Source organism: Sinohyriopsis cumingii, chromosome 14 (genome assembly GCF_028554795.1).
Source record: "Sinohyriopsis cumingii isolate HCF-2022 chromosome 14, ASM2855479v2, whole genome shotgun sequence".
In the NCBI taxonomy this organism is placed as follows: Eukaryota; Metazoa; Mollusca; class Bivalvia; order Unionida; family Unionidae; genus Sinohyriopsis; species Sinohyriopsis cumingii.
Window position 1 is genome coordinate 31,139,019 of NC_142974.1, and position 121,896 is coordinate 31,260,914.

General features: G+C 36.4%; 3 protein-coding genes across 7 annotated transcripts; 2 read left to right on the forward strand and 1 right to left on the reverse strand.

Moving 5' to 3' along the window:
- Positions 1–48,683: 48,683 nt before the first annotated feature.
- On the forward strand, positions 48,684–120,535 carry LOC149783512 (uncharacterized). Its single transcript, XM_089932858.1, has 2 exons — positions 48,684–50,786; positions 115,374–120,535. Exons 1-2 carry the CDS (start codon positions 48,804–48,806, stop codon positions 117,417–117,419), a joined length of 4,029 nt encoding a protein of 1,342 aa, XP_089788984.1. The 5' UTR covers positions 48,684–48,803; the 3' UTR covers positions 117,420–120,535.
- On the forward strand, positions 66,249–73,350 carry LOC149783513 (uncharacterized). The gene has a single exon (XM_089931753.1). It carries the CDS (start codon positions 66,889–66,891, stop codon positions 68,839–68,841), a length of 1,953 nt encoding a protein of 650 aa, XP_089787879.1. The 5' UTR covers positions 66,249–66,888; the 3' UTR covers positions 68,842–73,350.
- LOC149783514 (uncharacterized) lies at positions 76,320–93,329 on the reverse strand. 5 transcript variants are annotated; one of them, XM_089931757.1, is made up of 6 exons: positions 93,025–93,329; positions 90,201–90,414; positions 84,289–84,398; positions 82,622–82,805; positions 81,679–81,799; positions 76,320–76,461 (listed from the first exon to the last, which is right to left on the reverse strand). In XM_089931757.1, exons 4-6 carry the CDS (start codon positions 82,734–82,736, stop codon positions 76,335–76,337), a joined length of 363 nt encoding a protein of 120 aa, XP_089787883.1. In that variant the 5' UTR covers positions 82,737–82,805; positions 84,289–84,398; positions 90,201–90,414; positions 93,025–93,329; the 3' UTR covers positions 76,320–76,334. The 5 variants fall into 5 exon arrangements, 4 of the variants coding, with proteins under 4 accessions (XP_089787883.1, XP_089787880.1, XP_089787882.1 ...); XR_016413615.1 differs by lacking the exon at positions 84,289–84,398 and adding an exon at positions 79,605–79,686 and having other exon boundaries at positions 76,364–76,461; positions 81,674–81,799; XM_089931755.1 differs by lacking the exon at positions 84,289–84,398 and adding an exon at positions 79,605–79,686 and having other exon boundaries at positions 76,364–76,461.
- Positions 120,536–121,896: the final 1,361 nt, after the last annotated feature.

A 121,896-nucleotide genomic window follows, 5' to 3' on the forward strand; every position in this document is an offset into this window, starting at 1 on the left:
ACATTTAACGCCCTGTTTGGTAGATATTGCACCATGAGAATGTCTTTTGGTATTAAATCTGCTCATGAAGTGTTCCAGAAACGTATGGCACAGAAGTTTGAGGACCTGCCTGGGGTGGAGACTGAAATAGATTACATAATTGTTCGGGGAACTTCAAAGGAAGATCATAATGGAATACTGAAAAATGTTTTAAAGAGATGCCAGGAAATAAATCTGACACTGAATTTGGAAAAATGCCAATTTGGACTAACAAAAGTGTGTTACGTGGAATACATGTTGACATCATCAGGTATTAAACCTGACCCAGAAAAAGTAACAGCAATCACATAAATGCCCGCTTCGACGGACAAGATAGGAATTGAAAGACTACTGGGTGCAGTCAACTATCTAGCGAAATTTATCCCAAATATGTCACAGCGATAGAGCCAGTCAGAGCACTTTTGAAAAGTGAAACTGAGTTTGTTTGGGAAACTGTACAGAAACATGCATTTGAAGAGATCAAACTGTTTTTAAGCAAAGAACCTGTGTTTAAATAATTCGATGTTATGTAGCCTGCCGTTGTTAGTTGTGATGCATCAAAATCAGGACTTGGAGCAGTGTTGATGCAGTCAGGCAAACCCATAGCATTTGCATCATGGTCTTTGACAGATGCAGAACCAAGGTATGCACAGATCAAGAAAGAATTGCTTGCTGTGTTATATGGTCTTGAAAGATTTAATCAATATACTTATGGTCGTCAAGTACAAGTTGAATCGGATTGTAAACCTCTGGAATCAATCCTCAAGAAACCTATATCTGCATCATCGCCAAGACTTCAGAGAGTATTCTTAAGACTGCAGAAGTACAGTTTTGACTAAACATATTGTCCAGGAAAAGAGTTAATTGTAGCAGATACATTGTCGAGAGCATACAGACAGACAAACACATCTGAGATGAACATGGATAGTGAAATTGAGTGCTATGTGCACATGATCATGTCAAATATACAGATTGCAAATACACAGTTAGAAGTAATAAAGAATGGAACTAAACGTGATAATAAAATGAACAAATTACGAGAAATGATTCAAAAGGGATGGTCAAATCATAAACATCTCGTACCTTTTGAAATCAGAATTTTTTGGAACTGCAGAGATGAACTTTCAGAAATGGACGGATTAGTTCTAAAAATAGGGAAGATTGTAATACCATATGATCTTCAGAAAGAAAGGCTAAAAGAGTTGCACAAAAGTCATATGGGCATTGAGAAGACAAAACAAAGAGCAAGAGACATTATGTATTGGCCTGACAGGAATGCACAAATTGCAGACACAGTATCGAATTGTTCTACTTTCCTGGAATACAGAAAGTCAAATAAAAAAGAACCATTGTTGTCTGCACAACTTACTGCACCATGAGAAATGACTGGAACATATTTACTTATGCGGAATAATTTCAACTATGTCTTGATAGTAGACTATTGCTTCAGATATTTTGAAGTTGCCAAGTTAGAAAATACACGAGCAAGCACAGTAATCACAGACACAAAGACAGTTTTTGCAAGACATGGAATACAAATAGAAGTAAGGAGTGATAATGGACAACAGTTCTCCTCAAACGAATATAGTCCGTTTGCAAAAACCTGGTGATTCAAACACACTACGTCAAGTCCCACGTGTCCACAGTCTAATTGTTTAGCAGAAAGAACCATTCAAACTTAGAAATTATCAATAAGGCAAAGAGAGATGGAAAAGATCCATATTTATCGATACTGGAGTATCGAAATACACCAATTGATGATATAGGATCTCCGGCACAAATACTGATGAGCAGAAGACTTCGATCGACTTTACCTAGTACCAATATACAGCTACATGCGCAAGTTATAAAATAGAGAAACCTCCGCAAGATATAAAAGAGAGAAACCTAAAGTGGAAACTGGGTGAAAAGGAATATCAGCAAGAAAAACAGTATGACAGAACAGTTAAGGAGCTTCCAAATCTGACTTCTGGAGACAAAGTTAGAATCAGAATACAAGATCTTTGGGAACCAGCTGTAGTCGTCAGAAAAGGTAGCACTCGTAGGTGGTATAATGTGCAAACCCATGATGGTGTTATATACTGTCGAAACTGAAAGACATCTGTTACAAATAAAAGAGACATTACTAGAGATACATGATACATACAAAACTACTAACAAGGAGGTCACTAAACTCAATAACAAGACGCCATTAGTTATCAATAAGATAAACCAAACAGGGAAGACTTGAACAAGGAGTGGACGTTATTATGTTCTGCTAACTAACAAAAAACATGGTTTCGTCTAACTACTTTAATGGCTAGGTTCAACTGACTCCAAACGGAGAATACCCACGCACACTAGTTTCTCGCGCCAAGGTTATCATAAGGCATATAGGGTTACAACTGAATGAGAGCTTGGAGCTGACCTTAGGTGACCTGTAACTGTTAGACCATTTGGAGCAACAGAATGTTAATTCCGTATATTACCACAACTTCCCCATAAAATGAGTTTTCTGCTTATCTTTTAAATTCACATATTCATTTCTCCTATTCTTTTTAATAAATTTGTATACATATTACTTGACAAAGTTCTTTTTTGCACACGAATATATATATATATATATATATATATATATATATATATATATATATATATATATATTTATATTTCAAGTGTTTCTGGTGAGTTGTAAAAGTTCTACTAATTGTAGTTAAAATTAAGTTCTAGCTTAATGACACTCACAATCATTCTTACAATCATGAAAACAAATGCATGGTGATATATTGGCATCGTCACTTAAATCTATAGTCCTAATATTTTGTTCTTCAATCCAATTGTTATCACTGCATATAAACTGATGTGATATAACAGATGTATTATTATGTTCTTAAACACATCCTGTTTTTAATATTCACATGACACAATTTTTGTAATTGAGAAACATTATCGAGTCCATGTAACAAAATCTCTGTATCTTGCAGGCTTTTGTTTTAGACGTCCACTCCTTGTTCGAATCTCTCCTGTCTGGTTTGGCTCATTGATGAACAATAGCGTCTTCTCATTCAGTTCAGTGACCTCCTTGTTAGTATCGTCGTATGCATCATACATCTCTGGTAATGTCTCTTTTGTGGTAGGATTTTCGTAATCCTTGATAACTGACTCGACTACATAAAACAAATTGGAGAATCTTCTCTAAGTGTTATTTGGTGATTCTCAACTTCCATATCAATAGCAATATTACTTCCTTTGATATCCTTGAAGCGTCCTTCAACTTTAAAATCTATATTATTTGCGAAGAGTATAGTGACGCGACGAGATCTCTTTGTACCAGAACTGAAGTAACATTGATATCCCCACTCTATTTCAACATATGGTTCGATTGCTTTTGTGAAATGAGTATCTTGTAAACAATATATGTGACAGCTTATTGCGATGTATAGCATCAAGTAAGAGAGAAAATCTTTAAATATTGAAACATAAGAAGAAAGAGAAAATTAAAGAAGTAGGCACATATATTACAAAACCCAAACAAAACAAAATTCACAATCAAGGTCAAAAGTACGCTTCATTTTAGAAAGTGAAGGACGGTGAATTTATATATACATGGACGCAGATACAGCATATATATATATATATATAGAGAGAGAGAGAGAGAGAGAGAGAGAGAGACGCTCGCACATGCATACATACATATTGACTACTGACGTAATTACTCCAGCCCTTGTCATACTGAGTAGAGTAGTGACTTAATTGCTTACTACTGAATACTGAATATTGATTATTCCAGGTATTACCATTGTGAATACTGATTTAATCACTCCAGTCTTGTTATAGTGAATAGTGACTTGATTGCTCTACATCTTATCATAGTGAATCCTTAATATTAATATTGATTAATCCAGATCTTGTCGTCATGGTGAATACTAACTTGATTACTCCAGGCCTTGTCATAGTGAATAGTGACTTGATTGCTTACCACTGAATACTGAATATTGATTACTCCAGATCTTGTCATGGTGAATACTGACTTTATCACTCCAGGTCATGTCATGGTATCTACTAACTTGATTACGCCAGGTCTTATTATTGAATGAAAATTGTAATTTATTTTCCTTAACTTACACGAGTTGAAATTGCTACTGGAATTTGCTGAAAGTTGATCATCTTTGGCACAGTCCACCGGAATGGACCTCATCTTCTTTAGCAGAGTCCACCGGAATGGACCTAATCCCCTTTGGAACAGTCCACCGGAATGGACCTCATTTTCTTTGGCACAGTCCACTGGTATGGACCTCAGCTTCCCCTTCAATCCATACCCTTTCTGCTAAACCTGTAGGTGCGAATGCAAGTAGCGATTGTGTCTTGTGGCTTTGCTTAGAATTTGTTGCTTTGCTTAGAAATTATTTTATTGTTAGCAACCTTATTTATCTTCCTTTTGTAAGTTCAACAGGATCTTAATTTTGTTCATCCTTTATATATATTAATACCTTATCAATTATAAAAGTTGTTAGAACTTTCTTTGATTTGTATCTATATGGTATATCAATATAATGGATACACTAGTAAACATATATGTTGAATCTACAATTTTATATCCATCTATAAACCAAAAACATGGACACACACACACACACACACACACACACACACACACACACATATATATATATATATATATATATATATATATATATATATATATATATATTGCTGTATAAACGTATAAGCTGAAATTTATTCATTTTTGCATTTTTGTTTGTTTACATGGCTACTGAAATCACTGATTCTTCCTCTAAAGATAGACAGGATTGCCCGAACTGTCTGGACGTGTTTACATCACCTCGTCAGCTACCGTGCATGTATAGATTTTGTGAGCGCTGTCTTCAGGACTCTATAACAAAAAGGGCTAGATGTACCGTGCAAGCATTTGAGGATTTTTTGTGTCCTATTTGTAGAGCATTAATCAAACCTGCAAATAAAGAAAAGGCTGTACTAGAATGGGCTTCATTATTCCCTCACAGTCCATTTCCATTAGTTGGGAAATCGAAAGTAGATCGTCATTGCCAGGTATGTTTAAATAAATCAGAAATCTCTACTAATTTGCTAAGACATTTTGTGTTGTATGTGAAGAATTCATGTGCGATAACCGTGCTGTATATCATCAAAGCATGAAAATGAGTAAAGGCCACCAATTTATAACCATTGAGGATTGGGACAGTAATCCAGAAAACCGTATAAAGTTTACAGAGGGATTTGGGTACCCATAACATGATAGCGAAGATATCAAGTTTTACTGCAGAAACCACGATGCTGCCTTTTGCGGCACGTGCTTGTATCATCACCAAAAGGTATGCAAGGATGTGCTTGACTTGAAACAGAGTCTCCCAGGTCTAATAAAGGAGATACATCCTCTGAAAATAATGGAACAAATGCGGAAATTAGAGGATCATCTCAAGAATTTTATGGAGACGAATGAAGAAAACATAAACATTCTGGAGTCACATGTTCACAATATTTCTGCAGAGATCAGAGCCATTAGGAAGAAACTTAATGATGTGCTGGATGATGTTGAGAAGATGGTGAAGCTTGAATGATACCAAATTTACAAGGAGTGGTTGATCAGAAAACAAGAACAAAATCATCAGTGTCAGTCCTTGGTAAGTGCCGTGAGAAACTCTCAAGCACTTTTAAAGATGGTTAGTCAGCATGGATCGGATACACAACACTTTCTGGTGAGTATCAAGACGACGATGCAGCTAAATTGCTACAAAGATCAAATTCGAGAGAAGTTTGAAAGAATGGATAACATCAAGATTACACTTGAACTGGATAGAAATATGAAAGCGACACCGACTCAATATGCAAAAGCCTTAGTGAAAATAGTATGTCAAGAGGAAATTAAGGAATTGCACTCCTCGAGTTTTATCTTCCCTTTTCAAAGACGAACCGTGGAGATCTCGAACGTTATTGACATTCACTGTCCAAGTGGCTTGAACCCTGACTACGTAGGTCTAGTCCAATTATCCGAGAGATACATAGTCCTGGTAGAGAGTACAAATAAGACCTGTTGCCTATATGATTCATCATGCAACCTCGTCACAAGTTATACGTTACTTGAACGTCCATGCAACATGTGTTTGATAAATCACAATGAAGTTGCTGTTACATTAAATGGTCTGAAAACCATACATATTTTGTCCATAATAGATCGAGCCATCAAAGTCACGGGGTAATAGAAAGCAGGAATGAATGTTACGGCGTTGATGCTGTCAACAAGGAAATCGTTGTGCCTGGCCCTTGTGATAGAAATAAATGTTACTGGAGCGTTATCACTAGGAATGGAAATGTGAAGCTTCACCGTCAATTTGATTCTCAAAAGACATTTAGAGCTAATGTTGCTTTAGATAAGTCCAAGGCCCGTGTGTACATATATGTTAGTGGTGGGAATGTATTGTATCGTTTGGTGTTAAAGATGGAAAACTGTACTTTGTCTATATATCCAATGACCTGCAGTTTCTAATGGGTGTAGCATTAGACAGGGAAGATAACGTCTATGTTGTGGGATACATGTCGAACAACATTCACAAAATATCACCTGATGGTGTTGCACTACAGGTCATTACTACCGGAGTTCCCCAAAAACCACACGGAATTTCCTTCGATCAGGGCAAGGATCAATTCATGATCACTAATGGAAGCGAAATGAGAAAGAAACTTCACCACTTTGTACAAAAATCATATATCCCCTGAAAGATATGGACAATGGTGACAAGTCTGTTTATGCACAAGAATCAATAAAAACAACATCAAACTCATTTTCATATTTAAGTTGATGTCTTATTTGAATGTGTATTGTACGACTCAATGTATTGTGATTCTTAAATAATAAATAGTTAATATATAACTCGATTAATTTAGGATAATCTTTACTATCCCGGAATGGCCACCATCGCATAAGTTAAAATCAATCAAGGAATTAAGTCAAAACAATATCGTAATAAAGTTTTGTTAAACACCGTAAACACATGAAAACTGAAGAACTAATTGTTTTAAAGACATGTTTTATGGATTGTGAATGCAAATCATCTACCTCAAAAGGCTATATATGAAATGCACGCTGTATCAAGAAACACTAAACACACCTATCAAAACCACACACACACACACACACACACACACACACACACATATATATATATATATATATATATATATGCGAGACCCTAGATAACAGGCACTAGAAAAAAACCTATTCCTATAACTTTATCTTTATGAGAGAAGCAGAGAATATTTGATCAACATTTAATTGAAAGAAAGTCCTATAATTATTTACTTTATCTTTGTGTCCTTTTCAGTTATTTGCATCTAACAACCTGCAAATTCTTTTTTTATAAATGTCCGTAAATACTCACAGCCCACCTATTATTTCACAATAATATATATGCGCCTATTCCGGGTTTCACTAATTTCAGTAAAAGACAATGTATGACAAACGGAACGAGGCAGAGTCGGTCTACTAACAAGTATTTTTTGGTAACTCATAATGGCTTAGTAGTGTGCAGTGTTATAAATAAACAACTTCTTGGTATCTGCATTGATCAACATGTTTGCTGCAATGCACATATCGATCAGATATGTACAATGGTAGTGACAAGAATAACTTTCTTAAAATTGTTGTCGAAATTTCTACCTCCCCAATCAATTGAAATTTTTTTTCTCGAGATACATACTACGGCTGTACCATAATGGAACAATCCAATTATAATATATCCACAATTCACATACTCCGGACAAGGTTGACCGATTAATGCTGAAACTTCTTATTACAATTCTCAAATATTTTATTTTCACATCTACAATGGTTATCTCTACAAACAAAAAATATTCTTTATTTTAAAGAAATCATGGCACATGAGTCTGTAGACGGCCTTTCATTAGAATACATAGCAAACCTAACTGAGCTATGATCTCCAAATACCGTACGTAAACTGCAATCAACAACTAACATCGAACTCACGATTCCGTGGTCGTAAACCAACTATAGCAGCAGAGGGGGCGAATCGGACATTTTGTCCAATCGTTATTTTGCTTAATTATTACTTTCTGCACTCAACGATCCGGTGTCGTCAGCGCCTGGTAAAAAAAAAACGACGTCGTCGTTGGGGGATCGTCCAAACGTCATTTGGTTTAATTAACACCTTCTGCGCGTCGATCCCCAGCGTCGTCAGCGTCCGGTAAGCACATCGACGACCGCGTCGATGTCATTGCCCCCTCTGCTGCTAAGTGGTTATTTACAATGAGGGTCTTTATGATCTTACAAACAGAGTGATCACTAACTCCTCCTCTTGTAGATCAATTAGGTTATTTGACTGATCGGTAAGTCTAAAATTAATTCTCGTTAAAAACCGATTATGGCATCTCATATAGACCGGATTAATCGGACTCTCAACGATTAAAAATCCCGGAGGGGCTGTTGGTGAAAATGAATAAAGGATGTACCCCTGTTGAGCTTGATTTGATTGCTTGGTATCTACCTGGTAACTCCCTTCGATAACATCACACACTAGATTGATTGCTATCACCGATGCGATATTTACGTTGTATGGAGCAATATGCATACCACCATCTCCGTTATCGTGTCTGAGGATAGTTGATGGGGCGAAAAAATCATTAAGAAACTTTCTTAGTTCTGGTGCGTTGTATCCTGGAAACTTGAAATCGGGTAAATCGGCTTCTGTGATATTATACTCGGTTAGGAATTTTTGTTTATCATCAGCTCTACTAGCGGATATTATCCCGACGATTCGTTCATTGATATATTCCATGTCTGATATAAGTTGATTTAACACCTCAATGTGTTTTTGTGCTTTTGTCTCCCGTAGTTGTTCTAGTTGTGATTGGTAAATACGATTAATCTCGGCAAACATATCAGTGATATCATTTAAATTAACTGTGACTTCGACTTGTGATTCAGGAGTTTTCTCATACAACAAATTCCATTGTATGGTATTCCTGTCTTGAAATGCAAACCAACTGAGTAATGGCGTGCCTTTCATATCAGACAATCTATCTCGATAACTGGGATTAATCTCATGATACGATTGCGCATTCGTGTAAGATTCCGGCGGACTTTCATGAGGTGGATTCTCAGGCCATCCTAGTATGGTTCTTATTGAACTGTTATAAATATCAACCATATACCCCGGTGTGCTTATTTCAATCGTCGACGATAACGTCGGTTCATGAACCGTAATAGCGATTTTTGATTCTTTTCCTGTGATCGATTTTATCCTGCGTTGAAATTCTTTATTGATTTGTTCTATTTGGTATGACCCAGTTGGTATTGTAACCTCCTTCCAGTCTGGGGTTCCATCGGGTTTATTTGTCCGTGCAAAAACCAGCGAGTTATTAGGTTGTTGTCCGTTAAATGCGTCCGCTCGGATATTAGGCCAACTGTGATATACTCGCAATTTTGCCAGCGCTATTTCCTTCACTGGAACCGGCGATGGGAAGTTCACACTAAATTCGGGTTTCGTTGACGTTATTGATATCATACTTGTTTGTACCGGAGTGGTGTTCTCCGCGATCCGCTGAAGTAATTGAAACCCTTCGGGGTTCAGCGACATTATTATTATTCGTTGTCTTTAGTGTCTAATTTCAACAACCAGGTGGTTCCGGCTTCCAGTTGAACATCCTCGATTTTTGACATCGCGGAGCTATACAACTGGACCATCGTGGAGAATTCAACATCGGATACGAACAAATTATCAATCGATAACGAGATCAACCCGGATAATTTCGAGTACGCGTCGGATACTATTTGATGTTTTACTGTATACTCGTTGAGTTTTTTCTGAAAACACGATGATATCTTCCTAGTGATTGCGTTGGCGACTCCAGCAATTGTTGTCATTGCGGAGACAACGATTGGAACAGCAATCGGGGCTATCGTGGTTACCGTGGATAAAATAACACCGGCGCCAGCTACTATGCCCGACACTGAGTACACGACCGCGTCGATGGCGGTTATTTTACGACGGTATTTTTTTATTTTTGCACGGTATTGTTCGGAAAGCGTTTTCAAGTTCGCGGAAAATTCTTTTGCGGTATCGAATCGATATTGATGTGACGTCGGTGATACCTCTGATTCAATTTCCTTGGTGGTCATTTTTATTTTAAAAGAGCTAGTGTTTTTAATTACTTAGATTCGCTACAAATTCCACATACCATGTAATGTTTGCCCTGGTTAAATTTCCATCAACGGCATAAATTGTAAACGGTTCAGTTGCGTCCTTGTCTATAATTGTTGATATTGTATTGTTAAACCCGGATGAACTCGACGATAATATATTAAACTGCATCATTGAAACCAGTGTCAGTCGATAAATGCCCTTAACAGTTGCGGTGATATTTACTGTATTCTGTGTAGGAGTCCAATCGAATGATCCATGCCGAATTGTGTATACTGTGTTGATGATGTTCTCATGAGGGGTTTTTATTTTTTCGAGTTGCTCTGCCATTCTCGGTAGTCTGTCTTTAATCGCTTCAACATCAGTTATAACTATTCCTACTCCCCGCCAACTCGCGTCTATATTATTCTTGTTCGCTGCAACATTAGTTTTGATTATTTCTATTTCCCGTGTATTCTCGGTCATACTTTTTTTGTTCGCTGCAACATCAAGTTTGATTGTTTCTATTTCATATGTATGCACGTCTATACCTTTTTTGTTCGCTGCAACATCAGTTTTGATTAATCCTATTTCCCGCCAATACGCGTCTACATTTTTTTTGTTCGCTTCAACATCAGTTTTGATTGTTCCTATTTCCTGTGTATGCGCGTCCACACCCTTTTTGTTCGCTTCAACATCAGTTTTGATTGTTCCTATTTCCTGTGTATGCGCGTCCACACCCTTTTTGTTCGCTTCAATATCAGTTTTGATTGTTCCTATTTCCTGTGTATGCGCGCTCATATTATTTATGATCGTTGTAACATCAGTTTTGATTGTTTCTATTTTCCGTCCATGCGAGTCTACATTATTTATGATCGTTGCAACATTAGCGCCGATTATTCCTATTTCCCGTTCATGCACGTCTACACTCCTTTTGTTCGTTGCAACATCAGTTTTGATTGTTTCTATTCTCTGTCCATACGCAGTGATATCATTTATAGTTATTGTAATCTCATCCGGTTTGGTATTTTTTTTGCCAAGGAATTTATCAAAGTTGTCATCGATCCTGTTAACATTTTTTCGTAACGTGTAAAATTGGCCCGACAGCGTTGTAAACTCCGAAATAGTATTTTTTATTGTTGCAAGATTTGGTTCGGTTACCGTCGGGGTCCCAAAAAAACTAGCAGTAGTGAGTTGTATATCGGTGACAGATTTTTTCACCTCGGTGGCAGATTTTTTCACCCGCGCGTCGAATTCGATCATAGATATATTCAACGATGTAAGTCTGTCTCGAACGGATGTTATCTCATTCATCACCTCCGATATATGTTTACCCGGTTTGAGTCGTCCGTCGCCGGTATACAACGCGATAGTGCCATTGGCGACATTAGGATGTCGTATTAAAACGTCATCCAGCGACACATTACTGGATTTCAATTTACCCTGGCGGTCTTGAAATACAACTATTTCACCTGGGTCAACACTTGTTAAATTCAACGTATCAGCGATTTCATCCTCGATTAGTTTTTTTATGTCATCGGTGGTAGGCGTTTCCGTGGGTTTTTTCAGCGCCGAAACCGGTCGCCCCCAGATATCAATCATTATTATTGTAAATGTTATTCTCTAAAATCCGTTGAGCTTCTACGACCCCACTAGTGTATTCGTTTACAACCATATGAGGTGGTTTTCGCGATGATGAAATCGCCGCAAGTACGTTCAATACCTCACGGCCACATATCGGTGGGTCACTTAACTGCTGTGTTGGCAGCGTGGAATAAAAAACCCGGGCTGAACACGCCCGGGCTGAACACGCCCGGACATACCGCATGAACTCTTTCGGCGGGGCTAACCCGTATGAATCAAAATAGACGATCGCACGCGGATCAATCGCGTATGCAACCCAATGAGTTCCCGCTCCGGAGGACCCATCGAGGTTAATTATGCCTGTTTCAGTATTCCTTGGGGCCGCCGGTAATTGATCCCTCATAAAAACACCTCTGAAGTTTTTTATCGCTAGCGCGTTTGCGGCGTCTATTAAATCAAAATTAGACATGGGAGTCATAGACTCAGGAGTCATTGACTCCCGAGTCAATAAACGGTTCCCGGTAGTCTTAGACCCTTTCCCGAGTACCATGAATACGGGGTTCCCGGTAGTCTTAGACCCTTTCCGGCCACGGGTCGTTTTTTTTTGTAGCCTTTCCCGGTTGCCTTCTTCAATGCCATCCCCGCCGCGGTACCAACGGCTCCTAACGCCGCCGCCTTAGCCACTGCTGGGGCCGCCGCGGCAATCAACGCTGGAATCGCAGCTAACAGCGGAAATATCCCACCGGTCTTTTCCATGTTTTTAATTGCTGCGGCTGAAAAATCTATTTGAACACCCTTTTTATTCTTCATCGCATCATTGAAATGTTTTATTTGACGCGCCGTCAACGATATCTTATGATTACCACCTGCCATCTGCGACGGCTTCAGCGTTATTGTGGTCCCGCATTGTTTAGCCGACTTTGATCGTAATTTCTTGACTTGACCATCAGTCAACTCTACACTGACGACACTATACGACATTTTATTGTAAACGCGTTTGTGTTTTCAATTACATGTTTTCCACTGGCGCATCAACGATTCTCATTCGTCCACCAACGCCTTCTAGCAGCATTGATTTATCGCTGAGAATGACAGCAACCGCTCTATAATCGGCGCCACCCGGGGCTATACGAGCTCGGAAGTGTATATCAACGACGGATTGTCTCGTTAAATCAAGATGTTCCAACGAAAAATAATAAATCGGATACAGGTTTTTAAAATCAAGTTGTGATATTTGCAAACCAGTGTCGACGTTTTGATCACGACCCATATACGACAGCAATCGATGGTACACACGTGCGATATGGTTGTCGCCGTAATTAAGCTGTATATCCTCGGATGGTTCCTGTTGTCCGTTTATTCTCAGCGAAACATCCCTGACTCCTAATTGATCAAATATCATATGGCTGCGTTCTTGATTACCCAATCGTTCCCTATTCTGTAACGCAACAAATATATGACGCGGGGCTGAAACACCTTGTTTTGATGCCAGGTGCCATGTAAACGTATCGGCGACGTTATCCTCTTTAGCATCAGTTGTTACCGCTAGCCAACTCAACAACGATTTCCCTCCCTGTTCCATAAATGCTAACAATCGTGCTTCCGTGGTAACTGATGGAGTCAACACCGGCATCCACAATGCCATTTTAGTTAAAACAACCTTACCGGCAGCGACGCCAGCAGCACGCCATATTGCATTGTTATCATCGCCCCTTCGCGTCAGCGCGATTGTATGCTTAGCCCCATAGACAACTTTTCTGACATTTCTGCAGAATCCAAATATGTGATGGAGTGGAATCGCGCATGAAAACTGTCGGCGTGGTCCTTGCAACATTCCTACTCGTGCTGCGAATCCTAGATTGTAATCATTGTTGGTGCTTTTTATAACAGTGAAATTAGCGCCTGGTCTTGCTCTGCGGTCTGGATTGGCTGCTTCAGCCTGTAGGTTAGTTGCGGTATCTCCTTCCACCAGCACGTTGATGTACTGAAGATGGTCAGCGTTATTAGTGGTGTCCTTTGCGAACATTATAGATGGGCCCGCCGATCTTGTATAATCATCCGAGTATCTCGCCAACCCAATTATCGTCGTTGCAACATCAACCTCGCGTTCTATTGATTCAATTTCTCGCCCGTCAATAAGATATCTGGCGCTCTCAAATAACGCCATGATACCGTTGTTGACGAAGCCAACTCGAACACGATGGTCATCTGCGTATGGTGCATTATCGGCGGCATTTGTCACGAGTTCTCCCTCGATTTCGATAAACGCTTCACACGGCAGAAAGTATTTACTGGTATCTTGGACCTGAAGTTCAATTTGCGATCGTAGGTCGGGTTGCGCTGCATAATAAGAATAATATTGATAATCACGGACAGAATCATCCCTGCGCACTGGGGCGTCCATATCAAACGCGGGGTCAGCGGTACGCGCAAACATTTTATTATTTATCATGTTGATGTTTTCAATTGCGATTTTTTCGTCGTAAATTCTTTGAATTTAAACCACTCCCCGCTATCGCGTTCATGAGCGCGTTGGTTGCCGCATCGGCGGATGGCGAAGTCGCCAACGACGGAGTCGTCGCCAACGACTGAGTCGCCGCCAACGACTCTAGTTTTTCTTCCACGGCGTTATTTATTACTTTACTGACATTTGCAGGCATCACTGTCGTTGATGGCATTACCGGTGGTTTCTGTTTTTTTCTCCTGGATTTCACCAACGACATTAGTTTGTCTCGCGCGGCTGAAAGCGCCTTTCCGGCAACATCTCCAATAGCACTAATTCCCTTATCACGAATAACATCAATAGCCTTCATTCCTAATTGTTTGGCTAACGGCGCTACTTTTGGAGCCATTCTTGTAAATAACCCCGCAATGGTGCTACCGAGACCGTCTCCATAGTACGCGTGGTAAACAGGCAATCGCGAGTTTACCACGTAGACGAGTACTGGTTTATCATGGTTGTAGTGTATGATCATCCTTATTAAAAACACCAGTTTTCCAATTAATCATCCACGAGTTCGTCTATGAGCGTTCGATATGCATTAATGTCCATAATACCGCCTGTAAATAACCGCTTGTAAATATCAGCGGCCTCATTGATTATTTCCGGAGAGTTATTTCCGGCTCGTTTTCCTCCAATTAGTACCTCTAGCCGTGATATATCACTGAGAACACTACCAGGACAGGTAACGCCGTAGGATTCTTTACCAACAGAGTATCCTTTTCCTTTTTTTGGTGTTATACTCTTAACTTCCTTGTGGAATGCGTCGTAATCGGATTTACTACGATGTGGTAATGCATCTTTATGTTTACTTGCTAAATACACTATTCTTGCCCAGTCCTTTAACGACTTTATATTTTTCTCGTAACCGCTATTGATATGCTTCTTATCTCGTATGCTCTTAGCAAAATTGTTGGCAGCAAAATTAATTAATTCTTCCCTGTTGCTGAAGCCTCTAATTTGATCTATTGTGCTCTTCTTGAGTACAATACGGGGTATATTCCCTTCTTTTTCTTCCGGTATTTCTTCTTCTGGTGTTTCTTCGGGTATTTCTTCTTCTGGTTCTTTCGCAGTAGCACCTAGTTCTTCTTCGTCGGCCATTGTAACATAAGGTTCTTGTGGTTCGGTTATAGCGAGTGGTGGTGGCCTCCGTGTTGTAGCAGCCGCTATTTTTGCAGGGAGTGTTTCTAAAGACCTTTTTGTTTGTTCGGTCTGAGTTGCTATCTTTTCAAGCGCACCAAGAACGGGTACAGTTACCGCCGTAACATCCTTAGTCGCTTTAGTTACCGGGGCAAATAACTGTTCACTTCCAACAGCAAAATCAGTTTGCATTTGTTGTCGCGTTTGAAGTTTCTCTCTCACTCTGTCTCGTAACGGTATAAACTTTCTAAGCGCTGCTAGTCGCTCTCTGGCTAGCCGAGTAGTAAGTGATTCACCTACCATTATTGTAAATTGATCCGCAATTTTCTAATTTTCCGCCGAGTGTACCATCGGGGGTTCCACGGAGTTTTCGTCTATGATCCTTCTAATGTTTTTGATCTTACTAGAAATCTCCCGGCGTCGTTCATAAACACGTCCAAGTTTTTTTCGTATTATTTCAACGGCAGTGAATAGTCCAATGAATGCATTTGCGTCATTGTGGTACAAGTTTTCATTAATCGTGTGTTGTAATCGTTTTATAAAAAAGTACTCGCGGGCCAGGGTAAAACGCCCCCGTTTCGACTGCTCGTTAATAATCTCATAATCGGATAATATTTTTTCGCTGTCGAGACCATCAGATAATTCAATTCCTTGATTTTTTAATTTTGAAATCTCGGCTAATATATTATTGATGTCTTCGATATTCATTATTCTTATAAAACATCTTGTTTTTAAATAAAAAAAAAATGAACCCCGTGTATCAATCCCGAGGTGTTCATACTTTGTTTTCTTCCGGAACAGACGCGTTCGCACTGTCATGGCGACTTCGTCAGCGCCATAGGCGCCGGTAGCCTTGTCACGGTGACTTCATCACTCGCTGATATTTATATACGAAAATCGAATCCTGTGACCCGTCTTTTTTGAGATCGCTGTTTTAGTTATATTTTCTGCAACAAATCGTACTGCGGGCATACAAATATCAAAATATCTACTGGCTTCATTCATCGACTGAAAAGTTTTTTCTTCGTGCGTTGTTGTATCAAGTGATTTTACACTCTTTGCTTTCTTTGGGTATTTACCGGTTTGGCCTTTTTTATTGTTTTCACTCTGAGAGATAGCTTGCAAGTTTATAAGAGAATTATCAGTCTTATTATTATTAATATGATCAATAACGAGACCGTCGTTGATCAGTCCGTTAAATGCTTCAAATACCACCCTGTGAACAAGATAAATTTTCCCCCCGGCACCAAATATCAAATACCCGTGATTATTTACGGTACCAACCGGCTTCTTCAGTCTACGATTTCTAACAATGCCGTCGCGAGATGCCTCGTAATTGACGAGCAAGGGATGAGGTTTGAACTCTTGGTCCATTTATATAATAATACTACTTGTCTAATTCATTATTTGGTTTAATTATGAATCTTTCAACGTAGTCTTGGGGGGTTTTGATGACGAAGTCAGCGGTGGGGTCAATGACGGCGTTTTTAATTCGCTTGTCATAATAGCGTTTTAGTTCCCTGTATCGCTTTCCGCCACAATTAATACATAACTGCGATTTTCCTCTTACACCAAGTTGGCAAACCAAGCACGGGAGGGGACCAAGAGAACCATTACGAACGCTTTGTAAATGGTACCCGCAGAATTCACCTCTACATGATTTATTGCACGGGGTTATCGACCCAATCATCAACCATTTGCAGTGATTCATTATACTATATTCTTTTATTTAAATACTTGTTTTAATTATATGGATGAGTTTGAGAGATTAGCAGTAATTAAGCCCTGGAAAAATATTAAGTTCAATCTCGATAGAGTCCTCAAGGACACACCAAAAGCGTTAATAAACGATAAAACCCTGTTGAGTAAAATACGCGATTGTATCAATGAATTCAAGCGTGATGGTGCATCTCATAGTTGGTCAACATTTCGAATTGATGGTGTTGTTGATGCTACCATGAACGACAACCGCGCAGCAACGATAATATCACAACTTGACGGTAAAAAGTATTTCTTCAGAGTAAAATTTATTGTCCGGGTGGAATCAGGTAATTGGATCATACGTGATAAATTTGAACCAGTTCTCAGCGACAAGAAAACAGTCACTGTCAGCCGCGACTCCAAGCCGGGGTTGTTAACCGGAATTGATAGACCATACTATGAACGAGCGTATCCTGAAACAGCAGTTGTTTATGGAATATACCCGTTAAATAAGAAACCTGATATCGGAAAACTGAAACCGATGAAACAGTCAAATGGGATAAATTGTGTAGCAGAACGAATAATAGAGCATTTTACAAATGCATGTCGAGGAAACAAATTGACTGATTTACGACGTAGCAAAATCAACCAGTGGGAACTAACCGTAAAAGAGCGTGGAGCAACCATCAGCGACATAGCGAGATTAGAAACATCGCTGAGATTTCCAATAACCGTTACAACGATAACCGGTGAAGTATTATACGAATCGAAGTATAAATCGAAGGGAACCCCAATCAAAATTATTGATCATAACGAACACGCATGGACGCCCGCGATCACAATATTTCCACGGGATAGAACAGTAAAGTATATACCCGAAGAATTCCTGGGAGAACAATTCTCCAAGGACGGTTTTCTCGCGGAGAGGAAACTATTTGATGCTATCGCTTGTTTGTGTAAAAACGACCCTGTATCAGTGTGGTTACTTCGCAGCGCTGAAAACGATGCGGATACCTTTGATCAGTTTGTAAGACCAAACGGCGAATTATATCGCACTGAAGCATTTCACAACAGGATGAAAAAAACCGCCATAGAATTTGAGGAGCATGATGAACAACTGCTAACAAATTGTTTCACGATTCCATCGGTTGCGGCTCATGTTGCAGCAAGGAAAAATGCGTGGAGACCAACGCGCAAGGAATTTCTGCCGGATGTACAATCCAGTTGTTTGGAATACTATCACGGTGGACTATGGAACACTGAATACAACCGCGACGCTATGATCTCGGTTGATATGGTTGCCTGTTATCCAGCGAGTTTTCTCGGGTATGGATCCGCCGCTGAGTATTTCAAACGATTTGGACACCCCAGTCATGAAATGACTCGTGTTGCTATTAATGGACCACTGCCTGATTTTGATTTAACCGGATTCGCTCGCATAGTATCATTTGAATTCGCGGCAGGACTCCATCGCTGTTGCTATATTTGGATCGGTAGACACATGGCTGAAAAGAAGTGGCTGCCAATAGCGCTGCTACGGTATATGATTGATTGTAGCATGCTAGTTTCGTTGATTGTCAGTGACGCGATTATATCATACCGGGCACAGACTGAAGTCTGGTTACCAGAACCGGAGCGTCTAGATAGCATAATTGACGAGTCCAGAAAAAACATTGATGCCGACGAGGAATATATCATCGAATGGTCCAGGAGGATATTTAACCAACGAAACCGCGAGGCAAAAGATCTCGGTAGAAGAATAATCGGTAAGTTCACACAAGGTGGAAAAAACCACGACTACAAACGATATTGCTCACGGCTGATTATAGATGACGCAGAATATGATTTCGTAATCAAGGACGCAGTGGCAAAAAATAAATACGTAAACTGTAAAACAGCTTTCTTGTCCAATGGAACGAGGTTGGGTACAGTTGTTACCTACAGCGATGGAGACAGCCCGGCGTATCCACATTTGAGGGCGTCTATGCTGGGTTACGCCGCTATCAATTTATTCTCGATGATAAATAGATTTCCCGATACCGCGGTTAGAGTAGCCGTTGATTCATTTTATACTGACGTAGCGTATAAGGAAAACGTAGCCGAGTTTACTAGTCCGGACGAGAGTTGGGGTACATGGAGAATTAAAAACGAAATACGACGCGATTATTCCCCGTCAGCAGATGTCACCGTTGAGAACAACTACTTACGCGGTGATAAATTGTCAGAATGGTCTGATGCACCACCGTGTTCTGATCCAATTTGTAGACACAAGACGGTTTATTTAAGCGGCTGTGGCGGGTCAGGAAAGACGACTCGGGCAATTGAATTATTTCGAACGCGGGCAAGTATAATCGTGCTTACACCGACCCATAGACTAGCGCGAGAGATAAAACAACGAAATGTTGACGCCGTTACTTATCACAGCTTTTTTCGATACAGCGGCGGTGAGTGGACTCCTGATCGAATGGGTGAAAAATTTATTCCCGACATTATCATCTGGGATGAGATATGTACTGTTTCGTTAGATACTTTACAAATGTTTCTTGAGTGGTTGCTGCGCGCGAATACAGCGGTAATCATGTGTGGGGACCATGGCCAACCACCACCATTTGTCGGCGAGGGTCCACATGATTGGTTGAGCGGGTTCGTGGACTATTATGAAGAAACCGATACTGATTACCGAGCACTTGATGAACAACTGCGCGAGGTTAAAAAACTAATCAGATTACAGCCGGATAGAGTTCAGTGTGAAATAATCCGCGAGGTGATTCCGGAAACGCCGTTGAATGAATTCTGGGAAACATGGAGACCAAACGATTTGATTGTAGCGAGTAGAAAGATAGTCAGAGACACACTTCAGCGGAGGTTGTTTACGTTGCATAAGGAAAAGTTTCCAACGCGCCCAGTGCCGTTATGTTATAGACCCGCGGACACACGGCGGCAGAACATTGAAGTTGAAATTCCAGCCCCGACAGCGTCGGGGACAAAAAAACAAATTCTCGTGCTGAATGATATTGTGCTCGTTGATATCAGCGTCGTCGAGGACGCGCTACGTGCTGATAAATCCCCGTGGACGCTAGGATACGCAACAACAATACATTCCTCGCAGGGACTAACCATCACGGACACAATTGTTTGGATAGTTGATAATCGCATCGAATGGTCGAATCTAGTCTATCTTGCAGTGTCCAGAGTACGAAGGATAAATCAGCTTCGAAGAATTGTTGTTGACGGAGCCGGTGACGGAGTCACTGACGAAGCCGGCGACAAAGTCACCATCGATGCAAGCGTCATTGATAGAAAACTCTCGGGTTACCGCCAACAGGATAAAAAAAAACAGCGGCGTTTTGATATTGATGCCGAATTAATAATCTCGCTACGACAACAACAGAATAATCACTGCGCGAGTTGCAATTGTATAATGAGTTGGCGTTATTCGGATAAAGACACTCGCCAATTTACCGTGGATAGGATCGATAACAGTCTCGGTCATGTCAAAAACAATGTGAGGTTGACCTGTCTTGAGTGCAATAGACGCAACGGCGCTAGTTAAGACCACGTGGGGGTAATTGAGTATCGTTAGGTATCACTTGTAGTTGCTCGCGTGTAAATCCGCGCTGAGGAGCAGTTGAATCCAGTCTATAGATCGGTGGTCTACCAGTTGATCGTGTTATCGTTGATATGTTATGTGTGGTAACACTCCAAATAGGATCGGTAGCCCTTTTTTTACCGCCTTCAAGCTCTCCTGGTTCATATAGATATCTAACAGTGACATCGCCAAGAATCGGCTTGAAAACGCTATTTATTTTTGATTTTCCGGGTATATACTCGTATTTAATCGCGTCGCTGGGCTTCATGTTGATTGCTCGGGTAATCTCGTTATTTAACGCTGCAATTACACCTGGCAACCTTTTAACCCATTCACGAGATCGTTTTTCTTGGATGAATTCCTTCGCGTATTGATATCCAAATAACCGTTCAGCGAGAGTCCGATTGAATCGTTCAACAATTGCCTGATCACGATGTAGCGCAGTATGACCTCGTCGTACCGCGACGCTATGATGTTTTAGCGTTGATAAAACAGCGCCGCGAAATTCACTACCAGGATCAACTTGTAATAGATTTGGCCAGCGCAGAGGACCTCTTCGATAAATCCGCTCAAACGCAGCGGCTACTTCAGTTGCCGACTTTGTTTTTAACGGCTCCGCTTGTTTGTATCGACTCGCAACATCAACTACGGTTAGCGCGTATTTGTAACCGTTGTCATGCGGCAGAAATAGTATATCAGCCTGATGAACTTCATTAGGCACGCCGACATCAAAGCGAGAGAAGTTGATTTGTTTAGGCGGTGGTAGATAAATTTGCCATATAGCCTGTTTGGATAACCAATTAGCCGCAGTGGTCTTTGTTACCTTTGCAGCGCTTGCAAGCTTACCAATTGCGGCCTTCCCCTTCCAGTATCCTCTCGGAGAATAATAGATGGAATCCATCGTTTTTCTTGGATGATTGTTATTAATTACCAGCGCCAATCATTAATTTACCTTTCATATCCGATTTTACCAACCATGAGGCCAATTTTTCTTTGACGGATTTATCAGGAATAGCATTTAGCGCGTGAATTAATTTTACATCCGCGATATGACGCTGTTGCAGATCGCTACTTTTGTAAGCAACATCATGAGCATGACACGCCTTATCGATAGCGTTTATTGGATACTCACCGGGTTTGGGCTGATTTTGATCATCGAGTCTAATATCTAATCGTGTTCCGGGGCCACAGTAGTTATATCCTGGGAGGTGTTTTTCTCCTGGATACTTTGCCCACGGTGTTCCGGGGAGTTTTGCCAATTTGGCTGCGATGTCACCTCCTCGCTTTTTTTTAAAACATCTCCGGGTCTAATAGAAATAAATCTAAATTTCTTTGTACCGCATTGTACACACTTGCCAGTAAGCGCCGATCTGTTATTTCTTGTCGTAACGGTTGTCATATCATTTGTGCCAGTACGTACTCTACACTTCACACAATATAGATCCATAATTTATGTATAGAGATATGAATATAATTGATTTTTCGGCGACTAAAACAAGAGAACCAGTTAAGCATGTTGCAGCGTTACCAAACTCGATCCGGATGATTATCATCGGACCATCTGGATCCGGCAAGACGCAATTGTTACTCAGTTTAATAATGAGATGGATGAAGTGGGATAAGTTGTATTTGGTTGCTCCTAGCGTAGATGATCAACGATGCTACGAGGTGTTGAAAGATTTCAACGAGAATGCATCAGCGATCGCTAAAAAAAATGTTATTGAGTTTATTACGGATATCAATGATGCACCGGGTATTGATGATATTGATGGCGACGTTAACAATCTAGTCGTGTACGATGATGTTATGTTAGACAATCAAAAAAACCCAGCTAGGATATTTTCCAGAGGCAGGCATAAAAACACTGACGTGATATATGTCACTCAACGATACACTCAGATTCCAAAAGTAATTAGAGACAACTGTAATATTCTTGCTGTATTCAACGGCGTTGATACACACACGCTACGAAATATTTGGCAGACATGGTGCGGCGGTGACATGGACTTCAATGTTTTTCGAAACTTTTTTAGTCATGCTCAGTCGACCCCACATGGATTTGTAACGATAAATTTACATGATCCTCGGACACGATATCGTATCGGACTTGACCAAATATTCGGTTAGTTGTAAATAATTTTCATTGTAACTCCTAGCAGCAGAGGGGGCAATGACATCGACGCGGTCGTCGATGTGCTTACCGGACGCTGACGACGCTGGGGATCGACGCGCAGAAGGTGTTAATTAAACCAAATGACGTTTGGACGATCCCCCAACGACGACGTCGTTTTTTTTTTACCAGGCGCTGACGACACCGGATCGTTGAGTGCAGAAAGTAATAATTAAGCAAAATAACGATTGGACAAAATGTCCGATTCGCCCCCTCTGCTGCTACTATTTCAAAGACTTTCTTATTATATCAGCACACACCTATCGGAATTCTTAACCCTGATGATACATAATTCAAATTCTCTTGCTTCATTTAAAAACTAGTTAATTACATTCTTGACCAATTGGAATGATATATTAAAGCCTACCAATAGAGAATTTTATCATTGTGTCTAGACATAATATTTGGAGTTTTATTCGATGTAAGTATACATGAAATCTCAGACGCTGAAATGTGTATATCTGTCTATATTATATTCTTCATATACATATCTGTTAATCACTATAGTTACACATATTAATTCATTTTAAATCTTTATGAGTTCGTGGGCGGTCATGCTTGTGTGTGTGCAAGTGACTTTTTAAAACTCGTTTTATAACATACACTGCTGATAAAATTGAGGACTACATGACATATCGATCGTTGATGACAAGACCAAATGTGTCATCCTGGTTAAAAAGATGTATGTATATATGTATGTACTTACGTACGTACCTACGCACGCACACACGCACGCACGCATGTAAGTATGTATGTATGTATATATGTATGTGTGTATGAATGTATGTATGTATGTATGTATGTGTGTGTATGTTTGTGTGTGTATGTATGTATGTATGTATGTATGCATGTATGTATGTGAACCAGAATCAAATGCAACCTTTACATTTATTTACATTTAGAAACGTATCATACATGCCATGTAGTACTTAGTATAAACTTGATTGAAATAAGATGTCTTCCTTATTTTTCTTATCCTTCATCTGCCTTTAAACTACCAACCTTCTTTCTATCTTTTTTGTTTTCTTATCCCTCCACAAATTCATCCGGCGTCCGTCCGTTTATTCACCAATTTGTTCTCTCTCTCTCTCTCTCTCTCTCTCTCTCTCTCTCTCTCTCTTGTTACAGTGGTCATGCTTATCATGTATAGCATATTACACGCATCTAATCACTGATTTTTATACTGAATAACAACTGTGAGAACAAATGTTAAAGTTTGGTCTATTAGTTTTAAACATAGTTGGTTTTTAAAGTATTCAAAAGGGTTCGCGCTGCAAGTTCTCAAACATTAAATAAGCTCTTTCCCATACATACATAGTGGTACACATTAATCGAACATAACTGGCAGAAACAAATGCCTCGCTGAAAACCCGCAACATGGAAGGGATGGTGTGGCAGGTATCTCACTGGACAAAATAGACGTATTTACGTAAAGAGGCTCCGGATTTTGTTTTGTGAGATGCGCCTCGCGGCTGCTTCATGTTTCTACGCAGAGGCAGCTATGATCCAACGCCCATGTACGTTCAGTTCGAATGGTGATAAACTTAATAAACGATGACGACAGGTACTTTGAATGGACCATATTGTTGGTCATACAAGTAGTATATGGGGCCACCCTAGCGACAATGGGAATTAGCATTACAAAACCCCTTGGGCCACTCTAGCGACAAGGGAAATTTAACATGGAGAAAAACCCTGGGTCACTCTAGTGACAAGGGGAATTGAACATGGAAATTGAACATGGGAATGTCACCTGGGGATCAGTGGGAATGAAACATTGGTAACGTCATAGGTTTATAGGGTCAAAACCTTTTATAGGGTGAAATGTATTTGTAGGGACAAAGGGTTGATAGGGACAAACATAGACATACAGAAACAAACAAATACACATTGAAACACACAGAAAAGAGGACAGAAATATTCTAAAGAAAGACTCACAGATAGAATAGAGACTCGATAAAGAAAAGTCTGTTGTATGGGTTCAAAACATTTATTCAAGTACATATATACATGGGTTCTCTGGCCTGTGCTTTGGTCTAAGCACTATCCATTAAATACATAAACATTTGAACATAAAAGAAACATATTTACGAGTTGTTTAGTTATTGACTCTAGTAAACTAATGTTTAAAATTAACGTTCACTCCTTTCTAAAATCACTTCATATGCAACGAATTTACATTAAATGTTCGTTTATAAGAAAAAGTCAAAACAAAACAAGTAACAAACAATCAAATAAGAGAAAGTTCGTGTTTGTCTCTCTATCCGTTACACACGTTGTTTAATATCTGGTCAGCTACCACTTGTGTCCCAGCATAGATGTTTCCGATCTCGTATTCCCTGTCAGTCGTAAATCTGCTGTTACGTCCATCGTGCTAGGTACACTTATCGGTAAGCAGATCAAGAGCAGTGATCGTCTTCTTCCCATGGAGGTGCAACATATGCCATATGAATAGTCACTTTTCCATCGGTGATGTCAAATTTTTCTCTCACCGACCGCACGTCTTCAATAGCCCTCAAAAGTTTGGAAGAAGTTATTTCTGCAGGTGTGCTAAATCCGAGACATACAGGCGAGTTCAAACTGTCGTGATACATAGATAGGCTCAAACGACCTTCATCTTTGACTTGGCAATGACATTTGAATTCCTCTAACAGTGAGTCAAGTAGATCCGTAATGAAACCTGATACTTCCTCGGCTGGAACGTCAGACGCGAAGTCTTTAAATTTCATCGTGTAGGTGTAAGTTGTCGTTCTAAATTTTCTCGAGGTCGCTGTCTGGGTCATTTGGATGCTAAAATACTCCTTTAGGTCTATTGAATCCTTTACCTTCTTGAACGCACTTTGCTGTGACGGTATGGTGGTGAAAGAGGTCAATGATGTTTGTTCCTTCTCTTTTTTCTTCTGCGTACAGTTATTCATCTTTCTCGTCGCTTGTCCTCGCAATGAAGTGTCGTTCTTGGAAGTCGTCCCTTTTTATACTGGGTGATATCAGCATGTCCATAAGGTAAAGTTTTGTGGTCTGGAAGTTTCACTGGTTGCACGTAGTTTGTCATGGCATTAGTACATAACAACTAAGATGTGGTATTGCATTGGTGATGTGATCGTGAGGCATAGAATCACACCCGAGTTTCTCGTTGGACTTGAGTCTTACGCTCTATACTTTCTGTTTGAAAGGATTCATTTTTGTCGATTGGTCTTGGTAGTGACAATGAACTATTGGTCTTGGACGTTGTCCCTTTTTATATGCTGACCAATATCGATGTGACCGTACGGCAACGTAAAGTGATTGGGAAGTCTCACTCGCTTCTGGTACACGATTTGATAGATTTTTTCCAGGGGTCGACTGACGATGTGGTGAGTGGGTAAACGTACAATCTTGTTCGGTTGGTGAGTGGTCACTTTAAAGTTTCCATCCTCTCCCGATTGCAAGGCTTCTTTCAATACCCCAAAGTTGACCACTCGACTGGTACGATAATTCAGAGTCAGTCCTTTCACTTTGCACTCCGTGTGCACTTCTCCTTGTTTGTCCCGGTATTGGTAGCCGTAATTTTTAGGACCTCCACTCGCGAAACTTAGAATCTTGTCGTCGGGATGTTCGTCTGTCCAGGCTCCTAAACGGTTTTCTTCGATGTTAGGGTGTTGCTGACCCGGTCGATCGATGTAGATGCAACTGTCCGTGTCAAAGTACAGGACGCGTTCCCCTAACAGTTCTAAAGCTTCGTACAATTTTAAGCGAGCATGAGCTGTCACGTAAGCCGCAATGATGACATTTCCAAAAGGGTCGTCTTGTACAAAGTCCAGATCTTCTTCGTAATTGACCAAGATCAAATTCTCTCGAACGACGTCCACGTGTTTCATGTATTTGGTTTTGTCGTGAATCATCTGGAAGTAGCGGGAAGGTTCTGTCAAATATTCTGTCTTGGGTAAACACGGTCGTTGTGCCATTTTACCCCACAAGCAATTTAACATCACTTTGGCAAACGATCGCCTGCCTTCGTTTTTCTCGATGTGGTCTAAAGAGATGCCTTCTTGTTCATAGTATTTCTCTTTGAATTGTATTTGGTCTTCGGGAGTGTGACACCAGGAAGGATAGCCGCTGGCTTCTTGTTTCAGTTTCAAAAAGGCATCCACGTAGTCAGCGAAAATGCCTTTCTGACTGGGATCACCCTTGTGGTATTGTTGTGTCTTGGGAAAGTGACAAATTTCGTACACTTCTAACAGTTGGTATCCCATGTCCAGAGCTTTGAACAATTCTACGCTGACCCAGGTTCCCGTCAAGGCACGTTCTTCCTGGGTGTGCTGACAAGGTTGGTCTTGGTTGCACGTTTCGGCACAAGTACGGCACAATGGAAACATCAGTTTGCTTTGACAATGGTGAGGTAAGACGGGATGGTATAGGTTCGTGGGAGGCAAAACTTTACACTTGATCAAGCCTTCGTATTGTCGAATGTTTTTCAGGTCGATGTGTTCCGTTAACAATTGCGGGTGCCCTACAGGAAAGCGACAATATTTGCACACGTAGGGATACAGCGAACACACGTCCAAGTATTTGATTTCTTCTCCTTTCTCTTCGTCGGCTTGGTACAGCAAACAGGTGGCATTGGTCCTTCCTCCGTACAAACTATCCCTCGGGTTCAGCGGGTCCATGTACTGGTAACTTTCCACGAGGCGTTTAAACTCGGGATCGGTTTTCATACGGTGATCGTACTCGTGTTCCCACATTTCCACCACTTGGTATCCTTCCTGTTCCAACTTTAGGCGTCGCTGACAAGTGTCCTGGTACAAGTCTTCCATGGTTCGTTGTAAAAACTGATTTTTAGTGCTACGATCAGGGTAACAGACGGGACATCCGTGAAATAAGCAACCGTTAAACTCGTACACGATCTTGGGGTTTTCTAAGTCCCAGCCATCTACCGATTATGTTCCGATGGTCTTTTCACCCCCTCCGTTGCGGGCATGCTGAATCCATTTGTTTTCCTTGTCGCACAAGTAATGTAACCATCGTAGGGCTTTGACCGAGTATTGACGTTTGACAAAGTTGGTCGTTTGAGGGCTGATGACAGCCACGGTGTTTTCAGGCATGAATCGTTGTCGATACACTAAGGAACACGCTTTGGCAATGGTGCAAGCATCTTTCAAAGGATCGACCCCTCCGTGTTCCATGAACAGTTCTCGAAATTTTCCACAGCAACGCCGTAAAGTGTCCACGTCGGAACGACAATACTTTAGCATTTCTTCCTGAAAGTCGAAAGGGTCCGAGGCGTGAGCCTGGTACCAAGCGTAGAAAGCTTCTCGTTGTTCGGTACGCATGTTGTCGGGGTCGTAATAGTGAGCCTCAGGTAAATGGGGTAGAACGGCGTGTTGATTGGCTTCCGTATTGAAAAAGTGTGGAAAGTACCCTTTAGCCATTTCTGTCATTCCAAACGTTTTAGGCATTCGACTCAAAGGCATGGCCAAATAGCTCATCGAATCTTTAAACTGTACTTGTCCCACTTGCATGAAAATGATTTTGGCTCCGTTCAAAGTCACTTTAGGACGTTCGGTGCCATGTTCCGTATAGTATCTGAGAAGAAACTGTCCATCGTATCCGGAGAAATTGTGAGCCATCACCGTGGCATGACGATGACAATCTCCGTAACGTTCGATGTCCTCTTGGCTCCACGTCTTGTCGATGGGGTCTAAGACCCATCGAGCGAAATCGGCTAGCGTGTTCGGTCCCCGAAAGATTTTGTCACGTCCTCCAGGAATCTTGCTGCAGTGAGGGCAATGACTGAAGATAGGTTCTTGAATGCACTTCTCGCACGCTCGATGAGCCACGCAGAAATTAGGAATGTGAATGCCAGTCTCTTGCATGCATTCGAAATCGAAAAAGATGAAATTGCTTTTCTTCTTGTGACCATCCTCTTTCACTGGTGGGGGTTGGTATTTTTGCACGTAGCATTGGTGTTTCAAGTCCACGATGTGATGACAAATGTGACATTTCTTTTTTCCTGAACATACGTGTGCCTTGGTACTATTGGTACGTATGCCTTGTCCACACGTAGGGCACAATCTCAGGAGTTGACAAGCACATTTCTGCTGTGAACCTTGCGTCTTCAAATGTTGTTGGTAACAGGCAGGGCTGAAAAACGTGCGCAGACAAGCAGGACAATGCAATGGTTTTTGCCCTTCGCTCAGACAGGGTGGAGAGGCCAAACATCCTCGGCATTTCGATCCACAATGTTTGTGTTGCTCTCGATTATTATAACCACGGTCACATTTCTCACAGTAATATCTGTATCCCAGGAATCCGGGGATGGCGGTAATGGTATCGAAATGTTCATCGTGATAATAGACATGAATGTATTTTCCGTCCTTAAAGTCTTGGCCTCGAAACAACAGAGGTCCGCGCACTTCTTGAGGGTGCACTTTCAAGGTGTAGCGTGGAGCTAGGGCATCTTGCAAATTTTGCATCTCAGGAATGCCACAGGGTGTGTCTTTGGACAGTCCGGCTTGTTGTAACAGGAGTTCTGCTTCATTTCGTTGTTTGGCTCGATCGGATCGCTGAATAGTTTTCCAGGTTCTTTTCCATTCTACCGTGTCGTTCTTGTTGGCATAGGTTCGTCCCACCACGATGGCACGGGCTAAACACATCTGGTCTTGAGGGTTGTTAATTCGGACGAGACTTGTTTTGGTGTTGCGAAGGTCGTCCACCAATAAGACCTTTTTGCGTCCAGTCCCTTGAGGAGGAGAGACGTGGGCCATTTTCAGTGTGGCTTTACCATCGGTGATGTCAAACTGATCATTAGATTGTTGTACGTGTTGAATCTTGTCCATGACTTTGGAAGGGGTTAGTTCTGCGGGTCTGCTAAACTCGATCCAAACAAGGGATTTCAAGCTGTCGTGATCTATGGATAGTGTCAAGAAATCATCTTCTTTGGGTTGACATTGTTGCTTTAGTGTGGTGAGCAAAGAATCCCACATCTCGGTGATAAACCCTTCTGCTTTCTCCAATGGTACGTCGGACTTGAAATCTTTAAACTTCACCGTGTAGGTGTAAGTCGTGGTTCTAAATTTTCTAGAGGGTCGCTTTTCCGTCTCTCGAATGTGATAGTACTTTTCAGGGTTAACTGGTGGACTTTGGTTTGGAGTGGGCTCTCTATGTCTGGTCGCAGACGTGGAAGCTGTTGGTTCAGGTTTGCTCATGTCTTCGTTTTGAGCGAACACTTCTTTTCGTGTGTGAGGCGATACGTCACTTCGCTGCCTCTTACGTTCTTCTTCTCTCTCACTGAAATCGTGCGATCGTTTCATCTCGATTGCTGATTCAGAAATGATTTAACCAAGTTCATTCTCTCCATATATACCCTCTCTACCTCTTGTTGTCACAATGACTTGGTATATTTCACAAGGGCAAGTGAAAGCCAAGCATATAGGAGCCCAACGACAGCGGTGCGTCTTAAACACCTCATGCATCTTGATGACCCTTCGATTCAAACCCTACCACGAAAGAAAAAAGTTGCAAGAAAAAAACCCAGACAGTTGGTGTCTTCAAGAGAGCTAGAGACGCCGGCACTGTGTCGCTGGGACACGTACGTACTCCAGAAAACTACGCCACTCGACAACGTTGTCTCCTTCTCTCAGTCACTTCTACTTTGTCGCTGAATACATTCTACCAACCCTGTTTTAACACACGTTTCTTCATCTGATATTTTTAAAAAATATACTAAACGCATTTTTAAAAGAACTACCCTTTTTCGACAGCAGTGACGGCGTCTCCTGCTGCTGTTACCACTGTTGCTGCACAAAGATGATCTTTCCTTAAGATCAAAATATGAGACAGAGCAAGTAAGTTGTGAAGTTGAGCGGAGGTGTCTAAACAACAACTGTCAAGCCCCTATGTTCCATTTCTGTTTGTGATAATAACTTGTGATACTTCACATTTTCTAAAGTGGAAATCTTTACAAACCGTACAAAAGTTATATGACTTTGGCTTCTGACAGTTGTACAGACTCTTCACTTTATAAGTGTCACGAGAAAATAGTGTATCCAAGTTTTACCATTTTCCAAAACACCCACACACTTGCAACGTGACCAGAATCTGTACTTCTTTATTTGTGGATATCCAACAGACCCGTTCCAGCATATATAGCTGGTTAAGAACTGTAGGAATATCACCTCATTTTTTTTCAGAAATATCAAAGCTTTTATGTGTATCTTCCCTGTTCCACCCTTTATTAGTGCTTAGGTATATTCCCTAAACAACACAAACAATTTGGAACAAAATTAAATTTTGAATTAAGGTTTCTCTCTGTTTATACATTTTTTTTTCAAGTTGTTGGTACATGGCATATGACATCCAAATACTTTCTCAAACTGAGAGGCATTTCTACACATGTCATTGCCTTTGTTAAATTCGGTTTTGTTGGTTAGTCATCGTTAATCTTTAATTCTATTTTTATGATGTATTTCTTTTTTGCTAGAAGATTTAATTTATTTATGTTGTTTAGTCTGCTGCTGCAAAAAAGAAAATGCATGTATCTATAGCAAAGTGTTTCAGTTTGTTCAGTTTTTTATTTCAAGCTCTACAAAAGGTACCAAGTTTGTCTTGCAAGGGGATTGAAACTTTAAGTTACGCGGACGTGAAGGAAAACATACCTTTGTTACTACAATTTGCTGTCTTTGTGTTCGTTCTAATCATGCTTGCCTTATATCTTTTTGTTTTAGGATCATATTTCTTCTGATGTAAATACATACATCAATGGATAGACAGCTTGGGTTATCATCCTTGGGGTTCACTGTACTTTTAGTTTCTTTACTTCATACAAACCCCAAAATCACTAGCTTGAAGGGAAAAAAATAACAAATACGTTTACACTCTCCAATCTGTCTGCACTGCAATGGTAACAACGCTCTTGCGTTAGCATTATTTTGCCACACTGTGCGAAAAGGTACTGAAGTCAATTTGAAGCGAAAGCGGTAAGAAAATATGTATAGCCAATGAAATCGTTTATGATGAGTGATGAATTGTTTTTTTTTTTCTTAGGTAGTGTGGCAAAATAATGCTAACGCAAGAGCGTTGTTACCATTGCAGTGCAGACAGATTGGAGAGTGTAAACGTACAAACCCTTTGTTGCGTATTGTAGCATTTCTTCTTGCCAGATCAAATACTAAACGGCCACAGTACTGGTTCGCGTTTTGAAACTGACAAACATTTTTAATCTTACTCAAACATTTGGACAAGCACACTCATATGAATAGAGACAGAAGTGTAAAATATCGGTTGGCCCAATTACAATGCGTAACACAATGTTTGGTTGTAAATTCAGAGCAAGTAGTGTAGCGACCAGCCGCAGAATAAAAAAAAAAGCAAAAAACACGTCCGATCTTGTCACTGTGCGAAAAGGTACTGAAGTCAATTCGAAGCGAAAGCGGTAAGAAAATATGTATAGCCAATGAAATCGTTTATGATGAGTGATGAATTGTTTTTTCTTAGGTAGTGTGGCAAAATAATGTCAACGCAAGAGCGTTGTTACCATTGCAGTGCAGACAGATTGGAGTGTAAATGTACAATCCCTTTGTTGCGTATTGTACCATTTCTTCTTGCCACATGAAAATATTAAACTGACAAACATTTTTAATCTTACTCAAACATTTTGTCAAGCACACTCACATCAACAGAGACAGATGTGTTACAGTACCAGGTGTCAGTTTTTTGTTATTTTTTTCCCTTCAAGCTAGTGATTTTGGGGTTTGTATGAAGTAAAGAAACTAAAAGTACAGTGAACCCCAAGGATGATAACCCAAGCTGTCTATCCATTGATGTATGTATTTACATCAGAAGAAATATGATCCTAAAACAAAAAGATATAAGGCAAGCATGATTAGAACGAACACAAAGACAGCAAATTGTAGTAACAAAGGTATGTTTTCCTTCACGTCCGCGTAACTTAAAGTTTCAATCCCCTTGCAAGACAAACTTGGTACCTTTTGTAGAGCTTGAAATAAAAAACTGAACAAACTGAAACACTTTGCTATAGATACATGCATTTTCTTTTTTGCAGCAGCAGACTAAACAACATAAATAAATTAAATCTTCTAGCAAAAAAGAAATACATCATAAAAATAGAATTAAAGATTAACGATGACTAACCAACAAAACCGAATTTAACAAAGGCAATGACATGTGTAGAAATGCCTCTCAGTTTGAGAAAGTATTTGGATGTCATATGCCATGTACCAACAACTTGAAAAAAAAATGTATAAACAGAGAGAAACCTTAATTCAAAATTTAATTTTGTTCCAAATTGTTTGTGTTGTTTAGGGAATATACCTAAGCACTAATAAAGGGTGGAACAGGGAAGATACACATAAAAGCTTTGATATTTCTGAAAAAAAATGAGGTGATATTCCTACAGTTCTTAACCAGCTATATATGCTGGAACGGGTCTGTTGGATATCCACAAATAAAGAAGTACAGATTCTGGTCACGTTGCAAGTGTGTGGGTGTTTTGGAAAATGGTAAAACTTGGATACACTATTTTCTCGTGACACTTATAAAGTGAAGAGTCTGTACAACTGTCAGAAGCCAAAGTCATATAACTTTTGTACGGTTTGTAAAGATTTCCACTTTAGAAAATGTGAAGTATCACAAGTTATTATCACAAACAGAAATGGAACATAGGGGCTTGACAGTTGTTGTTTAGACACCTCCGCTCAACTTCACAACTTACTTGCTCTGTCTCATATTTTGATCTTAAGGAAAGATCATCTTTGTGCAGCAACAGTGGTAACAGCAGCAGGAGACGCCGTCACTGCTGTCGAAAAAGGGTAGTTCTTTTAAAAATGCGTTTAGTATATTTTTTAAAAATATCAGATGAAGAAACGTGTGTTAAAACAGGGTTGGTAGAATGTATTCAGCGACAAAGTAGAAGTGACTGAGAGAAGGAGACAACGTTGTCGAGTGGCGTAGTTTTCTGGAGTACGTACGTGTCCCAGCGACACAGTGCCGGCGTCTCTAGCTCTCTTGAAGACACCAACTGTCTGGGTTTTTTTCTTGCAACTTTTTTCTTTCGTGGTAGGGTTTGAATCGAAGGGTCATCAAGATGCATGAGGTGTTTAAGACGCACCGCTGTCGTTGGGCTCCTATATGCTTGGCTTTCACTTGCCCTTGTGAAATATACCAAGTCATTGTGACAACAAGAGGTAGAGAGGGTATATATGGAGAGAATGAACTTGGTTAAATCATTTCTGAATCAGCAATCGAGATGAAACGATCGCACGATTTCAGTGAGAGAGAAGAAGAACGTAAGAGGCAGCGAAGTGACGTATCGCCTCACACACGAAAAGAAGTGTTCGCTCAAAACGAAGACATGAGCAAACCTGAACCAACAGCTTCCACGTCTGCGACCAGACATAGAGAGCCCACTCCAAACCAAAGTCCACCAGTTAACCCTGAAAAGTACTATCACATTCGAGAGACGGAAAAGCGACCCTCTAGAAAATTTAGAACCACGACTTACACCTACACGGTGAAGTTTAAAGATTTCAAGTCCGACGTACCATTGGAGAAAGCAGAAGGGTTTATCACCGAGATGTGGGATTCTTTGCTCACCACACTAAAGCAACAATGTCAACCCAAAGAAGATGATTTCTTGACACTATCCATAGATCACGACAGCTTGAAATCCCTTGTTTGGATCGAGTTTAGCAGACCCGCAGAACTAACCCCTTCCAAAATCATGGACAAGATTCAACACGTACAACAATCTAATGATCAGTTTGACATCACCGATGGTAAAGCCACACTGAAAATGGCCCACGTCTCTCCTCCTCAAGGGACTGGACGCAAAAAGGTCTTATTGGTGGACGACCTTCGCAACACCAAAACAAGTCTCGTCCGAATTAACAACCCTCAAGACCAGATGTGTTTAGCCCGTGCCATCGTGGTGGGACGAACCTATGCCAACAAGAACGACACGGTAGAATGGAAAAGAACCTGGAAAACTATTCAGCGATCCGATCGAGCCAAACAACGAAATGAAGCAGAACTCCTGTTACAACAAGCCGGACTGTCCAAAGACACACCCTGTGGCATTCCTGAGATGCAAAAATTGCAAGATGCCCTAGCTCCACGCTACACCTTGAAAGTGCACCCTCAAGAAGTGCGCGGACCTCTGTTGTTTCGAGGCCAAGACTTTAAGGACGGAAAATACATTCATGTCTATTATCACGATGAACATTTCGATACCATTACCGCCATCCCCGGATTCCTGGGATACAGATATTACTGTGAGAAATGTGACCGTGGTTATAATAATCGAGAGCAACACAAACATTGTGGATCGAAATGCCGAGGATGTTTGGCCTCTCCACCCTGTCTGAGCGAAGGGCAAAAACCATTGCATTGTCCTGCTTGTCTGCGCACGTTTTTCAGCCCTGCCTGTTACCAACAACATTTGAAGACGCAAGGTTCACAGCAGAAATGTGCTTGTCAACTCCTGAGATTGTGCCCTACGTGTGGACAAGGCATACGTACCAATAGTACCAAGGCACACGTATGTTCAGGAAAAAAGAAATGTCACATTTGTCATCACATCGTGGACTTGAAACACCAATGCTACGTGCAAAAATACCAACCCCCACCAGAGAAAGAGGATGGTCACAAGAAGAAAAGCAATTTCATCTTTTTCGATTTCGAATGCATGCAAGAGACTGGCATTCACATTCCTAATTTCTGCGTGGCTCATCGAGCGTGCGAGAAGTGCATTCAAGAACCTATCTTCAGTCATTGCCCTCACTGCAGCAAGATTCCTGGAGGACGTGACAAAATCTTTCGGGGACCGAACACGCTAGCCGATTTCGCTCGATGGGTCTTAGACCCCATCGACAAGACGTGGAGCCAAGAGGACATCGAACGTTACGGAGATTGTCATCGTCATGCCACGGTGATGGCTCACAATTTCTCCGGATACGATGGACAGTTTCTTCTCAGATACTATACGGAACATGGCACCGAACGTCCTAAAGTGACTTTGAACGGAGCCAAAATCATTTTCATGCAAGTGGGACAAGTACAGTTTAAAGATTCGATGAGCTATTTGGCCATGCCTTTGAGTCGAATGCCTAAAACGTTTGGAATGACAGAAATGGCTAAAGGGTACTTTCCACACTTTTTCAATACGGAAGCCAATCAACACGCCGTTCTACCCCATTTACCTGAGGCTCACTATTACGACCCCGACAACATGCGTACCGAACAACGAGAAGCTTTCTACGCTTGGTACCAGGCTCACGCCTCGGACCCTTTCGACTTTCAGGAAGAAATGCTAAAGTATTGTCGTTCCGACGTGGACATTTTACGGCGTTGCTGTGGAAAATTTCGAGAACTGTTCATGGAACACGGAGGGGTCGATCCTTTGAAAGAAGCTTGCACCATTGCCAAAGCGTGTTCCTTAGTGTATCGACAACGATTCATGCCTGAAAACACCGTGGCTGTCATCAGCCCTCAAACGACCAACTTTGTCAAACGTCAATACTCGGTCAAAGCCCTACGATGGTTACATTACTTGTGCGACAAGGAAAACAAATGGATTCAGCATGCCCGCAACGGAGGGGGTGAAAAGACCATCGGAACATAATCGGTAGATGGCTGGGACTTAGAAAACCCCAAGATCGTGTACGAGTTTAACGGTTGCTTATTTCACGGATGTCCCGTCTGTTACCCTGATCGTAGCACTAAAAATCAGTTTTTACAACGAACCATGGAAGACTTGTACCAGGACACTTGTCAGCGACGCCTAAAGTTGGAACAGGAAGGATACCAAGTGGTGGAAATGTGGGAACACGAGTACGATCACCGTATGAAAACCGATCCCGAGTTTAAACGCCTCGTGGAAAGTTACCAGTACATGGACCCGCTGAACCCGAGGGATAGTTTGTACGGAGGAAGGACCAATGCCACCTGTTTGCTGTACCAAGCCGACGAAGAGAAAGGAGAAGAAATCAAATACTTGGACGTGTGTTCGCTGTATCCCTACGTGTGCAAATATTGTCGCTTTCCTGTAGGGCACCCGCAATTGTTAACGGAACACATCGACCTGAAAAACATTCGACAATACGAAGGCTTGATCAAGTGTAAAGTTTTGCCTCCCACGAACCTATACCATCCCGTCTTACCTCACCATTGTCAAGGCAAACTGATGTTTCCATTGTGCCGTACTTGTGCCGAAACGTGCAACCAAGACCAACCTTGTCAGCACACCCAGGAAGAACGTGCCTTGACGGGAACCTGGGTCAGCGTAGAATTGTTCAAAGCTCTGGACATGGGATACCAACTGTTAGAAGTGTACGAAATTTGTCACTTTCCCAAGACACAACAATACCACAAGGGTGATCCCAGTCAGAAAGGCATTTTCGCTGACTACGTGGATGCCTTTTTGAAACTGAAACAAGAAGCCAGCGGCTATCCTTCCTGGTGTCACACTCCCGAAGACCAAATACAATTCAAAGAGAAATACTATGAACAAGAAGGCATCTCTTTAGACCACATCGAGAAAAACGAAGGCAGGCGATCGTTTGCCAAAGTGATGTTAAATTGCTTGTGGGGTAAAATGGCACAACGACCGTGTTTACCCAAGACGGAATATTTGACAGAACCTTCCCGCTACTTCCAGATGATTCACGACAAAACCAAATACATGAAACACGTGGACGTCGTTCGAGAGAATTTGATCTTGGTCAATTACGAAGAAGATCTGGACTTTGTACAAGACGACCCTTTTGGAAATGTCATCATTGCGGCTTACGTGACAGCTCATGCTCGCTTAAAATTGTACGAAGCTTTAGAACTGTTAGAGGAACGCGTCCTGTACTTTGACACGGACAGTTGCATCTACATCGATCGACCGGGTCAGCAACACCCTAACATCGAAGAAAACCGTTTAGGAGCCTGGACAGACGAACATCCCGACGACAAGATTCTAAGTTTCGCGAGTGGAGGTCCTAAAAATTACGGCTACCAATACCGGGACAAACAAGGAGAAGTGCACACGGAGTGCAAAGTGAAAGGACTGACTCTGAATTATCGTACCAGTCGAGTGGTCAACTTTGGGGTATTGAAAGAAGCCTTGCAATCGGGAGAGGATGGAAACTTTAAAGTGACCACTCACCAACCGAGCAAGATTGTACGTTTACCCACTCACCACATCGTCAGTCGACCCCTGGAAAAAATCTATCAAATCGTGTACCAGAAGCGAGTGAGACTTCCCAATCACTTTACGTTGCCGTACGGTCACATCGATATTGGTCAGCATATAAAAAGGGACAACGTCCAAAACCAATAGTTCATTGTCACTACCAAGACCAATCGACAAAAATGAATCCTTTCAAACAGAAAGTATAGAGCGTAAGACTCAAGTCCAACGAGAAACTCGGGTGTGATTCTATGCCTCACGATCACATCACCAATGCAATACCACATCTTAGTTGTTATGTACTAATGCCATGACAAACTACGTGCAACCAGTGAAACTTCCAGACCACAAAACTTTACCTTATGGACATGCTGATATCACCCAGTATAAAAAGGGACGACTTCCAAGAACGACACTTCATTGCGAGGACAAGCGACGAGAAAGATGAATAACTGTACGCAGAAGAAAAAAGAGAAGGAACAAACATCATTGACCTCTTTCACCACCATACCGTCACAGCAAAGTGCGTTCAAGAAGGTAAAGGATTCAATAGACCTAAAGGAGTATTTTAGCATCCAAATGACCCAGACAGCGACCTCGAGAAAATTTAGAACGACAACTTACACCTACACGATGAAATTTAAAGACTTCGCGTCTGACGTTCCAGCCGAGGAAGTATCAGGTTTCATTACGGATCTACTTGACTCACTGTTAGAGGAATTCAAATGTCATTGCCAAGTCAAAGATGAAGGTCGTTTGAGCCTATCTATGTATCACGACAGTTTGAACTCGCCTGTATGTCTCGGATTTAGCACACCTGCAGAAATAACTTCTTCCAAACTTTTGAGGGCTATTGAAGACGTGCGGTCGGTGAGAGAAAAATTTGACATCACCGATGGAAAAGTGACTATTCATATGGCATATGTTGCACCTCCATGGGAAGAAGACGATCACTGCTCTTGATCTGCTTACCGATAAGTGTACCTAGCACGATGGACGTAACAGCAGATTTACGACTGACAGGGAATACGAGATCGGAAACATCTATGCTGGGACACAAGTGGTAGCTGACCAGATATTAAACAACGTGTGTAACGGATAGAGAGACAAACACGAACTTTCTCTTATTTGATTGTTTGTTACTTGTTTTGTTTTGACTTTTTCTTATAAACGAACATTTAATGTAAATTCGTTGCATATGAAGTGATTTTAGAAAGGAGTGAACGTTAATTTTAAACATTAGTTTACTAGAGTCAATAACTAAACAACTCGTAAATATGTTTCTTTTATGTTCAAATGTTTATGTATTTAATGGATAGTGCTTAGACCAAAGCACAGGCCAGAGAACCCATGTATATATGTACTTGAATAAATGTTTTGAACCCATACAACAGACTTTTCTTTATCGAGTCTCTATTCTATCTGTGAGTCTTTCTTTAGAATATTTCTGTCCTCTTTTCTGTGTGTTTCAATGTGTATTTGTTTGTTTCTGTATGTCTATGTTTGTCCCTATCAACCCTTTGTCCCTACAAATACATTTCACCCTATAAAAGGTTTTGACCCTATAAACCTATGACGTTACCAATGTTTCATTCCCACTGATCCCCAGGTGACATTCCCATGTTCAATTTCCATGTTCAATTCCCCTTGTCACTAGAGTGACCCAGGGTTTTTCTCCATGTTAAATTTCCCTTGTCGCTAGAGTGGCCCAAGGGGTTTTGTAATGCTAATTCCCATTGTCGCTAGGGTGGCCCCATATACTACTCATACACCAGCCGAGGATTACATGGATTTGCAGGCAATATATCGTATCACCCTAGAAAGTTCAACTTTTTAGGAATTAAGTTTGAGGCCCAGTCATCTACATTAATGTGTTTGTTTGAACGTGCTGTACCATACGTACGAAAGCAAGCGCCAAGCCAGAAAGCATAAAATGAACCTACAGCTGACTGCCGGCGCCAGCGATGCCCGGAAGCACTACATGTAGATATATAACGTTAATGCCACATTAAACACAATGGAAAGAAACACGTATACCGGATTTGCATGCATCCATTTGCCACCAAGAAAACCTGAAGAGCCAATCAAATACTACAAGGGTGTGAGTGAAGCGCCGCAGAGAACAGAACCTCGGCAAGAAAGTAAAAACACCCTGGAATATAAAAGGTTGATTTTAGGCAATGAATGTGCCATTTAAGATCGTGGCAGACTTTGAGGCACTGAACGTGCCTCACAAAGAGTCAACCAACAACCCGGACATAATCAGCAAATTTAAGAACTCAGAGCAGTGTGGAGTTTTGCTTGCATTTTAATCAGCTGCAACGGCGTTGTTGAGCCGCCAATACTATATAGGAGATGAAACACTCGAACACGGTTCATTGAAGACCTGGAGAAAAAAGTGCTGAAAATTCAAGAATCCATTCGCACTGCAAACAAAATTGGTAGCAGTAGCTTCTGGCAACAACTGTTGCATCTGAAAAGCTCCCGTCCACCACCCTCCCCACCCTGTGGGGGACATCATAAGAGACCACTGCCATATCACAGGAAAGTATCGTGGTGTAACGCACATTGCCTGAAACATAAAGCTATGGCTAAAACCGGATAAGACGAAGCTATTTATTATCATGTGGAATGTACGCGCTTACAACAGGCAACTGATCGTGCGAGGAACAGGCACAATAGCGGGAGGATGTCCAGGTCATACCAAATAGCACATAAAAATACATGTCGTTCTTCATTTGGCTAGCTTCAAGTTATTGACAGTTCTGAAATCATGATCAATAGCCTGGATGCAAAATGGCTGTGCACGGACCACTTTCTAGATCATGGATCTCTTAAACAATTACACAGATGGGCACATAAAGAAAGGGACCGTGTCTCTACAGAAACACCGAGTAGCTGGGATCACTTTGAGGAGGCCAAGCTGCCACCAAACGAGGCGGGATTTCACGCCTCAGGATGGAATTGATATCAGAGTTATACGTGCAAGCGCGAAAGGTGTGGAAGGAGACCCTTTTTTTGGCCAGCACGAATTCAAGCCCGAGATTAGCTTGCAAATAAAAACAGGGTACAGAGAGAAAGAGGGAAGATAGAGTGAGATATAGGAGGGACAGAGAAGTGAGAGATACACTCTGGTAAAATTGATATATTGACAGACCAGCCGAGAGAGAGAGAGATCAAAAGGTAGACAGATAGGATTTTGATGAAATTGTATACAAAGGGATTATTCATATTTTTTTCTTGTTATTTTCTTACGTCGCAAAGATTTAGTAAGGATAGTGTTATGAATCTTTAGTCTCAAACTAAGTAACAGAAAAGAGAGAAATCCAACAAGTTTTGCAAAGTTCAGCAAATAATTTATTTCTCTTCAATACAACTTGAGAATTAAAAAAGAACTTAGAGTATTGTGAATTAAGTCAAAATTGGTCCTAAAAGTTATATCACAAGTTCAAATGTACGAAGTTCCAATTGAAATCCATTGGTGTTTCAAATATATTCGAATGTTTAATGTGCTGATGTGCCTTTAATCTTCAGTGCCATGGAATGTGGCGATGTGTTAACAGTGTTGATGTAACACAATAATATAATTCAAAATATCCTTGACTGGATTCCAAATTAACGATTTAGTCAAAAATGTATAATAAGTACTTTTGTAATTCCAGTGAATAATAATTTGAATAAATAAATCCACCCAAATTAAAAAATGAACATAACAATAAGACTGATCCCGTTTCAGATTTTAAAGTAGGAATGGGTAATTCTAAAGTAAAATAATTTTATATCCCTCTCCACTCCACTTGACCTAGGTCGCGATTACCAGATTTTGGAAATACCTTGTCAGCTTAAGGGAAAATTTGGTTTCTGGAATCTTCAAGGGTCAGAATCACGACAGTATCTTTAACTTAAACTGAAGTAAACATGTTTATTGTTGATAATGATTTGGGTTTTTAATCTATAATCATAGAAAGATATTAGCTATATATTATTCAGATTACGAAACAAAAGAACGTCACTAGAAAGGTGGACTATTAACCTGAACTCTGGACTAAGGTCAATACAAAAATACAGATATACAAACATGTAATCACGGAGAAATACCAACTTAAAGCACAAATTAAATATACATAATAACTGAACTCTTGAATCAAAACCATCTCTTGCAAAACTATCTATATATGCATAATAATACTAAGTTCTATCAAGAATCGAAAAGTAAAGAGAATGCCGAATTGATTCCTGTGACGTTTCTAACGAATTCCAATCTTGAATGTGCTGTTGTAACAATAGCCTGGAATATTGTTGAGGTGCTAAGAATCTAGACGTATCACAATGATAAAATCGAAAATGTTTCTAAATGAATTTACATTAATCCAAAAATAGTAATGTAATCAGAAAGTATTATTAAGAACTTTGTAACTCCAATAGACAATTTAAATCCTCGGAAATAAAAACTGAACAGGCCTAACAGACTTATTCCAATTCAGACATTAAAATAGTAATAAATAATTCTGATGTAAACAACCCTAATATAAAAACACAAGACACAATAAGAGGACCAGGATGTGGGTCAAACGATCATTTTGAAAACATTCCAAGTTGAAAATATGATCAGGTCTTTAACTTAACTTTACTTTTAATAAAGAATTCGGTAAATATTTGGTAGACCAGGAATTCCAGAGGGAAAACAAACGTTCCTTAACTCGGATCCAAGTAAAAATGTTATCTGCAAGTAATACTATATTATCTACAATGTATAATAAAATATAATCTACAATCAAAGACAAGAATTAATTATGTAATATACTGAGTACCAAAAAAAACCACAAAAAAACGTTAGTCAGGATAGCTCAAACTCCTCAATTATGGACAAAGGTCAATCGCACGATACAAAGTTGTTGTTGTTGTTGTTGTAGGGTTTAACGCCATTTTTCAGCACACGATAGACTATACATGGCGGCCAGTATTAATGGTGGAGGAAGAACCCGGAAAACCCGAGAAAGAACCACCGACCCACGAGAAGCTACTGGCAAGCTTTCTCACATACCCACATTAGCCGAATCCGACACTCGAACTCACGCAAACAGAGGTGAGATGGCCGTGATCCGTAACGGAGAGCGCTTTAGACCACTCGGCCACTCAGGGCTCCCACGATACAAAGTAGATATGCGTTATATATATATACATATATATATATATATATATATATATATATATATATATATATATATATATATATATATATATATATATATAACTAAAGCAAACGCAAACAATACAATTACATAACTGGTCTCGTCATTTCATATTGTTTAATTAATTTTATTTCAAATTACATGCAATAAATGCAGATAATGCGAGAAAAATAACATTCTTAAACGTAACGCCATTTGCCACTGATTTACAAATTGTCTGAACAAAAGAGATATTAATATTAACCATTTCTTTGACACTTAGTTTATGATATTAATTTCTAACCGCTGTACTGTAATTATTATTTGTTTTGCTCAAGGGTTGAGAATGCGAGTAGTGGGGCACTTGGCCTCGACACTTGATGTAATGTGCGACTACTCCTCCAGTCTTACGGAAATAGCATATCTGTCTGATCTTATAAATATGGGAGTTACTTAACCCTTGTTAAGACTATCTTTTAATACATATACACAAGACACATCTCATGAAACTTGCGTTAAGGAAGAACTAAACAAACCAGTAGGTGTATTCTTGAACACAGACGATGTATGTATTTAACTGTAGTCAGAACCATATCAGTGGGTTTTATTACCTGCAAGAGACTTAATTTTGAGAGATATTGAACCGCGGGTGTACAGAACATAATACTCATGTACATTTCTCAAGCAGGTATTGAAACACCACACAAATTGCGTGCACCATACAGGTAAATTCTCAACCAAATAGTTCCCAGGTGTGTATGTGCTGCATACTGATTCTGTTAATTCCTCCGCGATCAAATGCTATTACGCATTCATCAACATTTATTTGTCAAAAACAGAGAGAAATGTAAGTTACTATGCTGGTTCGAATAAGTACAGATTTTGTTAGGGTTCTCTGTAACGTCGCCCTCGTATAAAGAGGGGTGTTTAATTGGGTTTGGCTGCGTTATCCAGAGGATGACCGCCATCGATATTATAGCCCGGCGGGAGTGAAAGAAGAATGGAATTTCAACAGAGAACTGAGCGAGAATGCTGGTAAGAAATAAACAATACGATCCCCTTTTGACAAGAAAATAACAAATTTAATCAGAACAAATTAAAACGGTATTTCAAATTCAAGTTAGATTATATAAGTAGAATTTAACAAGTGTGTCCAGTTTGGATTTATTACATCATTATATCGAGAGGTGAAAGAGCGCAATATCCACGATTGATTGCATCACCTTCATTCACTTTGTATATCAACGTCTCCTAGTTCATCCTTCCAACTCTAGGTTATGTCCCTTCATGGACTTCCTGGTCCCTTTTACTCTGACCTCGTCCTTCTTTCATTCTTTCCCGCACTCCGGTCTTCGGACTGTCTAATCCTTCTCTCCGAAAGCTGTTCCTTAAAGGACAAATTCACCCCATAATACTGTATACATATTATTTAAATGTACATACAATTCCCTTAAAGTTATTCAGAGCTTGTGGCTATCCACACACCGAGTAAATTCTGACTTAGTACGGTATGACATTGACCTCGCTTTCCAGCGGCAAGTCTTGAATTACCAGGTGACTACTAAGTATTACCGTATTAATTTACATATGTTACTACATGTTCGATCACTGTTGCATGAAATTCAAAAGAAATGTAACTCACTGCATTCTTTAACTACAAGATTATCCAAGCGTTACAAAATCAGATATAATTAGGTAATTGTCGTTACCTCACGATGATCTGTATCATCCTAACAACAAAAGAAGTTATTTCATATAACCATATGAAATCTTACACATATGGACATTTGGATCGCATGCAATCAATTCTACCAATGAACTAATAACTGTATAATTAAAAAAGGCAATTGCATACCAATTCTATCATCAACACTTTCAATTAAATTGAATAAAATATATTGCGTAATAACTCTAGCATCAACACTCTCTATGAAATTGAGTAAAGTAAGTTGCATAACAACTCCAACATCAACACATTTCCATGAATTGCATAAACGATACATAATATAGAAACCTAGTCATAGCAAACACATTTGCATAAAACAAGCAAACAAATAATATAATATTACGTGAAATTAAAATTGCGTACCTCGTCGCTATTTTTCTTTCAGGACTTCCGCGTCTTAGCACTAAACATGCCTTTCCTTCTACACGACGAGCACTTGTCCCTTTCTTGTTTCACGAGGAAAGCACTAATCGTTAGGCTTCCACGGAGTCGAGACAAACTTTCCTCTCGTAGGAAATGTTCAGACTAAAGAATTTACATTAGGGTCGTCACTTTAAAGTCAGATTGCTCTAAAGTGTACGCCCTAATTTATTCTACCCAATCATAGACAAGGGTCCCTAATCTTTCCCAAAGAAATAATTTCATCAAATTTAGACATCTCATAATCTGTGTACGCGAGTGCGTGACAATTTTCCCCTTGAAAATATGATAAGTGGACATAGGTTCCTACCAAACGGTTAGGGTCGGTAGCTCAAATGTTTGCTTCTAAAGACTGTTTAAGATACCCTGGTCAATTTCACTGGTTCGGAAATATTGTTCTTTGAAGTTTACACTGACATGGGGGAAGATGAACGACGAAAGTTCAGAGTGACCCTTCACAAAGACTTTCCTGGCTTACCTGTGATAACTTTAATTGCTAAATGCATTCAACTTTAAATTTTCTGTACTTCAAAATTCGACACTTCACATTCTCAATAGCAAATCCATGTTATGATAAACTTTACAATTAGGTAATTAAAGAAATTTTGTATTATACCTGTGTACAAATGTACGCCACTTCCAACTACCTTCTCTCCAGTCGACCTTCCGGACATGTTTGCAAATTTCTTCCGTGACAAAGTACAAACCATTAGAGACAAGCTTGACACCACAAGTTCAATTGACTCGTCGTCACCATACAGTTGGGATACATAATTTCAGCGGCAACCATTAGCAGCATTTTTACCTGTCTCTATGGATTTCGTACGTACAATCGTGATGAAGAGTACAGCAAAGTCATGTGAACTTGATCCAATGCCAACATCACTGCTTCTTGAGTGCTTAGATCCAGTATTGCCTTCACTAACTGATGTTATTAATACCTCTTTCTCATCCGGGAAATTCCCATCATTATTCAAAACTGCCACTGTAAAGCCTCTGCTGAGAAACCAACACTAGACCATAATGATTTAAAGACCTACCGCCCAGTTTCTAATCTCCCATTCATATAAAAAATCTTAGAAAAGGTTGTTCTATCCCAGCTTGTATCTCATCTGAATTCAAACAGTCTTTTTAGCAATGTACAATCTGCATACCGCCCTTGCCACAGTACTGAAACTACTCTTCTAAAAGTAGTTGATTACAGTCCTCACCCTCCTTGATTTGTCTGCAGCATTTTACACAATATACCACGATATATTACTTCACCGTCTCCAGCATGTATTTGGCATTCATGATACAGCCTTACTGTGGTTCAAGTCCTACTTGGTCAACAGGACACATATTGTGTCTGCAAATGGAATACACTCCAGCCCAGTTAATCTATGTTGTGGTGTTCCACAAGGGTCTGTTCTTCGACCTGTTCTCTTCATTCTATACACTCAGCCGCTCTCAAGTGTCATAGATCATCATCCAGTGTCTCACCAATTGTACGCTGATGACACCCAAATATACAAATCTAGCCACCCAACTGAAGTTGATACTACCATCCAAGGTGTAGAGAGGTGCATTTCAGATGTAAAATCATGGATGACGTGTAACAAGCTGCAGATGAATGATGATAAAACTGAGGCCATTCTGATCACAACACAAAGACTTTCTCATTCACATCTTGTACCTCAAACAATAAATATCAGCAACACCAACATTAAATTCACACAGTCAATACGAAACTTAGGTGTTACTCTGGCCAGTACTCTCACATTGCACCAACATGTCATGAACATATGCAAGGCTGTATATCTTGAGCTGGGACGCATCAGCTCCATTCGCAAATATCTTTTAGTTGATGCCACTAAAACACTTGTGTGTTCATTAGTACTTTCAAGACTGGACTATTGTAACTCAGTTCTGTCTGGTTCATCTCAATATCTACTCCAGAAACTTCAAAAAGTTCAAAACACAGGTGCTCGGATCATACTTAGAGTACCACGATCAGAGCACACATCCCCGCTGCTCTGTACCCTACACTGGCTATCCATCCGATCCAGAATCAAACACAAAATTTGTTCTCTGTGCTACGTTTCAATGACGGACTCAAGTCGAAACATACCTATCCGACCTCACCCATATGTACACACCAGCAAGATAATTACGCTCCTCTTCTGACAATCGTATACTCATTATTCCCACTATGAAAACGGTGTCATATGAACAACGTTCTTTTGCATACCAGGGCCCAGCAACGTGGAAATAATTGCCCACTAAACTTAGACACAAAGAGACACAGTGATTCCATTCAAGAGTGATCTTAAAACTCACTTATTTCGACTGCAAGAACAAACTTAAAGACCTAATAATGTTTCCTACCTTAAATATTTCAGCATGTTTTTTATGTTTTCTAATTTCATGGTGATTGTTTTTTGTAATCATATCATTATATATGCTTTTTATATTATAGATGTTGTCTAATGTTGTAAAGCGCTTAGAGCTTCTAAAGATTAGGCGCTATACAAAGTCCTCATTATTATTACTATTATTAAGACTAACAAGCATTTCTTCGAACTTTTCATATCAAGGTTTATTAAAATTACGCAAACAGTCTCAGTAAAACTCTAAATCAAACATGTTACTTTGTGGTCAAGGCACCTTTGTCGATTGTCATGATATAATTCATAAGAACAAAACCCTGTATGGATGGAAATTGTCATTATTTTGGGAATGTGAAGTTTAAAAAGTTCACGAAACTATTTCATTTGGACGAGTGACGCATATTCTGTGCAAATTTATTAAGTGATTTGTATCCCAAATATGCAAAGACTCATGCCGATTTTTTGTGCTTTGAAATGTAAATCTGCTCCAACCATTAATGATTAGGTTATCATTCTTGCACGTTTGTACTCATCCACATTTGCATTATAAATGCACACATACATACATACATACGCACGCACGCACGCACACACACACTCATTGATACATACATACATACAGAATAACACCTTCATACACGTATTTAATATTGTAAATTACAGTGTGGATTAAAAATTAAAAACCGGGTTAGTATTGTAAAAGACTGAATAAGGAGAACCATCTTCAGTCTACATAGTCACACTATTTTTGTGATTATCATGAAATCTACAAAGCATGAGAGAGAGAGAGAGAGAGAGAGAGAGAGTTGGGTTGGGGGAGGATAGAGCTGGCGGGGGGCCGTTTCATAAATCTGCTTGGATTGTAAATGAAAATTAGCAGTCTGCATCAATCCTGTACTAACGTAATGCTCTCTGCTCTTAAGCCGGTTTTGGTGTAAGAGTACACTCTTATCAAACCGGAAGTTTAATGTTTGTAACAGTTATGTTTAGGTGACGAGTGTGTAAGGGGCAACTCTTTATCAGATTATGGCGAAAGTACTGCATAAACTGTTCAAATGTGATTTATTTGCTTTGATACAATAGATATTTGTTGAAATGGCTACTGCAAGTGCTGATTCATCATCGACGGATGGACAGGGGTGCCCGATCTGCCTGGAAGTATTTACCTCACCCCGCCAACTACCATGTTTGCATTCATTTTGTGAACACTGCATTCAGGACTACATAACAAAGAAGGCCAGCAGCACGGTAGGAATATTTGAATACTTTATATGCCCAGTATGTAGAGCGGTAACTAGTCCCGCAAGAAAAGATAAAAATGTAGGAGAATGGGCTAGTTTATTCCCCCAAAGTCCGTTTCCACTCGTGGGGAAATCGAAAATAGAACGCGCATGCGATGTATGTACATCTGAAAAGTTATCTAACGTTGCAACTAAATTATGTGCTGTATGTCAAGAGTTCATGTGTGATAACTGTGCCTTCTACCACGAAAATATGAAAATGAGCAAAACCCATCAGATGATAACATTAGAAGAATGGGAGAATAATCCTGGAATCCGCATAAGGTTTACAGAGGGATTAGGGTGCCCAGAACATGATGATAAAGACATGGAGTTTTACTGTAGGGACCACAAAACTTCCGGTTGTGGTTCATGTATATTACATTATCATAAAAAATGTGAAGTTGTACTCGAGTTGAAACAAAATCTTCCTGATCTGCTAAAGGAGATGAATCCACAGAAAATTATGAGACAAATGCAGAATTTAGAGGACCATCTAAAGAATCTTATGAATATGAATGAAAAAGACATTTACCTTCTCGAAACACAAGTAAGTAGAATTTATGAAGATGTATCAAGAATTAGAGAGAAATTAAATACTATGCTGGATGATGTTGAGAAAATAGTAAAACTTGAGGGAAATCGACTTTACAAAGAGTGGATGATTAGAAAACAAGAACAAAATCATCAGTGTCAGTCATTGATGACTGCCATTAGAAACTCCCAAGCGCTTTTGAAGACAGTAAGCCAGTATGGGTCCGACACGCAGATGTTTCTGGTGACCAGCAAGACCGTGAATCAACTCCACACTTACAATGATCAGATTCGAGAGAAATTTGAGAGAGTAGATTATATCAAAATCAGCCTTGAGCTCGAGAGTAACATGAAAGCAGTTCTTGCACAAGATATAAAAAGTCAAATAAAAATAGTGTGTCGAGAGGAGAGTAAGGAATTGCATCACGTGAGTATTATGAGACCTCTTCGAGAACGAAATGTGGAGCTATCACAAGTGATAGACATTCAATGTCCAAGCGGGCATGATCCTTTTTACACAGGTATCATCGAACTACCTGAGGGAGATAAAGTGCTGTCCGATTACAATAACAAAACATGTTACCTTTATGATTCTTCATACAATTTCGTCACAAGCTACACCTTGCCTGGGGGTCCTGACAGCATGTGTCTGATAGACAAAAATGAAATAGCTCTTACAATGCCTAATAAAAAAACTGTCCAGTTTTTGTCTATCAGAGATCGATCTTTCAGAAACACAGGGACAGTAAGAACCAGATGTGAATGTTACGGTGCAGATGCTTTAAGCAAGGAGGAGATCGTTGTGTCGGGGCCATGTTATGATACACAAGGGGGTAATAAATGTTACTGGAGTATCATCAATAGAAAAGGAAAGGAGAAGTTTTATCATGAATTCAGTTGCAACCGTACAGCTGAGACTTGTATTTCTCTAGATATGTCGAAGTCACGTGTCTACATATCCGTTAGTGGCAGCCACGCCGTTTACAGTTTTGGTCTGATAGATGGAAAACAATATTTAGTGTACACATCAGATGACCTGAGGTATCCAATGGGTGTAGCAGTGGACAGAGAGGATAATGTCTATGTTGTAGGTTATAACTCAAATAACATTCATAAACTGGCATCCGATGGCTTCAAACTGCAGGTCATCACTTCCGGTGTCCCAAAATCACCATACAGTATTTTCTTCAATCGTGACAGGGATAATTTCATTATCACGAATAGCAGTGACATGATCGGACAAATTCATTATTTTGTGCATAAATAACACAGCTGTACCAATGGAAATGTAGCTGTTTCTAATACGCACTGGAGTCTACAATACAATACAATAGATGAAACAAGATATATATATATATATATATATATATATATATATATATATATATATATATATATATATATATATATACAGAGAGAGAGAGAGAGAGAGAGAGAGGCTCGCAAATAAGTAACTGTACGAAATATAGCTCATTTTAGTTTGAAGATATACATTTTTATTCCTGAAACATCAAATTAGCAAAATGACTAATCAACATTCGCACAGAGTCAGCATGCTACTACAGTAATATTTTTATCAAATTAAGGTTAAACGAGGCGGATTTGGAATTGTAGCAAATTAAAAGACATATTATTTTTAGACTATTCAAAAGTTCGATAGCAACTTAACATTGGAACAAGCTAAAACAATGCATGATATAATGTATTTTGATTAATTTTCTACTGAATGAAATCGTATAAAGTTATTTTGTAATTTTATTATTTCTAATTGAATCTTTTTCCATGATGCGAACTACCTACATACACACAAATCTATCCATCTATCTGTATATTGGTCTTGTATCCATCCATGAGTACCAAGACAGATATATCAATCTGTGTTTATCTATCGAGCTAACTATCTCTCACAATGGGGATAATATATATCCGACAAGGCTACTTAATCATTTTGGATATCTATATTTTTGTAACTCGTGGTACATGTCTCTTATGGGCAGACCGGTACATTCGAGGAACTGAAATTCATTCAGAACATTCGATTCTTTAGGACTTGAATAGAACTTTTAAGGATTATTTTGGATTCAGTTTATAATACTGCAAGTTGCTCTTACCTTTACATTTTAAAACTTTGATACTTAATTACTTGTTAAGTGTTAAAAATCTTGTTGATTTTGCTTATTTCTGTTACTTGGTTTATGACCATAGAGTCGTAACAGGTACCACAAGATGAAATATATCCAGAATCTACGCAAGAAAAGAAAATTACTCTAGAAATAACGTTTAAATGACTAAAATTAATCTTTAGGCAAACACCCTAACCACCCACTTCTCTTAAATTCACCTCACTTTAATAGGCTAATCATATAAATATAAGTGACTTAGGAGAATGGTATGATTGGATTCACCTAATCTGTCATTTTAAATTACTTTTTTGAAACTGTAAACTATTTGATCATATCTGACCACAAAGCAACTCTGATTCAGTAACGCATCACAGCAGGCTTAGTATTGTTGTCAAAGAAGTGAGAGGAAATAACTTAAGCAAACGCTAATTACCATGTCTGAAATCTAATGCAGTTTCTATTTATTTCTTCTCGATAACAAAGCGGTCCTTGTTGTTGCTTTAGTTATAACTTCTTTGGATACACATAATAAAGCACCTCCATGGCATGATGCGAAAACTCTAAAATATAGGAATAAAAAAACTTGAAAATTATTTGGCCAATAAGTTTCTTTATTTCACACATAATAAGAAAAATTGTCTTTCTTTATATTTTATAAGTGGAGTCTAGTATCTGGGCATGTTTTTTATCGTATTTTCTTAGGTAATGATATTCTCTTGGGGATAGCATAGCTGCCAAGTATCCCGTTGTTTCCGTATTTGTCCCGTATTTTGGCCCTGAATATGGGTGTACGTTTTTTGTGTGCAAAAATAAGTTTATTAATTTTAAAAAAAAAAAAATTCCTTTCAATTTTCAGTTTAGAAGGGACACTCGGTTCTATTCTGATAGAAATGTATCGCATGTATATAGGATTATTATATGCTTATTTTTTTCTCCGTTAACTTTACATTGTCAGAATTGTTCAGTATTTTATGATATTGCACACCTTCATATTGCATTCATGGGCATAAAGGAACTACTTTTTATTGTAAACAAACAATGGACGCAGACGCCAGCACTTTTGATTTGTAAACCATATACACTCGCGCAGTAGGCACTTTACATTTTAGTTGATTAAATTTGTTTCTGAATGAAGTAAAACAGATGTTTCGTGGACAGCCACATACCAGCTGCTTTGGCACATTCCACGTTAACTTTTTGATACAATGTTTCGGATTTAGGCTAGCTATACAGTAGACGCAAGAAAGGATCCTTACAAATAACATGCAAGTGAAAAGGCATAAACTGTCTTCTTTAGCTTGTAATAAGAATGGAGAAAAAAGATACTTACAGTTTTACATCCTGAATTTCCTCAAAATGTACTTTCTTCGTTCTGCAAATCCGAATTACATGAGCCATGTCCTCTTGATTACACATTTCGAAAATGTGCTCTAATTTCGAATATAAGTGCAATTACATCCTCCTTACTGCACTCAAAATGAAATAAGCATTAAATTACGTAGCGTCTTTTTGAAAATTGCAATTGAAAGATTTCATATTTTTTCCCACATTATGATTTCAAACATTCAGGGACAGAAAAAGAAACACATTTGCAGATGTCAACACGCTTCTCCCTCGCTTCTTCAATCCGATTTATTTCATGTGGAATTGCCACATATAAATCCAGTCCATAATCACTAAATTTCGTAGAATAGAAAAAAAATCTATTCATTCCAGATCAAATGGAAAAGTTGTTGCAATGCTCATTCATTCACAATGTGACTCGAAATTTCAATTTTAACCAGACACGCTATTTTCTTTCGAAAGTTATGTCGAGCGCGCGACTAAGTTCAAATCCATCTGGACGGAGTTATGTGCGCAGTAGTAATATTGTTCTTGTGTAATGATGAATCTGCGCATGTGTATTTAGTTTGAAATACGGCATACATTCAGTTACTTTGTTTCTTGTAGTGTATTTTGTTAATATAATTAAGCATTAGGTAGAATAATAAAATGAACATATAATAAAAAGGTTGCTGCATTTGTATGGGAAAATATGAACTCGTTTTGTCGGATGGATATACTGCACTCCCAAGGTCGTGCAGTATTTACATCCGAAAAACAACTTCATATTTTCCCATACAAATGCAGGAACCTGTAATACAGTTCTACAATATGACTGGTTCATTCGAAGTCGAGGCTACCATGACTGTCTTTATCCGCCATATTGGATTTTGCAAACAGTTACCGCTATCACTGTATCTCATCTTAGTAATGTTCAACTTATCATGTTGAACAGGAAAGCAGAATATTCAGAATTTTCTCCAGGAAAGACAAGAAAACAGAACTGGAAGGACAATTGTGCCGTCTTGTTTAGATTTGTGAAACCATCTAGTAAAGGAGAAAACTCTACGTTTTGCAAGTTGTGTAATGTGATTTCGCTATTGGGCATGGAGGTGCCCACGAAATACATGAGCACGAAAAAGCTAATAAACGTCAGCTTGCTGCTTCATCATACACAACTCAGTCTCAACTTACGGTATATATAAATACCATAGAGAACCTTGATGTAATTCGATCGAAGTTCGGTTTATTACATTTCTTTTAGAAATAAACATTCCTTTATCAGTTACTAGTGTTGCTGGTGAGTTTTTCGCACAAGTTTTCCGGACAGCATAATCGCAAAGGATTACTCGTATGCTAGAACGAAAACAGTTCAGTAAGAAAATCACACAGAATTGAGATCATCAATGAAAGTTGGTACATTGGAATCGATAATGACTGAGAGAAAAAAAAAGGTGTTGAAAAGGCTCCTATAAACAGCATGTGTCTGAGTATGTTGCACTCTTGCACCTTCTGAATGGGCACCCGAATGGAACATGGTGCCCGTCCAGAAGGTACAAGTGTGCAACACATGCATCTTTGGCATTAAATAATTATGTAAGGCACTGTCCAAATTTACAGATGGTTGTATATGTTGTATACATAGGTAGATATGCATTAAAAGTTTACAAATCAGTATTTGTTCCTGAAAATCAGTGTTTGTGTCACAAGCAGTCAGTATTTTTGTACTCAGGGGGCTTGGCATCTATGGGATGGCTATTCAACCATGATTAGCCGAAGGAAATACACATCGACCTTTATATTTAGTCATATAGATGTGTGTATCATAACAGTATAATAATAATAATAATAATAATAATAATAATAACAATAATAATGAGGACTTTGTATAGCACCTAATCTTTAGAAGATCTAAGCGCTTTACAACATTAGACAACACATATAACATAAAAACGTATATAATGTTATTATTACAAAACAAAAACAAACAACATTAAATTAGAAAACATAAAAAAAACATGCTGAAAATATTTAAGGTAGGAAACATTATTAGGTCATAAGTTCGAAATAAGTGAGTTTTAAGAGCACTCTTGAATGGGATCACTGTGTCTTTGTGCCTAGGTTCAGTGGGTAATTCATTCCACGTTGTGTGTAAAGCGTTTAATATATAATTTCACAGTTATATGTTCTAGTCGCAGATATTTAAATAAAGAACGTGCCAAAACTCGACGGCGATCACCTTAAAACTTTGAACAAACTATTTTGAGCAAGGCATCAGTCAAATTTTACTTAGTTATTTGTGTCACCCCCCCCCACCCCCAAACTAACGCTAGGGGAATATGACGCCCTTTTTGTTGAGGCCACCATTTCCTGCTTAACAAAAGTCTCTAGAGTACGGCATGTTAGTTGTGCTTGCGAGCAGGTATTTCTTGAAGAATGTATTTTAGTGAATGCAATTTAACAGTTTCATGTTACCATAAATTTCATCCTCTCTGGATGTCGTTTCATGGATTATAGACACCATAGAAACCCGAATAGTTATGGCGGATGCTATGGGTTGGAATGGCACGGCATGTTCATGTTAGATTATTATGTGTCTAGTGATGCATTCTTACATCCATCTTAAAACTGGAAACATTATGGTAACGCTATATACGTTCATTATTTCGTCAACATTTGCTTGTCCAACCCTTGGTGACAGCTGTGGAGATTTCATGAAAGTCTGCCCTTGCATATATCCTGATTAGACGGCGTGTCACATGTCATATACAGGCCCCCAGCCACTGGGTTAAGTTCACCACCCTGTAAGGATCTATGTACGTTTTCTGGAAGAAAACTTTTAAACTACTCAAGATATTTTAACGAAACTTGTGTAGAAATTTCAGCCAGTTATGTATCATAATTAGAATTACCATTGCCATGACTTCATTCTCAAGGTTAAGGTCAGAGCCAGGAAAATATAAATCTACGATGTCAGTGTGCAGGAATAAGATCTGAACAAATGAAGGCATTTTCATTTCAACATTAGCCTGCTGTGCAACAGAACTTGACAGAGTCTCATGTATTCATTGTCTTACCCTCCGCCCCCAAAGGATAAGATCAGAAACAAGGGAAATCACTGGCTTGTTTTTTATATCTAGACTGTTACTTTTTAACCGCTTAATACATTTTTATGAACATTTATCTTGTTCCACACCTTATTAAGCACATGGCAGGTTTGTAATCCTTAAGTCAAGGTAAAAATAGAGAAAAGGGAAAAATATGGGCATGTAATGTGAATGTGAGATAATCTTCTTACTTAAAACCAGGAAGTTAATTCACGATTTACTATTTTGGTATCGTCTTCATAATCAAAATTGCTCACGTTGAGTGGGTTTTGAACTTGTTTTACAATCAACCCATGTGACACTGATGGGAAATTTGGATGGCATCGACCTTTGCATTTCAGAAACCTTTGTAGTGGAATTTCCATTCATTTTCTGTGCATGCACAGCTATAGTGACATTTAGTTAATAGTGCATAAAAGGGAAGAGGATGCTAACATTATGATTTTCTGAAGATTTCGTTTTGAAAATAATTATCCATAATTTCAATATGTCCTATTCCAAACATTGTGTTCATATGAACATATTTGTGCAATTGGCTTAGAATATGATGGGTGTTCCAACTGATAGGAGCTTCATAGAAAGTGAGACATGACACATACATTATTATTTTAACATCTGTCCCGCATGTACATATTAAATGACAAAAGATTAACAAGAACTTTACATTTTCTATCTATGTAAAACAAGAAACTGTCTGCAGAGAGACCAACCATTTATTTGGGCAGAGAGGGAGTGGCACCTTGAATTTTCCTTCAAGCCAGAAGTTTGTTTCGATTATCTCAAGATAATATCTTCTTTTCAAGTAATATAATGTGTCACGTGTTTAGGCTCGAATAAACAGTAGCACAGAAAGAGTGAAAACAACAAGCTTCTTATAATTTAACAAATATTTTATTTCCCTGGAAAAATTCTGGAAAAATGAAAAAATAAGAACTTACGGCTTCAAGAATCAAATCCAAAAATAATCCAAGAATAATCCACGAATTAAATTGCAAAAGTCCTAATAATAAAATGTTATACTGAATTCAAGCTCGAATCCCGACGAAGAATCCAAGATGGATGACGATGACGTATGCTGTAGTCAGTACTGTGCTTATCTACAGTTCCTTGTAGAAATACAAATAATGACACTCCAGTGTTGGAAATCCAAATTAAATTTGTAAGCAATGTCTTTTCAAAATGTCTGTGTGAGCACTCCTCAAAATATTTCCAGAGGAAAAAAAGAATTAATCCTTTTGAAATCCGACTGATTTGAAGAAAATTATAACTCAAAAATCTGGCTACAACAAAATAACAATTCTGAAAAATGACTGTTGAGTAGAAGTCGTTTCTACAAAAGAAACTTTATGAGCTTAAGCATAATTGTCAGCGGCACGAGCTGCATTTTCCAAGGTTTCGATCTTATGCTCGTCAAGATAAACCATAATGCCACTATGGACACAGTTCTTAAACTCTTCAACCAATATGAGCTGTCTGAGACTTTCGTAATCTTTATTATCCTTTCTAGAAGAACACCACCTATCAAATTGTCGTACTTTTTCCACGCAAATTCGACATAGGTCAGCTTCTTTTTTATAGTTTCTGAATTTTTGCCGATAAGCCCCAGGGACATGCTCATAACCCATCAAGATATAGTCCTTAACTATATCGAAGTCAGGGCTCTGCTCTAGTGACAGTGAAATGTAAATATCACGAGCTCTACCAGTGAGTACACATTGCAATACTAGAGTACAGTACTCTCTTGGCCACTTGAAACTCTCAGCAATTCTTTCAAAACGAGAAAAATATCTGTCTACTTCTTCTTCCAGAAAAGAAGGTACTAACTTGATATTTTTTAGAACATCAAAAGTGGGAGAGTGTTTTCCTTTTGTTAACTCTAATTATTTTAACCGAATTTGAAATTCCCTTTCATTCTTCTCTCTTTGCATCTCTGTCTCTCTCTCTCTCTCTCTCTCTCTTCCTTTTGTAACTGCATTTGTCTTTTTCTCTCCTCACTCTCTTTTTTCAACTCCATGCGTCTTACTTCCATCTCTTTCTGAAACTGCATTCGTCTTACTTCCATCTCTTTCTGAAACCGCATTTGTCTCTCATCTCTCTCGTTCTGAGACTGCATTCGTCTTACTTTCATCTCTCTTTCCATTTGTATCTTTTCGATTTGAAACTGAACCTGTCTTATCTCATTCAAACTTTTTTAGCTGTACTTCCAATTTCAAAATTTCCAACCACTCCTGAGTAAAATTTAAGAAAAGTCCTCCACCTTTGATGACATTTGAGTAAAAGCTTGCCGATTTCATTAAAATTACACAAACTAGAGTAATTCAAATTTCAAAAAATAATGTTTTCTGAAATATTTTAGCCAAATTAAAAATAAAAATTCGGACGAGCTACCCAATTTATATGTCACGTGTTTAGGCTCGAATAAACAGTAACACGAAAAGAGTGAAAACAACAAGCTTTTTAAAATTTAACAAATATTTTATTTCCCTGGAAAAATTCTGTAAAAATGAAAAAAATAAGAACTTATGGTTTCAAGAATCAAATCCAAAAATAATCCAAGAATAATCCACGAATTAAATTGCAAAAGTCCTAATAATAAAATGTTATACTGAATTCAAGTTCGAATCCCGACGAAGAATCCAAGATGGATGACGATGACGTATGCTGTAGTCAGTACTGTGCTTATCTACAGTTCCTTGTAGAAATACAAATAATGATACTCCAGTGTTGGAAATCCAAGTTAAATATGTAAGCAATGTCTTTCCAAAATTTGTGTGAGCACTCCTCAAAATATTTCCAGAGAAAAAAAGAAATAATCCTTTCGAGATCCGACTGATCTGAAGAAAATTATAATCAAAAATCTGGCTACAACAAAATAACTAGACATCAGTGTAAAAAGCCAAAAACTGAGAAATGTCTCTCTCTCTCTACACATTTCTATTAAAACTAACAAATGCGTAGTTATGGAAAAACCAGAATTGCGAAATCAAAGGGGGTCACGTGATCGTGTTTGTCACGTACACCAAAAATGACCCTGACGAAAACCAATCATTTTCCCGAAGAAATAAAAAGTAAAAAAAAAGTTGTTTACATCTTAAACCCAAAGCCCCATCATGATCTTGACAACAACCAACCATTTTAAAATAAAAATAGAACTTTGTTTACTAATTTTGAATCAAGGTCATCATCTAGGCCAACACCTGGTGTTTATGAAAAGAATGATTCAGGTCAACCAATTTTCTGGAAAAACATCATCTCCAGTGAATAAATTTACATACAATAGCATGTAAGAAAAATATTTTAAAAAATGTGAAATCGACAAACAAACAATTAAATTAAAATAAATATATATTAAATCAGATATACGTAACAAATGTATATAATACGCTTTTTTTCCACAAGACAGAGCGAGAAATTTTTCAAGATACACGAGGGCTCGAAATTTGTAGCTTTTGTCGTAAAATATTCCAGCACCCACCTCCGTACTGAAAACTGAATGGACAGTATCTGAGCTTATTGCAACCTAAGTAAAAATCTCTGAACCCAGTTGAACCTGTAGATTAGTATTATGTTTTGTTGTTTTTACTTTTTTTTCTCAATATTAGCCAAGTAAACCATACTTGATTCTTATAAAGGCTGTTTGAAGTAACACCAATAAAAGTCACTTCATTTCTTCAAAAGTTGTCCAGAATTACATGTTCAAACTATTTTCTTTTATACTCTCGTCTCAATGAGTTGGCGGTGTATGAGATTTCCTTTGCCCATCTATGTGTGTAGTTCCATCTGTTTTCCATGCCCATGCTGAAACTCCTATACAGCGACATTAATTAACATTAAACATTCACTGTGTGTGTACTTTGGGTTTGTATGTGTTTACCATATGAATAAGCAGATAGCGGTTTCATCCTGTTATTATTTTATTTTATGAGAGAGAGAGGAAGAGAGAGATATGTGATAGCGTAAACTTTCAGTCGGTAACACAATTGAGATGACCCCAACGATCTCATGCTCAATAAATTTTCTGCTTTCTCCACTTCTCTAAAACTGCTGTACTTCAATGAGAATACAATACTACATATTAAAACTCTTTCATTGCATCGGCAATGGCATCACAAAAATTAATGTGAATTGTACGGAGAATTTCCTCAGTGTTAAATGCAGTGAAAGATAAGACGATAGAAGTAAGTAAGAAATGTACCTACATAGCTTAGTGCACATAGTCACATATACGTAAAACGTGCATTGGAAAGAGACTGGAAAAGAAAAAGAAAAACAAGCTCAATAAACTTTTTGGTCATTTCGACATGTACTACAATACCAGTAAATGAACCATAATTTAATTTCGATACGTTGAGTGCATCCCACACGTGGACATGCGGAAACGCTAGTGCCGGAATGGGATGAGGAATTGGTTCAGAAAATCATTAATTTCATCTATGTTTGGCTCCTAAAATATTTGGACCACACCCCTTCATTAAGAGTTAAGTATTAATTATGGCTTGAAAATAACATTTCAACTTCTGAAAGCACTCAGCACCCTCTCCCCAACACACTTAAAGAACACAGACAATTCTACTTTAAAAGTTTTGTAAGGGGATATACAGACGTAGTAATACAGTTTTAAAGACATAAATTATGATTCTGATCATGTCAAAGTACACTTTTATTTTCTGTTTTTGTTTGGTATGACAATATGGGCCTTAGAAACAATGCCGCTTTAATTTAATGCTGGATTAGAAGGAAAAAAAAACTGTGGCGAAGGACTATTAAGGTGACAAGTGTGTGTTTTTGTTTAAAATTAAGATTTATTGCTTCAGCCATGAATATTTCATGTCGATAGCTATTGTTTACAACACAACGTAATGTCAGTCTGTCACACTAATGATATTCATAAACATACGTCACCCTAACACTAATTACGTACCAACTGTGCGTGCGTGACTGCACGTGCGCTTGTGTGTGTGTGTGAACAGAGTAAATTAAGTTCAAATTAGGGTAGAGTCTTATTACACAAAACTGTCTGACAAAAGAGTCTGGTCCAAAAGTTTAAACATACCAAGAAGAGAATATCTGAAAAAGAAAAGGAAATATACTGCAAAACAGAGTAAATGTATTGAATATGAGACTGTACGTGCCAAAGTAAAATCTTCTTACGAAAGGCCAGAACAAAGTGTTTGTGACAAATTAACAAGTAACCTTTATTTCAGGAAAAGTCCTCTTTTGCAATAACAGCATCAAACCTCGTGTTACGCAAATCAATCCATATAAAGGACTGGACGTGGACATCAAAGCGGACCGTTGGAGCAGAACAGTTAAGAGAAATAAACAATTACGTATAAATCAATCTTAACACAAATACAATGTAATATGTTATATAATTAAGGTATATATTAAGGAAATTAATTGTAAATATATATCTATAGATCTGGTTGTTACATATGTTATGCAGCCATTTTGTTTCTACTTTAAATAACTCTTATTTGACATTAAAGTACACAATACAGCATGTAGCTGTAATAAAGTCAATGGTCCAGGGGAGATAATTCAAGAATCTACTCCACTAACGTTATTGAAAACACGGATCAAAATCGGTATTTTGTGGTGATAATTATTATTGAACATAATAGTTATGATTAAATGGCAGCATATTAAATACGATAACTGTTTTAAATCAATTGAATGGGATTAATATTTTGCATTGCAGACCTGCGATGTAGAATGAGTACAGAGTATTACACAACTAATAAAATGTCAAAATGTTGATTGAAATATTACAGGACTATTTAGCAGTGTCCTCAAAATGTGATGCAACATTACTTTGGAATTTGGAACATGAAGAGAGGCGTATACTAGGGTGGTGAGAGCAGGTAACATGTTCAAAGAATAAACATCAATAAAAACTGTGAAATATATATGGTAGAAGACACTGATCGCCAGGACGTTGGACAGCTACGACCGATAATGAGCTTCTGTTGAGCATCTCTCGATGCCACACAGGGACTTAGAACTTAAGAAAAGTTTTGATGAATTCTATCATCCTTGTTTAGAAGGAAATTTTGGAGACTAACCGAACAGTCCTGTAGAGAAGACACGAGACTGAAAGTCCTGAACCAATTCCAAGGGTATGATTCCGTGTTATACACATGGAGGGATCCTTTACAGGTTGTTTACATTACGATTTAGGAAAACATCTTTTTAGCCCGAGAGTCACTGCATGTACATGCAAGTTGAAAACGAGTCGGTTGATATTTATTTAACATTTAACTTAGTTCAAAGGACAAATCACGTTGGAGATAAATATTCATCGGTACAAGAGGTGCATTCGGGACAAACACCAAATAAGGCATTCAATTAAACCTTTCAACTTAAATTACACCAGTATACTTAGAGAAGAGAAAACAAAACAAATGCATTTAAAATAATATCTTAAGAAGTTTATTAAATGTTCCATCATACTTACAAAATCGTGCATGGGAATTACAAAGGTAGAGAAATAAAGTAAACACAAGTAGAAGATGCATGAAGTGCTTAATGCCGCATTCAAACAGATTCAAGTAATGGAAAAAGCTTATTCGCGTGATGGCTTTATTTCCAGTGCTAAAGGAAACTGCTATCAAGGTAATTATTCCAAATGTCATAATCATGTATTTATTTGTTTTGGGGTATAATTGAAATCACTTGTCGGCAGTACTTTTCCGATAGCCACGTTGAATCTGAATGCAGTATACGACGATGATTTTGGAAGTTTCTTTCTTTGCATCTTTCTGTCAGTGCTTCGTTTTGGACATTTCACTGGTAACTTTACAGGACATTGTACCATTCTGGGCTTTTTCGTATGTATATTTTCTATCATCCATTTCACTCTGTAGTTACCATATCCATAAAAAATAAATGCAAGCTGTTTATTTCATGGATTCTATATTTTGATTGAATTTGATTCATTTTCTCTCTAGTATTGGAATAAGATTATTCCAAAATTCATACTTTGAGAGTATGCGATCACTGCAAGATGGCGCCTTATGCTTGGCTGGTTACTAAAGCAGCACCCTAAGATCTCTATTACTCACTCGGAATCAATGCCGATAAATAAACACCTCTGCTATCTGGAATTAGATCACAAAAATTTATCTTATAGAGTCTCTAAATTTGTTTCTTAGTAGTGAATGTTCCACTGTGCCCAAATCCTAATAAATGATATGATAATCTAACACATCTTTAAAAGATAAATACATAGTGAAATTATTGTCAGACGTTATCCGGCATCGTTTTGAGAGGCTGGACTATAAACAAAGCAACGTGCAATGGGTCACAGATTATCCATACTCAATGCAGCACTCTTGATGTCGGAACAGTCATTGTCGTAGGTGTTATGTATATCTATATTTTTTATAACTCCTTTTACATGGTTTTATGTAATTTTTATTATTCGTATTCATGGCTGTAATGTGTGCAGAATATCTTTATTTCAGTTTGGCCTACGTGACTTGAGTACAATATTGCACAGGAATTATAATTAAATGTGTACGGGTGTGTTGACAAATAATAATAATAATAATAATAATAATCTTAATAATAAGACTTAGACTGGAACCAATGGCGTAGCTTATTAGTGACTGATGCGATATCGATGCTAAAATAAAAATTATGTGACTGCCCATTCGTTGTGAGAGGCTAAATGAATATGCTTAATTCGATATAAAATGAATAGTGTATGGTGTCAGGTAGGGTGTATTGCGAAGTACAGTCACAATATACGTTGTGTATAAGGAGAAAGTTAAGCAGTCAGATTCATTCCAATTTTTTGGAGTCAGTCGCACTTATTGTGTTCATGTTGTATGTCTGCAGACGTATTTAATGTTGTACTTATGCATTTTTTGAGAGAGAGTAAAAACAACTGCACTGTTCAGTAGAAATAGAAAATGTTCATTACTTTGACTATAATATTATTCTGGAAGTGTTATAAATGTTTCGAAGGAACTCTGGACGACACCATCTTGACAACGTCTCGGTTCTTGGAGGACCAGTACATTTCTGGTATTGAAATTTATAAGGAACTTTTCATTCATTTAGGACTTAGATATACCTTTATAGGGGCTAGTTTACATTCACTTCATAATACTGTAAGTTCTTCTCTCATTTTTCATTTATAACTTTGATAATTAAATTGTTTGATAAGTTTTATAAAACTTATTGTTTTTGTATACTTCTTTTGTGTTACTTAAATTTTTACCACAGTCATAACATATAAATAGTTATTGTGCAATGTAATACGAGTTTCTATTGAAACAATTAAATTATCATGATATTGAGCGTAGTGGCTGTAATTTTATTTCCTTATCAAACTAGTATACGTTTGTAAGTCCACATATAGTTAATTTCCCATAAATCATACTATAATTGCAACAAACATATCGTATATGTTGTTTAGTTCAATTATAGCTTGTGATTCGTAGAGCTTACCTTTTGTATTACAGAACATATTTACAACGTTGCTAAAGGTTGCGAGTTTGTTTAATGAGGAAATAACGTTCTAATAACGATACTCAAAATTTGCATATCGACATAATCCTAATTGTATTCCGATTTCAGAAATATGGAAAATTGCAAATAACACGCATTACGCATGATCATAAGAGTTTTTATCATTTTTACAACGATGACATTTTTTGACGTCTTTGAGCGTTGTACCGATGTTGTTTGTATTCGACATCGCATTATTACTGGGAAAGATCTCTGCTTCATATTGCATTTTGGTGATACGTAGCCCAATACTGACAAATTTTCAGCGATAATTAAGTACATGGGGGTTTTGTGAGTTATAAGCACAGCATACATGAACAATATCTGTCATCAGCTATATTTACTCTACGTAAAACAATGACATGGAAAAGGAAATGCCAAATCATTTTCCCACTCTACCGCTCGACATGGCCCTGATCGCGCCCGCTTAATAACGCGCTGAATGGAATACCACCTTCTCATTGGCCAACTGAAAATAAGTTATAAATAAATATAGGACGTCTTTTTCTTTTAACCATTGAGAGCATAATATTCCATTAAGCAGGAACTCACTTATATATTAAGCGGGCACAATCACGGTCATGTCGATCAGTAGTGAGGGAAAATGAACTGGCATTCCTTAAAGGTATGATATTAAGTCAAACTTTTGATAGGGATACACAATAGAATGCCTGAGCTAAATATCGGTGCCAAATTTATTAAGCTACGCAAAGCGTAGCTTGAAATATCAGCGTTTATTCTTAAATAGATCGCGCGCAAGGAGGCAAGTGTCCTCCCTTGTAGTTATTATATAGTACATGTATGACAGGTCAATTGAAAGCAACGATACGAGCCCCTGTGGACAAATATGTGATCATAAGATCTTACTCTTGCATAAAATAATCATTGGAACTGGTGATGCAGAACTAGTAACGTATGGTCATCCAGCGTATATAAGAGGAGCACGCGATAGATGGCGCTATGGGGGCGCTCACCAATGTACTTTAGAGAGAGTGACGTATGTAAGGTGAGGTAGTTTGCATTTAAAACATGCACAATGCAGAGAATGTTGGCATACCTATATGCTACAGTAATGTAATGTGGATGATACTTCTTTGGATATTGTACTTTTGGAAATTTTACATGATTTAAGCACAATGCTAACTAAAATGACTGCTCCCTTGTATAAAAAAATCAGCCTGAATTTGTCTAAAGTACACTATACATAGCAGCTATTAAAATAGGGAAAATGAATTTTGCCAGACTAGACAATACCAGCTTCTGAAAGTGCAATGAATGAATTACCAAATATGTAAAATGTAAAAAAAAGAAGTTATCGGCTCTTTGTTATACAATTTACCTCTTAAGTTCAGGAAGTGAAAATGACCAAGTAGAGCTAGCACATTTTTGAAAGATTCACATTTAAAGTAAGGCCAAGCTATACACTCTATAACCCATCGTACACCCATCAATCATACATCAAAATAAAGGGAATTAAAGGTTCTTTTAATTATACCTAAGATATACAAGGTCTTTTTTAAATAGCCAGTATAACCAGTGAGGAAAGCCGGGGAAATTCTTTTTCTTTAAAATCTTAACCTATGGAAAATGCGAAACTGTAAAGCGCCACCTATGCAGGAAATTGCCGAAAACCTCGAATACCGCGACACCAAAGAACCCACGATCTCGTAGGAAGTTACCATAAAATAGAATGCAATTTGCTGCTTTCACTTTCATTAATTTTGTGCGAATTTCAAAATAGATTGTGAAACTGGATCTGGAAACATGACTTCTAAGTGATACAATTTTTAATTGTTAAAGCAGACTAATATGATGGATTTGATACAATTATTGCTTTGAGAAAAGCGATGGCCGTGGACTCAACTTGAAGAGATCGTAAAACATCAACATTTTTATGCGTCTAATGTTATACATGTAATATGATAAATTATTAATGTACACCGATGAAAATCGCTAAAGATGTTTTTTGATCAAGAATGACTTTATAATACACCGGAAATCTCTCCATGTAATGTCTGCAAAAAGAGAACAGCAATTTGGAACATTTTGTTGCGCGTAATCTCTCCAGAAAAAGCTTACTAGTATTCAAACTTGTCGCCCAACATTTATAATACGTTCTTGTCTGACCTACTTTCGTATGTGCGACAAAAGGTACCAGTCTGTATTTCCACCTATCAACAATAAACTCAGAAGAAATAACACCTGTTGAACAAGTCATTGTGCCGTGGAAAGGATCATTCTACAAGTAAATTCTACTCTGCTTTTCACAAGGTAAACTCTGTTTTTACTGACTACAATGGCGTCCTCTAAGATACACAATGACGATGAACAAGACTGCCCTATATGTTTGAGGGGATTCAATCTACCAAGACAACTCCCTTGTGCCCATACATTCTGTCAGCACTGTCTACAGTCCTACATATCAACGGAGGCTTCAAAAGACAAGAAACTGAGTTCCATCAGATGCCCGGTATGTAGACAAATCGCAAATCCTGCAACACGGAATAAACCCACAAGTGAATGGGCGTCTCTGTTTCCATCCAACACAGTGTTACAGTCAACACTTCCAACGAAATCGAAAGTAGATCGTTTGTGTGGTGCTTGTAGCTCTGAGGGAGTCTCCATCCAGGCAGAAGGGTTTTGTGCTATATGCAAGGAAGCTATGTGCGGCGACTGCGTAAAATTTCATAAAAAACAGAAGCAGTCAAAGAATCATGCTGTGGTTAAGATTGAGGAATTAACTGACAATATGGAAAATGCGATGAAATGTGCAGAAGGTTTTACCTGTTCTGACCACGATGGAGAAGATATAAAATTTTACTGCAAAGATCACAAGTTTGCATGCTGTGCATTTTGCTATTTCCATAGTCATAAGACTTGCTCCCAAGTGATAGACTTGAAAGAAGAGCTCTCAACTTTGCTGAGTGAAATCCGGCCAAAAGATATCATAGAGGAACTGACGAAAATTGAGACTCATTTAATGAAGTTTATGGAGGTAAATGAGTCAAATGTTAGTGATCTTCAGTCCCAAGTTAATGAACTGACCGATCAAATTAGAGCTGTGAGGAACAAAATAAATGCAGTCTTAGATGATTTCGAGAAAAAAGTGAACACAGAGGGGTGCAGAATCTACAAAGAAGAGGCTATAAAGAAACAAGAAGAGAATCATAAGTGCCTGGCATTATTTCACGCTGTAAGGAATTCTCATTTTCTCTTTGAAACAGTGAACAAGTACGGGAGTGATATACAAAGGTTCCTGATGACGGAAAAGATCAAGTCACAACTACCACCCTATTACATCCAAATCAGGGAGAACTACGTCGTGTCTAACAAAATTACAGTAGTACTGGAATTTTCCCCTCTGATGGCATCAATTTCGTCTCTTTCTTCCTCTGAAGTGGGACAAATACTGTCCAACACTTTGCCCGTATCAATACGGAAGCCAACAAAAGACTGTCAGGTTGAGAGAGTTGATGCAATAGATGTTGAATCCCCTGGAGGTAATACACCAGGTTATGTTGCTATTACATTTCTCCCTGGTGACAAGGTGATGCTGGCTGATTGGACCAATGAACAGTGTATCCTACTAAACCCTTCCTATAAATTTATTGCCAGCTACAAACTGACAGGAAAACCAACAGACATCTGTGTGGTAGATGACCAAGACGTGGCATTCACCATACCTAGTCGGAACAAAATCCAGATTCTGTCAGTCAGGAATGATGTCATCAGTCAAGTCAGCTTAATGACCACTACCCATCAGTGCAGTGGAATTGCTGATGCTGGTAAAGGAAATATGTTTGTGACAGGTGACTGTGGTGACAACAAGTATCAGTTAAGCCTGATTACCATGGGTGGAGAGGTCAAATCAATTTTTCAGTATGACTCTCCATCCAAATACTGGCACTACTTAGGTTTAGATAGTAGTAGAACAAGAATATACATCTCAGAGCCAGGCAATAATTCGCTTCTCTGTTTCAACATGGATGGTAAGAAGCTATTTACATACAGTCCTGAAAGCCTCAGATGGCCGTTAGTAATACAGGTGGACAGGGATGACAACATCTATATTGTGGGAAAGGATTCTAACAACATTCATCGGCTTTCTCCTTATGGATCTTTGCAGCAGCTGATAATGAATGGTGTACCAAACTACCCAAGAACAATTTGCTATAACAGAGAAAGGGATGTGTTTCTTGTAACAAGTTTGTTAGAAGCAGAAAAGCTTTATGTTTACCAACTGAAATGAAAATATTGTAGAATAAAAACTGGGATTTAAATTGTATTTTGCCACCATATGAATCCAGAAAAAGTTTTTTTTAAATACATGTGCATATTTATTTTTAAGTGAAACTAATTGTTTTTTCACATAAATAGCAATGTAAAATAACTGACCTATTTCACGTGGTAGACTGTAATTGACTGTGTGGTTATGAGCTTTTACCACTGCTTCTACACATAATGTTGATTATTTGTGAAAGTCTTGATCACTTTTATTATTGTTAATGAATAATAATTTTAGTAGATGTAATTGTCATGGCAGTATTTACAAGTAAGCTGTATTACAATGCCACTCTGAATGTATCGGTGACATGATCTTAATATGATGTGGGTGTCATTGTATTTCTCACCTTGTCCTTCACTAATTTATCAACATATGTTTTAAGCTTATTTTTGCCATGAGAATCAAATGTTTTATTGTGCTAACCATTATCATTTGTATCCCTTCAACCCTAATAATGGGGGTAAATTTCTGTCATGGGAATGATTTTAATATTGTACACGTTTATAATGCATCCTGTATTTTCTGAACATGCAGAGTTTACCAATTAATCAGAATTGTATTAACTGTGCTAATCATGCAAGGTTCTTTTACAATTTTCACTGACTTATCACCAGGCAAGATCCTTCACAGTGCTAATCTAAAGAGATCGAAACAAACAAGCAAATACATTAAGGCAAGAAACTTCATAGTGGTAACATATACAGATCAAATTTGACAACCAAATTCATAAGAAGGTCATTATAAGCATTTAGCACAATACATTAAATTCTAATTATCTCTCTTTTGATGTATTATATTAGCATTATTAATACTGATAAATACAAATAATCAAGAGCACAATATCTAATGGTTTTATTGACAGTGTGTGTGTGTTTTGGATTTTTAACGTAGCTTTAACAATTTTGCAGTCATAGTGTTACAATGGCTACAATGTGGCAGTTTATAGTGATGTCTAGCACTGGGGCATCATGCTGCAGACATGTAGCATGATGTCCCACTCAGTCACATTATCCTGACACCAGGCCAACCAGTTCTAACACTAACCTCTTAATGCTGGGCACCTAGCTACCATTTTAATAAGTCTTTGGTATGACTTGGTCATGGTCCAAACCCACAACCTCTTGCATCCAAGGCAGACACTCTAACCACTAGGACATCAGAGGGATCTTGTTGACAGTAATAAACTGCTGTATATACTTGATTAAGGGAAAATAACAATATCTAATGGTTTTGTTAACAGTAATAAACTGTTATATATATATATATATATATATATATATATATATATATATACGTATATATATAAAGCCTAGAAATATGCGTAATTGTATTACTGGTTTTGCAAAACTTTAAAAAATCATTAAAGTCACTTGTTCCAGTGTAATAAATTTTATTAATATTATTAAAATTGTATTGACTACATAATGAAGTTATTAATTAAAGTTTCCTTATGAACGAGAAAAATAGTAGTATAGTTAACGAGGAAAATTAAATTTTTCATTGTATCCCCCTGCATATCTTCGACTCTGCTTTAGATATGTTACAAGTAGCATTAAGATTAGCATGAAGATACATTTCACAAATGGTAACACATCATATTAAAAAGAAATTCAAAACAGACTGGCTATTGTGTTTTCAGCTGTTTGTTTGTTACACCCTAAATATCTCTCACCATACCATGCCTGCACTCGTCAAAATTGTTAAGTGGGGAAATCTTGATACATGCATCTCAACAATACTAAAAGTATATAAATCTGACAGATTTTAACTCTTAAATGACTATGTATTTGTAGCTTTCCATTTATTACACCTGCTAGCTTCAATGTATTGGACCATGGTTTTTTTATGAAATGTAAAGTAACTTAATCACACCAAAATTAGGTCAGTTTGACCTATATTTTGCTTGAAAGACTTTAATATATTTGACAGTCATTCATTACACCCTGTGTGTCTATAACCCTATTTCACCCACACTAATAAAAACTGGATGTGGATGTATCGTAAGAAGAAAATGTCAATCATACCAGCATTTGGTCAATATGGCCATATAATCATTTAAGTAACGTACTTCAACTTAAGTATTGATTTCTGAATATTTTGAAAATCAGTATGTCGATGCATTTTAACCAATTCATCCATACCAATACTAGGTTAGTGTGACCCTGTATTCACACCTGAACAATTTTCTTTAATTGCAACAAAAGTTATTTCTTTCTCTTGTTACACCCTCGATACAGTGAACCCTATTTCAAGTGCACTCTTAAAACCGGACATGTGCAGGTATCACATGGAAGGTAATTCATTCCAAATTAGGTTACTGTAAAAAAAAAAATCATACTTCAATGATAGGTAAAACGTCTGCTGCACAATGTACAAGTTGCCATTATGGTCTTCGTTATCATAAGACTTGATCCAAAGTGAAGGAGTTGAAAGAAGACTGTAAAGCATACTTTTCATTTATCTATATAATGATGGTCTTTAAGAAATATTTTTAAAATAAATAAAGAATGTAAGAAAGAAATAACATACCGATAAATAAAAATGGCTATAGTGAAGACATTTGATAAATGAAGTAAACACAAGTTCTGTAACACCTGAATATTTTTAAATTCATCGTAATATTTTATTAAGATGATAATAATCAGGGGCGTATTAACCATTAAGCAGACTAAGCACGTGCTTAGGGCACCAGGGACAAAGGGGGCACCACAAAGTTGAGAAAAGGGTGAAAAGAAAAAAAAAACGAATGAAGATTTGTAAAAAAAATTGATAAAACTAGTGCAAATTGATCATAATGTTCCATTTCTTGATCATGGTGCACCCTAGGGTTATCTTCCCAGGTTACTTGGAAAGGAGGGGGCACCAAGATTTGTCAGTGCTTAGGGCACCTGTGAGCCTTAATCCGCCCTTGATAATAATGATGCTAATGATGATGGTGGTGATAACTTTAACACCATATCCAATGCCAAGATATATTTTGTTGCAATTTAGTACTTACCAATCATTCATACGCAACACATTCTCAAGTTTCTGTGGTTTCACACATCACTATTGTTCAGAAGCCTTTCATTTTGAGACACTCTACAGACAAACTGAACACCAATGCCTTATAAAATTATTACCAATGTCTTTATTTGCTTGTAGATTATTATCATTTTATAAAAAAAATCTATAGTTCTTTATTCCAGGATGCATTCTGATAAATTTGGTCAATTCTCTTGATTGGTGATTGAAAAGAATTCATTTCAATTTTTTGTTTTCCTTCAGCTTTTTGCATCAACATTCACATTTAATGATTTATGTAAAGGAATCCTGTAAGGATGATTCTAATAAAATCTTACAGAATTTTGTTTATTTTTTTAAAATCATTTGAATGTTTCTCTATTATTAGTAATTGTAGCCATATGTGATTGCAGAAAAAATATTATTTCTAAGAATTTAAAATCATTTTATTCCAGGCTGCTTTTTGTCCAATGTGGTCAGTTTCTCTTCAGTGGTTTCAGAGAAGAAGTCATTTAAAGATTTGTCTATTTTTAGTAGCAGTTTCAAAGAATGACACTGGTGGCATAGTATATGCACAGTTTTGTGTGGAAAATCCAATTGAAAATCATCTGCCCTTGTGTAAAAAAGAGGAGTGAACTAATTAACTTCCCTTGTCTCTTATAGTATTTAATATGAGAAAACAGTCCTTAAGCCGAATATATAACAGCATATATAATATGTAACCAGGGCTAAACCCACAAATATTAGACATAATTTAATGAGGCACTACTAGCCTTTCCTATGACTTTTGAATTTAAAACTTATATTTGAGCCTGATAGCTAAGTTTAAAATGTTTTCCCCTTTTCTCGTGCTGTCATGTGAGAAAATATAATGTAGGTTTAACATAATGGAACAAGAATTAATGTAAAGTATTACTATTATTTGGGTTCTCATACATAATCAAAAATATTCATTGAATTGTGTGTGTATTCCTGTGTATGTTTGTTAAACATTCCAAATGAGGATTAAGACTGTTTTCATGTGCACATTTCAAGCATCCCAACCTAGGATTATGACTGTGTCTTCATGTGTACGTTTCAAGCATTCCAACCTAGGATTATGACTGTGTGAGTCTTAATGTGCATGTTTCAAGCATCCCAACCTAGGATTATGACTGTGTGTATTAAGGTGTATGTTTTAAGCATCCCAAACTACGATTAAGACTGTGTACAGTATTCAAGTGTACATTTCATTTATCACAACCTAGGATTAAGACGGTGTTTGTGTGTCTTCATATGTATGTTTTAAGCATCCTCACCAAGGATTAAGACTGTATTCATGCATACATTTCAAGCATCCCAACCTGTGTGTGTCTTCATGTGTATCTTTCAAGCATCGCAACCTAGAACTGAGACTGTGTGTATGTTCATATGTATGTTTCAAACATCCAAACAAAGGATTATGACTGTGTGTATGCACATGTGTATGTTTCAATAATCCCAATCTAAGACTAAGACTCTGTGAGTTCATGAGAATGTTTCAAATATCCCAACCTTGGATCAAGAATGTGTGTTACTGTGTATATTTCAAACGTCTCAGCCTTGGATTAAGATTGTTTTTCAAGCATCCCAAATTAGGATTAAGACTGTGTGTGTGTTCATTTGTGTGTGTCAAACATTCAAAGCTTTGAATATTATATTAAAAGTACTAAATGGCTAATGAATCCAAATAAAATCATTTTCCCCAAAGTTGAATATCTCCACAAAGAAATGAGCACATGGGTAAAATAATTTGAAGGCAAAATGAAAAAAGGGAAGCAATTTAGTTTTCTTAACATACATAACTGCATATAGAAAATGTTTCTGATTGACCAGGAAAGATCCTTTCAAGAACGAAATATTCCTGCTGTTGTTACTTTGTGCTTTGCAGAATAACATATTAGATATTCTACATAACACTAATCTCACATGACAAAATGGACATGCATTTTATTTTCTTTTGCTAGTTCCAAGTGAAAAAGGAAGCATCAGGGTGAAAATCTGCTTTCTCAGAAGAATGTTTAGGTTGTTCATTACAAATATGCAAAATTATTGTAATCAAAATAACCCGACAACCTTTGTGTCCTTTCAAAATACATCTTGTATGTTGTTTTGCAATGGATCAATGATTCTCTCCTTGCATTTATATTACTTGTATGTATGTGTGTTTTGTACATACGTGTGTATGTGTACACATCTGGTGATGTCCGCACAAGTATTTGTGAAAACTTGAGTACAAAACTGACTCAAGAAAATGTAATAAACTCTTTCATTTAACCACAGAATACATGAATAATATTATGCACTATTACATTCCCAAACATCCTCTGTTACACACTTACTTTGCAAACAATTCCAAGATTGATAAAAACTTCATAGATTCATATTCAGTATATCCCATTCCTACTTACAATATACATATCAACACATGTAGAAAAAGTTTGATGAACATGTCAATATATGTATGTGAACAAAATGACACAATCTTTGGAATTTGTCTTTCACATCATCTAAATCCACATCACTCAGATCAAGGTCATCATCATCTGAAACTAAAACATAGAAAGTGAATAAAAATATGATCCTAAATTTAGTTAATGAATAAAATGTAATTCAAACCTACCTACTGATCTGCTAATGTGTCCTTAGGACATAAATGTTCCTGCCAATATGGTATTTCAGTTCAAGATTCAAAGTCCATTTTCCAAGCCAAACAGGCATTAAATCAATCAAATATCAAAAACTTTATATCAAGTGCAAATTTACTTAAGTCTTGTCCATGCAAATGTCTGCTAAATTCAGCATTAATCTGAAAACTGTTAAACTGAAATGAAATTTGAAAGGCAGAAATAAATACTGTTTAAAATTTAAATTTAGAATTAAGTATATTAAAATTAACTTGAATTTGGTATTCTCATCATATACCATTTTACCAAACTTACTTTCAATCCTTGAAACATTGCACAGCAGGAACAGAAATGCATGAGGTAAGGAAAAACTATTACATAATACAAGGGTTTTTAACTCTTTCCAATTTTAAAACTTTAACTTGGATCAGACCTACTTAACAACAAATGCCACATAAAAGTTAGGTTTCAAGTTATATAGACCTTACAAATTAAATAGCTCAATGGCAAGAAAATTAATGATAGAATTTAAAGGAAGGTGATGGCAAAATATTGATAAAACTACATGCCCACTTAGTTTAATACTGTGGGGACTTAAAAACACCATCCATAGAATACTGTGGGTACATAAATACACACTTCATGTAATATTGCAGATACATGAAAACACCTTCCATCGAATACTAAGGGTCCTTTTGTTGAAAAAATTATAAAATGCTTCATCATCTTTTTGCAAAGCAATCTCCAATTACTCTGATTCTGATTATTCAGCAAACTTCTACACAGAAGTGATACATGTCAGCAATGCTCAAAATTAACACTTACCCACTAATCCACAATCAGCAATTTTACTGACAGATCACTAAAATCTAACTCTCCCAGATCCAATGAACCAGTGACAAATTTCAATGGTCACTGTTTTAAGTTAACAAATGGTCTTGTGTCAATTTACCTAATTAAGCTACAGTTTGCATTCCATTTGAGGTTGATAGAGTATTCAGACAAGTATAATTTTACCAGGATCATTGAAATAGAGACAGGATCAATATAAATGGTCTATATGTGGATCAGGTTTTATGGTGTTACTGTAGATCAGTATAAATATTTTATAGTGTTACTGTGGATCAGTCTAAATATTTGTATGGAGTTACTGTGGATCAGTATAAATATTTTATAGTGTTACTGTGGATCAGTATAAATAATATTTAGTGTTAATGTGGATCAGTATAAATATTTGTATGGAGTTAATGTGGATCAGAATATATATATTTTATGGTGCTACTGTGGATGAGTATAAATATTTTTATGGAGTTAATCTGGATCAGAATATATATATATATATATATACATGTATATATATATATATATATATATATATATATATATATATATATATATATATATATATATATATGTTATTGTGCTACTGTGGATAAGTATAAATATTTGTATAGAGTTTCTGTGAATTAGTATAAATATTTGTATGGAGTTAATGTGGATCAGAATATATATATTTTATGGTGCTACTGTGGATAAGTATAAATATTTTTATGGAGTTAATCTGGATCAGAATATATATATTTTATGGTGCTACTGTGGATAAGTATAAATATTTGTATGGAGTTACTGTGGATTAGTATAAATATTTTGATGGCATTCATGTGGATCATTATAAATATTTTATGGTATTACTGTGGATCAGTATAAATGGTTTTATGGTATTACTGTGGATCAGTATAAATATTTTCATGGTGATACTGTGGATCAGTAAAAAAAATCATAATTTGAAGTGGTGCATATATATTGCCATTAGTCTAAAATAATAATTTCCATGATGGTACAAAACCATTTACACAGCCATCTTTTCTTAGCTTCTATTTTTGGTAGCTGAGTTTCCATGATAGGAACAGTGGAGCTTCTTCCATAAAAAAGGTCACTGAAATAAAGAATGAAGCAGGTTATGAATTCCAATCACTTTGTATAAGCTAGAATTAAAACCCTTAAAGTTGTATCTACAAGTATTTCTTTGACACTTTAGTCTGTTAATCCAATCTCCAATTATAAAAGGCCTTCATTCTTGTGGGCGATTTGTGCCAAACTGCCTAGACAGAGTTTACTCAGCACTTCTGGTACACAATTACATCTACATATAGAATCTACACTGCTCACCCATTTTAAATGAATAATTTGTATATAAAAAAACCAATGATAGGATTAAAAAATGAACAACACTGCCAGCTACATTCTATATGATAGGATAACAACTGTACTGGCAATTGAACTGTGCACGGAATATGCAAAGCACACAGGCATAATATATTAACATCAGTCAATTTATGTATTTGCATGTGTATGAATTCTACTTGGTTTGGCAACAATCAAAACTTAAATTCAGGAATAGTGAACATGATCTTTGTCTCTCAATCAATGTGTATTTATTCTTTGGTCTTTGATTCATGATTTATGGTATCGAATAATCTACAACAAGAAACAACAAATATTATAAATTAATTTTTATCCATGAGGTACCAATCACTGTATATTTATGGTTCCTCTGAACCATCAACAGACACAAAATATCAGCTTGTGTGATTCTAGCTATGGTACCTGAGAAAAACGATACCAACACAAACCATAAACTAAAGAAACTGAATATCAACCCAAGATAAGCACAAATTACTGAACCATGAACTACTGGTCACAGTGGATTAAAATGTTAACTATGGATGTAGTACTACTTACTGTAAAATAAAATTACTTACTAAGTTATATCACTCCACAGGAAATACTGTTGGAGAAAATCAGTAAAATGCAGAAGTTAAGCAATATCCTTTGACCACGAAATATGTCAAAAGTAACTTAATTTTCATTGAAAGTCATAGCATTTCACATGACACATCTAAATACCAATGTGTGCAACCATGAAGAAACATCACATCAGAAAATTTGACTTAAATGCAATCCTTAACCGGAGTGTTCATGACAGAGTTACAGACAAACAAACAGTGAGACAGGTAACATCAATCCATAACCAACAACTGCTTTGCATTCCGGTCAAAAGTTGGGACACTATGAATAAATGTGAATTCACAGCAAGTACTTTTTCAATCCAATTATAGATCCAGATGTTTACAATCATTAATAATATTTTTAATAATAAATCCTGTTTACAAGTTTTATGTTTTAACATTGGATATGTCAGACAGGTGGGGTCTTTGACTTCATATTGGATGGGTCAGGTCAGGTGGGTTCTTTTACAATGTGGGATATTTACAAACAGTCACATAGCTAGCAGCAGCAAAGGTGTTTTCACCCCCTTATGCTTATATCAAAGTACATGTAGTTGGAGCTGGACAATTTTAGTCACATAGAAAGGAGAAGCAAAATATATTTTCACCCCTTATGCGTGTTCATAAGCAGCTAGAGCTGGACAATTATTTCATTCTTATTTTCCATGATCTTGTTGTAACATCAGTCTACATATGTATTTAATGATGTGTTTAGATATTATTTTGGAGGAAACATTTGTTACAATTATTCAATAAATTTACAAAGTGCTCATTGGATTTAAATATTATTCTGGGGCTTGTGAATTAGTCAATGTGATATATCAGGACTATTGGCAGACCATAAGCAGCAAAAAACCTGGCAAGAATTTACATACATTGTATAATCTACATGTTCAAAATTAGCTCCCTTGATCTCATTTATAGGTTATGAAATCCACTCAAAAAATGTTGCACTGGATCCAGGGAGAAAGAACAGTTGAGATGCAGTGAGGCTGTACAAAAGAATATGCTTTTATATGTGCCAAGGATAATGGTAGGTGTAGTACATTTGCTCTCATCTACTTAATAGAGGCTTCCTGAAAATAATATCCTTTTACCAAACTTTCTAGAATACATATAACAGCATAATCAGCAATGACTTATTGGTTAGAAAGTCACACTCACTAACAATAAGTTGTTTTGTCAAATCCTGGCTAGAACAAGTTGGCTGCTGTGGTGTGTCTTGTGGCAAGGTGCACTGATTGCCTTGCCTTGAAACTTAATAGCCCTTCATGTGCTGAAGTTCTTTCAAACATCAATCTTACTAATCCTCTAACTCTAACAGTATGTTACTGTTTTACTAATCTTAATTAAATCTAAATAGTCTTTCATGCTGGTGTTCTGTCACACAGCAATCTTACTAAATCTAAATAGTCATAAATAGTCCTTCATGTACTGATGTTCTGTCAAACAGCAATCTTACTAAAATCTAAATAGTCATAAATTCTCCTTCAAGTACTGATGTTCTGTCAAACACCAATCTTACTAAATCTAAATAGTCATAGTCCTTCATGTACTGATGTTTTTTCAAACAGCACTCTTACTAAAATCTAAATAGTCATAAATACTTCTTCATGTACTGATGTTCTGTCAAACACCAATCTTACTAACTCTAAATAGTCATAGTCATTCATGAACTGATGTTCTGGCAAACACTAATCTTACTATATCTGAATACTCCTTCATGTGCTTATCTTCATTTAAATACCAACAAACATCTGTCTCTGTCACCACCTGAAAAGTTATGCCTATGTCTTAACATACCTCCACAGACATTACAATAACCCAGTAAAAATTTAAATGTTCTAAAATTTCATAAACAGCAGAGAATTTGGTTCTGATTCATAACTGCATTATGGTAAATTACTGGATATCCAAATACTCTAATCTGTGTTCGAAAGCTGGCTGTAGACCTACTTCTGTCAACAGCCATTTGCATTTTCTAGCTCTAGCTCTAAAACTGTATTAAAAAAGCTGGCTGTAATCTACTTCTGTCAACATCCATATGTGTATTCTAACTCAAGCACTGTGTTCAAAAACTGGCTATACACCTACTTCTATCAACAGCCATTTGCATTTTCTAACTCTAAAACTGTGTTCAAAAGCTGGTTGCACACCTACTTCTGTCAACAGCCATCTGTGTACTCTAACTCTAGCACTGTGCAAAAGCTGGCTGTACACCTACTTCTGTCAACTGCCATCTGTGTACTCTAACTCTAGCACTATGTTTAAAAGCTGGCTGTACACCTACTTCTGTCAACAGCCATCTGTGTACTCTAACTCTAGCACTGTGTTCACAAGCTGGTTTTACACCTACTTCTGTCAACAGCCATCTGTACAGAGAGGGAGGGAGAGAGAGAGTACGTAAGAGCTTCAGCGTGAGAGAAAAATGCTAATAAATCATATAAAACATCTTGAAAAGGTTTCTATTTTTTGTTCGTTAAACAACCAGTAACTAATTTAAGTCTTTTGCTCTATTTATTTTGTTTCATTTTTTCCTTACTTAACATGGTTTGATATCACACACCATTTTCTTGGGGACTTAAAATCTTGCTTGTGACTTTAAAGTCTGTTATCTTTAAACTTATTATTGAAAATACCATACTGAGAAAAAAGGAGCTAAGTACCCTGCTGTAGATTTTCTATCGAATTCCATGCGAAATAATGGAAAACGCTGGAAAATTATAGCATGGAAAATTTTGGAGTATTTGGACTAATATTCCAGGCTATGTCCAGGGTAGGCTGGATAACCCTGGACAATTCTAGCATGAAAAATGCTGGAGTATTTGGACTAATGTTCCAGGCTGTCACAGAATTGTATAAATCCCTTTATTTATTAAATACATGTACTCGGGTTTCATTTTTTGTGTACAACGATACCCAAGGGTGATTTATGTATATTGTACAATATTTTGAAACAGTGAGTTTGGGTCATCCTATGCCGCACATGCAAAGTGCTTTCGATGGGAAAAATCAAATACTTCCAGTGCTCAGATGATGTATGGCTGCATCATCTGTGTATAAATGCCTCACCGTAAGACAAATCTTCACATTAAAGAACGTCTTGTCAGTGAGCAGTCTACTTTAAAGACTTAAACATCTTCAGCTGTAGAGTAGTGAGTTATTTACTACTTTTTGTGTATAAGTTATAAATATTGTACTACCACCATTATTTTTGTATATTTTCTATGTAGCTTTGGCTTATGTAGTATAATGCAAATATTTTCTATTCTTTTTTGTGGCTTAGCAAGAGATTTATATTAGCAATATAAAGTTGCATTTTCAGAAACATTTAGTACTGTAGGATTCTTATCGGGATTGTAAAGACATTTCATATGATATCTGTCCCTTTGTTTTCATCATTTTACTATCTGAGTAAAATACATCATTTTTCACTATTTCATTTTTACTATTTGAGTAAAACACATCATTCTTTTCATCGTGTGAAATTACTGTGAATCATTCACCTTTGTCCTTGTACTGTGTAAGGACATTTATTTATATTTTTATTTGTTGCATTATTAGGTTCGTGCAGATTATGGTAATTTGTCCAATATTTGGATCTTATACACGCATGTATTAATCATAATTCTTTTCTTATTCAAGTCATTCATCATTAAACATTGTATTTGTATCACCATCAAAAGTGTTCTGTTATAAATCCGAAATCTAACCCAGTTATCTTGTTACACAGACTATGTCCAGGGTAGGCTGGAAAACCCTGGACAAATCTAGCATGGAAAATGCTGGACAATTCTAGAATGGAAAATGCTAGAGTATTTGGACTAATATTCCAGAATTCGTTCAGGGTAGGCTGGAAAACCTTGGACAATTCTAGCATGGAAAACACTGGACAACACTAAACTTTAGCTGAAAATCACTGAATATTTTCATGAAAACAAGAGATTTTAACAGAGATGCAACTTTCATTTGATGATAATTTCAAGAGGAACATGCTCCAAATTACTCCAGCCAACTTCTTATATTGACTGAGGTGTTTAATAACTTTTGAACAAGGAAAGAAAAATTAAAAACTATAACTTGTCATTGGTAGCTTAATAGGTTGTGCATTGGATCAAATGGCTTATTAGTTTTAATAAATGTCATTACACTTCTACTGGTGTGTCATAACATCCATATTACTGGACCCTTACATCATCCAAGTTTCTAGAAATATGTACTCCTCCTCTAGTTATAGTTTGAATTTATTCTGAAGCAATCTTAACAAAAAAAAATAACAGAAATTCACGTTCATTTCTATCTCAATTTTAATAGTTCTTTTTTAAATTTGTCATGCAAGTTTTTTCATAGTTCTTATACCCCACATTTCTGATTTTTTCTGTTTTTCAGTCTGTGGAAGTGATGATACTCTCGAGGGTTTAACCAAGTCACAAAGCTTCTGCCTCGCCATCACCTCTCCAATGTTATACATCTCTTTGATGATTTCTGAAATACAAATTAATGTATATTAATCAAAAGAATCCTCCAAGATTTCAAATTTTGTTCAATCCCATATATGTATATATACTGAGAGAGAGAGAGAGAGAGAGAGAGAGAGAGAGAGAGAGTTATGCCTGAAACATTTCATACAATTACAGTACTTTTAAAATCCCATGTTGATAATTCTAATGTGGCACTTGGATTGATGACTAATTTAATACACTTGAAAACCTGGGGTTTCCATCACAAATTAAACTGGCTACCTAACTGCTCGTGTGGCCTAAGTGGTTAGAGCGACTGCCACAGGTGCAGGAGGTCGCAGGTTTAAACCCCCAGCAGTCATACCAAAGACTTATTAAAAATGGTACTAGTAGCTGCCTCGCTTGGCGCTCAGCATTAAGAGGTTAGTGCTAGGACTGGCTGGTCTGGTGTCAGGATAATTTGACTGGGTGGTGGGAGTCATTATGCTACATGTCTGTGGCATGATATCCCAATGCTAGACATCGCTATAAACTGCCACACTGCAGACATCCTAGTGATATGACTGAAATTTTTTTAAAGCTATGTTAACACCTTAATCACACACACACAAATTGACTACCATATACATAGAGTAGTGATTATACCATTTAAAATGAAAGTTGATTTACACTGTCCATTTCAATATCGCCTGTCTACACTATAATGTTTCAAGTAGTATTTGTGTACATGTTTAAATTTCCCATTAATGTTCCAGCCTTAGTTTATAAGTTTTTTGTTACCATTTGGCTTATAATTTGTCATAGGTTAACAAAGTTTACAACGCATGGTTAATAATTTAAAATATACCATAAATTATTTGAATTCTGGACTGGTCTTGCAGAGGTGGCCTGGCTGTATACTTGTTACTTGCTTTTGCCCCAGTTAGCGTCTTGCCAATATATTCATCGAAGCTGTACAACATTCTAAATATTTTTGTTTTAGCAGCTTTGCTAAAATCAGAAATTCTTCCAATGTTTGCCTCAATCTGGGACTGAAATGATTTCAAATGAAAATTTTCACTATCATATGCGTTAAATTTCTGAAAATTTACTATTCTACATACACTATAAATTAACTGAGCACTACATCTGCCAATCAATGTTTTCCAACTGGAACTGGTTGAAATTATCATCCAAAACAATTAGATTCACAAGACACTCTACATTTTAATACATACTGGCCATTGCCACATCAGAGTTACACATAAGTTTAAGAGTAACCATGTAAATTAAAGGTCGGTAAATAAATGTTAACAAATAAAAAGTCAACCAACAAAATACAGGAAACACCAAACCCAAATTTATTTAATGTTTTCATTGCTTCAAATCTCATACTCAAAAGTTAGCCAATAAAAGCACAGCAAAACCTCTGGTCCTTATTTGGGATTGAGTTTTTGTTCTTAATCAAACCCAGGAATATCAAGCAATTATGTTAATAAAAGTTGTCTTTATCTCTTTTTGTTGAGTGTACATAGAGAACAGTGTAACAGTATGTAAGTGACACATCAAGGTCAGTAAATTATTAAGAGATTTTCTGTTAATTAGAATTTGTAAACACACAGAAGACATGTACCATACATAAAAAAACATTCCACATTAGCACAGATATAATTTCAAAACATTATTCCATATTGTTTACCAACAAAATTTCAAAACATGATTCCATACTGATTTCTAATATTGTTTCAAAACACGATTCGTTACTGCCAAAACCAATAATTGTGCACTTTTACCATTAATACTCAGATTATGGGTAAACATCTGTCACATTTATGAAATAGTTTTATTAAATGAGTAGGGCCTGTCCACTTATATAAAATCAATCCCACATAATGACACTGTTCTCATGGGATTTGGACAGAGTTGAAATGGCGGGACATGTAAAAGCTGCACGTCACTTCTAATAGTCATGTCCAGCTTTTTGGCAGTTTTAAAATTTAGATGGAGGTTTCATCCACTTTCAGTTTCTCCTGAAAGCAATAAAGCTTTCTTTGCTATATTGTTTCCCGAGAATGCTGGCCAAAATGTCATATTTCAATGAATTGATGTGTCATATGAATAATGTTAACATAAGCCATGTGAATTCTTTTTATATTTTATTGTATAGAAATCCAACACGTCACCTTTAAATCCTTACATCTTACTGCATCTGAAACGATCTTTCTTGATAATAGTCGAAACCATTATATGATATTGGAACCATTTACTTTACTAATTTAGCAGATGAAAAGAATTTGTTACTGAGTAGTCTTGTACCTGCTAAATATAGGAGAAACATGTGACTGGACATTTAGAAGTTACTAGTGATCAAGTAATAAGGAAAACAATGGTCTAAAATGAGAAAAGTCATTTTGGAAACATTAGTTCTACATTATGAATTTACAAGTCACTATTCAAAGCATTTCAGAATATCTATCAAGCACCTTGAAGATGAAATTATTTCTTACACACTGATAACTAAGTGTAAAATCTGACCTTTGTATAACCACCATATGTTTTTGTAAGTTCTGGACATCCAATTATGTTGCTAGAATTACACCAGTTCGTCTTTCAGCCAGAACAACAGGTGTATCTTGAACTAATTCCTGTCAGGATAGTTTAAATAAACTTAATGGGTTTTTTTCCTCTAAAGGTCAAAAGAATATGTGGGTTTTCATTCGGTAGACCATCCTTGTTTTTTGTTGCTGACTCACCAGGGTAAAAAAAAATTTAAATCCCCCAAACTAATGTATGCATCTCACTGAGATGGTTCTGCCCAGCACTTGAAGTGCTTAGTACATTATTTATATTAATCATCATAATATATATGAAGTTTTTTTTAAAACTACCTGCCAACCCTAATTTTAAAACCAGTGCAATAGGAAACATCTTTTCCTTGTCAACAATGAGCCAATTTAAGAAGACAAAATTTACCTTAAATATCTGTAAAATGTTGTAATATTAAATCCCATTCATAAAGTTTTGAAAGAATTTAATAACTAATTTTCAGTATACAAAAGAATTTATACTCAAGTAGGTAACTGTAAGAAACTTTTGCAGTTGCTTTTAGAAAGATGGCAGTTCTACACTTTGGTTCTTGAAAATGGACTAAAACGTACCTGAGGTAATTTCTCCACAATGAAACTTATGGCATCATCAAGTACTGCAAATGATTAGGGCCAAATACTTTTTTTATCAAAATATCTCGAAATGACATAGCTCACAAACATGTCAGAAAACACTGTTTACACCCATTAATATTAAAAACAAGTAATATCTGAAAGTGACCTAACACTTCACATTCACAACATGCATTTCAGTTTGAAAGTAAGTAGAGGAAGTGCTTAATAGTAAATACAATAATTTCCTAAAAAAGATCTTACATTCGAAAATAATGCAAATGATAGGAGTTGTTTTGTCTCATCTACATTTTTTTGGTTGAGCTGAAACAGAAGTAACATTCCATGACGAAATATATGGAACCAAAACTCACAAATTGAAATGACAGAGTTGTAGTTTAGTCATCTTTAACGATGCCTACACCAGAGACACAGCTCAAAGTATAGTTGTTTCAATTTTGCAACAATCCTTTTTTATTCTGTTTTGAAATAGACCCTTTTCCAATGGCACACAGAGTCAACAGACCTGGTTGGCTTGGGCTGGTATCAAACCCATGACCCCTGGATTACAAGTCTGACCCCTACCAACTAAGTTAGTATCTTGCCATGAATATTAGCATACCAGGACAAAAAAGACAAAGCCAGAGTAACTCAATTAACAGGAATATATTACATTAAAATAAGAAAAAGGAAGAAATTTAAAATGTTCTTTCACTGAGTTTAGGCAGTGTAATATTTTTCACAAATGTTCTGAAACTCTTGTAGGACTGAATTACAATTATATTTTGGGGAAGTAAAATAAACAATAAATATTCTTTATCAAAACTATTCTTCAGCTATTTTATTCTCAGGGTATCATGCAGAGGCAAAGCATTGACCCCGGCATCGTTTCTTGAACATTTTTCTCGTATACTTTTCATAAGTTGGAGGTTGTTGTTATGAATTTCAGACTGGCAGTCAAAAACATAACAAAACAAATTATAATACATCTCTAAATGTAACACTCTTCGATTGGTGTAATCTCAAAAGTACAGTATGACTGGTGGAATGTCAAAAGTTTTACATATTTTTGAATGTAACAATCTTTCTGCTTGGTAAACTAAACAAAATATCTAGTAGTATGATCCACAATATACAATGAGAAACTTGCATGACTAACATCATGACTGTCCATAACTTGTTGCAATTAACAAATACATTTTCAACCTTTTCTTGGCATATTTTTCAGAATTATAAACATGGAAATACAAATTATTTCTAGGATGCCTGAATCAAAAAGAGGAAATGCATAACCACTGGAAACCATGATTTATCTCTTACTATTGCTTCTTTACAGAATCTTCAATTTATAATACCTCTTTGAATATAAGACTCCTTTTGATTAGAGGAATGTCAAAGTACAATACGCCTGTGAATATAACACTCCTTTTGACTGGTGGAATGTCAAAGTACAATGTGTCTGTGAATGTAAGAATCTCTCTTTAGTAAAATGAATAAAAAATGTCCACCAGCATAATCCACAATATACAATGTGAATTTAATATAAAGGTGACATCATGACTCTCCACAGCACTTGTTGCCACTGACAATTACATTGACAACCTTTTCTTGGCATAAGTTTTAGAATTATAGACTGGGAAAAACAAAACATTTGTAGAATGCCTAAATTTAAAACCAAAAAAGATAAAAGGACTAAGTAACCATGAACTATAATTCAATTAAAGAGTAAATTTTCAAGTGAACAAGGACCTTGATCTTTCGCTGTAAAATAGTAAAACTCAGACATGACATGGTTTCTTAATTAGGCCTCATACCAAATTTAGTTTAAATTAATCAAATTCTTCTATATGTTACTAAGTGGAAGTTAAAGGCAAAGTTCTAATTCATACAGGGGCAATAACTCTATTATATAAAGCCTCATACCAAATTTAGTTTCAATTAATAAAGTGCTTACAATTTTTGGTGGAACTTGAGAAGCAAAGAACTAAGTTCAGCAAGGGCCATAACTCTGTTCTCCTTTAGCATAAACTGGCGACAGGAAGGCTTGTCCTAGGTCTTAGTATAAAGCCTCATACCCAATTTGACTGCAATCCATAAAGTGCTTCAAAAGTTACCAAGTGTAAATTTAAGGGCAATATTCTAAATCAAACAGGAACTACAAGTTGGTAACATTTTGTCTAAAAATGGTGAAAATCAAGCTAGTCCCATGTCATCTTAATGTAAATCCACACACCAATTATGACTTCAATCTATCAAGTCTGTCAAATGGAACTCAGCAGAAAATAAAGTGAATGGCAAAGTTCTACATGAAAAATGGGCAAGAACTATCAACGTTTGCCCGATGTTGGTGAAAATCAAACTACACCTAGGTCTTGTTAATGTCAAGCATCATACCAAAAGTGTATATTTTCCCAGCAAGTAATTCAAAAGTTATTGAGCAGAAACAAAATTTGTCCCAGACACAACATAATGTGAAGGGATGGCAGGAGACACGCAACACAATATGCCACCACCATTGATATGCCTAGCACATACAAAAATCAACCTCCAATGATATGCCTAGGGCATACAAATTTCAACCTCCATTGATGCTGTGGGCATACAAATTTCAACCTCCAGTGATGCCTAGGACATACAATTTCAACCTTCACTGATATGCCAAGGGCTTAAAAATTTCAACCTCCACTGATGCCTTGGGCATACAAATTTCAACCTACATTAACATGCCTAGAGCTTACAAATGTCAACCTCCACTGCTGCCTAGGGCATACAAATTTCAACCTCCACTGATATGCCTAAGGCATAAATATTTCTACCTCCATTGATATGCCAAGGACATACAATTTCAACCTTCACTGATATGCCTAGGGCGTACAAATTTCAACCTCGACTAATATGCCTAAGGCATACAAAATTTCAACTGAGATATCAACATGCTAGAGTTGTATTTTTTCATACAACGTAATACATGTTATCAGATATCCCAGAAATATTATTAACTGTTTTTCCTTGCTAGATTTACTAAAATTTCTTATATCTAACAAGGACCAGGCAAGTTGTCAGTACATTAACTTATATCATACAAGGACCAGCCAAGTTGTCAGTATATTATAGCATGTCTTACAAGGGCCAGTCAAGTTGTCAATACATTATGTTATATCTTACAAAGACCAGCCAAGTGTTAGTACATTATCTTGTTTTATAAGGACCAGCTAAGCTGTCAGTACATTATACTGTCTTACAAGGATCAGCCAAGTTGTTAGTACATTATACTATGTCTTACTAGGACCAGTCAAGTTGTCAATACATTATCGTATACATTACAAGGACAGGACATGTTGTCAGTACATCTCTCATATTTCCTAAACAACCATGGCTTTGAAAAATGTGTGCATGAATTTCTATAGAATCATATTTTGAAATATGTATATATGAATTTCTATGATTTCAATCAATAAAGTCAATCAAAAGTAACTTGGCAGAATTTAAAACAGACATGTACCTGATAATTTTCACATTCATATCATATTCATGAACTATTCTGAAACAGTTAAGAGTACATGTGCCTGATAATTATCATATTCATAAATTAGGCAGAAACAGGTACGCCTCTCCCTCAATAACTCCCGCACAACGGGGTCCACAAACATATACCGCACTATAAGCGAGGGCACGAGTTGCATAGAAACCCCCACAAATTGAAAATATTAGCTTTGACATCGAGAAAACCATGGGAGGGAGGTAGGGAACTGGGCTGTTTAATGACTGAATCCTCATTTTACAATCATGTCGATAATAATTTTTAATATTGCGCTTTTTCTAATGAAGTTTCTGTTATTCTATTTAAGTAACATTTATTTTCAAAATTTTCATCATGTAAAAGATCGTTCCAAATGGTTTCAACAACCATCACGTGTATGCGAAAAATCTGTGTATTACGTCACTGTTTTTTGTTTTTGTGATGAGTCTGGTTATCATAGTGGTGTTTAATACCAACCAGCCAAATCGGGAGTCCCAGAGCAGGAAACTAGACTAACTGTTGTTACACCACCAAACAAGATTCGTTTTTTTTTCAGAAACATGCGACATTTATTTCATCAGACAATCATCTACGTCAAACTCAATTTTTGTATTGTTCAATTAGTACAATATTGGTGTTGTGATCACATCGGAAGTAATAATGAAAGTTCTTATCATCTGTGAGGATATATCAAAGTGCCAGTTCAAAACGTCTCTGAAACTCGCTTCCCCACAATGGTCCATATCTGTGAAATCAAGCTCTTTATTTTATGAAGTATTCATTTTGCTTGACTGCCTTGCTATCTTTGATCACAGTTATGAAAGACTCGGTTAATTTAACGTAGTTTATGTTACATACACAATAACATTTATAACAGTGTTCGACTGACCAAATGAAGTGAGTTCACCCGACATACGACCGGGGAAGCTAGATTTTAAGTTTGTAGGATTTTCGTGCCTTTTAACTCTTCTTTTATTCCACCTCCTTTATTTTATTCAAAAGACAAAATTATCGTGATAATACCAAGGAGGCCAGCTCTTAATTCATTGGAACAATACAACAGATACTTCCTGAAGTCAGTTATCAAAACACGGTCTGCACTTAAATATGTTCTCAGAAAAATGCTCGCGGACATAGCTGTTACGGTAGATCGACATGTTTTACATTTAATTACAAGAGAACACATTGCATTTATGATGATTACACTTAAAAGGAACTAAAAGATAGAACTAGAACATGAATTTCAATTGATAAAAAAGTATTTAATTTGTATTTATTTATTAAAGTACTGCCTCGACTCGGCATAAGTGACATTCTCTTTGATTGAAATTTCCTTACATATCACTAATTGCGGCGTACTTTGAAGGTCGTTTGGAAAGAAAATTTTAAAAAATTACATGACCTAATTTTAAATTTGATATTTCATGATGTTGATTAAAATTTCCACATCCTATCTACTGTTTTCGACAATAAAACGAGCGATATATCAACGTTTCCATTATCAATTTAGATTGCGATTTTCTTCACGTTCAACAAATAGGGATCAATTTTGGGGGTATTTTCTGGTTTACAAACATGGGATCCACTCCTGACCCCACATTATAAGAGGGTTCGCAAGTTATCAGGGCGCGATTTATCAAGGGAGTTTTGTATGTATCTGTTAATTACCATATTTAAATGGTTCCTAATATATCTGCAACCAACACTTGAACAATAATGCCAACTAATTTTATATAATTTTATACAATTTTATCATAGTAAAATCTTACCATTTTCTTTGAGGTGGCACTTTCTCAATACTGATATTGGCTATGGCATCCTAATCACCAAGCATTCCAACATTTCCACAGTGCTCATTGTGGAGTGAGGTTCTTACAATGGCTGTACCCTAGAGCAAAGAATTCTACCTTCTATTTTTCTTCCTGTCCAAGACCATCTCTTGGAAGCTGTGATCATTTAACTCATATTTTCAGGATTTCCATGCTGAAAGAAAATAAAAACAATTAAAGAGCAAATCAATACTGAATGAAACCAAAATAATTAAATTCTTCATAATCATAAGTCAAAAACCAAGTACATGTATATAAATAGGATACAATCTTAGCCTAACTTCAGTTTGACAAAGCAAGTGAGTACAACATTGCTGAAATGCTAGTCTAACTTCAGTGTGACAAAGTAAGTGAGTACAACATTGCTGAAATTTTTGTCTAACTTCATTGTGACAAATCAAATGAGTACAAAATTGCTGAAATGTTAGTTTAACTTCAGCATGACAAAGCAAGTGAGTACAACATTGCTGAAATGTTAGTTTAACTTCAGTGTGACAAATGAGTACAAAATTGCTGAAATGTTAGTTTAACTTCAGCATGACAAAGCAAGTGAGTACAACATTGCTGAAATGTTAGTTTAACTTCAGTGTGACAAATTAAGTGAGTACAACATTGCGAAATTTTGTCTAACTTCAGTGTGACAAAGTGAGTACAACATTGCTGAAATTTTGTCTAACTTCAGTGTGACAAAGTAAGTGAGTACAACATTGCTGAAATTTTTGTCTAACTTCATTGTGACAAATCAAATGAGTACAACATTGCTGAAATTTTTGTCTAACTTCAGTGTGACAAAGCATGTGGGTACAACATTGCTGAAATTTCAATAAAATCATAAAACTGTAATTATATATATATATAGAGAGAGAGAGAGAGAGAGATAGATAGATAGATACAGAAAGTGAGAGAGAGAAAGAACAATAAAGACCTTTTTTATAGATAAAGTACTATTTTTAAAAAAAATAGAATAATTAGTACATATCCCAATCACCAAACGAGAGCATTATCAACTTCCTTGCTATAATGCTCTTCTTTATATATTGGTCCTTTATAAAGCAGGTATGGTTATGAACCCCATTTTATTAAGTAGAAGTAAATTATATTTATCAAGTACTCCAATATAAGGCAGTCTCACTTTTAGGTGGTATACTGTGTGACTCCCATTGGATGTGTTATGATGATAGAGTGCTGTATCAAGAACTTCATTATAGGGCAGTCTCACTTTAATCTGGCTTAGAGTGTGACTCCTATGGATAGAGTTATAATGAGAGAGTGTTGTATCAAGTACTTCATTATAAGATTGTCTTGCTTTAAGGTGGTATCCTGTGTGACACCCATAGACAGTGTTATAACAAGACTGCTGTATGATGTACTTCTTTATGAGGCAGTCTCACTTTAATGTGGCATACTAACTCCCATAGACAGTGTTATAATGAGGGTGTGCTGTATCAAGTAGTTCATCCTAAGGCAGTCTTGCTTTAAGTTGGTATATTGTTTGACTCCCATAGACAATGTTATATTGAGAGAGTGCAGTATGTAAAAAAAAAAAAAATGTAATTTTAGCAACATTTTGTAATGGACTTTACTATTACAAATTTGATGTCTGACCTGTTACATATCCCATTACATTAATACTGGAGCACTAATTTGATTTATCATTCAAATGCATATTTCTAAGGACCATGTGTATTGAATTGTGCAAATCCTTTAGCAACAGTACCCAATTAAGCAAACTGGTAAAATTCCATTCCAGTCTAAAGATGTGCTAAACCTGTTTCTAAACTGAGGCTTGGGAAAATATGTAAACTGATTTTACCTGCAACAGTGCAAGGCAATGACAGTTTTCTTTTATTCTGTGGCTGACCTCAGACATAAATATTTTTTCAAAACCTAAATAAGTATAACCAATTCCCTTAGGGGACACTCTACAGCGATTATGGATTTCTGCAAGAGGGACCGGTACAAAGTGAAGTTATTTCCATTTGCAGTATGCACTGTGGATAGAATGTTGGTATACCTCTATGTTACTTTCATGTACTGTGGCTAAAATTTCTTTGGCTATTGTAATTGTGGAAATTGTACATGATCTAAGCACACAGCTAAACAAAATATCTCCTCCTATGTGCTAAAAAAAGCAGCCTGAATTAGTCTATAGTACACGGTCTTCAGCAGTTATTAAAATATAGAAAACAAATTTTGCTGAAAGGGTTGTCTTTTGTCAATTTTTTTTTTTTGTTTGTTTACTTTTTAATCCGAGCCATAATAGATTTGTATTGCAATTTATATTTCTATTAAGCAGAAGGTAAGTGGGGATTTAGCACGTTTACAGCAGTGTTTCTTCCGCCGCCCCTCCCGTTGTTATTAACATGATTTTATGAACAATCAGCAGTGACATTTGTCGACAGCGAATGGAACCAACTGCAATGTTATAAATATCTGCACCCGTTATGCAACTGTCATATTTTGTTCTGAACCTGTAATCGGCGATTGTTTTCCTCGCTGTCACTGCTCCGTGTATTGTGGTATTGTACTATAGGTATAACGGTACAAATTGCGCAAGTCCAGGTGCTTAGACCTTACGCTATTGGTAAACAACAAAACCAGCTGTGATTGGTGCATTATGTAGAGTTGTACTTTCTGTTAGGCTTTAAAAAAGGAGAGTATATTGGCAACATGTGAGATGATGTTAATTCAGATGACATTTTGTATTTATGTTTGTTTTCTTTTTTCTTTTTTTTAAATATCGTACACATGACTTAAAATGTGCCTGTTGTGTCTAGATAACTCTTACACACGTCTAGTTCCAGCAGAGTTATCTCTCAAAAAAAAAACTGCACTGGAGTACTTGGTTCTGTCATGGTCAAATTGACGATATAACATTGCTGCCTAAAACCACAGGGGTTCGTTACAAAGAAAATTTGGAGTATCCGTCCATGAATCAAAGGATGGGGATTCTAACCTGTAACAATATAACATTATTACAGGTTAGAACCTACTATCACTTGATCCAAGGACAGATACTCCAAATTTTCTTTGTAACGAACTCCTGTGGGCCTGTTTGGTACTTTGATACCTAAATCTCATGAATGTGACCTCGCTAGGGTTAACTTCCGGGTCATCCAGAGTTTTGCGTAGACTGGTCTCCTGACCAACTTATACAACTGTAATAGACAAACATCTTTATTTTATGTAATCTTTAAGATTAAATCTAATGTACATTTGTTAGGATTGTCTGCGTAAAATGTATATAAGCAGAGATTTAAAAAGTCGCTGTGAATTAAGATATTTATAACCATTTATAAGATATAACTTTTGATGAAATATGACAGTTATTGCTTTTACAACAATTTATTTTATATATTGTATTAACAGTCTTGAATGTTTAATACATATAATTTTGCACAGCTTTATATTCACGTTGTGGTAACTTGTTATAAATTATGAATAATTTACACCTCCATAAAACATAAAATTCTTACATGGAAAAAATGAAACAGAATATTAAAAATAAGTAACATATAATCGTTAGAAATGTACTACAACAATTTACTATAACTATAAATTTGGAATTGTTTTTCGTTTGCTCTGGTAGGTTTTATTTTTGTTCCGGTAATTGCCTTGATTTTAGTTAGTTCCGATAAATGTGGATAATCCTACAATCGTGATTCAAATTTTTTTTATAATTCTTGATATTAAACTTTGATCTTTTATTTACTTAAAATTTAATTAATGTTTGTTTTATAATTACGGAGATTCACGTCTGTTCTGTGTAAAGTGCATTTTCTCGCCACTTCTTGCCTGTAAAATTTGCAATTGCATCCTTTCTCGACAGCAACAAAAATACACGTCTCTGTTACATAATTAATATTAAAAATTGAAAGTTATGAATTAGACACAACCAGTGAAACAGTATGGTATATACGATAGAATTTAAGTGCGTTTCGGTGTTTGCTTTGTGTTCCGCTGTCTCTGCGGACCCGATTGTCCGCGGCGGATTTTTGTTTTGGGGTGGGGCAGAAATCTATATAATTCTGCAGAATTTATGGGATATCGTAAGGTATATAAACTAGAGACTCGGCTGATTGGGATGGTCAAACTTTTTTTTTTAAGGAACCACCACCGTTTTCGGTAAAAATCAAAATTACAGGTCAATGTTGTTGTTGTTGGGCTAATGCCATTTTCAGCACAATATTAGGCTGTACAAGGCGGCCAGTATATCTGGTGTATGAAGAGCCCTGGATATCCCCAGGAAGAACCATCCGCCCATGTAAAGCTACTGGCAAACTTTCTCACATTGGCCGAGACATGAACCCACGTGGCCAGAGGTGAGATGTCAGTGATCTGTAAAGGCTATCGCTACAGACCAATTTACAAATAATTCAAAGAGCAACTGTCCTTTCAAATCAGTAAAGCATCTGACACCGATAACATGGTATTTCAACACTGGATTTCCAATGGAAATTCGTGTATGAGTTCATTCGGGTCAGGCCACCCAGATTAGTATAGGCGTCATATACATGGATTTGTATGCGTGTTCTAGTTTTCCATTCGGAGTATTTCACATAGGGTAAATTAGTCATCTTCCAAGATAAGTAAACTCTACTCTTCGTCTTTCTGATAGCAGACCATTTTTTTTTTTTTCCAATGTCCGTTTAAAGACGGCTTCCATACTGTTGATAATAATAGTTAAAAACAAAACAATTAACACGGTCGCAACCGTTAAGTAATGAGCATACTGGGAATGAATTTCATGCTTTTATTTGGACCAGTCGGATTCATAAAAAGTGATATGTTAATATGTTGACATATCAAAAATATTCAACAGCAAATACTGTATGTAAGGTGTGCCAACTTCATTATATATATATATATATATATATATATATATATATATATATATATATATATATATATATATTATATCTCGGATATATGCACGTATCAAGGAGGCAGCATTCTGTCGAAGGGTGTGTTTTGAATGGTAATAGTCAGTGATTTTCAGTCTATAATTAGGTTTTAATCCTGATTACTTTACCACCGAACATATCATACCCTTGCACACTCGTTTGTAGGTGTGGCTGCTGGTCAGTAACACTGTGTATTGGTTGGTATGCATGAGTGCTGGTCAATAGGTTGAGTTCTGGTAAGACTGTGTTAGTTAGTTGGCAAGAGTGTTGGCTAGTATATGAGGGTGCTGGTCAGTAAGACTTGGTTAGTAGATGTATGTACTGGACGTTAGATATGGGTGCTGATCATCAACACTGTGTATTGGTTAATAAGCGTTGCTGCTTGTCAGTAACGCTATGTGTTGTTTAGTATGGGTGGGAACTGGTCAGTAGCTACGGCTGCTGGTTGTCAGTCAAACAGGGTATTGGTTAGTTGGTTTGTGTTCTGGTCAGTCAAACGGCGCGTTGATTAGTAAGTATAGCTCATGGTCAGTCAAAACTGCATATGGGTTAGAACGTGTAGATTATTAACTGAGTATTGAAAAATATTAGAACTGATGTCATGTGACGCAGGATGCCTGAAGTTGCGAAGACATTCTACGCCACACGAACGAGGGCCCAATATTTTAAACAACCATTCAATAACCCTTGTTATATACTTCCAAACAGGCATACCAAGCACTCAACGTTTTCTTGAACAATTTACTATTTGTTCATTACATGAATGAAGCCTGAGCAATGCGCACCTATACAACTTTCTTTAGTGCTATGGAAGCGCTCGCATACGTTGGGTGAAATGTATTCAATAATGAATGAAATTAAATTTGTTTAAAGGCATCTAATCAAAGAAACGCAACAAATTATTGATATCAGGAAAAATTACAGAAGATAACAATGAAAATTGAACAAACAATTATGAAAGGAAGAACCGGAAATATACCATCTCAGGTATTCGACGCTGATGTGATAGTCATGGGTGAATAGCCAAGGTATTGTGGCCCATATGACTTTGGTAATACCTAAAAAAAAATGAATATAAATTCATTTTTTAATTGCTTGTGTTTTGGTGGGATTTTTTTACATTTCCCGTACAACATAAAACAATGTCATCGAGGGCGGATGAAAGTTCGTTGTATGAATAAAAGAGAATAGTCCATTAATACAATGCATCAAACTCTCTTTCTCTCTCTCTCACACACATACACACACACATCACATCTGGTAGCCGTCCATTTTTTTTTATTTTTACATAAAGTATTATTTTTTTCTCCTTGGAATTTAAACCTTTAATTGTGTTCAAATTTTCTCTATTTCATTCGATGATAGATATTTTTTTCTTCGGAAGAGAGCTACATCTAATGACTCTCTAGCACTGGTGTCAGGTAGAAAATGTTACAGCCACTGTTAGTCTCTGACGGCTGTCAGCTTTATGACATGGTCTGCGTTCCACGTGTCCGTTGCCATTTTAATTTAACCGTAGAGAGATATAGTTCGTCCAGCGCAGGCACGTATTTACACTACAAAGTAGCGAAGAATATTATTCCTTAACTACAGTCAATAACGCTGGATATTAACTGGTAGCAACGTTAAACTAATGGAACTGTTTCCAAAATATATAATAAGTGTGTGTACTGATCCGTAGATGGTTACCATTTAGTGAAAATGTTGCATGATCTACAAAACGGTTCATGGCCTTGTAACTGATTATCAGCCTTATCTCACACTAATGTGACAGCCATCGATCTTTTTTTCCAAACATTATGTTTTCTTTTATTTTAAGACCACGCTCTTTCAATTTAGATAAATTTTGCGCTGTATCGGGTCTAAAATTATGGAATACTATTCCTATTGAAATTAAAAATAAAATTCAAGTCCTCGCATAAATACGATCTTTTGACTTAACGCTAATGTTATGAAGTTCTAAATTCCGGTTTATTTCTGTACACATATTTCTTATTCCTGTATTGATTTTAATTTAATGTTAACGTTTTAAGTATGGTTTCTATTTTTAACAAACGTATTTAATTTGTACACATTTTTATGAGAAATATACGGGAGATTAACTTTAATCCTCTTCGATGATGATAATAATGATGATGTGAGAAGCATGAGAGAGAGAGAGAGAGAGAGAGATTGACCCAAGTTTCCGGTTGACGCTTGTCAACAGGATTCAGGCAATATTTTTTTTAAAGTTAGGTCTTGAATCGTAATTCTTGCTTAATCCTGTAATAGGGGCATGAAATAATGTGACTAAAGAGAACACAGATGAAATATTCACTCAGCAAATGTGGTAATGGTGTGTGCCCCATGCTATTCTGTGCGTGTTTCCGGTTAAGTCGCTAGACATATAGAAAACCGGTACAAGGTTTAGGCGACTTGTCTTCATTATAAACTTTGGTTCAATCACTTCACTCGGACCAAACCGGAAGATCTCAGAACGTAACAAATTTGATACGTTCAGATGCAGTTAAGGGGAATTACTCAGACAAATTATTGTTAACAGTGCTTTGCAAAGTACTCACTTGTGATATATTCTCTTCAAAACCACTTTTTTTATGTCATTATTGAAATGGATACTTCAACCACTGATTTTACCTTCAAAGATGGACATGGGTGCTCGATTTGTCGGGACGGGTTCACCAATGCAGTGCTGGATGATAGTGAGAAGATGGTGAAGCTTGAAGCGAATCGAATTTACAAGGAGTGGTTGATCAAAAAACAAGAATAGAATCACCAATGTCAGTCCCTTATAAGTGCTATCAGAAACTCTCAAGCGCTTTTAGAGACGGTTGACCAGTTTGGGTCGGATATACACAAGTTTCTGGTGACTAGCAAGACGATGAAGCAGTTACAATGTTACAGGGATCAGATTCGAGAGAAGTTTGAAAGAGTCGAAAACATAAGAATGAAACTTGAACTCGACAGCAACATGAATTCGGTACTTTCTGCAAGATTGGTGAAAATATTATGTCAAAAGGAGGCTAAGGATTTTCAATGTACAAGTCTTGTGACACCTCTTCAGAAACAAATTGTGGAGCTCTAGAGTTATCGACCTTCACTGTCCTAATGGAAACGACCCATATTACTTCGGCATCGTCCAGTTACCTAACGAATACACATTTTTGACAGACAACAATAACAATACATGCTGTCTGTATGATTCATCATATGACTTCATCACAAGCCACGTACTGCGTGGAAAACCAGATGGCGTGTGTCTAATAGGAGACAATGAAGTTGCTATAACAATGCCTGGTAATAGAACTGTCCAGTTTCTGTCCATTGTGGACCGTTCCATCAGGGACACAGGAAATTTAACAACCCATTATATGTGTTATAGTGTTGATGCAGTCAGCAGGGAGGAGATCGTTGTATCAGGCCACGGTGGCTCTATATTTCCTAGTGACAGATGATACTGGAGTGTTATCAGTAGGAATGGGATTTACAAGCTTCACCGTCAGTTTGGTTGTAAACTGATATATGATCCTTATGCTGCTCAAGATGCGTCCAAGTCAGGTATCTACATATATGTTAGTGGCAGCAATGCAGTGTATTGTTTTGGTCTGATAGATGGAAAACGGTACTTCGTCTACTTGTCCAATGACCTGAACTATCCAGTGGGTGTAGCAGCAGACAGAGATGGCAATATATATGTTGTAGGACTTAATTCTAATTCACAAAATATCACCAGATGGTGTCAAACTCCAGGTCATTACCTCCAGTGTTCCTCAAAAACCGAAAGGAATTTCCTTCAATTACAGCAGGGATCATTTCGTTATCAGTAATAGAAGTCAACTGAAGAAACGTCATTATTTTGTGCACAAGTAATACTGTCCTGAACGACAAAGAAGATGGCGACATGTCCATTTATGCATAGGAATATACCAACAAACATTTAATTCAAAAGTCGGTGTTTTATTTGAACGTTTATTTCCTGATTTAATATAGTATGACTCTTTATCATATAAGAAGAACGTTACAAACATAGTCCATGCAGCGAAATCAGCCCATTACAGTACTAAGATCATGGAAAGTTCCAGCTGCATAGAGCTTTTCGAATTACTAGCAAAAGCTAATGTCAAAGAACAAATATACACCACTTCCAACTACCTTCTCTCCAGTCGACCTTCCTGACCCTTTTGCAGATTTCATCTGTGACAAAGTACAAACCAGTAGAGATAAGCTTGACAACACAATTTCAATTGACTCGTCGTCACCATACAGTTGGGATACAGAATTTCAGCGGCAACCATTAGCAGCATTTGAACCTATCTCTATGGATTTAGTACGTACAATCGTGATGAAGAGTGCACGAAAGTCATGTGAACTTGATCCAATTCCAAAATCACTGCTGCTTGAGTGTTTAGATCCATTATTGCCTTCACTAACTGATGTTATTAATATCTCTCTCATTTTTCAAAACTGCCATTGTAAAGCCTCTGCTGATGAAACCAACACTCGACCATAACAATTTAAAGAACTACCGCCCAGTTTCTAATCTCCCATTTGTTATATCCCAACTTGTGTCTCATCTGAATTCAAGCAGTCTTTATAGCAATGTAAAATCTGCATGTCTCCCTTGCCACAGGACTGAAACTACTCTTCTAAAAGTAGTTAATGAATTCTCTCCGCTTTGTATAGCGGAAAGATTACAGTCCTCATTCTCCTTGATTTGTCTGCAGCATTTGACACAATGGACCATGATATATTACTTCACCGTCTCCACCATGTATTTGGCATTCATGATACAGCCTTATTGTGGTTCAAGTCCTACATGGTCAGCAGGACATGCATTGTGGTCGCAAATGGAATACACTCCAGCCCAGTTAATCTATGTTGTGGTGTTCCACAAGAGTCTGTTCTTGGACCTGTTCTGTTCATTCTATACACCCAGCGGGTCTCAAGTGTCATAGATCATCATCCAGTGTCTCACCAATTGTACGCTGACGACACCCAAATATACAAATCTAGCCACCCACCTGAAGCTGGTGCTACCATCCAAGGTGTAGAGAGGTGCATTTCTGATGTGAAATCATGGATGACATCTAACAAGCTGCAGTTGAATGACGACAAAACTGAGGCCATTCTTATCACAACATAAGGACTTTCTCATTCACATCCTTTACCTCAAACAATAAATATTAACAACACCAACAGTAAATTCACACAGTCAGTACAAACCCTAGGTGTTACTCTGGACAGTACTCTAACATTGCACCACCATGTCATGAACATTTGCACGGCTGCATATCTTGAGCTGAGACGCATCAGCTCCATTCGCAAATATCTTTCAGTTGATGCCACTAAAACATTTGTGTTCATTTGCACTTTCAAGACTGGACTATTGTAACTCAATTTTTTCTGGGTCATCTCAATATATGCTCCAGAAACATCAAAAAGTTCAAAACGCAGCTGCTTGGATCATCATTAGAGTACCGCGATCAGAGCACACCTCCCCGCTGCTCTGTACCCTACACTGGCTATCCATTCGATCCAGAATCAAACACAAAATTAGTTCTCTGTGCTACGTTTCACTGACGGACTCCAGTCCAACATACCTATCAAACCTCACCCATGTGTACACACCAGCAAGATAATTACGCACCTCTTCTGACAATCGTATACTCATTATTCCCACGTTGAAAACGAAGTCATATGGACAACGTTCTTTTGCATACCAGGGCCTAGCAACGTGGAACGAATTGCCCACTGAACTTAGACACAAAGACACAGTGATCCCATTCAAGAGTGCTCTTAAAACTCGCCTATTTCGACTGCAAGAACAAACTTATAGACCTAATAATGTTTCCTAGCTTAAATATTTTCAGCATGTTTTTATGTTTTCTAATTTCATGTTGTTTGTTTTTTATAATCATATCATTTTATATGGGTTGTTTTTATTATTATGTGATAGGTGTTGTCTAATGTTGTAAAGCGCTTAGAGCTTCTAAAGATTAAGCGCTATGCAAAGTCCTCATTATTATTATTATTATTATTATTAAATAATCCCGACATAGCAAAAGTGAACTTGAACAATGTCATATTCACATTTATCCTGTTGTAATCAGCAAGAATAAGTTTTTAAAATTAATTTGTGTATGAAGTCAAGACGCTATGATATTAATGTTCTTATTAAATATTAGTCACAAGGGTAAATTAGAAAATGGATGGATCTATTTACGAAACTGCGAACGAATGTATGCACGCATGGGTATGTATGTATGTATGTATGTATATTTTTGTCAAATGTATACTTTTTTTGTCTGTTAAATGTCAACTAATGTCAGTATTTGTCTAATTTGTTTCAAAATAATTGTAATTGTTTTTGTATGAATAAGTTTTAGACCTGAGTCTGAATGCCATTCCAGTATCTAAGTATCTTGCTATCCATCTATTCATCCACCCACCAATTCCAACTCCAATTAGGTTTCTCGGTGACCATGTAGATCAATGGCCAAAGTCATGAAAGGTTATCAGAACTGCAAAATGGCAATGAATATCTATTTTTAAACAATGTATTTGGTTATTAAAACATTCAAGGTACGTACGTACGTACGTACGTATGTATGTATGTATGTATGTATGTATGTGAACCTGAATTAATATCAACGTTTGTGTTTTGGTCGACGCCTGATTGAAATAAATTTCCTCTTTGTTGCTTTCTCTGCATCTTTCTTTGAATGATATGCACCAACCTAAGTAAAGTCACTTTCATTTACCTATCTTTCAATTTATTCATCCATGTGTCTGTCTGTTTGCCTTTCTATCTGTAACGGGAAGAGGTCCGTTACCCAAGTTATTCCTTTAGATTGGTGTAGTATAGCATGCTACCAAATAAATGCAGATTATGGTCCTGCCTGACTATATGTTGGGCCATCAAGACTTTTCCTTGAGGCAGCGTGCATCCAGACCATTAGGCAATGATTACTACATGTAATGGGCTGCCTGTCTAAATTAAATTAATAGAATGTTTCAGCCACTAAGAAAATATTGTACTCTGAGAACCTGATAATCTGAGGTCTAATTGCCTTATTCATGATCTCTACGAATAACTAATAAACTGATGGCGAACCTTGTGGTTAACTTTACGATTCCTAACTGAGTTTGCCATAGTAGTTCCAGCTCTTCTGTGATCTTTACAAGTGCATGACCTACATCAGGTGCAGCACCACGTACTAAATACTGGATCAAGTGAAACCTATGTCCCACTAACCGAAAAATGCCCATTTTTACCTATCTTGGTTTTCTCGGTTTACCGTGGTATTTTTCCCCGCTGGTGTGTACCACGGTACCGTCAGAAACGAATTGTAGAAATTTTGTTACGACTTTAATGATATTAGCAGCGTGCTTTCTTTTACGTAACAATTATATCTGTCACAAATTATTGGTGAACATTATAAATATAATTATATTTATGCTTTATTAGTCACATGTTTAAGAGATGCCACGTATGTAAACGGGGTGTCAAGATGGAATGTTGAGAGACATATTTTGGACAAATCCAGCCTTTGGTAGAATTGGTGGTTAAAAACAAAGCAAAACAAAGAACACGGTTCATGTTTTAGTATTAGTGTATCTGAATGTGCTAAGCATATGTATTCCTTTGTAAGACTGCGAATCATCCCAGGAGTTTCAGAAGCGTACTTGTTTTCTGTCCCAACTGTACACAATTCCTCAAGTCCATTAACTATTTCCTCGTTTGTTGAGTAAGTGAGTTTTATGTTTACTAGCCCACTCTGATAAATATATTCGCCATGGTGTTGGCATCCTACTCAACGTTTTCCTGCCCAATAGATTAATAATGCAACTAGAAAATTGTAAGCTTCAGTATCAACACTTCCTTTTTTAACAATAGGCTCTCTAATGTCAGCGACATGTCTTTCACAGTATCATCTATTGTGTAAACTTAATCATCCCACATTAGTTACAGCTTTCACATTATGACTTATACAACAATTTACATATACATAGCGAAATCTTCTAATATAAGGTACTGGTCATTTAATTTTCGTCGGACGGGATGGCTGTGATTTTCCTTTGACCTCAGATATTTTAGTTTCTTTTATCTCAAGATAATTAATATTTTTCAGCACATAATATCATTTTTATAATATGATGTTTTTTTGCTATAAATCAAGGCAAGATGTTTTTCCAGCTTTTGACAGACGGAAATTAAACAAACAAGTGTCACGCCCATGACACGGAATAATGAATTGTTGGTCCCTAATATACCTGTAGTATGCCGTGGTATGTATAGCAGTACGTTTAGAAATACCGCTATATACCTTGGTATGTATAGCAGTAAGTTTAGAAATACCGCTGTATACCGTGGTACAACTTTTTGTGGTACCCAGTTCTAATGTATGTATGTATGTATGTATGTATGCATGTAATACCTCTGCATTGTTCTTCTCTTTGGCAAAACTCAGTTCTTATTACAGAGATATACTTCTAAATGTATTACTTTGAAATCTAGACATATAATGAGTATTTATGATAATTAATATAGCTCATTTTGAACCATTGTTGTGAGGTATGGTGTTCATGATAAAATAATATAGCTAATATTGAATTATTTTCGTGAGATATGGTGTTCATGATAAGTTAATATAGCTAATATTGAACTATTATTGTGTGGTATGGTGTTTCAAATAAATAAATATATCAAATATGCAATCATTGTTGCGAGATATGGTGTTTATGATAAATTAATATAGCCAAATATAGAACTGTTGTTGTGAGGTATGGTGTTTATGATAAATTAATATAGCCAAATATAGAACTGTTGTTATGAGGTATGGTGTTTATGATAAATTAATATAGCCAAATATAGAACTGTTGTTGTGAGGTATGGTGTTTATGATAAATTAATATAGCCAAATATAGAACTGTTGTTATGAGGTATGGTGTTTATGATAAATTAATATAGCCAAATATAGAACTGTTGTTGTGAGGTATGGTGTTTATGATAAATTAATATAGCCAAATATAGAACTGTTGTTGCGAGATATGGTGTTTATGATAAATTAATATAACCAAATATAGAACTGTTGTTGCGAGATATGGTGTTTATGATAAATTAATATAGCCAAATATAGAACTGTTGTTGTGAGGTATGGTGTTTATGATAAATTAAAATTACAACATTGAACTATTTGTGAAGTATGATTGTTTATGATAAATTAATTCAGCCAATATTTAATTATTTTTGTTAATTATAATGTTTATGATTAATTAATGTAGCCAATATTAAATTATTGTTGCGGTGTAGGGTGTTTACCATTAATCAGTATAGCCAATATTTAGCTATTTTTTGTAAGGTAGGGTATTTTATGCCTGATAATGCTTTCTAAACAAGTATATTTATGGTTTTGGAAAATGTTATTCGAAGTTAAGAGAAGCAAGCCAAATGGTTTTATTTATGGTAAACTTAGAATGATGTCTTATAGTGTGAAAATATACTATATTATATTATTAAAAATATTGGTCTAACAGTACATACGATGTATTTATAATAATATTGAGGATCATTCAATAAAAAAGTTCTTAGACTGGGTTTCTATGAAGTTTGGATCAGTTAATGGGTAAGTGATAAGTACAGAGACTGACTTATAATTATATTCAAAACTGGATGACAAGTTTTTTAGAAATGTCACAGAGCTTCTTTTGTGTAAAAATTGCTTGATTCTGTCGAACGCGTGTCTGCATAAGCCATTTGAAAGTGTATCTTCATAATTCAGTCTAAAGTATATTTTCATACTTCAGTCTAAACTGTATCGTCATAATTCAGTCTAAAGTGTGTCTTCATAATTGAGCTAAAGAGTATCATCATAATTTAGTCTAAATTGTACCTTCATAATTCAGTCTAAAGTGTATTTTCATACTTCAGTCTAAACTGTATCGTCATAATTCAGTCTAAAGTGTATCTTCATAATTTAGTCTAAATTGTACCTTCATATTTCAGTCTAAATTGTATCTTCATAATTTAATCTAAACTATATCTTCATAGTTCAGTCTAAAGTGTATTTTCATAATTTAGTCTAAAGAATTGCTTCATAATTCATTCTAAATTGTATCTTCATAGTTCAGTCTAAAGAGTATTTTCATAATTCAGTCGAAACTGTATCATCATAATTCAGTCTAAAGTGTATCTTCATAATTCATTCTAAATTGTATCTTCATAGTTCAGTCTAAAGAGTATTTTCATAATTCAGTCGAAACTGTATCATCATAATTCAGTCTAAAGTGTATCTTCATAATTCAGTCTAAAGAGTATTTTCATCATTCAGTCTACAGTGTATCTTCATAATTCAGTCTAAATTATATCTTCATAATTCAGTCTAAATTTTATCTTCACAATTCATTCTAAATTGTATCTTCAGAATTCAGTCTAAAGAGTATCTTCATAATTCAGTCTGACTTACATCTTCATAATTTAGTATAAATTATATTTTCTTAATTCAGTCTAAATTGTATCTTCATAATTCACTGTCAAGTGTATCTTCATAATTCAGTCTAAATTTTATCTTCATAATTCAGTCTAAAGTGTATCTTCATAATTCAGTCTAAAGCGTATCTTCATAATTCGGTCTAAATTGTTTCTTCATAATTCAGTCTAAAGTGTATATTCATACTTATGTCTAAATTGTGTCTTCATAATTCAGTCTAAAGTGTATTTTCATAATTCAGTCTCGATTGTATTTTCAGAATTCAATCTAAAGTGTATCTTCATAATTCAGTCTAAAGTGTATCTTCATAATTTAGTCTAAAGAATATCTTCATAATTCATTCTAAATTGTATCTCCTTAAATCAGTCTAAAGAGTATCTTCGTAATTCAGTCTAAACTGCATCTTCATAATTCAGTCTAAAGTGTATCTTCGTAATTCAGTCTAAAGAGTATCGTCATAATTCAGTCTAAATTGTATCTTCATAACTCAGTCTAAAGTATATTTTCATAATTCCGTCTAAATTGTATTTTTAGAATTCAGTCTAAAGAGTATCTTCATAATTCAGTCTAAATTGTATCTTCCTAATTCAGTCTAAAGTGTATCTTCATAATTCAATCTAAACTGTATCTTCATAATTCATTCTAAATTTTATCTTTATAATTCATTCTAAATTGTATCTTCAGAATTCAGTCTAAAGAGTATCCTCGTAATTCAGTCTAACTTACATCTTCATAATTTAGTCTAAATTATATTTTCATAAGTCAGTCTAAATTGTATCTTCATAATTCAGTCTAAAGTGTATCTTCATAATTTAGTCTAAAGAGTATCTTCATAATTCATTATAAATTGTATGTTTTTAATTCAGTCTAAAGAGTATCTTCATAATTAAGTCTAAACTGTATCTTCATAATTCAGTCTAAAGTGTATCTTCATAATTGAGCTAAAGAGTATCATCATAATTTAGTCTAAATTGTACCTTCATAATTCAGTCTAAATGGTATCTTCATAATTTAATCTAAACTATATCTTCATAGTTCAGTCTAAAGTGTATCTTCATAATTCATTCTAAATTGTATCTTCTTAATTCAGTCTAAAGTGTATCTTCATAACTGAGTGTAAATTGTATCTTCATAATTCAGTCTAAAGTATATTTTCAGAATTCAGTCTAAATTGTATCTTCAGAATTCAGTCTAAAGAGTATCTTCATAATTCAGTCTAAATTGTATCTTCATAATTTAGTCTAAAGTGTATAATTCAGTCTAAAGTGTATCTTCATAACTGAGTGTAAATTGTATCTTCATAATTCAGTCTAAAGTTTATTTTCATAATTCAGTCTAAATTGTATCTTCAGAATTCAGTCTAAATAGTATCTTCATAATTCAGTCTAAATTGTATCTTCATAATTTAGTCTAAAGTGTATCTTCATAATTCAATCTAAACTGTATCTTCATAATTTAGTCTAAAGTGTATCTTCATAATTCGATCTAATCTGTATCTTCCTAATTCAGTCTAAATTGTATCTTCATAATTCAGTCTAAATTGTATTTTCATAATTCAGTCTCAATTGTATCTTCATATAATTCAGTCTCAAGTGTATCTTCATAATTCAGTCTCAAGTGTATCTTCATAATTCAGTGAAGTGTATCTTCATAACTCAGACTTAAGCGTTCTTGATAAATTACTCTAAAGTGTATCTGTTCAAATATAGACATTTGGGAGGCAATACGTCTCATTATGCAAATTCATTTACAACTTTACTGTCTCCATTCCTTGCCCTCAAAGTTTAGTCACCTAAGAAACTGATTTCATAGTCAAGTAGACTAGATCCATGTTTTAATAAATGATTAAATAACACTCAAGGTAAGTACAAACAAAAAAATGTAAGATTACATTTACATTTCTACTTTCAGTTGTAATAATTTCATAAATTATAATATAATGTAAGGTTACACTTAAAGTCCTATTTTTAGTAGAAATAAGTTATTAATTTGCACATACAATAATGGGGACTGTGGGAGAGTGGTCTAAATTTCTCGCCTGTCCCAATATTTGACCACATGGTTTCGAGTCTCTGGCTCTGCCAATGTGGGTATATAATAAAACCTTGCCAGTAGCTTCCCATGGGTAATTGGTTCGTACTTGAGTTTTCCAGCGTTCTCCCTCTATCTGTTATACTGGCTGCCATGTATAGTCTATCACATGCTGAATAATAGTGTTAAATCAAAAGCAACAGCAACAAAATAACGAAATAGTATATTTTAAATGACTACTTTCAGTAGTAATGATTAAAATTTATGAGTTGACTGTTGCTCCTTTTCATTCATTTGGCTGTATTTCATCACGTTATATAATTTATGTCATTTTTAGTGGTTTTGACATATTACGCCTTCCCCAGCCATGCACCCTCAATGAGCATAAATACCCCGCATCCAAATAAGTTTTCCGCGATGCAAGACCAACATGCAAGTGCCCATACAAGTCACAATTGACCTCATTATCTTGAGGAGAAACTCCATAATAAATGAAGATAGGAAAAGGGTAAGAATTGTTCTTAGAATGTACAATTCACCTCATTATCTTGATGGGAAACTAATTAAGAGATGAAAGACTAATATGCAAGTGTCCTTACACTTAACAATTGATCTCATTATCCTGAGTATGTTATAAGAATAAAAGGCTACGAAGTGAATTTACAATTTACAAATGACTTCATTATATTGACAAGGAACTCCAGAATAAAGAGGTGATAAGCCTAACATGCAAGTGTTCTTACAATTAAGAATTGACCTCATTATCATGAAGAGACACTACTGAGTAAATTAAGAGCGGAAATGTCTAAGAAGTGACCTTACAATTTACAAAATTAAACTAGTCATGCTGTCATAGTTTTAATGTGTCCCAAAGAAAATTTGATGTGAATTGTACAGTATATGTCTGCCCCATTTTTAAAATTGACTATATTTATTCCAGTTCTACATTAGATTTTACTTTCTTCATTATTGTTTTGAAAGTTGCTTTCTATTTATTTCTGTCTTTATTTTAATAATACCTAATGCTTCATATCAACGCCTACGTAATTGTGACCTAGCACTTGAATAATCTCGTTCGCCACTAAAAGAGTCAATCTATTTGGTTCCCGACAGTGAGACTCTGTATTTCGACAACGTATCGGAGGATTCTCAGACCTATAATGAGACTCACTGAGTTTTGACAAAACAATGGAAGATTCTCATGGACCAAATAAATGACTTAATATGTTTGGTTGTCTATGATGAGATTCAGTGTATTTTGACAAATCATTGTATGATTCTCATAGTCCAATTAAACAAACCAAATTATTTGGTATCCTATATTGAGACTCATTGTATTGGGTCCTTAGATAAATCTTACGGCTGCTGATTTATTCTACAACAATTAAAAATGCTTTAATGTGTTTTGTACATAAGAGAAAAATATGAAACGTCCGCAAAATCGATTCCACTTTCTGAGGCTTTCTAGCATTTCCCATTACAAAGAAATACCAGAAGCAACAATGATCTTTTCATGTATCCAATGCTTTCTGGCAGATTCTGTTACATAAAAACACCATGAACAAAAATAATTACTTCTTGTTTCCAATGCCTTCTTTCAATTTCTGCAAAACTGAAACGCTGGAAGTCATAATAAGCTGTTTAAATTTGTACCTTTTCGTTTTGTTCTAGTGGTATATTCACTAACTGTATGTTGAAGTCAAGACTTTCCTTGCAGTGAATTCTTTCTCCTCAGTTCTAGAGAATATATATTGGCAATATTTTTCAAAAATTAAACTCTCTACAAAATATCATTTTGACATCCACATTCTCTTCTATGTGTCTGAAATTGCAGAATAGTGACAATTATGTAATCTCTTTACCCACGTAAAAAAATAATTGCAAAATGAATTATTATGAAAGAATACACATTACGACTTTACTGAAATGACAGTATAATTATGTCTCTTTCTGGACTAGAAAATTGGTAGGTGTGTCATAAAAAAATATCATATTTCATGAAGTTACATCACTTTACAAGCTACTTAATTAGCCTGCAAATTTTCTGATTTGCTGCATAGATGATTGTTACTTTAAAACTTTTACACAAAATTCTCAAGAATTAGTGATGTCAAAAGTTTCCATACTTACATTGGATCTAAAGAACCTACTTAGTCCGCCAGAAAAGGTCTAGTGGCCAAAACTGGAATCCCTTTTTCAAAGATCAATCGCTTTTTTTTGGACCCTAGAATACAAGATATACCTATCAAAATCTTTTTTTATATTAAATATATATTATACAGAATTGCCACAACTTATTTAGACTACAAAGTTTTTGAACATACATACATGGACTTACTTGGTCTTCCGTTTATTGAAGATATAATCAACCTATGTAGCCAACACATTTTATTGGACAAATGCATCCATCTATTTAGCCTACTAAGTAGTTACTTATTTAGCCTTCAAAATTAATTGGAGATAAGTAGTATGCGAAAGGAGAGTTCTGGCTAGCTTGCATGGGTTTACAAGAACACATTTTATTTTAAAGCATAAACCGAAAGCGCAGACGTATAAAAAAAATAGTTTTGCATAGTGCATTAGATTATATCATTTTTTCAAGCAACATCACACTTTACATTTTAAAAGGTTTTATAGTTTTAAATCTTATTTGATTATTGGGCATTCATATATATATATATATATATATATATATATATATATATATATATATATATATATATATATATATATATATTCAGTCTAAAGTGTATCTTTTCATCGTTTTGTGCAGTACTGGCTGCTTTTTTTGAAAATTACCTTAAAATTTTCACTCTTTAGGTAATCGTCTGAGTTCTACTTTTGTTACTGTTCCAGATATCATAGTTATCGAAATGGATTCTTTTCTGGTCACGGCCGTTGATATTTGGTGAGTTGTCAACTAGAAACCACACTTTGGATTGTTTCCTGGTAGACAGTTTTCAAATATTATTTTCATTCTTTCATGTCTTCGTAGGTATCCTTTGCTCACAAAAACTTGCCATTAGTTAGTACATTTGGGCCATCAGGACGTTTAAGTCATTATTACCACAGCATCAATTTCAAACTGATCGGATTCTCTGATTTGTTGTCCATATACAACCTGGGTTATTAGTCCTGGCCGTGTGAGCCAACATACTGCACATCTGTATTGCTGGTTTTCCATACTGTATAAGGTATAAAATTTCTATTTGGTGTCTTGAACGCGAAATCTTGCTTTCTATTCAAGTGAGGATACACTGAGGTAATTGATATGCTCAATGCATCATATGCGGCTATTATTGTCTATGGAGATGAAAATTAACCTGACGTGCAACAGTCAATTGTTGACGTCTCGAACGAGGGGGATGCAATTGAAATGGCATCTGTTCAGTTTTGTACATACAAGGAGGTATACACATTAAATCCAAACAGAAAGTCAGAATCATGGCTTCATAAAGGAGAAGTTATAAAAGTTTCGATATAATTGTTTTGAAATCTATTGGTCTATTATTGCTTTTGTCTTTCAAGTTGCCAATTTTCCTTTTCCAGTCATGTGTGAGGCTAGAGTAGTGAGTAAATTTATATTGATAGTCATTATAATAGGACGATGACTAGAACCTATTATTGAAATCAGTTTATGTAGATATATTTCTCATAAAAAGAATCATGTCTTAAATCATGTCATTTTAGCTGAAATTACATTTCATTTATCTGTTTTCAAGTATTGTGATTTTTTAATGTGTTAGGTGTTAATTTATTGTACAAGGATGTATTTGAGAGTGTTGGGTGGTGAAAAGACCTACCCTTGCGAGGTCTACCTAAACACAGTAATGTACATTAGTGGACAGTAATGTACAGTACTTGACTGTAACGGACAGTAATATACATTAATGGAAATGAAATTACAGTAATGTAAAAGAGTAATGGAGTAAATTAAAACTACATTGTTTGGTACAGTTTGTTGTTGATGGTTTTGTATCCATCTACATTAATATAAAAATTTATGGTACAGGTGTAATGCAATGAAACTCTAAACTGAGTTTACAGTAAAGTATACAATACATTGATAACAAATAGATTTTTTAAAAATGTTTGTTCATGGATCAAAGCATAATTATTATTATTTATTTTGGTCTTCAGTTTGGTGACCTTTTATTAATTGATTTTATTTGTCTCTGTTTTGATTTAAAGTTGTTAATTACAGTAATGGGGAGAAATGCTGCAATGGACTAAGAACTAAAGTTATGGAAAATAGGCATACTGCATTAAGAATATGGATATTATAGAGCTGTTGAATTGTATAAATAAAAAACATTAATTTTTAGTTTAATTTCCTTTTATTGTCATTGTTCCTTGATTGACATGTTTGTATGTATGTATGTATGTATGTATGTATGTATACATTTATTATTTTATTTCTGCCCCCTCCCAATAATCTTTTTAATCGTTATTTTTCTAAATTTTCATAAAAGTATCGTTAATTGTTTTATATTTTAGGTCCCGTGGCTAAAATGTAATTTCACTTGCATAACCAGCTAAAACTAGCAGAGTATGTTTTCATCAAATGCCGTATTGACACTTGTTGCAAGTGTTTTTGATCTCCATATTAAATGTAATGATAATCCAGTAAGTTGAGTTGGTTAGGCAATATGACGTATGGCCGACCATATTTATGGTTTAACGGCACACTTAGGGATGTAACGTTCAAGCAATAATAATGGAACTGAATCGAAGTGTGAATAATAGTGTCTGCTCCAGACTTTTCCTGATGTTTAAGCTGTGATTGTTAATGAAACAATTGGACTCAAGATGAAAGGAATGAATCGGCTCGAACCACACCATTTTCGGTGACGAATGAATCTCACATGCGGATAAGTCTGTAATATTAGAAGAAAGAGTTGCACATGCAACAGATGTCATTTCCGCTATGATTTTTAACGTAAACAATTGGACTCAAGATGAAAAGAATGAGTCGGCACGAATATATATATATATATATATATATATATATATATATATATATATATATATATATATATATATATATATATATATATATATATATATAATGTCGTGAACGGTTGCAGTCAAACCAAAAATACAGTTGCTATTCACTGTGTTAAAATACTTGACTTTTGTGTTCGTTTGTGATATATTGGATATTAGCATGGAGGTCGAAACCTTTCCTTGCGGTGACTGTAAGAAAGCAAGACGAGCAAGGAAAACGAGAAAACATGGCGGAGGCTCACAACGCAATAAGGAAACTTGAAATCCTTTTTAAAACAAGAAGAACTGAGACTGAAAAAGGGCCATATATTGAATGCAAATATCAGGAAGGTACCCAGGAATTAGATATGAGTCACATACCGTGAGAAAGAGTACCTACTACGTCCACAGTAATAATAGCCACAAAAATTAGGAATCCGGACATTTTACATCAAATTTACTCCATCAACAGGAAAGAATATGAGGGATACATAATACGACCAAGAGGGAAATTGCCGGTATTACAGTCTGGAGAAATAAGTATTTCGGGAGAGACTGTAATAGTTAAAGACCCAGCACCAATTCTAAAAAAGATCAAGAAACAGACTGGATAACTCCGTTTATCGGATATCCCCATGGAAATACCAGTGGAAGAAACTGTCGCCTGTTTCGAAAAAAATTTCGGTATAAGGATAGAAAAAATCTAGATTGGCAAAGGTTCCAGGAACACCAACACCACGGACAAACAATACTCCAACAACAACAGCAAGAACAAAAACAACAACAAGGAAATACAACAACAACAACAACACAAAGTGATCAGGAACGCTAACACCATGCAGAAAAACAAAAACAACAACAAGGGCAACAACAAAGGCAACAAAATGGACTAAAAAATTCCAACAACAGCAACAAAAACAAGAGACAGCGTTTGAAACAACAAGAAAAGCAAGAAACTAAGAGTTTAAAACAACAGTAGAAAACAACAACACCAGTTAGTACAAAAACAAACCCAGCAACAACAACAGAAGGCACAAGAACAAGTAGTAGGAAAACCCGTAGAAGTACTCCAAGAGAAACAAAAGAAACATACAGCGCTAATTATGAAGAAGAGAAACATACAACAAGGAAAATTGGAAACAAAACCAGAGCAGAGTAGCAAAAATACAAAAACAACGAAAACAATGCAAAATGAGATAGAAAAATATCTGGAAGCTAACATGAACGAACATATTAGGGAAACATACAACAAGGAAACAAAACCAGAGCTGAGTAGCCAAAAAACAAAAACAACGGGGGGAAAAAAACACAAAAGAGGGAAACAATGCAAAATGAGGTAGAATTATATCTGGAAGATTATGATGATTGTCCAGAAGATAATTCGGAAACCATAACGGAAACATCAACAGCACCGCTAGAAGAAGCGTTAAACAGAGACAGACGCAGAAGGAGAGCATTAAAGAGACAAAAGAGAGAAGAAGAGTCAAAGATGAACGAAACCTACCTTCTGGAAGACGACGAATACTTTGAATAGAATTTTCATCTTATAAAAAGAGAGAGAGAGAGAGGGAGAGAGGAAGAGGGAGATTGTTGATATATTATATTTTCATGAAAACATATTCTGAAAATTAATGTAACAACAACCACACTTGTTATCAGTGTGGTACTAAGGCGAGGGGCAAAGGGGCTGTCCGCCCTGGGTGACAGCCAGGACGGGGGTGCCATCGGGCGAGTTGAAATATTAGCACGTTGCCATCTGGTATGGTTTCTAATTCCCTGATTCGGATACCTCAAAACAGTAAAACTATGGTTATCGGTTTAAGTGACGAAATATGTTTTATTTTCTGTTTAATACTTTGATTTTCAAATTGCCGCTCCACCCTTAGTGCGCTCGTTAACTGCGCATACGAAAGAGGAAATTTGTATTTTTCAACTGAGTATCTGCTAGTGTAATAGGTGACAGAGCAAACTTTAAATTAAGTGAAGAAACTTAGGTGAGTCTGAAGTATATATTTATTTCATGGAGTGCAAAACGAACGATCCGCACCGGATGCCAAATACTTCAGGTACGACCCTGCTTGTTATTTATGATGTTTGTATTTTAGTTTAGATAATAAAATGATAATAATCAATCTCATTACTGTAATTCCTTTTGACATACGATATTTTCTCACATTCTTGAAATTAACGATTTAGAATCATACTTATAAAAATAAAATACAACGAATCCTACCTGTATAAGACATACATACATACATACATGCATACACACACACACACACACACACACACACGCAGACACACACACAACTCATGGTATAGTCTTCATTACTCCATATTAAAGTGGTGTTCCATTAATGAATCGCAACAGCGGATATATATATATCAATGATAATACCAATAAACGAACAACCGAACAACAAAAAACAGTACAAAAACTTATATTTCTATAATTTAACAAAACCCATCATCAATACAGTATGTTCAAAATGATTACTTTCTTGCTTTCATAACTGGAATTTCTTTTACATTATTGTTCTTTTTACTCCATTACTGTTCATTATTGACCATTACTGTTCATTGCTCTATATTACTTTACTGTGTTTAGGGGTACACCTTTGCGAAGATTCGAAATCTAACGCGAGTACCAGTCTGTCTTTATCTCGTGGGGGCTGGAAGAAGACGGGAAGTTTCAGTTAGGGTAGTTTGTGTGTTTATGCAGAGGAGAGGTAGTTCTCAGCGGCCAATGCTGCCTTTCTGTGCAGGGGAAATTAATATTTACTTCATCAATGATGGCAGCAACACTAACACAAACTAACGATGAGCAAAGCTGTCCTATCTGTTTGGGACACTTCAGCCAACCAAAACAGCTACAGTGTGCCCACGCATTCTGTCAGGGTTGTCTGCAATCCTACATAACAACGGAGGCAGCAAAACAAGAGAAATTGAGTTGCATCAAATGCCCTGTATGCGGAAAAAGTGCAAGACCTGCAACATGGGATAAACCGACAAGTGAATGGGCATCTCAGTTTCCAGGCAATATGCTTTTACAGTCTATCTCGCAAACGAAATCGAAAGTAGATCGCCTGTGTAATGCATGTAACTCTGAGGGTGTCTCTGTCCCGGCAGAAGGATTCTGCGCAGTATGTAAGGAAGGAATGTGCGCAGATTGCGTGAAATTTCATAGGAAACAGACAGTATCGAAAAATCATATTATTATCAAGACAGAAGAATTAACTGGTAACATGGAAAATGTGATGAAATATGCAGAAGGTTTTACCTGTACTGAACACGATGGAGAGGAGGTAAAATTCTACTGTAGAGATCATAAGCTTGCATGTTGTGCCATTTGCTTTCTCCATAGTCATAAGACATGTTCCAAAGAGATAGACTTGAAAGAAGAACTCCCTGCACTGCTGTGCGGTATCCAACCGACAGAAATTATTGCAGAACTGGAAAAAATTGAGTCTCATTTAAATAAGTTTATGGAGATAAATGATTCCAATCTTAATGATCTAGAATTGCAAGTTGATGGACTGACAGATCAAATAAGACACATGAGGGAGAAAATCAATGCAGCACTAGATGATTTAGAGAAAAAAGTGAAGACAGAGGGGCACAGAATCCACAAAGAAGAGTCTATCAGAAAACAAGAAGAGAATCATCAATGCCTTGCATTAGTGCATGCTGTAAAAAATTCTCATTTTCTCATTGAAACAGTCCACAAATACGGAAGTGACATGCAAAAGTTTCTGATGACGGAAAAGATTGAATCTCAACTACAGCCCTATTACAACCAGATCAGAGAGAACTATGAGACGACTAACATAATTACAGTAGAACTTGAATTTGCTTCACTGATGGAATCCATTTTCTCTCTGTCTAACGTGGGAACACTACTGTTGAAAACAGTATCAAAAACTCTACCTATATCACTGCGGAAGCCAACAAAAGACTGCCTTGTTGAGAGAGTTGATGTAATAAATGTTGAAACCCCTGGTGGTAATGCACCACTTTATACTGCTATTACATTTCTCCCTGGTGACAGGGTGATGTTGGCTGACAATTTCAATCACCAGTGTATCCTACTCAGCCCTACCTATAAATTTCTTGCAAGCTACAAACTGACAGGAAAACCAATAGACATATGTGTGGTAGATGAACAAGAAGTGGCATTTACCATAGAGAAGCAGACTAAAATTCAAATTCTGTCAGTGAGGAATGATGTCATCAGTCCACTCAGCTCCTTTTCAGTGTTATACAATTGTTATGGAATTGCTGCTACTGGAAAGGGAGAGATGTTTGTAACAGGAGACTGTGGCAATAACAAGTATCAACTGAGTCAGATTACCAAGGGTGGGGAGGTAAAATCTTCTTTTCAGTATGATGCTAAATCTGGATACTGGAACTACGTAGCTATAGACAGAGCTAGAACAAGATTATACATCACTGTCTGTGGGAGGAATTCACTTCTCTGCTTCAACATGGATGGTACGATGATGTTTATCTACTGTCCAGACAATCTCAGATGGCCGTTAGGAATAAGTGTGGACAGGGATGGCAACATCTATGTTCCTGGATACGACTCAAACAACATTCATCAACTGACTCCTGATGGATCTCTACTGAAGCTTATAACAAATGGAGTCCCTCAAAACCCAAGGGCAATTTGCTTTGATCCAAATAGAGATACATTTCTTGTGACAAGCCATACATGTCAAAGAGAACTTTGTGTTTACAATCTGAAATAAATCGTTTATTTTGGCACAAGAAGAAACCAGAACAGTACCAAATAAATGCACAGCACAACTGTTTTACTTATATGACAGAATATAGTTGATTACATCTTTTGAGATTTTCCAACTGATTTTGCATATATTGATGATTTTAATGAGAACATTGTTATGGTCCAAATCTTCATCGTGCTTCTTATAGTTTTGGTTTTATTGATAACAATAACATATTATTATTTATATTATTATTATTATTATTATTATTATTATTATGATTTTATATGATTTTAATGAGAATGTTGTTATGGTCCAAATTTCATCACTGTTGTTATAATTTTGGTTTTATTGACAATAATAACATATTATTGATATTGATATTATTATTATTATTATTATTATTATTATTATGTACAAATTAAGATGGCAATGTAATGGAGTTGTGAATATATCAATTATTTACATCTTGATTTCTGACATTTACAATGCATTATCAATTATCATCAATTAATAGTTTAATTTATAGTAAGTATCTATCTATCTATCTATTATCTATCTATCTATCTATCACCCATGCAGACATAAATTAATATTGACCTATGGTGTAATTTATTTGTAGAAAATATACAGATGAATTATAGGACAGATGTGAAAAACATATGGCATGTGATGGCATATCCTGTCATAACATAAATGCAAAGTATTGACACTATTCCATCAGATTTTGCACAAAGATGATGGTGGTGGTGGTGATTATTAATATGACGATGAAGGTTTGCTTTGACTCATCTTGCTACTAATAATGCTAGTAAACTTTATTATTATTATTAATTTTGATATTTTATTTATTATTAAGAAATACATTTTGTTCATGGGCAGGAGGGGGGCATCTCCCCCTGTCGATTCAATTTTTCCTTCAGTGCCCATAATATGCTGGAAAAAGCCAATATTGTATTGTAAGCCAATAGCATATTGTGTGTAATATCTGATATTTCATAATATGTTTCTCATAACCATGTTTTTTTGTAATACTAAACTGTGACAATAGTTCAGATATATATTGCTGACAATATAAAGGTGAAATTATAAAGAAAAACAGAAACATTTGGAAAATCAGCTGATGTTCATATTTAGCAAACCATTTATAGTCTGTACACATCAGACTAATTTAGTTATGCTAAATATTTGTATGGCCAGTCTTAGTAAGGTTTCCATGGTTTAATATTGTGTTCTTGGAGACATTATTCCTTGTGTTAAGATTTATATAATTTCCTTTTTTTTTTGTAAATTTTCAAGTCTGTTTTAGTTTTGTAAAACACTTGTTAATTGCAAAGAAAGAAAAATGCATATATAAAATTAGGTCAAACAAATGCAGCTGTAGCAGCAAGTAGACTGTTGAACATTTCTCATCAAGTGGTGTAGATCCATGCAATGTTTTTGATGATTATAAAGCAATACTGGTTAAAATCCTTGTGAAAATTCAGTATATTTCCTTGCGTTGAAAATAAGTCAGTAAATTCACAATCTTTCATAATTGATCAGTATAGTACAGGGTTGAAAAATAAGTGTATAAAATTCGTAAGTTTGACTGGTTCATGTGAAATTCGTTTATCTATCCCTCCAACCAGGATTTTGAAAAAAGCGATTTTAAGATAGAAATGTTTTGGACCTGTTGGTCAAAAATGTTCTTGCTGAGATGTTTCTTTGAAAATTGTTGAATATGCAAGATGTGCACTGGTTAATTGGAGACAGGCTTATATACACAGGTATAGTGGTCAGCATCCAAAACTCTACATGGGAGAGCCATACTTGAGTACTGTGTTAAATCTCAATATAACACATTTTAAGTTTGCGAATAATGGATATTGATGGAACCCATGACCAAAAATAGATCGTTTGTACTTGCATTTGGTCTGTCAATCTATGAAGTAAGAAAACAAGACGAAGATGAATATTTGATTATTTTCTTTTAGAAATATTATTATGTAACAAAATGAATTGCACAAAATACCATGAAATGTCCCCCACCACAACACATTGAATTATCAATCATTCTCACTACACTGCAGTTTAGCACAAAATGCAGTTTGCAGTTACTGACTACACCTAAAGCATTATAAGGTTTATGAGTTGTACTGGGGTACAATTCAACCAATGCTATACAATGATTGATCTCTCTAACATCTGTGGTACAGTGAAATTGTCAAGAGAAAACACATTTGAATGAGCTAAATTAAGTTGAGAACTAAAATAAATAAATAAACAAATTAATAAATAAATAAAATGAAATGTGTGCAGTGGAATACATGAATATATTTGTTATATCAGGGATAGCGTTATATTGATACACATGTTAGTGAGGAACCATTGCACATCTTATTCTTCACCATCACATGTACTGGTGTAGTAATATTGCACACTGGTGTAGTAATATTGTACACTGGTGTAGTAATATTGTACACTGGTGTAGTAATATTGCATACTAGTGTAGTAATATTGTACACTGGTGTAGTAATATTGCACACTGGTGTAGTAATATTGTACACTGGTGTAGTAATATTGTACACTGGTGTGGTAATATTGCATACTGGTGTAGTAATATTGTCTACTGGTGTAGAGTTAGTGTGCATTGGTGTAGAATTATTGTGTCATTCAAAACTTTGTCAACTGTTGAAGAACTTTCATCTATTTGTAAATGTTCAGTAATCTCACAGCATTACCTCTAGCTTCTTGTTTAAGCTTTGAAATTAGATTCCCCAGATTGCCACAAGGGGCTTGTGTAAACATAGCATTCTTATCTTTTTTAAAAATGTTATATGTTGTGATAAAACAACAAACAATGAAACTGTATGACAACTTCTAATCAGATATTTTTGTCTAGAGTTAGTACTAGTTTGTACTATTTATACAGTTGTAAGGATTAAGTTGGAACTTTAGAGGTTTGCTGGTGAATAGTTTCATGACTTTGAGATCTGATTCCATGTATATTAATGTAGAATATTCTCACATAATAAACAGGTTTTCTCAATGTAAGTATATGTATCCTTTAGTATTAAACATTCAAATAGTGTATCTCTCGTGAAACTAATGTGCATGTTTGTTCAGAGGTCTTTGAATAAACTAATAACACAAATTTATTGAAACCATTTGTTATAGCTTTTCTAAATGTATAGAATATACAAGAATGTTGGAACTATTTTTTTATTGATATGATCGACATAAACATCACTTGATTCTTGACAAAATATATGTTCATAAATCACGTGACCTCTATGTCATTCCACGGCTGTTCAACTGTTAATGAGTAAAATCGATCAGACCCTCCACGGTGGAGTTACCACCCTCCTGCCTGATGCGACAATGTAGCGATTGGTAGGTATTATCACTTGGTCACAGAGTGAAAGTGGAGTGGATTAAGCTCATCACAGTGGCTTACACCAACATTAAATTCACACAATCAGTATGAAACCTAGGTGTTACTCTGGACAGTACTCTTACATTGCACCAACATGTCATGAACATATGCAAGGCTGCATCTCTTGAACTGAGACACATCAGCTCAATTCGCAAAGATCTTTCAGTTGATGCCACTAAAACACTTGTGTGTTCATTAGTACTTTCAAGACTGGACTATTGTAAATCAAATCTGTCTGGTTCATCTCAATATCTGCTCCAGAAACTTCAAAAAGTTAAAAACACAGTTGCTCAGATCATACTTAGAGTACCACAATTAAAGCACACCTCCCCGCTCTTCTGTACCCTACACTGGCTATCCATTCGATCCAGAATCAAACACAAAATTTGTTCTCTGTGCTACGTTTCACTGTCGGACTCTAGTCCAACAGACCTATCCGACCTCACCCATGTGTACACACCAGCAAGATACTTACACTCCTCTTCTGACAATCGTATACTCATTATTCCAAGTATGAAAACAAAGTCATATGGACAGTGTTCTTTTGCATACCAGGGCCCAGCAATGTGGAATGACTTGCCCACTGAACTTAGACACAAAGTCACAGTGACCACATTCAAGAGGGCTCTCAAAACTCACTTATTTCGACTGCAAGAACAAGCTTAAAGACCTAATAATGTTTCCTACCTTAAATATTCTCAGCATGTGTTTTAATGTTCTCTAATTTCATGGTGTTTGTTTTTGTAATCATATCATTATATGTTTTTTCTGTTATAGGTGATGTCTAATGTTGTAAAGCGCTTAGAGCTTCTAAAGATTAGGCGCTATACAAAGTCCTCATTATTATTATTATTATTACCTCACCACCACCTCCACACTGAAAGAAGGAATCATGAAAGTGTCACTTATCTGTTAATGGAGGCGAATGGCATTGAACTTCGAACATTGTACCGATATTTACTAATACGAAAATGGCATGAGTCCAAATAGTTAAAAAATGTTGACTAGTTCCACAAACATTTTAGATTCCAAGATTGATTACAGGGGAAGGTTTTGAACATGCAGAAATAGTCCATATATATA

What these genes read in the sequence shown, in the direction of transcription:
- LOC149783512 (XM_089932858.1), top strand. Translation starts at nt 48,804, where the DNA reads ATGGCTACTGCAAGTGCTGATTCATCATCGACGGATGGACAGGGGTGC. An exon ending in TTCATTATTTTGTGCATAAA is followed by an intron (nt 50,787 to 115,373) that starts TAACACAGCTGT and finishes CAGTTAGGGTAG; the next exon opens with TTTGTGTGTTTATGCAGAGG.
- LOC149783513 (XM_089931753.1), top strand. Translation starts at nt 66,889, where the DNA reads ATGGCGTCCTCTAAGATACACAATGACGATGAACAAGACTGCCCTATA.
- LOC149783514 (XM_089931754.1), bottom strand. An exon ending in CAGAATTCAAATAATTTATG is followed by an intron (nt 81,800 to 82,621) that starts GTATATTTTAAA and finishes TTTGTATTTCAG; the next exon opens with AAATCATCAAAGAGATGTAT. An exon ending in AAACAGAAAAAATCAGAAAT is followed by an intron (nt 76,462 to 81,678) that starts GTGGGGTATAAG and finishes TCTTTATTTCAG; the next exon opens with TGACCTTTTTTATGGAAGAA.